At 33.1% G+C, this 144,179-nt stretch overlaps 8 protein-coding genes, 3 long non-coding RNA genes and 3 other non-coding genes across 25 annotated transcripts; 11 read left to right on the forward strand and 3 right to left on the reverse strand.

Moving 5' to 3' along the window:
* Positions 1 to 752: 752 nt before the first annotated feature.
* Positions 753 to 871, reverse strand: LOC131181300 (U5 spliceosomal RNA). The gene has a single exon (XR_009149927.1). It is a non-coding gene; the product is annotated as a U5 spliceosomal RNA (small nuclear RNA).
* Positions 872 to 1,042: 171 nt separating this feature from the next.
* Positions 1,043 to 1,161, reverse strand: LOC131181305 (U5 spliceosomal RNA). The gene has a single exon (XR_009149932.1). It is a non-coding gene; the product is annotated as a U5 spliceosomal RNA (small nuclear RNA).
* A 181-nt stretch (positions 1,162 to 1,342) lies between these two features.
* Positions 1,343 to 1,462, reverse strand: LOC131181309 (U5 spliceosomal RNA). The gene has a single exon (XR_009149936.1). It is a non-coding gene; the product is annotated as a U5 spliceosomal RNA (small nuclear RNA).
* Positions 1,463 to 13,770: 12,308 nt separating this feature from the next.
* LOC110659054 (uncharacterized) lies at positions 13,771 to 24,003 on the forward strand. Its single transcript, XM_058148468.1, has 5 exons — positions 13,771 to 14,910; positions 15,002 to 15,996; positions 16,367 to 16,672; positions 17,399 to 17,490; positions 22,885 to 24,003. Exons 2-5 carry the CDS (start codon positions 15,031 to 15,033, stop codon positions 23,735 to 23,737), a joined length of 2,217 nt encoding a protein of 738 aa, XP_058004451.1. The 5' UTR covers positions 13,771 to 14,910; positions 15,002 to 15,030; the 3' UTR covers positions 23,738 to 24,003.
* An 8,909-nt stretch (positions 24,004 to 32,912) lies between these two features.
* On the forward strand, positions 32,913 to 39,374 carry LOC110659055 (calreticulin-3). The gene is made up of 14 exons (XM_021816877.2): positions 32,913 to 33,105; positions 33,404 to 33,511; positions 34,237 to 34,429; positions 35,039 to 35,297; positions 35,881 to 35,937; positions 36,018 to 36,065; positions 36,431 to 36,517; positions 36,611 to 36,671; positions 37,140 to 37,207; positions 37,748 to 37,843; positions 37,928 to 37,984; positions 38,076 to 38,159; positions 38,961 to 38,990; positions 39,101 to 39,374. The coding sequence occupies exons 1-14, from the start codon at positions 32,982 to 32,984 to the stop codon at positions 39,110 to 39,112; spliced, it is 1,284 nt and encodes a 427-aa protein (XP_021672569.2). The 5' UTR covers positions 32,913 to 32,981; the 3' UTR covers positions 39,113 to 39,374.
* A 2,176-nt stretch (positions 39,375 to 41,550) lies between these two features.
* Positions 41,551 to 48,451, forward strand: LOC110659056 (probable hydroxyacylglutathione hydrolase 2, chloroplastic). Of its 2 annotated transcripts, XM_021816878.2 has the most exons (8): positions 41,551 to 41,718; positions 42,562 to 42,744; positions 42,852 to 43,055; positions 44,356 to 44,479; positions 44,931 to 45,031; positions 45,725 to 45,799; positions 45,892 to 45,990; positions 48,081 to 48,451. In XM_021816878.2, exons 1-8 carry the CDS (start codon positions 41,665 to 41,667, stop codon positions 48,225 to 48,227), a joined length of 987 nt encoding a protein of 328 aa, XP_021672570.2. In that variant the 5' UTR covers positions 41,551 to 41,664; the 3' UTR covers positions 48,228 to 48,451. The 2 variants fall into 2 exon arrangements, with proteins under 2 accessions (XP_021672570.2, XP_021672571.2); XM_021816879.2 differs by lacking the exons at positions 45,725 to 45,799; positions 45,892 to 45,990.
* Positions 48,452 to 66,824: 18,373 nt separating this feature from the next.
* Positions 66,825 to 80,345, forward strand: LOC110658872 (uncharacterized). Of its 2 annotated transcripts, none has more exons than XR_009149464.1 (3): positions 66,825 to 67,003; positions 69,763 to 69,805; positions 79,717 to 80,345. It is a non-coding gene; the product is annotated as an uncharacterized LOC110658872 (long non-coding RNA). The 2 variants fall into 2 exon arrangements; XR_009149463.1 differs by lacking the exon at positions 79,717 to 80,345 and adding an exon at positions 70,005 to 70,487.
* On the forward strand, positions 67,001 to 68,286 carry LOC131180786 (uncharacterized). Its single transcript, XM_058148470.1, has one exon. The coding sequence runs from the start codon at positions 67,018 to 67,020 to the stop codon at positions 68,230 to 68,232; it is 1,215 nt and encodes a 404-aa protein (XP_058004453.1). The 5' UTR covers positions 67,001 to 67,017; the 3' UTR covers positions 68,233 to 68,286.
* Positions 74,844 to 79,147, forward strand: LOC110658871 (uncharacterized). The gene is made up of 2 exons (XR_002495666.2): positions 74,844 to 75,043; positions 78,568 to 79,147. It is a non-coding gene; the product is annotated as an uncharacterized LOC110658871 (long non-coding RNA).
* Positions 75,042 to 76,659, forward strand: LOC131180787 (uncharacterized). Its single transcript, XM_058148471.1, has one exon. It carries the CDS (start codon positions 75,058 to 75,060, stop codon positions 76,267 to 76,269), a length of 1,212 nt encoding a protein of 403 aa, XP_058004454.1. The 5' UTR covers positions 75,042 to 75,057; the 3' UTR covers positions 76,270 to 76,659.
* Positions 80,346 to 80,583: 238 nt separating the features above from the next.
* On the forward strand, positions 80,584 to 85,146 carry LOC110658869 (transcription termination factor MTERF15, mitochondrial). 6 transcript variants are annotated; one of them, XR_002495663.2, is made up of 3 exons: positions 80,584 to 81,899; positions 84,584 to 84,655; positions 84,766 to 85,146. XR_002495663.2 is itself a non-coding variant. In XM_058148472.1 (2 exons), the coding sequence occupies exons 1-2, from the start codon at positions 80,659 to 80,661 to the stop codon at positions 84,585 to 84,587; spliced, it is 1,245 nt and encodes a 414-aa protein (XP_058004455.1). In that variant the 5' UTR covers positions 80,584 to 80,658; the 3' UTR covers positions 84,588 to 84,720. The 6 variants fall into 6 exon arrangements, 3 of the variants coding, with proteins under 3 accessions (XP_058004455.1, XP_021672323.2, XP_021672324.2); XR_002495664.2 differs by having other exon boundaries at positions 84,584 to 84,650; XR_002495665.2 differs by lacking the exon at positions 80,584 to 81,899 and adding an exon at positions 82,848 to 83,986.
* A 5,252-nt stretch (positions 85,147 to 90,398) lies between these two features.
* Positions 90,399 to 93,823, forward strand: LOC131180788 (transcription termination factor MTERF15, mitochondrial-like). Of its 2 annotated transcripts, none has more exons than XM_058148474.1 (2): positions 90,399 to 91,735; positions 92,933 to 93,823. In XM_058148474.1, exon 1 carries the CDS (start codon positions 90,526 to 90,528, stop codon positions 91,723 to 91,725), a length of 1,200 nt encoding a protein of 399 aa, XP_058004457.1. In that variant the 5' UTR covers positions 90,399 to 90,525; the 3' UTR covers positions 91,726 to 91,735; positions 92,933 to 93,823. The 2 variants fall into 2 exon arrangements, with proteins under 2 accessions (XP_058004457.1, XP_058004456.1); XM_058148473.1 differs by lacking the exon at positions 92,933 to 93,823 and adding an exon at positions 92,081 to 92,885.
* A 1,871-nt stretch (positions 93,824 to 95,694) lies between these two features.
* Positions 95,695 to 98,101, forward strand: LOC131180789 (uncharacterized). The gene is made up of 2 exons (XM_058148475.1): positions 95,695 to 96,535; positions 97,552 to 98,101. The coding sequence occupies exons 1-2, from the start codon at positions 96,392 to 96,394 to the stop codon at positions 97,984 to 97,986; spliced, it is 579 nt and encodes a 192-aa protein (XP_058004458.1). The 5' UTR covers positions 95,695 to 96,391; the 3' UTR covers positions 97,987 to 98,101.
* Positions 98,102 to 139,592: 41,491 nt separating this feature from the next.
* LOC110631462 (uncharacterized) lies at positions 139,593 to 143,185 on the forward strand. 4 transcript variants are annotated; one of them, XR_009149468.1, is made up of 5 exons: positions 139,593 to 140,026; positions 142,013 to 142,061; positions 142,157 to 142,254; positions 142,348 to 142,459; positions 142,571 to 143,185. It is a non-coding gene; the product is annotated as an uncharacterized LOC110631462 (long non-coding RNA). The 4 variants fall into 4 exon arrangements; XR_009149469.1 differs by having other exon boundaries at positions 139,593 to 142,061; XR_009149467.1 differs by having other exon boundaries at positions 142,013 to 142,254.
* The last annotated feature ends 994 nt before the right edge of the window (positions 143,186 to 144,179 follow it).

Here is a 144,179-nt window from a genome sequence, read left to right on the forward strand (position 1 = left end):
ATTAATTTTTGTTTGTGTGAACTGAAAATTTTAACTATTATTATGGGCTCACATTGTAAATGTGAACCCTCCAAAAATTGGTGTATGCCTATCTGCAGTGAACAAATAGTATTTCCTACTGAAAGGCAAAGGAATAGTTTGCTCTGTGCTCACTGCGCAGCTGCATTCTTTGTGTATCTGGTTTCAACCTATTACATAGAGATTCTCATTAGGAAAAAAGAACAAATTACTCCTTGATTTTCAGTAATTGGTTAAATAAGCCCAAAATTAAATTTTGGGCCAAATATGTCCACATTTAATAAAATATTATTTTTTTTCTCTAATTTTAGATATTAAAAATTATTTATTAGTTTTAGTTAAAATAATATTAAAAAAAAGAAGTTAAAAAATATGATCAACAAAAATTGTTTAATATTAAAATTATTATTTTTAGTTTTTTATTATTTAAAAAACCAGAAAAAATAATATTTTACTATTAGAAAAATAATATTTTATAAGGTATGTATTTATTTTGTCTTGATTAGAAGTACATGGCATATTTGGCCCAAAACATAATTTTGGACTTATTTGGCCCTTGATTAAAAGTATATCGACTCATTTGATCTTTTTTCGATTTTCATTTGTTCACTTGTTTCTCCTTTATCCTTGAGATATGTTTCTTTGGCCTAAGCTTATACAACTAAAACTTCAAGCTCTCTCAGCTGTGTGAATTAGTTTTGTTGGTGTGAAAAAAAATTTTAACTATTATTATAGGCCCGCATTTTAAAGGCGAACCCTCCAAAAATTAGCCTATGCCACTATTTGCAATAAGCACATGATATTCTTTAGTGAAAGGCGAAAGAATAGTTTGCTCTATGCTTATCATGTGACTGTGTGCTTGGTTTCAACCTATTATATAGAAATTTTCATTTGTTCACTTGGTTCTTTTTTATCTTTGGGATATGTTTCTTGGGCTAAGCTTATACAACTAAAGCTTTAAACTCTCTTAATGGCGTGGATTAGTTTTTATTGTTATGAACTAAAAATTTTAATTATTGTTATGGTCTCACATTTTAAAGGTGAACCCTCTAAAAATTGGCGAATGCCACTATTTATAGCGACTATATGGTATTCTTTAGTGAAAGGCAAAAGAATAGTTCGCTTTGTGCTTACTGTGTGACTGCATACTTTGTGCATTGGTTTATACCTATTATATAGAGATTCTCATTTGTTCGCTTGTTTTTCCTTTATTATTGAGATATGTTTCTTGGGCCTAAGCATATACAACTAAAGCTTTAAGCTATCTCAGTTGGCGTGGATCAGTTTTTGTTGGTGTGAACTGAAAATTTTAACTATTGTTATAGGCTCATATTTTAAAGTTGAACCCTCAAAAAATTCGTGTATACCGCTATCTACAGTGAGCACATTGTATTCTCTAGTGAAAGGTAAAAGAATAATTCGTTGTGTGTTATTCTCTAGTAAAAGGCAAAAGAATAATTTGCTGTGTGCTCACTATAGGACTGCATGATCTATTATATAAAGATTCTCATTGGAAAAAAGATTAGATTAGCCTATGAACTTTCAGTAAATGGTTAAATAAGCTCAAAAATTAAGTTTTTGGCTAAATAAGTCCTTATACTTTTTAATCAAAGCCAAATAAATCCACACTTAACAAAATATTTTTTTAATAACAAAATATTATTTTTCCTAATTTTACATTTAAAAATTTATTTTTTAGTTTTAATTAAAATAAAATTTAAAAAAATTGAAAAACATGATCAACAAAAATTATTTAATATTAAAATTATTATTTTTAATATTTTATTATTTAAAAAACCTAAAAAATAATTTTTTTATTAAAAAATAATTTTTTGTTTGGTATGGACTTATCTGGTCTTAATTAAAAATAAAATGCTTATTTGACCCAAAACTTAATTTTGGAATTATTTGGCCCTTATTTGAAAGTACAGGGACTCATTTGATCTTTTTTCTGATCTTCATTTGTTTGCTTGTTTCTGCTTTATCATTGGAATATGGTTAGTTTTTGCTGGTGTGAACTGAAAATTTTAAACAAAAGAAGTTGAGAAAATATGGGAGAAATCTAGAAATTCATATGTTTCTCTCATTACAAATGACAGAATATACAGCCTTTTTACAGGCATGTACAATCAGCATACTACAATCAGCATACTACAATTTGAAATTTGAACTTGATTACACAAAAAACTGAGATTTCATAATTTAAATTCTACTAAACTTCCTATTTTATCTAATCTCCTAATTTCAATTTAACTTGGATTCTAACATTAGCAATGGGTATAATCAAAATACATTGGTAAATTTCATATGAAAAATTTTGCTGTTATTTTTTCAAAGCCCACCTTTTTTTAATTATCAGTGGCTTATCAACTGATTTTAAGATCTTTTGGTAAATTATCACTAGATTTTGAAATATGTTAGTAAATCTCAAAGGAAGAATCCCGCTGTTTTTTCAATTACCAACGGATTTTAAAATCCGTTGATAATTTTTCAAGGGGACAAACCCTCATTTTTTCTTTAAAATTTAGTAATGAATTTACAATCCATTACTAAATTCGTTGGTAAATCGCATATTTATATCTTCAAACACTACCTTTCCTTTTATCGTTTCATTCATTCAATCATTTTCTTTTCTTTTATTTCAATTTTTCTTCTCTTTTCTCATTTCTTTTTTTTTTTCTCATTTTCTTTTCTTATCTTTTCTCTAATTTTCCTTTCTTCTCCTTTATCTCATTTTCTTCTTTTTCTTTTCTCATTGTCTTTTCTCTTTTTTTATCACTTTTTTTTTCTCTCATTTTCTTCTCTTTTCTCTCATTTTCTTTTCTTTTCTTTTTTTTTTCTCTCATTCTCTTCTCTTTTATTTTCTTCCATTTTCTCTCATTGTCTCTTCTCTCATCATTTTTTCTCTCTTCCCTCATTTTCTATCATTTTCTTTTCTTCTCTCTCACTTTCTTACCTTTTCTCTTATTTTCTTCTCTTTTCTATCATTGTCTTCACTTCCATTTTTCTCTCTTCACCCTTTTAGTTTTTACCATATATTTTCATTTTCATTGATGTAATTTTCCCTCATTTCATTACCTCATCTTTGTTTTTTTTTTAAATACCATTTTTTCTTCTCATTATAATGTATTTCTAATAATTATTAGTCATAAAATACAAACAAATTTATCATAATGAAATAATTTTAAATCTCAAAAAATTAATCTAAAAATGATAATAAAATTTATTATTTTTTAATTGAAAATAAGTTTTTTAAAAATTTTTAAATTTACCAATGGATTTAAAATCCACTGGTAAATTTACCAACGTATTGTAATATATATATATTTTTAAATTTTCTATCAATTTACCAATGGGTTTCCAAATTTGTTGGTATTTACCAACAGACTTGAAATCAATTGGAAAAAAATTACCAACAAGCTTCACTGCAACCTACCTAATCCTTTAGTAATTTCAATTACCAATAGATTTTATAGATTTACCAACAGAAAAATCCATTGGTAAATCTTAAAAATCTTGTAGTGATTTGTTTTGACGGAGCACATCTCTATAATTCTTTCATAGAGCACATCTCTCCAACTCTTGAATAGAGCACATCTCTCCAACACTTAATTAATTTCTGGTGCACTTTCTCACCATTTTTCTTCTTTTTGGTGCACTTTCTCACCATTTTTCTATTTTTCTGGTGCACATCTCACCACCAAAAATTAATTTCTTCAAAACAATTCTTCTTCTTCTTCTTTTTCTTGTGCTACATTTTATGTATTTAATGTGATTTCTTCGATGAACCTACAAGCTTTTTGCATATGCCAAAACTTTTTACATTTGAAGCATTGTGGCTTTCCCTTATGCCAACAATCTTTTTTTTCATGGCTAATTTTCTTGCATATGCCACATTGGAGGACACTTCCTTGCAAGTAAATTCTTACCTCCTTTAGAAGATGAGTCTTTCAAGTTGTGTCTTACTTAAAATGCAGCCTCAACAGATTTTTCAGATTTGAGATTGAATCTTTGCTCTTGAGCTTGCAGAGATCCAATGAGTTCATTTACATATAACTTGCTAAGATCTTTTGATTCCTCAATTGTTGCAATTCTTGGCTCATATTTATTTTTATACTAACACCTTATCCACAAACATTTGATCTAAAATATTCTCTCCATAAATTTTCATTTCATTAACAACATTAACTCGCTTTGCAACATAATCTTTAATTGTCTCTTTTTCATTCATCTTTAAGGAATGAAACTCCTTTCTCAAATTTAGCAACTTAATAGCCCTTACCTTTTCTGAACCTTAAAACTCCTCCTGAAAAATATCCCAAGAAAATTTTGCTATTGTTTCTCCCATAGTTCTTGGAAATATTGAATCATTTACTGTTGAATGGAGAAACGAGTGCTTTGAAGTTTTTTATTGATTCTTTCCTCTGTTACTTCAGCTCAGCAATAGTAAGATTGTCTGGAAGTGTAGTTGGCTCATATCCCTTCTCAACTGTCTCCCATAGATCATATGCCATGAGAAAAACTTTCATTTTGACAGACCAAAAGTTTTAGTTCTCCCCTTTGAAAACCGGTGGTGCTGAAAGTGAAACATTTGTAGCCATGTTTCTTTAGAAAAAAAAAACTATGATTTGTTCCCTTAAGATCAATAAAACTCTGATAGCATTTTTTGGTGTAGATGGAAAATTTTAAAAAGAAAAACTAAGAAAACATAGGAGAAGAAATTCAGAAACTCATATGTTTCTCTCATTACAAATAACAAAACATAGAGCCTTTTTATAGGCTTATATGATAAGCATATTACAATTTGAAATTGGAAAATTAAATTTAATTGGACAAAAAGCTGTGATTGATTTCTTACTTCTGAACTAGCTATTAGTTAATGATTACACACATAGATAATTAATGCATTAATTTTACAAATTAATGATTTGCTGGAACTTGCAGTATGAAGTAACATTATCATACTTCAATAGCAGTAATTTCCACAACACTTGCGCATTTACATCAGGCGAAGATTGGTTTCTGCACATTGATCTTTAGATCATCAACTTTTCCATTTCATCACCAAGTTATGATGTTTGATGAAAACTTAACTTCGTTCAAATAAATTAAATCTTAATCCCATTTCAAGTATAATCAATTTCCGTTTTCTATTCAAATCAAGCCTTAACCCTAATCAAATTAGAATAGATCATATGCACCTTTACTCTCCTTCCACCTTGTGTTAGGCTTACTCTCATAAATAGCAAGTTTGAGGTAGGCATAGAAAAATGTTAAAAATATACAGAGTCGTCATGGTTCCCCATAACATTATATTGAGAAATGTCAACTCACTTGTGATGAGAAGGGGGCAAAAAAAAAGCAGAATTATACTGTCTCAAATGTCAAATCTCTAATTGCTGAATGTACCCTCCAGCAGCTTAAACAAGTTCAAAGAAGAATATGATATTAAACACTACATGTTCAAAGAGGGAAAAAGACCCGAAGCAAATAATGACTAGGGCTGAGCAGAATTCGGTTCAAACTGAAAAATTCAACCGAACCGAGTCAATTCGGTTTAATCGATTCGGTTTTAAAATTAAATCGGTTCGGTTCGGTTTTAAATTATAAAAATTTCGGTTATTTCGGTTCAGTTGAGTTTTGAAGAGAAAAAAATTGGTTAAACCGAACCGAACCAAATAGTAATTTATATAGTCAAATCAAATTAAATCGAACCGAATCGATTTTTGAATTGATTTATTTTTGTGAAAAATTTATGAATTATATTTAATTTTATATATATTAATTATTTAATTTCATTGATTAATGGTTATTAGGTTCAAACCAAAGTTAAAATTAGACCAAATAACTTGAAAATCAAGTCTAAATTCAAAAATCAATAAAAAATCAAACCGATCAGTTTAAACCGAACCGAACTGAAATAGAACGGTTCAGTTAGATTCGATTTTTCACTCATTTCGATTTGGTTCGATTTTCAAAATTTACGATTTGATTTTTATAATTTAATTCGGTTCGGTTCGATTCGATTCAGTTTGAACCGTATACTCACCCTTAATAATGACATTCAATAATGGGACTTTTATATTTTCAATTTTTTCTTTTCAGTTGATGATAGGTATCTCTTAATCACTGGATAAAGTACTCGCAGCATTTTATCCATTCACAATAATCAAACACTCGCATTATCTAAGGAATATAGAATTTTCTACCATTTGTACCAATCCTATTGATTATACTTTCAAGTTTTTAGTAATATAGATATGCAATTGATAGTATTAATAAATTAATATAAAAATATATTTTAGATAAATTTTTTATAAAAAAAAATATTATTGATTTTAATAATGCTAATGCAACTGTGCAAAAACTGATTCTATTAATAATTCTAAATAAAGTTGTCAACCCCATATTAGAAGGTAAATAAGGGTATGTGATAGTCAAAAGATAAAACTATGTATAGATTATAGCAGTGTTTAATTTCTCTAAATTCTAATTGAAAACCTATTGGAAATCATGTACATTTTGAAGTACAATAAGATTTTTTTTTTAAATTAAAAAAAGATTTCTTTTTTTGTCTTTATTTTTCTTTTTTCACAAAAATGAAAATTTTAATTGAAATATTATTCTGTTTTTTAAATTGAAAATTTTTAAAAGAAGAAAAATTGTTTAAATTTAAATTTTTAATTTTTTAATATTACAAAATAAATATTAAATTATTAACTATTAATCTAATACTTCAATAGTACACTAATTACTCTATGATCACAAAAATGTACTCATTAAAAAGAAATTAAAAAAAAAAGGTGAAAGGCAAGGTAAAAGAGAGTTGGATAGTCATTGTTGTGAATGACATTGTGCACATAAATGTAGGAAGCATGTATCCTAAGCAAATGTCTAGTCTGACTTGGTCAGTGACCGACGGTATATCGCTCACCTAACAGATTTATGTTCAAGTCCCTATTCCCCTACTCAAAAAGGGTATCCTAAGCAAATAAACAATATGGATAATTAACCTATGTATAGAAAACCCTTTCAAATTCTGATTAAAGATTTCATTTTCTTGATTGTTAATTAATCAAAATCATTAACCTTTTTGCTTAGTGATTACTTTGCAAATGAGTGTGAGAAGGAAGCTAAAACTTGTTGGTTTAGTGTTAGTTAACTTTAAAAACAACAAATAAGTACATACACTTTAGCATATATTCTAATGCTTAATTAATTGAATTGCTTTAATCCCTATTTTAACCATATATGCTACATACATATTTCCAAGGCATAAACATCATAAAGGGAAATCTTTAGGTAATGAGTCATTAAGTGCCGGCAAGGTTAAGATAAGTAATTATTACTTGATAAAAGAAAAAAAGAAAAATTTCCCTTTTGTGTTTCTTGTGTGTCACATTTTCTTTTTCTTTTTTTTTTTACAATTAATTTTGTATACATTAATTAAAAGTTGTTATGTTGTTAATCAAACAAAATTCACTTTGTTGGTTTTTCAATCAAAGTTGTAATTTTTCCGACTCATGTACATGGGTATTAACTCTTGTACATCGGCCTAATTTCTCCTTAAAAAGCTCACTTAAGGGGAGGTAGTTTGCCTGCATCTCCCTTATTCTCGGGTATGAATATTTGGATCGTAAAATTTATAGGCAAAAATATCTATTGGTGAACTAATATTGAAGTAAGGTAGACTTTGATATTATATAGAAAAAATTTATTTTTTTAAAATTAATTTCACATGCATTTATTTTAATTTGTTAGAATAAAATTATGTGTTAAAATTTTGTAAATCAAACAAAATTCACTTTGTTGGTTTTTCAATCAAAGTTGAAATTTTTTCCAACTCATGTGTATGGGTATCAACTCTCCTACATCAATGCTACAATATCAAATGTCTCAAAACAAGTTAAAATTACATGTTGCTCACAGAAATAATAATCAAGAAATCATATGATAACAATGATTGTAATAACAATGATTAATAATTTAATAAATTATGTTTTATCTACTTTTTCAATTATACTTTATATTTGTAAATTACTAATATGGTATGTTAATTAAGAAAAAAAAAAGAGTATATTTCATTAATACTCTTTATATTTATCATGAAAATCAATATATTTTTATAAATTAAAAAATAAATTTAATTTAAGCAATTTTAGATACAAATAATCCAATCAGTAAAATTAAAACTAATGTCACTACAATAAATGTAAGAATCAACAATAAAAATTTTATAGTAATATTAATTTCATTGCCTATAAAACTAACATTCAGCAACAACATGAACAATTATTACTAATAGTACATAAAAAAGATATAGCAGCAATTGTTGTTACCATTAAAATTTTTGACAGTAATAATTGTTACTGTCAATAATTTTTTTTTACGGTAACAACAATTTTGTTGTAAAATACTTACAACCACAATTTTATAGTAATAACATGTAACAATTTATATACTGCTGTCATAAACTTATGACAATAAATTTCATATATTTAATAGTACAAATAAATTTTGAATAAATTACATTATATTCTCTGATATTAAAACTAAATTGTTTAATTTAGCACACACATATTATGTAACCCTAAACCACCATATTGTGTTGACCATTGAACAATTCTTTAAAAGATAAGATGGGTTTTCTTCTTGATTCCTATATACGTCACCCTAAATGAGACGTTGATATAACCTTTCACACTCAGTGACGGGGCTAGAATTTTAGTTTATGAGACCTAATTAAAATATATAATTTATTAATAAATTACTTACTTAGGTGTTAATTGAAGGGATTGAATAACTAATGATGATAACTATTTTATAACTATAAAACAAAATTTATATAAAATTACTATTCAACTCACTTAAAACTTTTTAAAATTTCAAAGTCTCATGCTCATCAAAATTTAATATAATAATAGAAAAAAAATTTAAAAATTACTATTAAATCCTTAAAAATTTTAAAATTTCAGGAGATCCAATGCCCCCTTTGACCCGCCCCCGGCTCCATTTCTGTTCACACTCATCGTGGATATACATAAACTGCTTCGTGTTTTGCATGGCATAAATTGCATAGTGGACGACAACACCAATTGGGATAATGTGATTCGGCCTACCAAAGTTTCAAAATAGGCTCATCATCAAAATAGGTCATTTATGACTAGTTTAGGAAGGTAGCTATTAAGATTCAAAAACTCAATTTAATGTAAGTATTGATCGAGTCTTATTAACTGAATCAACTTATTATTATTGAGATTTTTTCAGTGATGATATGCGAAAAAGGTGAGCTGCGAGTTTGTTCGAGTTTGGACATTAAAGATGTTTAAGAAGGTGGTTAAGTGGCAGTAAAGGTGAGGGGAACGTAGCGGATCAGCTACTATTGAACAATGGATTCAACCTAAAAAAGCCTGGAAAACCCTAGAGAGAATCGGTGAATTCTGAAGCTTTGTTCTGTTGTTTACTGCCAAAATGTGAGCCGTGGTACGGTGTGTGACCTACTTTATTCCTTTTGAATCATGGTCCCGCTGTCTTGTAAACGTAGACGTGGGTGAATGTAAATATATATATAAAAAAAAAACTTATAGCCTCGTGCCAATGCACACTAATCCAGAAACTTGTTTCTTATATTAACTCTTTCTCCTCAAAGCAACAATTTTTAAAACCAATCATTAGTGATTGGGCCAATAATTCAATTCCATAATGCAAAAAATTAGAAATTAAATTTTTATAATATAATTTATATGATATTTTTTTACTAATCTTAATAATCTTGTTGTTTTACATGTATTTTAAAAAAAATAAAAAAATAAAGGAAATAACAAGGTCCACTGTAAATGGGTGGTATCACAAATGGAAGGAATCGATAGACCAACTTTCGAGGTCCAATATATCATAATGATTTTAGCTTTTTGCAACTTTTAATTTTAACAATATTTTACGTAGGCAAGAAAGATAAAACAAGTTTTGTGCCTCTTAAATAAGAAGCAGCTAGATTATTTTATATTTTTGATAAAAAAAATATTATAAGAATAATATTATAATAAACAAAAAAATTAATAAAAAGTATTATTATGATTAGAGATGATAATTAATAAGATACATGTGAAAATTATTTTATTTGAATTTAAATTTAATTAATACTCTTTATATTTGAATTTATTCTAACTTGATTATTATTGTCTAAAAATATTTAAATTTATTTAATTTTATATATTTTAATTAATAATTTAGATAAAAAATATTTTTTATCAATAATTTATATTTTAAAATTTCAAAAATTCTATAAAATAGTTAAATTTTTTATTTATTAAAATAAAATATATAAAAAATTATAAATATTATTATAAAAATATATATTTTATATTTAATTAATTATCTATATAAACAAGCTTAATTAACAAATACTTAACATGTAAAATTTAAACTCACTCAAGCTAATCATAAATATTATTTTTCAAACTCAAATTTTTTTCATATATATTCTATTAGAATTCAGTTAAATTAAGTATTCTCAAATATTTAACCCTTGTCATCCTAATTATGGTGCTTTATTAGTGAAGTAAAAAAAAAAAGATATTTTAATAATTCAGAAAAAAAAAAACAATAGAATAATTATTCTATGACTTTTGCGGGCAATAATTTGCAGGTATGTTAGATGCTAATATGTTATGTCAATAGCTATTTTCTTTGACTTGGTTATGTCAACCACTAAATTAATGTCAAAGAAATGCCTCATCATTGTTTTTTCAAGCTTTTTCCCCTCCAAATTAATATTGTTAAAGAAAATATTAATTGAATAATTTATAATAAATTAAATAATTTATAAAAAAAATATCAAATACCTTTTTCGAAAATAAGAAATATAAGTGTGATTCAGGTATTAAAAGGAGATTTTATTCAATTTAAAAAGTTTTAACTTCTAATATTGTCATTTAATTATTGATATTGTAATATATTTATATCCAATTAACCTATTAACAAAATCTATGAAAGTATCTTAAACTTTAATCCCGGTATTAATGTAATGAAAATGCTTTTAAATATATAGAAGTACGAAAGACGTAATATTTTTTTTCGAATATATAATTAGTCTATTTATATAGTTATTTTTATTTAAAAAAAAACTATAATAAGTATTTAAAAAAATTAAATAAATTCATATACTTTCAATAAACGGTTAAATAAGCTCAAAATTAAATTTTAAATAAAATAAATCTTTATATCTTCTAATTAAAGCTAAATAACTTCATATCTAATAATTTTTTTTTCATAAGCCCTCTAATTTATATTTTTCTATAACTTTAAAAATTTAATAAATATTCTACACATCTCAAAAAATTATAAAATTTACTCTAAAGGGTTTCGATTTTATTTACATATAACTTTTAAAAATTTTAGGATATTGAAATCTCAATTTTGATTGCTTTATCTTTAAACCAAGGCTTTATTGGCAAATATCTCAGAAAATGTGAGAAAATAGCAGTACTCAAAAAACAATTGGTAACAAGTAAAAATAAAAAATCAATGTACTTTTAATTTAATAATATTAGAGTCATTTCTATTATTATAAATTTCGAAATTGAGTTTCGATTAAAATCATTTATTAAAATGAAAAAAAAAATGAGAAGATAGAATTATACAATTAATTAGAGCCATGAATCTTATGAATTTGTAGATCATAAAAATGCCAAAACATATTAAGGAAGAGATGTTGTACTATGTGGTGAAATGTACAAATGATTTGAAGAAGTAGGAGCCAAATTTGGTCTACCAAGATATTCTAAATCTAAGCATTAAAGTGTAAAATTAATTGAATTTGTTTGCAAGAGAATGGAGCCAAATTTGTGTGGGTCAAGTACAACTAACCAACCTAAAATTAATCCTATATTGATAACAACTTAATATTAAAAATTATTAAATTTATACTAATGATCTTACTTTATATAATTAAATTAATAATTACCAAAGAAAACATCCTTATGACAAATCATGATTATATACTTACAACAGCAATATATATATATATATATATATATATATATATATATATATATATATATATATATATATATATATATATATATATACCCTTCTTAAATAATCAATCGCAAAATGTTTAATTTAAACTATGTACTTATTGGGAAAGTTTAATTTAGTAAATTTTTAATTTTTTGTCTAAATTAATTCAAAAGTTTTAATTTAAGCTAAAATTAACCTAAAAATTAAAATTTATGAGCTAAATTTCTCGACTAAAATAAAAAATCAAGAAATTTAATTTCTTAATTTTAAGGCTAAATTTTTATTTTTTAGTTTAAATCTAAAAATCAAGAAGTTTCTTAATTTTTGGACTAAATTAAGTTTAAATTAAAATTTTTGAGCTAATTAAATAAAAAAATTAAAAATAAGTTAAATTAAACTTTTTTAATAAGTACATAGATGTAATTGAACTTTTAAACCAATAATCAATACTTGGTAATGTGTTTAAAATAGTATAATTATGCCATAAATTGAAGAAACCAATAATAAAATTAAAAATATCAACATTTGAGAGTGCTTATGAATAGGTTGTCATTCAATAAATTTATTATTGGCAATGTCACAATGTCTACCAAATCTGCATACCATTGAATCTGCCTAATTGTTTAGGTATCTGCTTATATTTGAATAATTGAATTTGATTGATTAATTATCTGACCAAACTAAATTGATAACCAATCAATAATTAATTTGTTTTAACATTATTAGTTTTATTTATTAATTAATTATACTTGAGAATTTTAATAAAATAAAGAAATAAATTTCTTTTTTATTATATATATATATATATATAGAAAAGGGAAAGTCGAGTTTGAACCTCTTAGATTATTGTGACTATATATATATTTAAACTGCTTAACATTTAAGAATAAAATAATAGAATGCAAATTATATCATTAATTCTAAATTTATTTTTTAAATTAATATTAAATAATATCCTTTTGATTTATTTAATTTTTAATTATATTTAGGATTTAATTATAAGATTCTGTTTATTTTATAGAAATTTTTTTATTTTTTACATTTTTTTAATATTCATGAAAATTATTTTTATAGTTTGAAAGAAAATTAAACCATTTTAAGAAAAATGACTTTTCTTTTTCTTGATAAAGAAAGTCATTTTTTAAAGTTTAATAATTTTATTAAAAATATAAAAATTTTATTAAAAATATAAAAAATTTTACATATATATAATATAAACACGTATAATTAATTGAATATTATAATTAAATAATAAAAAAATATTTTCATAAAAAAATATTTTTTTTGTAAAAATTATTTTTTATAAATAAATAAAACCTAATTTTTCTTTTTAAAAAAAGGAAGCAACTTGGCAATTGGGTTGGCTAAATTATGGCCACTCTCGAAGAAAAGCATAGTTTAAGAGCATCAAAATTCCACACTAGAAAGTCTAGTGAGAAATTTTAAGAAAAAAGAATTTCTGTGTCTTTTTGAAGAAGGTGGCGTAATTGGGTCCACTTCCAATATCTACCACATGGTCCATGGCCAAGAAAAAATAAAAAAAATCAAATAAATAAATAAATAAAAAGAAAATGAGTAAAACAAAAAATAATAATAAATAAGAAGAGAAGACATCACAACTGCTTGTCTATCTTGGAGATTATGTGAGCCCTTTTCAGGTAGCCGACACTCCATCCATGACACCCTCCAATCCCATTACTCTGCACATGCACCCATTTACATTTCTATACATATAATTAATTCTTAGTAACTTTTTTTAATAAATACCACTCAACGGATTAAAAGTAAATTAATTAATAAACTTAATTTTTTTTTTCAATTATTTTAGTTTTAATTCTCTGTTAAGATTCCTCTCCTGTTCCTGCAAGGAAGAATTCACTAATTCAGGAGAGTGGAGACCCCTTTGCTTATTCCTTGTCCAACCTGAAACTCTTTTTTTAAGTCATTCTGCAGTGAATTTTGAGCTTTGTTGAACATTCAATCCAAGCAAGCTCAAGTGGGTCAGCTTTTTTTTTTTCTTTCTTTTTTATTTAACTCATTAAAATTCTTGCATGTTTGATCTAGGGGTCTGTGTCAGTGACTGACAAACTTTCTCTCTCTTCCACTATGGATTGGGTAATATCTATCACGAAATAAGCCTGGCATCAATTATTTCCTTACCTTTTTCTCTGATTCCTGCAAGTTTTCAGCTCCAATATCATACCATATTGCAAGCATTTTTCTCAAATTCTTGTTTGTGTTTTCCCTTTCTTTTCTTTATCTTCGTCTGATAAAAAAAAGTTTCCTTTTCTTACTAAAATGGATTGGCTTTCTCTTTTGGCTCTACAATAAAAACCCAATTGATTTTTTTTCCCAAAATTTCTTGGTTTCCAGTCTTGGGTTTTGCATTGAAATTGCTCTACATTTGTCTTTTTGTTTGTTGCATAAAAGGTCGAATACCATTATCAGTTCCAGACTAGACTGGGTTGTTGAGTATTTGGTTGTTCCTGTCCAAGCTGTACACCATTATTACTACCATATTATTGAAAACATTTTATTTATTTTCTGGGTTGTGTTTATAAAATTAATTTATTTTCTTAATATAAATTTCTTAAGCTCTATGATTATTGCATTTTCTTGATTCAAAACAGATGGTGCTTGTTCTGTTTTTTTTTTTTTGTCGCTTTTCATTAAATTTAATCACCATTATTAGTTTCATAAGCTTAAGCATCTTCCAGTCTGAATCTTGAGCTTTCTACTTCTCTCTTTTGAATCTTAGGAGATTAAACCCTTTTTTGGATACAAAAAATTGTCATCTGGGTCTAAAGTGTAATCCTTTCTTTCCTTCTCTTCTGTTGAAGTCCATATCTTTGATTCCTGGTTTCAATCTGGGTATTGACCAAAACCTTTCCTTTCTACTATTTCATCCATTTATCTCTACTATTTATATATCAAACTCAACTTCTCCATCTGGGTATATCAGGCTCATGCAAATTGAAGGTCTCTTAAGAAATGGCCAATCTTGTTCCCGGAGTGCTCCTCAAACTTCTGCAACACATGAATACAGATATAAAAGTTGCTGGTGAGCACAGGTCATCTTTATTGCAGGTGGTGAGCATTGTACCAGCACTAGCAGGAGGTGAGCTATTTCCTAACCAAGGGTTTTATCTCAAGGTATCAGATTCATCTCATGCCACTTATGTATCTTTAGCTGATGAGCATGATGATCTAATTCTTAGTGATAAGATCCAACTGGGTCAATTTATTCATGTCGAAAGGCTTGAATCAGCCTCACCAGTCCCCATTCTTAGAGGTGTTAGGCCAGTCCCAGGGAGGCACCCTTGTGTAGGGAGCCCAGAAGATATTGTAGCAACTCACTCTCTTGGGTTTCTCAATAATAATGATGATTCAAGTTCAGGTTTAAAACATTTAGAGAAAGTGAACTCACCTAAGAAAGGGTATTCAGGAAGTAGCAATATAGGAGAGAAGGTGAAATCATTGGGGGTTAGACTGAATGGCAATGCGAATAAGGATGATTTATCAGATAGGAAAACCTCTTCTCTGAGCAGGACAAAGTCTCAATTGTCAAAACCTACACTGAATTTGGATTTGAAGAAGGACACTTTGGCAAAATCGAAATCTTCAAGTTCAAGGTCGATTCCTTCCTCTCCAACAAGTTGTTATTCGCTGCCCACTTCATTTGAGAAATTTGCTAATGGGGTTAACCAGCAGGCGAAGATTAAGGGGTCAGATAAGGGATCTACTAAGTCAGGAGTAGTGGAAAAGTTAAGTTCTGTTCGCGGGGCAAGTCCAACTGCAAAGAGGGTACCAGTTATTAAGAATATAGTTCAAGGGATTGAGATGGGTGCTAAAGCATTAAGGAAGAGTTGGGAAGGGAATATGGAGGTGAAGCACAGGGAGAATTCAAAATTAAGGGCTTCTAAACACAGTCCGTATCCTGAAGCTCGGAGTATTTCTGTAAGTATAACCATTAATGACATTGACATTCAGTGGAATGTGATTTGGTTGAAATGCACCTAAGTAATCTGTTCAGTTTACATATAAACTGTGTCATAATTTTGGACTATGGTTTGGTTAAGCCTAATTTTATTCTATATTAATCATTGGATTTTTCGATCTTCTTAATTGGACATTCATGATTTTATTCTATAAGTTGTTATTCTATATTAATCATTGTGATCTCTCCATGTTATGATCATTCTCCTAAAAGTCTTGAATGTCTTTTGCGGCTTTCTGGATTCTCCAGTTCAGTTTTTGTTGGATGTTGCCCAACTTTTCTTGAAGTCAAACTACTAGGTTCTACTTCTAATGCAAATTTATTTGGCAGGCTCCTAGAAAAAGCACGTCAACCAATAGATTGACATCTAAAGAGGACAATAAGACCCAACTATCGGCCAAATCATCTAAAGAGGAGAATAGAAATCCGGTATCTACAAAGAAAGTTGTTGCAAATGGAAATTTGGATGGTCAAGAGAAGTCAAATAAGCAAAGACCATCTATTGGAAAAAAATCATCAGGAGATAATGATGGACTTCCAGGAAACCTGGTTAAGTTTTCAATAAATAGCAGGAAACTGCCTGAGGGAAGCATTTCATGGAGTTCACTACCCTCTTCTGTTGCTAAGCTTGGAAAGGTAAAAGCTCTATGATGTAGTTGACCTTGATAAATTCATGATCTTTTTTTTTTTCCTTGTTTTACTTTTTCTTTTCTTTTCTTTGGGGGTTGGGGGTGAGTCAAATAAGTTTTTTTTTTTTTTTTTTTTTTTTTCCGCTTTTCTTTTCTGAAAGGGACCCACTTGTTGAGCATTAAAACTCTAGTCTCTACTTGGTTCCATTTAACTATTCTCTAATATAAAATAGAAGCACAAAAAGTGTGCAGAATTTAACAATATTAGATGAAATAACTAGCTAGAAATTAGAATGTGAAACGATATTAGCAGATTGTAGTCATAGATGTAATGTAAATTTTGTGCATCCTGGGGGTAACTGCTCTTTGTGCGCAAGCATCATGCTTTTAGCTGTTTACCCATTTTCTTGGGAGCACAATGTAGAAGTCATTGTCTCAAATTAATACCACAAAAGATCATATGGCAATGGAACATTCTTTCTATATTAGCAGCTTTCTTTTAGTTGATCAATGGCTTTTCCTCATAAATTAACTAGGACAAGGAGTTCCAGTTGACTTTCTGCACTGTTGGTACATAAATTATTTTGGTTGTCAGGAGCCAATTTTTGTAATTCCATGTGCACTTTATTTGTAAGCATTTCATTCATTTGGTTTTCTGGTCTTCTAAAATTTATGTCAAGTTCCATGCCGTCTTTCCATTTTCTCATTTTTGTTTACACATTTATTATTTCAGGAAGTTATGAAGCTTAGGGATGCTGCACAGACAGCAGCAATAGAGGCTATGCAAGAGGCTTCTGCTGCAGAGAGCTTACTTCGATGTTTAAGGTAAGATAACATAAGCAATAAATAATTACTGGCAATGAGTAGAAGTATTTCAATTTGGTTTGAACTAGGACAGTTCTGATTTCCATTGTAACTTATAGTTAGTATTTAAGTGTTTCATATAGTTTTCTAGTATTTCTTGAGCCAGATTCTGGGCCCTGCAGGCTAATTCATCAGTCTTCTATTTGAATGTGGAACTTATTATTTGTGGTTTCTCAGTGATAGTATGGCATAAGGATAAAATCTAATCTAAGTAGTTCTATTATGTTAACATATATTTTTTTTCAATGATTGTAACATAGTTTCTAATTTGAGGAGTTTCAAGTGCAGTCTCAAAAGTAACAGAATCCTGGTTTGTTGAGATGCTTTGATTGTTTGAGCATTTACAAAGGTTAGATTGAAGCATGTCTGATTTCTATGTCTTTACAAGAAAAGAAAAATTTTAAAACAAATGGATCTGTTTTTTGGGAGTTGAATTGAGAACAGTGATATTTTCCAAGTTACTGAAATTAGAAAGCATTTTCATGTTTTTAACATCTTGACAACAGTAAAGCTATCTGTATTAGATGTGTTTAAGGAACCATTATGCGCCTGTACTATCAACTGGAACAGTTTTTTTCATATTTCACTGTATCAGCTTGGATAAACTTTTAGTTAGTCAGACACCTTTGAGAATCAACATGTGCTGGCCAATTTGTTTTGATTTGAGATTGTCACATCAAACACTTTTGTATATGTTGATTATTTCAGATCAAATGAATACTATTATTAATTTATTCAAGGGATTGTTAATAGTTTAGCTTTTGTTGCAGTTTTTTATATGGATTTATTTGTAATTGCGAGGATCCAAGGTACATAGTTTGAAAGAAATCAAAGAACTAAATATGAAGTTCTGGTTGTCATTTGTAGTTTGAAATTGTGAGTTTGTGTTATTCTCAATGCAATGTAGCAAGCCGTCCATCAATTTTCTATATTGAACTGCAATTTATAAAAAGTAAAGAATTAAGAAGCAAACTAGAAAACAATATCTGTTTACCACTTTTTTCTAATAATCAATTACAATTCAAAATATTTGTCTCTTCAATCGTGTTGAAATTGAGGGCCAAGGAGTATGGATTAATAAACAGGCAGGTCTCCATACTGAACTAGGCTTTCCATTACCAAAATAGCCTAAGCCATTTTGGTTTGCCAACACTTAATTGGCCTTTAATTTTCTTGTACCCTGCCGATATGGGACTAATTCCCACAAACCATATATTCCAACACTCCTCCCTGAAATACAACTGGTTCGGCTTAGACTTCACAGGCCCAGTTATCACTTGGCATTATATGGGATTGCTAATCTAACTTGGGTCTGGCTCTCCATGTCTCTGCCCTCAAGGTCTAGTTCACTGGGCTAGTCCATGGATCCACCTGAGCGTAGCTTGATTAGCTCAGCTCATGGGTCTGGCTCATTGCTTTTGAGCCCAAAATCTATGGCCGTTGGGCCTTACAACTCCAATACCATGTTGAAATCGAAGGTCAAGGAGTGTGGATTAATAAAGAGGCAGTTCTCCACGCTGAATTGGCTTGAAACTGGGCTCTCCATTACCAAGCCATTTTGGTTTGTTTTGTCAATACTCATATGCCCTTTAATTTTCTTACACATTGCCAATGTGGAACTTCTTTCCACAAACTATGTGTTTCAACAAATTGCATTACTCTTCCTTGGATAAAGAACAATGCTTTTTTCAGTAAGGCACATAGTTTTGTGAATCATGATACTAGGCATTCTTGGATTTTTCAGTTAGTTTTTTGAAATGAATGAAATATTTTGCCTGCTTCAGCATAGGTTGGGCTGGGTGCTCTATTTAACAGACCATAAACTATGCCATGCTTTCCTGAATAGGGAATCAAAATATCAAGGATATTTCATACATAACTTAAGTGTTCTCGATAGGTGCTCAATAGTTTCATGATGAATTTTTTAATGCATTAAAAAAAAAAAGTTTTCATGACATATGCAAGGTCTGAAATGCAAAGTGCTAAGAATTTTGGTTGCATATATGTTGTTTCTCTTTTCCAGTTTCATTAAAAAAATGCATTGTTTATCAGTTCTAGAGCTTTTTAACTCTTCCTTTCTTTTCCTCTTTCTTCCGCTTTCAATTGACTGCTTACAAGTCTAGGTGTTTGCTTGCTTTATGCTTTATTTTTGCATTAGAATTTTTGTTTGTGAATACTCAAAATAATCTTTCTCATTAGAAGCTTGATGGAGAAATATAGAGATGGGAAGAAAGATCTACACATGGTTTTTATTGATTTGGAGAAGGCTTATGATAGTGTTCCAAGAGAGGTCTTATGGAATGCGTTAGAACAAAAGAGGGTATCTATTAGGTACATACAAGTATTGAAAGATATGTATGAAGGAGCAACTACTATTGTGCGCACAGTGGGAGGGGACACAAGAGATTTTCCGACCTCAATTGGATTACACCAAGGATCAGCCATAAGCCCTTACCTTTTTACATTAGTTTTAGATGAACTGACGAAACATATACAAGAGAGTATTCCTTGGTGCATGATGTTTGCGGATGATATTGTTCTGATAGATGAGACACGAGAAGGAGTCAATAGGAAGCTAGAACTTTGGAGAAGTACTCTAGAGTCAAAGGGTTTTAAGTTAAGTAGAACGAAGACAGAATACATGCATTGCAAGTTCAGTGAAGGCCAAACTGGTGATAGGGAAGGAGTTAGTTTGAATGGAGTGGCATTGTCCCAAAGTAATCACTTTAAATATCTAGGCTCAGTCCTTCAAGTAGATGGGGGATGTGAGGAGGATGTTAGTCATAGGATTAAAGCCGGATGGTTGAAGTGGAGACGTGCCACGGGAGTTTTATGTGATCGTAAGATTCCCAATAAATTAAAAGGAAAATTTTACCGTACAGCCATACGACCGGCTATGCTATATGGTAGTGAGTGTTGGGCACTGAAAGAGTCGTATGCATCTAAGATAAGAGTTGCAGAGATGAGAATGTTAAGGTGGATGAGTGGTCATACTAGACTAGATAAAGTCCGTAATGAAAGTATTAGAGAAAAGGTAGGAGTGGTGCCAATTGAAGATAAGTTGAGAGAAGGGAGATTGAGGTGGTTTGGTCATGTGAAGCGTAGACATACGGAGGCTCCAGTTAGACAAGTAGAACACATTAGGCTAGAGGATAGAAAGAAAAAAAGGGGTAGACCTAAATTGACTTGGAGGAGAGTAGTACAGCATGACTTAGAAGCATTACACATTTCTGAGGATTTAACCCAAAATCGTTCAGAGTGGAAAAAGCGAATCCATATAGCCGACCCCAAATTTTTGGGATAAAGGCTTAGTTGAGTTGAGTTGAGTTGAGTGCTGATTATGATGTACTTTACATTATCCATAATTTGCAACTACTCCCATAAGATTGTCCTGTCCTATCTATTTATGTAAATCTATATATGGTTAAAGTATTTGAATCTGCCTAATGCATAAATATGCACCTGCACTCTATTGGTTTGGTTGCTTTGCACCTTGTACCTTTTTTTATTCCCATTACACACTTTATAATTTTGCATAACATTCAAGTGCTTATTGTATAATTTATGTATTTCGTTATTTTACTATTTCTGTCTTTATATCTTTCTCTCTTCCTTGATTGTTTTGAAACTAAATGAATTTTTTAAAAATAAAGTTAAAATCCACAAAAACTGTTTAAATGTAATGAAAGTTTTAAGTGTGTGACAAGACAAAAAATAAAGTAGAGGTGTATGATGGACCTGGAAAAATGTACAGGGTGAAAAATGACCAAACCTTCAAAGTTTGAGCGTGAATTTATGTATTAGGCCTATTTGAATCTATAAGATTGCACACTTGTACTAGGCTACTAGCATAGAATTGCTGCTTTGCTAAAGTAATTGCTATGGATTTTCTGAACTCAATGTAGAGTTAACTTTTTGATGTTCAGTATTATCCCTCGTAAATTTGTTGTTGGCAAGTTTCTCCTCCCCCTTTCCCCCTGCACCTTAAAGTACATAAACAAGTTATGGTACTCTCTTTCTTTTGTGATCCGTTGTCCCAAAAAAATCTTCTTCCTCTCTCTGTCTGTCTGTCTGTCTCTCTCTCTCTCTCTCTTCAAACAGAAGAGAGGAGGAAGGGGATGGTACGGGGCATTGGGAGGCATATGTATCTATTATTTATTAGTAGTTGGAATGACTTCACTTTCTTTATACGATTTCAAGAAATGCCTTAACCCTCCTTCTTACTTATCCACTAATTTCAACTTGCTTGATTTTATCTTGACATCATGTGCTATGTGTAGATGAGCCTTCTTATATTATGGAAAGTAGCATGTTATTAATTGCAGTTTATGAATATTCAAAGTTTTCTTTTACAGTTATTAGGAACCTTTTCATACTACCTTCTGCTTATTCTTCCAGAACAGAAGTGTGAATAATACTATCCTTTAGTGCTTATGGATTATACTAATTATTGACAAGTTTTTTTAATTTTATCAACTAGGATCAATCATGTAGCATAACAATAATATCCTGTGTAGTATTCCATCCGTAATCATCATTAAGTAGGTGGTGTCGATATTGTGATGGAGCCAGCGTGTTCATTGGTTGATAATTGTGAATTGATGTGACAAAAGAAAAATAACATTGAGATGACCTGTCAGCTTATCAAATTGTTCTATGCCAACTTCAATTCCCACTTTGTATTGTGAAGGGAGGGAGAGTTTACAATCATGCCATGTCAACTTACAGTTATCACCTAGTGGGTCCCTTTATTGACTAAAAGAGGTTGTAATTTTGTTACACTTAGATTAAGTGGATGACCAAATTGATAAAATCTTATAAAAAAATGGCTAGCAGTTTAAAACATCCTTGTACAGTTTTTTTTTTTTTTTTCATTAGGCATAAATACTTTTCAACAAGAAGCATTCTGCCAATCACTATAGCTATACATCATACTATGCAAACAAGTGTTTTGAAAAGGGCCCAGAACAGATGGTTGGACCAGTTTTAATGGAAACTGGACTAACAATTGGTTTTGTTTAGTCTTTTATTTATTTATTTATTATTTTTTTTTGTACCTTGAAAATAATAGCCGAAGAATAGATTTATTCTCTAGTTCTATCCCTTGCATAAAATTTTAATAAATTTGAATGTGTGGATGAGTATAAGATGATCTTTATGCTGCGATTTAATTAGTAAGAATGGGGACTCCTTTATATGCTTGCACTTAAGACCTAAAGTAATTCTGAACTCTGAAGGGTGTCTTTATTTTATGTTTTCTCATGCCCCTTATATGCTTCATTTTTTAACATATCTACAGTTTGGTTACAGTATTGCGTCTTGACTCTTTTCCCTCTTTTTCCTTTCTTCTTGAAGCATATACTCTGAGCTAACTTCCTCTGCTAAAGAAGATAACCCACAACCTGCTGTGGAGCAGTTCTTGACCCTCCATGCAAGCTTGAACAATGCTCGCTTGGTTGCCGACTCTCTGTCTAAAATTATTCCGGTTGGTTCATGTCCAGATTCTGATCACAACCCATCAGAAGAAGTGCTAAAGGTCACATCAGATAGACGCAAACATGCAGCCACTTGGGTCCAAGCTGCATTGGCCACCAATCTGTCATCCTTTTATGTATTTAAAAAAGAAACAACTTCAGCTTCCACTCAAGGCCAAAAGACTTCCAGTGGTAATCAACCCATATTAGTCCTTGAAAATTCTTCAAAGAATGCATCAGCAAAAACTCAAGGGAAAACCCGTCCATCTGTTGGCTCCAAGCTTGTAGCAACCGGAGCTTTTCGCAAAGCAGGGGATACCTCTGCCATTAGTCAGAAGATGCCGCCCCAACCTCCACCTGAGTGGATCAAAGGAAGTGGCCTTGATGAGGCTGTGGACTTGGCTGAAATGTTGCAGATGGAGTCCCAAGATTGGTTCCTGGGATTTGTGGAGAGGTTCTTGGATGCTGATGTGGATTCCTCAACTTTGTCAGATAATGGTCAAATAGCAGGCATGTTGACTCAGCTGAAGAGTGTGAATGACTGGTTAGATGAGATTGGTTCAAGCAAGGATGAAGAAGAAACACCCAATGTTTCATCAGAGACTATCGACAGGCTTAGAAAGAAGATTTATGAATATCTTCTTACGCATGTTGAATCTGCTGCCGCTGCATTAGGCAGTGGATCACAATCATCACCAAGGCTTCAAAGCATAGACACGAAAACAAAAAGGTGACTTGATTAATTTCCACCTTGTCCTTGTGAAATGCAGCATTGGTGATGCATATATGATAACAAAATTCTCATTATACTTGTGTCCTTAACCAACAAGTGGGCTAAGGACTTGAGATGTTCTAATTTATGTACATAAATCCTACATGGGTTTGAGGTATAGATGGTTGTCCTTGTTAACTGTGAAAGAAAGCATTTAGATCATTAGATGTGAAATGTAAGGAATTTTTCTTTCAAAATATTCTCCTTGGCATTTGTTTTCTGAAATTATACATTATACAAATTGAACAGTTTGATAAGCAGGAAAATGAGATTTTTCCTTGTTGAGAAAGAATGTGTGTGAAACTCTCATATAGAATACCAACTGTTGTATTTATTTCTTAATTCTGATCATTATATTTTGCATATTTTTGGTTATCAAATGGCTCAGGACAAGAAATAGCAAAGATAACATTTTATTTACAAGTTGTCTGATGCTTAGTGTTTGTGTAGCTAGTATTCTCAGCATACAAGGACCAAGTAGTCTCTTCCTTTCAGAATGAGATATAGTTTGTGCATCCAAGTCCCCATAATGCCAAACTCCCACCAGGGATATGCAATTTAGCTGTAAGGCTAAAGGTTAGTTGTGAGAAATTTTAGGTTTAGTGACTGTTTGGTATTTAAGTTGGAGGGTCAGAATTGCTTTTTAGGGAAAAAAATCATTTTAAATGTTGAAAAAGTTATTTTGTTATTTTAATATTTTTATGATTAAAATTTGTTAGAAGTGTACTTTGTAAAGAATTTTGTATGGTAAAGGTTTCCTAGCCTGCAAGGATTCCTAATCAGTATATATCTCCTATCTAACATAGGATTCTTTGTATATAAACACTCATGTACTGTCATGAAAATTAATAAGAAAAAAATCAACTTTTCCTTCATGGTATTAGAGCATCCCGTACCTTAATCCCGAAAAAATTTTTTTTTCTTCCCTGTTTCTTCTCTATTCTTTTTTTTCGAAACCAAACTGCCTCACAGCCAGTCTCAGAAGGAGACCGAGGTGCTGATCGGCCATCCCTGAAAGTCCGGTGACCGGACTTAGAGCTAGTGGCCTTCACGCTCCACTTTTGTTTTCTGACCCTGTTCCACACGCCGACGCGTCATCACGCGTGTACTATTTTCCAGCAACGTCTGGCTACCGCGCTTAGTTTCCCAGCATCGCCTCGACTCGGGGATTCCATTCCCATGGGTGGTGGTTTAGTTTGAAGTGTTTTTCTACATCACCAAAGTTAAAAATCGTTCGGCTGTTCTAATTTTTGAACAGTTCAGGTTCTATTTCAAGGAATACTCTTATTACCAAGCTTTAGTGAATTTATTTGTTGATTAGGTGGTATTGATACTTATTAAATCTGCTTTATTAGAAAAAAAGGGACATAGTTTCATTTAATGGCAGACAATAAGGCTATTGTGTCAGATGTGATTCCAGTGATGAGTAAGATCACGGAATACAAACTTAATGATTTAAATTATTTAGAATGGAGTAAGACTGTCAAGGTTTATTTGCGAAGTATTGATAAGGAAGATCACCTTACTATGGATTCACCTACTGATGATACAAGGCAGGCTTGGCTAAGGGAGGATGCTCGACTGTTTTTTCAACTTCGAAATTCAATTCACAGTGAGGTAATTAGTTTAATTAATCACTGCGAATTTGTTAAAGAATTAATGGATTACTTGGATTTTTTGTATTTTGGTAAAGGAAATATTTCCCATATATATGATGTTTGTAAGGCATTCTATCGTGTTGAGAAACATGATAGGTCTCTTACGACCTATTTTATGGATTTAAAACGAGTATATGAAGAGCTTAATGTTTTATTGCCATTCAACACTAATGTGAAAGTACATCAGGCACAACGAGAGCAAATGGCTATTATGAGTTTTCTTGCAGGCCTTCTCTCAGAATATGAAACTGTTAAATCTCAGATCCTGTCCAGTTTTGAGATTTCCTCCTTGCATGATACGTTCACACATGTCCTTTGTACAGAAGGTACTTAGTTGTCACAACAACTTGCTAATGGTGCTTTTGTTAGTCGCAATACAAATGGACAACAGGTTCATAAGGGAGGAACTAGAGGCAATAAAATTAATCAATGTAATGGGGAGGTGAATTTCAATCAAGACTCAAAGGGAATCATTTGTTATTACTACCATGAGCCTGGTCATACAAAATATAATTGTTTGAAGCTTGAAAGGAAAAATCAACGGTCTTAGATGGCAAATATGGCAGTAGATGATAATTTTTCTTCCTCTAAAAAAACTATCTCCGTATCTGTAGAGGAGTATGCACAGTTTTTCCAGTATCAGGCATCTCTAAAGTCTTCCAATACTCTTGTCACTACCATTATCCTCCTCATCCAAATGAGTCATAGATTCTAGTGCTACAGATCATATGACAGGTAATTATAGTTTTCATCTGCTTTTCGGTCACATCCTATCACCTCTACTGCTACTTTAGCTGATGGTTTTAACTTTTCTGTCTTGGGTTCAGGCACCACAAACCCAAGCTCTTCTATTTCTTTATCATTTATTTTATGTCTACCTAAATTCTCTTTTAATTTGCTTTCTGTTAGTAAACTTACTCGCACCTTACATTGCTCTGTTTCCTTTTTTCCTGGTTATTGTCTGTTTCAGGATCTTTTGACGAAACAAATTATTGGTAAAGGACATGAGTCTGGTGGCCTTTACATCCTAGATAATCATGTACCGCGAACATTTATTTGCTCAAGTACCTTAACACCTCTAGAAGTCTATTGCCGATTGGGCCATCCATCCTTAGCTATTTTGAAGAAGTTATGTCCTCAATTTTAGTCTTTATTAGTCTTAGAATGTGAGTCATGTCAATTTGCTAAACATCATCGTTTACCTTCTATATCTAGAGTCAATAAACGGGCTTCATCCCCATTTTAGTTAGTTCATTCTAATGTTTGGGGTCCTTGTTCTATCACTTAAAAAACTGGATTTGGATATTTTATTACTTTTATTGACGATTACTCTCGTGTTACCTGGTTATATTTAATAAAGAATCGTTCTGAGTTATTTTCTATATTCTGTGCTTTTTGTGCTGAAATTAAAACTCAATTTAATGTTTCTGTACGCATGTTGAGGAGTGATAATGCTAAAGAATATTTTTCAGAGAGCTTTCAGTCTTATATGATACAAAATGGCATTCTCCATCAATCCTCTTATGTTGATACACCATCTCAAAATGGTGTTGCTGAAAGAAAAAATCGACATCTCCTTGAGGTAGCTAGAGCCCTTATTTTCCAAATGAATATTCCTAAATAGTTTTGGGCTAATGCAGTTACTACAGTATGTTTTTTTATCAATCGTATGCCATATTCTGTTCTTTATGAGGATATTCCTTATATTATCTTATTTCCCTCTAAATCATCATTTTCTATTAAACCTCGTATTTTTAGATGTACTTGTTTTGTGCGTGATGTCCGTACACAGGTTGTCAAACTAGATCCGAAGTCTCTTAAATGTGTCTTCCTTGGGTATTCTCGGCTCCAAAAAGGGTATAGATGTTTCCTCCCCAACCCTTTATCGTTTTATTGTGTGTGCAGATGTTACGTTCTTTTAGTCTACTCCATTCTTTCCACAATCTTCTGTGTATGAAAATGAGGGGGAGGAGGATGATCTCTTAGTCTACACTATTCAACCAAGGTCTAGTTCTTCTCAGTCTGTTGCTCCTGCTCCTACTCCACCAAGAGTTTGAACTCCTATTGTTCATGTTTATTTTAGGAGACTAGAGGTACCTGACTCAAATCCTCCACTAGCTTTTTCATCGGAAGATCCTGTTTCCACCACTGATCATACATTTGACTTAGACTTTCCTATCGCTCTTTATAAAGGTAAACGTACATGCACTTACCCTATCTGCTGTTTTGTTTCTTATGATTATCTGTCTTCTTCTTCACGATGTTTTCTTAGCTCTTTAGACTCTATTCCTATTCCTAAAACTATTTTTGAGGCATTAGCTCATCTTAGCTGGCGTGTCGCTATGAAAGAGGAAATAGAAGCTTTAGATACTAATGGTACATGGGAACTGGTGACTTTGCCTACTATTAAGAAAGCAATTGGTTGCAAATGGGTATTTACAGTAAAGATGAATCCTGATGGTTCTATAGCAAAATTGAAAGCTTGTCTTGTAGCCAAAGGATATGCTCAGACGTATGGAGTTGATTATTTTGATACTTTTTCTCTTGTAACTAAACTTGCCTCTGTTCGGATATTTATTTCTCTAGCAGCTACATATAATTGGCGTCTGTATAAGCTAGATATTAAGAATGCCTTTCTTCTTGGTGATCTTCAGGAGGAGGTATATATGAAGTAACATCCTGGATTTGTTGCTCAGGGGAAGTTGGATAAAGTCTGTAGGCTTCGAAGATCTCTTTATGGCCTAAAACAAAGTCATCGGGCTTGGTTTGAGAGATTCAGTAAAGTGGTGCAAGGATATGGTCTAAAGAAAAGTAAGTGTGATCATTCAGTTTTCTATAAATAATCTGAAGCTGGTTTAATTTTGTTAGTAGTTTATGTGGATGATATTGTTATCACAGGAAGTGATTTTGCTGGCATTTTATCTCTTAAATCCTTCCTTCAAATCCAATTTCAAACAAAAGATTTGGGTTTATTAAAGTATTTCTTAGGTATTGAGGTTATGAGAAGTAGAAAATGTATTTTCTAGTCTCAGAGAAAGTATGTCCTGGATTTATTAGCAAAAACAGGAAATTTGTGTGCTAAGCCTTGTAATGCACTAATGACTCCAAATTTGCAACTTGTAGCAAAGGATGCTGAATTGTTTAATGATCCAGAAAATTACAGGAGACTAGTAGGTAAATTAAACTATCTTACAATAACTCGTTCTGATATTGCATACTCAGTTAGTGTAGTGAGTCAATTTATGACTTTCCCAACTGTTGTCCATTGGGAAGTTTTGAGGAAAATCTTATGCTATTTGAAGGGAACTCCAGGACGAGGCTTGTTATAGTGTAATTATGGGCATTTTAATATCAAATGTTTTTCAGATGCAAACTAGGCAGGGTCTAAGGCTGATAGAAGGTCAACTACGCGATATTGTGCATTTGTGAGAGGTAACTTGGTATCATAGAGAAGTAAGAAGTATAATGTAGTTTCTCGGTCTAGTGTTGAATCAAAATATAGAGCTATAGCACAATCAGTATGTAAAATAATGTGGATACTTCAATTATTAGAAAAAGTGAGCCTTAAGGTTCTTTTGCCTATATAGTTATGGTGCGATAATCAAGCTACTCTCCATATTGCCTCTTAGGAGATATGTTTACAAAAGCTCTGAGCGGAGCTCGAGTCGACTACATTTGCAACAAGTTGAATATGATTAACATCTATACTCCAACTTGAGAGGGAGTGTTAGAAGTGTACTTTGTAAAGAATTTTGTATAGTAAAAGTTTCCTAGTTTGCAAGGATTCCTAATAAGCATATATCTCCTATCTAATGTAGGATCCTTTGTATATAAATACCTATGTACTTTTATGAGAATTAATAAGAAAAAAAATAAACTTTTCCTTCAAAATTTATATAATTTAATTTTAAATTATTTTTTCATACTCTCTAATTAGTATATTTAAAATAGTAATTTTTTCAACAACCACTTTAATACTAATATCAAATAGGTCCTTGGAATGAATTATAATTTTGAATTACTCATCATTAGATTCAGACTCTAATTATTTATACACTAAATTTATCTCTTTAATGCATGAATTATTTATATTACTAAGATTTTGTGAGCAAAACATCTCCATAATAGCTTGGCTTTGGAATTAAAACTAGATTAACAGCATAAAAAAATATTGATTTGCTAATTAGTAGATTAAAGCATACAAATAAATTGGCGAGCATTTTATTTCTAGCAGATCCACTGCTCCCAAGTCCTAACAGTTTTCAGCAACAGTCTGTCCTGGTTTCAAAAAAATTTCTTTGCCCATAAGGTGGCTGAAATGGTCAAGTCTCACCATCATCAACCATTCCATTCTGAAAAAATCTTTAAGCTGAAATTATCATTATATATGTTTTTTAAATTACAGAAACTGCTTACAATAATTAAAGGGACTAAAAGATAAATGAAATAAAATATGTGGACTAATTAATATATTTTTTTAAAATATAAATGAAATAATTAATTTCTTTAGTAATTTTTTCAAGAAATTATCTACCTACGTTTCCTTGATGACAAGAAGTGCTCTGGAAGTTGGATGAAGATGACTCCTCCCAACTTCCAATAGGCAATAGCTATATTCTTTGTAGTGTTTTTATAGCGTTTTCTTTAGGCATAATGGAAGTGCCATCAATTCCACTTAGACTTTTAAATGTCTAATTAAGCCATATAAATTAAAAATTAATAAATAGATAAATTTAATATTATATATTCAAATTTTGTCATTCCCAATTTCCTTTGTCCCTTGTTTTACATTTTTTTTCTTCTGAAATGCTAAAAACAATTTACAGTACATTTTTTTTTTATAAATAAATAAATGGCAAATTATAAAAAGAGTCTTGCAATTTCGTGCCTTTTTACGTTAAGGCCTGAGATTAATTTTGTGATAAAAAGACTTTGTATTTTTTGTCATTAATAATATCGTTAAATTTTAATAATGTAATATTAAATATTTAATTAAAAATATAGGCTTTACTTTGAATAAAATTAAAATAAAAGGTGGAGTTTGTAGATGATTGTTGGTCGTTATATAGAAAATTGAGAAACTTAATTATCAAATAATTAAAATATATATTTTAATTGTGATATTTAAACACATATTCAATGTCTAAATTAATCATATTAAATCAAGTGGTTTGTATTAATGAGTTTTATTAATACTTGAAAAATCATTAATATTACTTTTGGAGGTAATTAGTCAAAGAGAGTTTTGAGCCTTTAAACATTTTTCTAAATAAAACGAGTTCAAGCTATCAACACTAGGCTTATTAAGGCTTGCGAGTTAGGTCATTATATAAGCTTATAAGTCGATTCGTTGAATATGCTTGCAAGTAAACTCATTGAAGATGCTTATAAAATACTTATGATTATATAGTATATTCGATTTAAATTATAATGACACATTAACAAGATAATTAAGGTTTACATAGTACTTTACGAGTGTGTAATTAAGTTTTATAGTATTTTAAAAGTATTATATTTGATTGAAAAAAATAATGATAATTGATGAGATAATTAAGAATTACATATTACTTCACAAGTGTGTAATTAAGTCTTATATAATATTTTAAAAGTATATAACGTATCCAATTTAAAAAATAATGAGTATATTTAACACCTAATGACACGTTGCTAAGATTAATAAGACTTACAATATGAGTGTCTATAATTATATAGTATAGTATTAAAAATATAATGACATATGTATAAGACAAATAATCTATGAGTATATAATATATGATTTAACACCTAATGACTCATTGGTGAGATTAATTAAGAAGGCTTACTTTGTGAGTATGTATGAGTATATGGTATATTCAATGAAAAGCACCATATACTTATACACACTCACAAAGTAAGGCATTAAGACTTATGATATATTTTATGAGTATGTAATAAATAAAAAATATACATATAAAATTAACAATTTAATTAAATGCTATAACAACATATTGTTAAATTACATTAAATATTGTATAATTAAAAAGTGTATATTTAAAAATTAAAAATAAAGAATAAAAAATTTAATTAAATAATATAACATAGAGTTAAAAAAATTTAGAAAATTATAAATGAAAAATATACATTAAAAAATTAAATAAATATTATAGTAAATAAAATAAAAGAAATAAAAAAGTCAAGTGGAAACGATTTGTTTCTAAAATTCAATTCTAAAGTTTCACATTTGCTTCATTCATCCCATAATGTAAATATTCAATAGAATTCAATACCTCTAAGATTGAAACGATTTGTTTTGAAATTAAGTTAAAAAATTCCTATAGCTATATGGTAATTTTTTTTGTTTGAATTATGAAAAATAATATAAAATTTTAATTAAAAAAATTACATCAATATTAATATGCCCTTAAGTAATACTTATTAGTATTACGAGATTAAAAAAAAAAAAGGAACTTTGTGAGGTATATCAAGCAAAGGCATGATAATGACATCTAATAAATTCCAATTATAAATTTTTTTAATTTATTTTTATTATAATAGGCATTTCAAATTCTTTAAATTAAACATTTTTTTTAGTATTATTCCTAAAGTGAATATTAGAGAAAATGTAGGAGTGGTACTAATTGAGAATAAGTTGAGAGAAGGAAAATTGAGATGGTTTGATCATATGAAGCGTAGACATACAGAGGTTCCAGTTAGACAAGTAAAGCACATTAGGGTAGAGAATAGAAAGAAAATAAGGGATAAATCTAAACTGACTTGGAGGAGAGCAGTATAACATGATCTAGAAGTATTACACATTTTCGAGAATTTAACCAAAAATTGTTTAGAGTGAAGAAAGAAAATCCATATAGCCGACTCTAAATTTTTAGGATAAAGGTTTAGTTGATTTGAGTTGTATTATTCTTAATTATTAGAGAAAAATAGAGAGATAAAACTTTTCTTCTAATTTAATGTAGCATAATTTTTATTTCTATACTCATTAAAAGTAATTTTATTTTATTGAAATTTATATTTTGCATCGTAATTTATAATTATTGTAATGAATAAAAAAATTTTAAAATTTAAAATTTACACATTATTTTATAAAAATGTGTAAAATTTACACATTATTTTATAAAACCTTGTATAAGGACAACAATGTAAAAATATAAAATTTTAAAATATAAAATTACATAAATATCCTTATTGATTCAAATTTAATATAAACCAACTTGATCAATCTGGGATTACTTTTTTAATTATTATCATCAAAATTTAACTGTATTAACGAAAAAATTTTATTGCCAACCTTGTCAAACTATAAGTATTTATTTATTTCAAATTTAAATTTGCGTAGAAACACATCGCACTTTTTTTTTTTTTTTAATCTTCCCTTAATTATTTATCTACCAAAATAACGGTAATATCTTAAAATTAATTTTGATCAGAGCGATGATAAGGGCATTTATGTAAACATATCGTATATTATTTTAAATAGTCAAATTTTCTCCCTCTGCCCTTGCTCTATGCAGTAAATCACATTCAGGCACTCGGAAAAGGGGCTCGCCGGAAATGGAAAAACCTCAGCTCCGTGTACTTCAAGCTCTAAAGCTTCTCTTTTTCTTCTCTACTTTCTATTTTCTCTTTCTCTTTGCTTTCGCCTTCTCTGAAATCTTCTTTGAAGAGCGCTTCGAAGGTAACAAACAAAGCTATGATTCAAAAGAATCTGTTCCCATCACTCTACTTTTTCTCTTGATTTTCTTTTTTTAAAATACGTTTTTTGTTTTCTCTTGATCCAAGCTATAATTCTTCGACTAATCATTTCTACTATTATGATCTTGATCAATACTCTCTGTTTCTTTCTTCTTACTTCTAGAAGATTCTGGTCAAAGTACGGTCAAAAAAGCTGCTGTGGTTCAATACTGTTCTATTAAACTGAGCTGAAAGCTAATTTTTTTTTTCTTTTCGAATAATTGAATGTGGGTATGGAAAAGATGGGTGGAAGGATCGTTGGGTTTTATCGGACTGGAAGAGAAGCGAAGGAAAAGCTGGTACATTTAAGCACACAGCTGGGAAATGGCCTGGAGATCCTGATGATAAAGGTATTTTTGTTTTATCTCCCTCCTTTAGCTTGTTTTTCTCATAAATTTGAACTTTTTAAGTATTTATCATATGGGTTATATATATATTTGAGTGGCTAGCTAGATATGTAAAATTGGAAATTTTGATGGACTGCAGCAACTAAATGGTTATATAGTTTGTGGTAGTTTGATAGTACAATCATTACAATCAAATAGTTTAGTATCAGGCGTTAATGCATGTTTGTTTCACTCTGAAAATATAACCTGGAGTAAGATTACATGATTTCCATTTTTAGTTTGGTATTATATACAATGACTTTTCTTTTTGGATGATGTTTTTATATTTGGATAACTTGAAATTGTTGAAAATGGTACTTTCTTTTAGGTATGATTTTTAATTTTACTGTTAAATTATATTTAATTGTTTCTGAAATGGACCTGGAATGGAAGGCATCTCTCTCTCTTTTTTTTTTTTTTTTTTCCAAAATTAACCAACACGCTTTTGTAATAGCAAGGATGTTCCAAATATTTATTGCGATGAATTGATAAGTAAGTTTATGTTAAGGGAGAGGAAAATTGGAAAATGATTGTTATAGTGATCCTGATGACACTGAATAGAGAATCCTGCAACTTAACTCAACTAAGCCCTGATCCAGGGGTCAGCCACATGATCTTTGTTAGGGTGAATATCCTATTCCTGTTTGTTGGTAGTAGTTGCGTATTCATGATTCCTGGGAATGTTGCAGGTCTCCAGACATACAATGACGCCAAGCATTTTGCCATATCCGCAAAGATACCGGAGTTCAGCAACAAAGAGAAGACTCTAGTCGTCCAATACTCTATTAAGTTTGAGCAGAACATTGAATGTGGTGGTGGTTACATTAAACTTCTTTCTGGTTATGTCAATCAGAAAAAGTTTGGTGGTGATACTCCTTACAGGTCTGTCAGTTTGTTTTATTATCTTTGTATTCCGCTGGTGTGTCTCTTGAAACTTAATTCTTATTAATATCTTTTCTATATATATATATATATATATATATATATATATATATATATATATATATATATAATGTTTATGAGCTATATATGGATGGGTAAGCAGTTAGAGCAAAATGGGGGAGATAATGTGAAAATTCATGGTTATGATTTGCTTTTTGTGTGTGTTTTGACACATCCAGCTTTAGAAATATCAAATACGTATGCAAATATTTGATCTTTCAGCTCTTTAAGCTTGGGTCACCTAACTTTTTCTGTAAACATGACTATGATAGCTTGTTCTAGTTCACCTTGTGAATTATTATGAAACAAGGTTAGATTTGCACTTCTTTTTTAGAAGTCAAACATAGCTCATAGACGTATCCACCAATTTACATGTGCATCTTGGATAAATGGGAATCCTCATGGTTAAGATTAGTCTCTGCCATTGTTTGGCTGTTTTACTCATTGTCATTGACACCCTACATTAACTGGGTTTTTGGTTACATTTTATGTTGATCTGTAACTGGTTACTTATAGATTGTCTGACCACAATTATTTCCGCTTTTGCAGTTTTATGTTTGGACCTGATATATGTGGCTCACAGACAAAAAAGCTCCATGTTATCCTCTCCTACCAGGGGCAGAATTATCCCATAAAAAGGGATATACAATGTGAAACTGACAAGCTTACTCATTTCTACACATTTATTCTTAGGCCTGATGCATCTTACAGTATCTTAATTGATAATCGAGAAAGAGAATCTGGAAGTATGTACACAGACTGGGATATCCTTCCTCCAAGAAAAATCAAAGACACAAATGCAAAGAAGGTTTGTCCTTGGAATCGGAACTTGGGAAGCATTTTTTTAGGAAAATCTGATGACTTGTGACAATTCTGGTGCCATTTGCTGATCTTGAGCAGTGAGTTGAAGATATTAAAGATGCCTTTCTTCTTTCTTCTGAAAGTCATATAACTACTTTTGGGAGGTAGAAAGAAGAGGGGTGGGTCACATGTGTAAACAGAATTTTGATAAAGCTTAAAGCACTCGTACATTTTCCAGTATACTAGAAATCTTTGGTTTCTGAACGGATCACAAAAAATGAACGTTTTCCTTTTTTTCCTGTGAGATGCTGGATGAATGGGTAAATTAACACCTAACTTGGTCACATACAAGTCATGAGCTTTGCTGTTCTATGGTTGGATCTGTTGTAGGCTTGTAGCCCTTAACACCCAGCAATTTTTCATGTTTCCTCGTTGCACCCCTGAACCACCTATATGGCATGTGAGAGAAGTGTCAGTTTCACTCTGGCACCAAAAACTTGTAATTAAAGAATATTAATTCAATTGACCATCCCCTTACATTGTGGTGTTTCTTCCCATAAAGTATGTACTGACTTTTGTTACCTTGGCAGCCAGCGGACTGGGATGATAGAGAATATATTGATGATCCTAATGATATCAAACCGGAGGTATAGTTATCTGTTAACAACTGAGACTGGAATGTTAATATTTGTCTGTTCCCAATAAATTAATTACCTTGATGTTGCAGGGATATGATTCTATTCCATCCGAGATTCCTGATCCCAAGGCTAAAGAGGTTTGTTTGCTGCCTTGCATATGTTAGAATGTTCTATTTAATTTTTGTTGTGCTCTCTTATCTAGCAAGGTGAAGCATATTGTTCTTCAGACCAACCAGAACCTTACTGTTGATAGTGTCATAGGAAGCATATTCCATCACTTCCTCTTCTCCTTTTCAAACTACTCTCTCTGTGTGTGTGTGTGTGTGTGTGTGTGTGTGTGTATGTATAATTGGTTTTAGTGATAGGAAATTTTGCATGAGGTTGATCCAGTTGTATTAACTGATTTAACTGTCATGTTTCACAAAAAAAAAAAAAACTGATTTAACTGTCATGAGAGTGAAATGGATTATAATGTCACGTTTTGTGTTGCTGGTTTGAATAGCCTGATGACTGGGATGAAGAGGAGGATGGGATATGGAAGCCACCCAAGATCCCAAATCCAGCATACAAAGGACCATGGAAAAGAAAGGTGCATCCATGCTACTGGAGTACTGATAGAAAGTTTTAAATCAAGTTGTTTCATCTATTTTACTAGTGATTGACATAACATGGTATACTGCAGAAAATCAGGAACCCCAACTATAAGGGGAAGTGGAAGAAGACTACATGGATTGACAACCCAGGTGATACATTGTCTAGCTCTATATTGCATTTGGAGCACAAAGCTTTTGACTGTTTTCTCAAATAGAAAATGAACTGAAACAAAAGAAAGTGTACATGTACAGGATGAACTAGAACACAAGAAAATGAACATCTACGAGTCATGTTGATATACTTTTGAACAGTATTGGGGGAAAAATATATTCAAACAGCTAGAGCATGGTTACAGACTTGAGACAAGTGTGCTGTGCTATTAAAATACAAATTGAAATTCCTAAGTAAAGCAGGATTTTTTTTTTTTATCTATTTGGGATCCTAATAGCATATTAAGATGAATTTAGCTTCTATGTTGTCCAGAAATGTTGTATAATTTGTGATGTGACTCCAAATTTGTTTGCATATCATCTCTCACCATGCAGTTCAAATCAGATTTGACTTTCCAATTTGGTTTTGCATGCACTCATTATCTTCTTTTCCCTGCTTTTCTTTAGAGTTTGAAGATGATCCTGACCTTTATGTGCTGAAGCCCTTAAAATACGTGGGTATTGAAGTATGGCAGGTAGGTCTCATATCATGACTTCTCTTGTTCTATTGGAGTTCATATAAATGTATGTTTTGGGGAAAATGGAAGATTAACAATGTTAAAGATATAAATTTGAGTTTCTGAAACTACAAACATTTGTGAAAGTTGGATAACTGTTATAAGAGTTTACGTATGAACCAAATCATTTGCTTGAATATTGATTTGGCTATCTTTTGGTTTTGAAAATTTTTTGAATTTTCATATTTTTCTGATTGGATTGGCTACATGGGCTGATAGTTCTCATTGTGTTTTTTTCTTCCCCTCCCACGCACCACCAACCACCCCCCCCCCCCCCTCCCCTCTCTTTTTGGAGTTGTATCCAGTACCTGTGATATCTCCATAGAATTAGGCCGTCTTTATCCTTGGAAATCTTGTTAGAACATTTTGGTACTTTCTTTTCGCACATAAATTCATTCATTTTTCATATTTTCAGTGGATTTTGGATTTATGCTGTTTATGCAAGGTACGTAACACAAGGAGCCACCTTGATCTGATGAGATGGAATGTTCATTGCAGGTGAAGGCTGGTTCAATTTTTGATAACATATTGATTTGTGATGACCCACAATATGCAAGACAAGTTGTGGAAGATATCTGGGCCAAGAATAGGGAGGTGAGCTATTTATTTGGGGATTGTATTAGTTGTTTTGTTCTCTAGAACGGCCAACTTCAACTTCTCATTCAATGTAAATCTCAGGGTGAAAAAGAAGCCTTTGAGGAAGCAGAGAAAATAAGGAGAGCTCGAGAAGAAGAGGTGACTAACAATGTGTTTAGCTTTTCCTGGGATCTGCCATTTGGTTTATCAGCTCTTCTTAGCAATTATTTCTGAGTGTTTACATGAATAGGAATCTCAAAGAGCAAGAGAAGAAGGGGAGAGGAGGAGGAAAGAAAGGGGGCATCGATATGGAGAGAGGAGACATCATAAAAGGGTATTGTATCTTGTGCTTTCTTCTAGTCAAACTAAATTGTGCATCTTTTTGGTTTGCAGCTTGAAATTTTGTAAGAACATCCCTTATTTTATGTTCTAGATCCATTTTAACACATACTCCAAGAACAAGTATCACTAGTATAGCATACCTAAACATTGTAAAATGAATCATATATGTTAGTCTGCAGCCTAAGTGTACCAAGTATTGCAGAAAATAAATGTTTGCTCCAAGGATACAAACCATGAAAGAGAGAGGAGGGCTTTGCTTGAACAATGCACATCAATGAGCACCCATTTGAAGCACACACACAGCACCTTTGCCCCTAATTTCTGCTTGTGTATTCGTGTAAATTATCCTCTTGGAACCATGGCTTTACTGCCCATAGTTTACATTCACAGCTTTCAAAGCCTTTATGGTTCACGAGCCATATCTTGCCTCCACATGCACCTTTTGCATGCATGGCTTACTTTGCCAAAGGAGCCAACATTGTCAGATGACACTAGTGCCATGTATGTGCCCGAACCATATCGCACCTGGTTCCTCATTGCTGTAGCTTGAACCAGAAGTTCCTCTCGGTGGGCATTCATGGAGCCTAAGTTCCATCCTTGTTAAGTTGGCCAAAACCAACTTCTATGCTCTTTTATCAGAAGACTAGTAACTTCCTCCAAGTATATTGTTTTATGCATGGTTCAAGGAGAGCAAGACACGAAAGAACATCTGATATATGTAATTGTATGATCTTGATCATTGTGACATTTTTATTACTCAAATAATGTAACATCATTTTTTGTTTTTCTGCAGTATGATCCCCACTACGATGACGATTACCATGTAAGCATATCTTTCACACTCCCCAACTTCTCTCGCTCTCTTTTTTGCTTGCTTTTAATTCTTGTTCTAGAGAACTGCCCTAAATCCTTGATTTTGCTTTGATTTTGCAGGATGAACTTTAAGGTGTCTACGGGTTCTTAAATTGCATCTTAAAATTGAAAAAGAATCAGAGTTTCAAATTGCATAATGCAGCATTTTGTCAATGTGAAAGTATGTCTTGCATCTCCTGTTGTATCAATGTTGTTGTAGCACTGAACCCATACCCCAAATAACTTCCCTAAGTTGACTTGCTGATGGATCCATTAAAGTTCATGTGGACTCCATTAACAGTAGACTTGATGGACAATTTTGAGCATGAATCATAAAATATATGGTTTGGATGGATTTTGGAGTCTTGAGCAGTTTAATTCTAGCAACTGTCTGTCATAGCAATAATGTTTTAAAGTAAATTATAGAGTATACCCGGTGCACTAAAAAATAGTGCATCATATACTCACATAAAAATAATTACACAATAAAAATAGAAAGATGAGATTTACTGTTTTATTAGTGAAGGTGTACATACGCCGGGTACACCTAATAATTTGTCAATATTTTGTTATATACACAATGAATAAATTTTGATGCTTTTTGGGTTTGAGATTTTTTTTACCCTTTTATAAATTTTGGTATATGTTGATTGCTGCTAAGGTTGGGCATCGATTGGTTTGGTCTAGAAAACTAAAATCAAAGTTTATAGTAGATCAAATTAAATTAAAGAGAAAATCAAATCAAAACGAACCCATTTGATTTGGTTTGATTTATGGATTTGTGTTTCATGTTGGGGTCATTTTAGACTTGTTTTCAGTTATGTTTTTTATTTTTAACTCTAATTTAAAAATTAATAACAATTAATTAAAAAGAACTAATTAATTTTATCAGTTTTTTTTTAAATCGAATAAGTTAAATTTCTTAAAATTAAAAATCAAATTATTGAAAAAATTAAATTAAAATTTTAAATTAAATCATTTTAATTAATTTTTTTAATTTAAATCAAATTCTGCTCATCTTAATTGCTATTTTAGGGTGTTAGTATTATTTCTGAAATTTCATGGAATTAGGCTTTTTAAGGATAATGATTTAATATAAAAGAAATTTAAAAATAAATTAAGAACTTTTTTTTTTATTTAATTCTCTCTCAAAATTTTCACACAAATAAAATATGTTAGTTTTACTCAGAATTGCAAAAATTTCTTCTAAATTAAGATTAGCGTGTGAAATATTGACAATGAGAAAATTAATAAGAAATTAAACTTTTTAATAAAAAAAAATTGAGAGCGAATATGAAATGAGGAGATAATTGAGAAATAAAATAAAAACATTTACTTTTTAATGAATTCCCATTGAGATTTAACTTCAAAGTTTTAAAGACAATTTATCCTAATTAAATTAAAGTTAATGGGCAATTTTATTTTTATTTATAAAAATAAAATAAAATAGAATAAATTAAACAATGGTATTTTAATTTAAAGATATATAATAATAAAATATTTAAATTTTAATTTTAAAAATAAATTTTAATTTTTAATTTAATATTTTCATTTTATAATTTTTAATGGCTGATTTTTAATGATATATCATTTATTAAATTAAAAAAATATATATATTTTTATAAACTAATAATTTTAAGTAAATAAATTCAAATCGTTAAACTATTAATATTTATAAATTAAATCATTTGAATTATGAATAAAAAAATAAAAATTAACATATTATTAATATAATTCATCCAATAAAATAAAAGGGAAGTGAAATAAAATTAGTAAAAAAAATTAAAAAAGCAGGAACAACTTTGTTAATTATTGGATATATTTATAGGATTAAAAAATAATATTTATTTAATTATAAAAAATTAATTATTCACACTTCTAAAAAGATTGAGCTCATAATTTTAAAAATAAAAATTATATATATTGAGTGCACTAATAATCTCCTCGACGATACGTGGCACAATGATGAAACTGTTAATGGCTCGACGGTTCACACCCAACACCTACATCCACTTCCACGTGTACCGACTTCAAATTTGTCATTCACGTGCCTCACCAACATGTAACTTTGTCACCATCTCTCGCTGAATCCAGAAAATATAAAATATGTATATTTATAAGGCAAATGAATAAACGCGTGGCGCTATTACGTTTCTGGCAAAAATGATTTTGTAGATTTTTTTTTAATTTTTAATTTAATAGAGATTTTAATGAATTAAATAATAATTAATAATTATACAACACCATTATTTCTGAAATCGAGTTACTTGACACCCATGTGAAGGGAGATCTCCCAGCATTACTTTTTTATTTATAAGACTTGAATCTAAGATTTTGTTCAAAGAAATCGAATCGTTTCTACTGGATTTAATCCCGATTAATTTTCTTTTGTTACATTTTATTTATTTATTTATTTTTTATTAGAATATTTATTTTCTATTATTATTATTATTATTATTATTATTTTCCGATAAAGTATCAATGAGTCATCATTGTGAGTGGCAATGGCCACCAATTTGCGATCCCACAATTACTTCCCCCTTCTCTCAGCCACTTTCTCTTAAAAAAAAAAAAAAAAAAACTTCTTTCTTACTTTCTCTCTCAGAAATTCTCTTTCAAGGACGCAGGAAGAAAGCGAGAGAAGGATGCAAATGATTTCGAAAGCATCTTGTGCTGTGGCCTCCGTTCGTTGCTCAAGGGTTTGTTTCTGCTCTTTTTTTTTTTTTAAAAAAAAAAAAAACTTTCTAGGAAATTTACTTGCGCGTTTCTATTTGTGTTTTTTTTTTTTTTTTAATCCTTCAATGGATTAGGTAGTCTGTGGTGGTTGTTTCCTTTGTTAATTTTCCTGGGAAATGTATGATCTGAGCATTTGAACCCATTTGATGAATTGGGTATTTTGAGGTTTTTTTTTTCTCTCTCCTTTTTATGTTCGAGTTGTCTTATTTTGAAGCAGTGTCACTTGCTTGCATAAAGGATTGCGAATGGACCTTTCTCTTTTTAGTTTTTCGCCCTTCAAAATGAATGGTATAATCATATATATTTCGTAGGGGTGAAACTTTGCTCTGAATAGTTGCAATGTACAAATTGTTCGTGCAACATGTAGGAGATGTCATAGTTTATGGTGATGGATTGGAGGGTTGTAATCAATTGTTACAATTCCTTTGTATTAAGGGTTACTACTTACTAGTGAAATGGCAAATTCACGATTTGAATGTGCGCGTGGGGGGCATAATCCAGGCTAACGGATTCAAGAATCGTACAATCTGTAGTAAGTATGCCAGACACAGTAATGGCTCATGCAATTTTTCGTAGCACCTCCCCGTTATCTTCTAGTACTTACCCTTTTGCATAAAATGTTTGGCCTCTGTAATAAAATGCTTACTTGGTCCTTACTTGCCATTTGGTGTTGTGTTTAGAATTTTAGTCTCTGCTTCTTCCATCATAGCCTAATTTCATTTTCCATCACCTTTATTTTAGTAGAGATGCTTCTTGACATTGCAAAGAAATTGTTTAGGACCTTACTTTTGCTTCTTGTACTTTAGGTGAGGAGTGGGCTTTGTGTACGGCCAGGTGTGAGACAGCTTTGCCTTAGAAAAGGTTTCTTGTATGGATTCATGCACTTATTGTCTATGCCATTTAAGACCTTGCGTGGAGCTAGTAGAACACTTAGAGTCGCTCAATTTTGCAGTGTTTCCAATATGTCTTCCTCATTACAAATTGAATTGGTAAGAACTCTTCTTTACTTTAATTGTTATATAGGGTTGATATCTTGGGTTCTGGTTTGCAAATTTAATTTGAATTACCAATCTTTTGCTGCTTTTTGCATCTTCAGGTGCCGTGTCTTAGGGACAACTATGCATATCTTTTACATGATGTGGATACTGGCACAGTTGGAGTTGTTGATCCCTCTGAATCTGTACCTATTATAGATGCTCTAAGTAGGAAAAACCAAAATTTGACATATATTCTAAATACTCATCATCATCATGATCACACTGGTGGGAACGAACAGTTGAAAGCAAGGTACGGTGCAAAGGTATGACATAGTATTTACTGGTGAAGATTCTTTTTCCATCATGTCATATCCAAGTAGTTGGATTCCTATAAGTGAACATTGACACATAAAGTTATAAGCTTTAAAAATAAAAGCTTGTTTTAGCAATTTCAATTTTGCAGATTGTATCCAACCACGAGGAACATTTTCTTCCTTCTTTTTGTATCTAACAATGAGGAACATTTTCTTCCTTCTGTTTCTACTTAAGAAAGCAACTGTTCCTTATAATTATAATTTTAATAAGGAGATTTAGTCTTTGGTAAAACCGAGATAGTCAGAGTTAAAAATGATAAAAGAGTTAAGTTTTTTGATTCATGCAAGATTTACTCACAAATTTTTAGTCATGCGATCGAATATGATCATTGGCAAGCAAATCTTGGCACATATTCTCAGTTTGATTGTAAGTTAGGTTCATATGGAATCTGAGCGTACAACTGTTGCTTGCCCTTCTTTTGGCATTCCTGTGAAACTCTTTCTTGACATGAAACTTAGTTTAGTTAAAGAAATTTGCTATCTTGAAATGTTACTTGTTTATCTGTAGTAGATATGCCAGACATGAACTGCAAGCAATTGAATAAATAAAATTCCTATTGGTTATGCTTCCCGTTGCCATTTGTAATAATGTTTAAAGACACTCCTTTTTAAAGCCCTTGAAGCACGAGTCCACAAAGAAGCCAAGAAACCACCTTATCCCAGAGCAGATTAAAATATGAAGAGTGAACCTTGAAACTGCGTGCATTCCTCTCCAGCCAAAATTCCAAGTTCTCCATAAAACAGAGGGAAAAAAAAATGCAACTCCAAAGAACTCTGCCATCTTGTTTAATATCAAATCCTTTTCATTCTCAAAACCAATTGCTCAACCTCATAAAAAATACCAAATAGGTGTTTCAGATTGCCCAAATGGTTATGGACTTATGGTTACTTTGTTAACAAATATTTTTAATTATTTTAATCATTTTGTTAGTAACATTTTGGGAAATGGAAGATGTCTTATATCGGTAATGTTGGTCATGTCAAGTTGTCTATCACTTTAATGGCCATTCTGCAATGTTTTACCTACTTTCATACTTTTATTTTTTTGTTATGTGTGAATGATGAACATATAAGCTTATTTTGTGTTCCTCTTTTTGTTTTTAATTGCATATATTGAGTGTTAGGTTTTGACTTAAAGGCAAAAGAGTTATAAAGCTTTCAATAAAGTTCTTGGTTTCTGTGAAGTGTTTCAATTTTGAAAGCTCATTCAATTTTATGGAGTTTTTATGTTTCCATTTCTTGCTTGTAGGTGATTGGTCCAGGAATAGACAGAGACAGAATTCCTGGCATTGATATAGTTCTGAATGATGGTGATAAATGGATGTTTGCAGGACACAAGGTGGTTGTAATGGAAACTCCTGGTCATACCCGAGGTTGTGTTTTGTTGTTTGTATAACGTATAAAAACCATATAGGTGTTAAAAAATTAATGAAATTGGATACCATGTTTATGAAGCTGGCTTCTATATTGTTACATCATTAAGTTTCTTTTATGTTGTCATTGGTACCATGTGATTAGTTTTTGTAAGGAGTGGCAAATAGTTTAGTTTTAAGTTTTAACTACCATTTCATAGAGTTATACTATATTTGTTAGTGTAGCTTGGAATAATTTGAGTTACTTGAAATGTAATGATATTGTTTTGGCTAAAGAATACAGGATTGATTTTCCCTAACACATCTGTACTCAGTAGATCAAAATTATTTCTATGTAGATTGTATGTGTGGTCTATGTTTATACCGTTTTTAGTCTATATAAGCAAGTATGCACAGACACATTTTTCTTTTTCATTTTATCTTCTAATGTTCTGCTTTGACCTTATTGTAGGCCACATTAGTTTCTACTTTCCTGGATCAGGGGCAATTTTTACAGGAGACACTTTGTTTAGCTTATCATGTGGCAAGCTTTTCGAAGGAACACCTGAGCAGGTAGTTGATGCTGCCAGTCCAGGGATTCATCTTTTTCTCATTATTATTATTATTTTTTTTTTTGGTAGGATGTATCTGCTTAAAAACCATTGAACAAAATGAGGGAATATCTTTGATTTTGAGGGAAATAGTTCTATCTCATTTGGACAACTGAAATGGAACATTCATTTTTCAGAAAATTGTTGGTACTTAGTCTTAAGTCTTCAATAAAAAGTTGTTGACAAAGAATGGTTTAATAATTTGAACTGGAAGAATAAGGAGTTCTTCATTAACAAATGCTTTAAAGTTGAATTTTCTAAATACAGAAATATTTCCTGGTGAAGGGAATACTTTACAGGTTGAGTGATGCAGTTTATGTTCTTATAGGCATTGCCTGAGTCCTAATTGGTGACCTGAGCTCATCATGGAGAGAATGACCTCTTTGCAACTATTATTCTTCCTTTAGCCATTCTAGTAGTGTGAAACTTTATAAGGAATTTTATATGCCGCCACTATAGGTATATTTTGGTTTTTGGTTAAATTAAAGTATTTTGGGTGTAAGAACCTTGGGTTGACATAAATAAGTATATGCTAGTGCTGACTGCTGAGCTATGTTTATGTTGTTTAACTGTTTCCCATAATGAAGTTGTTTTAGGAAGTTATATATATGCATTCATGGTGAATAAACATAACAGATAATTGTCTTTGTTTCAGATGTATTCTTCCCTGAGAAAAATCATGTCTTTGCCAGATGATACAAATATATATTGTGGCCATGAATATACATTGGTTAGTTGCTATCACCTTTTCCATTTTCTGTGCTGGCTCAACTATCCAAGAAAAAAATCATGGTCCCTAACTTTGAGACGTCTAATTAGCAGAGTAATTCAAAGTTTGCATTGTCTATAGAACCCAATAATGAGGCACTCCAGTCCTATGCAGACCATGTGGCCCATCTTCGCAGCAAGAATTTGCCAACAGTGAGTCCTCTGGTCTTTTTCATGCATATACATTTAACCACCAACCCACAGACTTGCACAGAGGTTTTCATTTATATTTATACAATGACTGAGCTGCATAAGGGCAGCCCATTTTTCATTTATATTTATACAATGACTGAGCTACATAAGGGCAGCCTTCTATCTCCCTTGAAGCCTTGGCCTTTCATTCTGCTGGACCCGTGCAAGTCAGAACTGCCATGTCTCTGATATGAGAGGCCAAGAGACTCTGCTAGGTGCCCGCTATGTTTTTCTTTCCTTTCTAACTGATTTCTAGGATTCCCAAGAGACGTGAATAACTGCTGTTGTTATTTATATGAAACCAAACTTGAGTGTGCATCTGTTGGTTTTGAAACTTTGAGATCCCCTTAATAGATTGCTTCAGTGTGTCAAGATTCTCTGTGATTGATTTCGTAACAGACATATGAACTCACTGTAAGGTGTCTTGTGCTGCAATAGTGGTTTTATGGTCCACATGCAGTTGAATGTGAAAATTTTAATCCATTTTGGAGTTTCCCCTTTTGTGGAGTTCAGGGACAGACCTAATAAGTGGTCAAGGGGGCATTGAGCCACCTCTGAGGGTTTTTTTTTTTAAAAAAAAAAATACACTAGGGGTGTGGTAGTCTTTTCAACAAAAATTAAATGTAAATTACCGTAAGCCCCCTAACTTTTAATAAAATTCACATTTAAGTCCTATTAAGATGAATTAAAAAAATTAATTTTATAACACTTCAGTTGTACAATTAAAATATCAGATACTTTAATCTCTAAGATTTTGCTTTAAATAACATTTTAGTACTTGAGATTTTAGATAGAACTAATTTTTAATTTCTAAGAAAAGTAAAAGATATGAGACTAAAATGTTATTTTATCTAAAAAATGAGAATTAAAAGTTGAGTTAAATGGTAAGGGATTAAAATGTTATAAAAGGATTAAAGTGTATATTTTTTAAAATTTTACGAACTTTTTAATTCAATTCTTAAAAAATAAGCCTGGAAAATTTGAATCTGCAAATTTGAATTTCAGCAATTATTAATAGGTTTAACAATTCCCTCCCCTAGGCCCCACCAACCGACCCAACACCCCCTCCCAAAGAGGAAAAAAAAACAAACAATTACTCTTCAGGTAAACGATGTGTTTAGGGTTTGAACCAGAAAATTTGAAGAAAAGAAAAAACCTACACTTAGAAATCAATGAGGATTTCTCATTTTAACATGTAGGTTTTGAGAGTTATTCTACCAAACATATTCTGGAGCAAGAGAACTAGAACTTTCAATTTTTAATCTATTGCTTAGATTTTTTGATAAATTAATAATGAAAGATCAGCTTTGGTGCATCCTCTCTCTCTCTCTTTTGTTTAATCATTGTAAAGTTTTCCTATTAATGCTCAAAGGTTAGGCCCGGAACAAATTTATCATGTAAAAAATGCGAAATTTTGGTCAATTTTTAGATAAGATTGTAGTCTCAATTCTTTATAATAACCTGAAACGCTTTTAATTTGCTATAAGTTCTGAAGACTCTTCATTTTATTTTTAGGAGGAGATATTTGTATTTTTTTTTCATATATATATATATATATATATATTTAAAATGGGCTTCCCTGAATAAAATATCTGCATCCTTCACTGGTGGAGTTGCAAATGTTCCTTGAAAAGATTGCTGGATATGCCAGTGCATATGCCATTTGTATAGCCTCTTTTAGATTTGAGAAATATTTGAAAACAAAATGGCTTTTTTGGTTGTGAATCCATCTGTCTGTACTGCAATTTCATTATGTGTTATGAAAAACTCTATCATGGTTATGAACCTTAAGATCAGGTTCAATTTAAATGAGCTCATGGTCATAGGCTACAAAGAAATGGCAAGAAACTTTGTTGTGAATCTCTCTTTCGAGAGCAGTCTAGTTATGTATTGGTGTGCACTTTGCAACCATCTGTGATCTGTGGAATGTTTACAGAGACTTTACTCTTTGCATGATTTAGGTGCTGTTCTTTGCCAATCTTATTATGTCAGTGTTATACTTTTATCTTCCAAAATTTTCCACACTGAAGTTGGTTTTCTTTGCAATATAGATTCCAACTACGCTAAAGGTTGAGAAGGCTTGTAATCCTTTCCTTCGCACTTCAAGTACAGAAATTCGGCAGTCATTAAATATTCCAGTAACGGCAAATGATGCAGAAGCCTTAGGAGTCATCCGTCAAGCAAAGGATAATTTTTAAGATCAAATGCAGGGTGCATCTGTCAGTATGAGAAGTAACCTGTTCATGTAGTAATCTCCACTTCTGTCCATATATTTTGCATATTTCAATCTCCTTTAGGTTTTAATTGGAATGTCGGTTCTGCAATTCCATTTGATGATGACGAAGGTTTTGACATTGTATGTCAAATGATTTGTGTATTATTGTAGTAGACCTTTGAAATCAAAATCCATTAATTTTTTTTTTTTTTCAGTATTCTCATGATTTTTTGATTTCTGCACTTTTTGCCACATCTTGTCCTTGTAAGGCTGTAAGCTGTGAATTTTGGTGGTTTAGAGTATTGTCAAAGAAAGAACTATTTTTTCAATATTCTGTTGATTTTTCATTCTGGCTACTTTTGGTCAAATCATTTCATTTGAAGAGAGTAAGCTGTGAAGTTTGGTTAATTAGCTGAAGTTGCATTCCACAGAGTATTGTCAAACAAAGTACTATTTTTGAGTTCATGGTGAAACTGAGTCAAGCTATCGAAAATGGAATATGCTTTGGATAGGGCCTATGGGCTTTATTTTTCGGGTTCTGGTGTCTGGGCTATGTTTGTTATGGATCCTTTCTAATCCGGTCTTGGGCCTTTGACTGCTATTGCACTTTAAATGAACATATGCCTTTGACAAAAAAAAATTATAAATTTAATCTTAAAAAAATTATAAATTTAAGTTTTGTTTTATTTTGTAGAAAATATTTTACTACAAAATATTTTTTAGCATTTGAGTTATTAATAAATGGATAAATAAAAAATATTTTTTTAATAAAAAAAAATTAAACTATTTTTAATGTCAAAATACTTATATATGAATGATATAAAAAAATATATTTTTTTTTTAAAAAATAATTTTTATGTAAAATATTTTCTATATACAAATTACTTTTGTAGAATCCAAAATTTTGTGATGTTTTAGATATTCCCTTCGTTCTATTTCAATAATTTTTTAAGATTTTTCATAACATGAAGAAAATAATCGGATAGGTTTATGAAAAAAAATTAATAATTAATTAAAGTACACTTATATCATCCGAATAGAAAGATGTTAAAGAAAAGATAAATATATTGAAAATAATAATAGATAATGGTTAAATTAGAAGAAAAAATAATTAATTTTTTTTTTAATTTTTTAAAATAATAAATAGAGTAGTACAATTTTTTTTTTCTAAAATAATAATTCGTCTTTTCCATTCAATAATATTGCTAAAATTAGATCCAAATGATTTATTATTTCAAATTATGGTATTTATAGCATAAGGAAAATGGAGTGAAAATTAAGAAAACGTAGTGAAAAAAAAGTTAAAAATTACATCCATATTTATATGAGATAAATAATATTTGCCATCATTTTCTAACTTTGTCAAAAAAAAACTATTTTTTTAATTAAATATTTTTTATTAAAATAATCATGAAAATTTTAGCGTAGAATGTCCAAACTAATTCAAATCATGAGATCAATCAATACGCTCAACTTAAAACTCAAAATGTTAAAATAAAAAAAAAAAATTTAATGTAACATTAATGTTGTATTTAGTTAGATTTGATCTATTATAAACTCAAGACACAAAATATATGGTAGGATATATTAATTAAATATATGAATTTTACATAATTATATCTTAGATTTATGATAAACCAATCTAAATAAGAATTTCAAAGCTCAAATCACAAAAAGAACTAACATATTAATTAGAATTTTATTTTTTCCTAAATTTTTTTTTTCTTTTATTTCAATTTGATAAGGAAAATGGAGAGAAATTAAAGAGAAATGAAAAGAAAAGAAAAAAAAATAATTTACTTTATATTTAGATAAATTATTAAAATAAAAAAATTGTCACGACCCAACCTATGGGCCAGACCGACACTAGGACCTAGGCCAGCCTAAAGCCTCTGAGGCCCGTAGTAAGCCTAACTATTCCTCAACCCAATCCTAAGGCCCATTTGGGCCCAATTTCAAGAATTCAACCGGACAGAGTCCGGCCATAAAATGGACCATTCAACGGAGAGTTTTTAACTCGCTCGACCTATAAACACAATATATAATAAATTGGGGAGCTCAACTCACCCTCCACATAATCAAAATGTCATAACTCAAATAGGAGCTCAGCTCCCTAATCCAATCCCATCATGCATACAGTTAATAATTTTACAGGTCCAACATAACTTTTATAATACAGGTCCAAAATAAAAATAAGTGCTTCTAACACATGCGGAGTCTAAAATTTAACTTAATTATACAAAATACGTTAAATACTATTAATGAACCTGCGAAGAAGAAGAGCAAGTTAGCCACAACAAATAATCATCCTGTAGCCTGGAAAAATAGATGAACAGGAGTGAGCGTTCGACTCAGAGAGTAAAATACCAATTTTAATCATAATTTCTATAACTATCTAAAGCTAATGCACCCTGTGTAGTGAAATGCAACATCGTCATAATTTTCATATCATAACAGCAAAAAGGCAAATTTGGAGCACTCACACACCCAACACTGTCAAGCAATACATATATGGGAGTTGATCCCCTATACAGCCTTCTTAATCTAACATCTGCCAGCGAGTGTCTCTCAAGCCGGACTTTAGCTTAATAAACCAAATGCAGGATCCCAACGAGTGTCTCTCAAGCCACGTCTACCCCGAAGGACCGGGTCCCAGCAAGTGTCTCTCAAGCCGTGTCTACCCGTCCTGTCCATATCCAATACCATACCACACGCACACCACGCACACACACTGCTCCAAATTATCACAAACAACATCCATGGCACTTCAATAATTATGAATGTAATATAAAATGTGCCTAGTGTTTAACTACATAGATGCATATTTATAAGTGATGCATGGGCATGCTTGAACATATAATAATATCGAAATTACAATTAAAATTAATATTTTACTCACAGACTTAACGGAAGTCACTGTGGCAGCTAGGCGAAGGAGGAAGGCTGTCCCGGCTCACCTGATAATTTTATTACAATTATTTAATACATTTGACTCAATACAAACTAAGAAAATATTAAAGATGTCTTAAGTCGTGCTGAAAATCCGGCAGTCTCCCCTATACGTAGGACCTACCCAACCTGCAAAAGCGCTCAAAATGCACTTCTATATTCACAAATCACACATCCACAACTCAATCACATCACATAGCCCCTTTTGGACCCATCCAAACAGTCAACAATCACAATGTGAAAAATTACAATTTACTCTTTATAATTAACCTTTTTTGCAAAAACTATCCAAATGAACTCTAAAAATTCTAAAACTTTGCCCCGTGGTCCTTAGCATTATTACTAAGCTAATGCAAAAGGAATTATAATTTTTTAAGCTACCACGAATATTTTATAGATTTTTAATCAAATTCAAGCGCTCGATAATTAAGAAAAGTAAGGTTCGGGTTTACCTATGCCGATTCCAACTCTCGAAACACGTTTGGGACATCTGACAACAGTGGGATAGCCAAAATCTCAACCAAATTCTGAGACTTTTTTGGTAGCCTATCTGCTGGCCCGAAATTTACAGACCTGAACAACCGTTAAATTTCCTTGAATTGAAGGTACTTACACGAAGCTCACAATACGGGGGTTAGTACATAATCTTTACGAAATTTTCTAAGCTCATTTAGTGCTCGAGAAAATACTACGAAGTTTCGCAGGACCCACGGAAAAATGGTGTCAGAAAATTTTGAAATTGGTATTGCCGCGAAGCTCTCGACGAGTGGAGCACTCCAGTACTCTCGGTTTTCTCATGGGGTTCACGGTCTACGAGAAATTTAGCCCAAAAGTAGAAATGGGCTAAAACTTCCCGGACAAAAATTGGGCGACAACTTCCCGGTCCGATTGGTGGCCGGATAGGCCGGAATCGGCCCGAGAAGATGAAATGACGCGCGCGCACAGGGGGAACTTCGCGCGACTTTTTCGGCTTCCTGGAGCGTCGGGCAGCAGAGGGGACGTGGCCTGGAGGTGCGCCAACGTGTGGGGGAGGTTGGGGCGGTGGCTGGCCGGTGAGGGGTGGAGGGAGGAGAGAGAAAAAGGGAAGAGAAGTGGGGGTGTCGGGGTGCGCGGGGAAGAAAAAGAGAAGGGAAAGAGGGCTGGTCCGATTTGACCGGTCCGACTCGATCGGGTCAGATTCAGGATGCAAAATTTTGAATTTTTACTCTGCCTTAAGACCGAAAACAAGGCTCAAAAATTTCGAAAAAATTTCAAAAAACTCAAAAAAATTCATAGAGTCCAAATATATTTTTAGTTTTGTCACGTGGTTTTTAAATTTATTTTTGAAAATCATCAAAAATTTATATTTTCGAAAAATTGAACCCGATTTCTAAAATATGAAAAATTTCAAATAATTTCCTAAAATTTAAATAAAATAAAATATCAATATTAGCCCATAAAATAATAAATTTAAAAATTATGAATGTTACATTCTTCCTCCCTTACAGAAAATTCGTCTTCGAATTTACACAAGGCAGAATAAAGTACAGAATTACACATTGAATAGATAAGGGTACTTGCTACGCATGTCCCGCTCTGACTCCCAGGTGCACTCTTCCACTGACTGGCTCCTCCACAAAAGCTTAACCATAGGGATCTGTTTTGATCTTAGCTGCCTCACTTGGTAGTCCACTATGGCTACAGGTTGCTCCTCAAACATCAAGTCTTCTTTCAGCTCTACTACATCCGGCTGTAACACATGAGAAGGATCAGGTATGTATTTCTTGAGCATGGAGATGTGAAATACAGGATGAACATGAGAAAGGTTGGGTGGTAACTCTAACCTATAGGCAACTACTCCAACTCTATCAGTGACCTCAAAAGGTCCAATATACCGAGGTGTCAACTTGCCATTCTTCTCAAATCTCATGATCCCCTTCATTGGAGAAACCTTCAGGAATACGTAATCGCCTACTGCAAACTCTACATCCCTCCGTCTGGGATATGCATAACTCTTCTGCCTACTGAAAGCTGTTTTCAATCGTTCCCTGATTAAAGGAATTATCTTTGAAGTGTACTGCACTAGGTCTACATCATGCACCTTCACTTCTCTCATTTCTGTCCAACACAGAGGAGACCTACACATTCTGCCATATAGTGCCTCATAGGGTGCCATCCCTATACTAGAATGATAACTGTTGTTGTAGGCAAACTCCACCAAGGGTAGCTGATCATCCCATTGACCTCCAAAATCCAAAACACGCATGCAAAGCATGTCTTCCAAGTGTTTGGATTGTCCTTTTGAACTGCCCATCTATCTGAGGGTGGAACGCAGTACTGAAGTTTAACTGGGTGCCAAGTGCCTCTTGCAACTTCCTCCAAAACTGAGAAGTGAACTGGGGCCCTCTGTCAGATATTATGGAAGCAGGAACTCCATGCAATCTGACTATTTCTCGAATATAGAGTAGGGCATACTGTGCAACAGAATATGTGATTTTCACAGGCAAGAAATGAGTTGATTTGGTCAGACGATCTATAATTACCCATATCGAATCATACCCCTACGTGGTACGAGGTAACCCAGTTACAAAATCCATAGTGATCATTTCCCACTTCCATTCTGGGATAGGGAGCTATTGCAGCTTCCCTGACAGCCTCTAGTGTTCAAACTTTACCTTCTGACAAGTCAAGCACTTGGACACAAAGTCTGCTATGTCTCTCTTCATGCCATTTCACCAGTAGATATCTTTCACATCATGGTACATCTTGGTGGAGCCTGGGTGGACATTGTACAGTGTATAATGTGCCTCTCGCATGATTTCATTTCTGAGATTATCCACGTCGGGCACACATATCCTGGAACCTTACATAAGGGCGCCATCATTGGCAAATCCAAACTCACCACCTTCACCCTGCTGTACTCTTTCTATGATCTTCATCAATTGCTGGTCTCTGTGCTGGGAAACTCTGACTCTGTCTCGCAGGTCTGGTCTCACTAAAAAATGGGCCAATAATACCCCCTCATTTGAAAGATCTAAGATCAGACTTTGATCCATTAGCTCATGTACTTTTTGAATCAACAGTCTCTTCTCCGCTGATATGTGCGCCAAGCTGCCAGAAGATTTTCTGCTCAAAGCATCTGCTACTATATTGGCCTTTCCAGGGTGGTACTGGATGGTATAATCATAGTCCTTCAGAAGCTCCATCCATCTCCTCTATCTTAAATTTAAATCTCTCTGTTGAAAGATGTACTTCAAACTCTTGTGGTCTGTGTATATCTCACACACTTCACCATACAGGTAGTGTTTCCAGATCTTTAGTGCAAAGACTACAGTCGCTATTTCCAAATCATGTGTGGGGTAGTTCTGCTCATGCCTCTTTAGCTGCCTTGAAGCATAAGCCACTACTTTTCCATTCTGCATTAAAACACACCTTAAGCCAACTCTGGAGGCATCACAGTACAACGTATATCCTTCACCACTCATCGGTAATGTCAACACAGGGGCGGTAGTTAGACATTCCTTAAGCTTCTGGAAGCTCTCCTCACAATCATCTGTCCAAATGAACGGAACATTCTTCCGAGTTAACTTAGTTAGGGAAGCTGCTATCCTAGAGAAATCCTGTACAAAGTGTCTATAGTAGCCAGCTAGGCCCAGAAAATTTCGCACCTCAGTGACTGTTGTAGGCCTAAGCCAATCAGTTACCACCTCAATTTTCTTGGGATCCACTTGAATGCCTTCACTAGAAACCATGTGTCCCAAGAATGAGATGTTTTCTAGCCAAAATTCACATTTTGAAAATTTGGCATATAGCTGATGCTCCCTCAAAGTCTGCAATACCATCCTCAAATGCCACACATGCTCCTCCTTGGTTCGAGAGTATACCAAAATGTCATCTATGAATACGATGACAAAACGGTCCAGGAATGGCTAAACACCTTGTTCATCAAGTTCATGAAGGCCGTTGGTGCATTAGTGAGTCCAAAAGACATCACCAAGAACTCATAATGATCATATCTTGTCCTGAATGCTGTCTTGGATACATCCTCATTTCTTATTCTCAACTGATGGTAGCATGATCGTAGGTCTATTTTGGAAAAGAATCTAGCCCCTTGGAGCTGATCAAATAGATCATCGATCCGAGGAAGTGGATACTTGTTCTTCACAATCACCCTGTTCGGCTATCTATAGTCAATACACAACCTCAAGGACCCATCTTTTTTTCTCACAAATAGAACAGGAGTACCCCAGGGTGAAGTGCTCGAACGTATGAAACCCTTGTTTAAAAGCTCCTATAATTGGTCCTTTAGCTCTTTCAATTCTACTAGTGCCAACCTGTAAGGCAGCATTGATATGGGGTTTGTACTCGGCACAACATCAATGCAGAACTCTATTTCCCTTCCTAGTGGCAACCCTGGAAGCTCCTCAGGGAAGACATCCATAAATTCTTTGACAACAGGAAGATTTTCAATGTTAACACCTTCTACAGATGTATCTCTCATCAATGCCAAATACCCTTGACATCCACGCCTTAACATTTTTCTAGCGCTAATTGCTGACACCAAGTTATATGGAGCCACGCTCTTGTCACCATCAAAGCTAAACTCTTCCACACCAGGTATGTGGAAATACACATTTTTATTCCTGCAGTCTAAAGTGTCATAATGAGTTGCCAGCTAATCCATTCCCAAAATCACATCAAAATCCATTACAGGTAAAGGAACCAAGTCTGCTGGGAGGATCCTTCCATCCACTACTACTGGGCTACCCAGAAAAATCATATCCACATCTATGTTGTCACTAAGAGGGGTAGCTACAGACAAAGGGTGTTCTAAAGTTGTAGGGTTCCTACCCAATCTCATGGCAAAAACTAGGGAGACAAATGAGTGCGTAGCACCCGAATCTATCAAAACACGAGCTGTAACGATCGGGCTCTAACCACTAGAGGATTTGTCCACTTTGGCCATAAGCCTCACGGTTTTGTCCCATAGGTGGAATGGAGAACTTCCTAGGAGGTCACCCATCCTAGGATTTCTCTCAAGCGAGCACACTTAACCCTGGAGTTCTTCCAACTCTCTAGGCCATTCCACCGAAAGACGCCTCTAGTGATTAGTTTCCCCATTTTATATATCATTACTTTTTGAACCCAAGACCATCTTCATGCTTTGCCGATGTGGGATTTGCCTAAGGGACCTTTTTGAGAAATCCTAGGATGGGTGATCTCCTGGGAAGTTCTCCATTCCACCTATGGGACAAAACCGTGAGGCTTATGGCCAAAGTGAATAATTCCTCTAGTGGTTGGAGCCCAATCATTATAATTGGTATCAGAGCCACTCGTGTGTCCTCTTGGGCGATGGTGGGGCAAACCTCAGTGAGGACGCTGAGTCCTGAAAGGGGGGGAGAAAGGTCCCTTAGGCAAATCCCACATCGGCAAAGCACGAAGATGGTCTTGGGTTCAAAAAATAATAATATATAAAATGAGGGAACTAATCACTAGAGGCGCCTTTTGGTGGAATGACCTAGAGAGTTGGAAGAACTCCAGGGTTAAACGTGCTCGCTTGAGAGAAATCCTAGGATGGGTGACCTCCTGGGAAGTTCTCCATTCCACCTATAGGATAAAACCGTGAGGCTTATGGCCAAAGCGGACAATTCCTCTAGTGGTTGGAGCCCGATCGTTACACGAGCCTCATAGGAACAGACTAGAAGAATACCTGTCACAACTGCATTGGAAGCCTGAGCATCCTGGTGGATCAAGGTGAAAACCTGAGCTTGACCCTTACCCTACATTGCAGAACCTTGAAATTGACTTCTACCTCATAACCTGCCTCCAAATCCACGCCCTCCTTATCCTTGGCCCTGTTGGCCACTGAACTGACTGTCTACCGTGCTGGAAGCACCAAAATACAATTGATGAGGAACATTTACAACAGAACCCTGTGACCCCATCTGTGGCTCGCTGAACACTGGACATTCTCTAGCAAAGTGACCCGGCTAGCCACACCGGAAACATACTCCTGAACCCATCATGCAAGGTCCTGAATGTCCTCTTTCACACTGCGTGCAAGGTGCCAAGGAGGATCCTGAACTAGAGCCCGAACTGCTATAACCCGAACTGTGACCACTGCTGGATCCGTACCCTGGTCTGAATCCTCGAGATTTGTGTTTAAAACTACCTTTCTTGTTGTTTCTACCTCTTCCTCTATAATGACTTTGGCCGCCACTATCCGTGGTACCCGTGTAGGGAACACCTGAAGAACCCTCTGCTTTATTCTTATTTGCTCTTCGACTTTTATCTCCTGTATAGCTAATCTCAATCTACCGGGCTCGATCAACTACCATATCAAAAGACTGATCAGACATCATGGCTATGTTTGCATACCTCCTGTCCAGCCCCTTTAGGAACCTCTTTACCTTCATACTTTCTGTAGCCACTGTTGTAGGGGCATACCTGCTCAATTCCAGAAATTCTGTAACATATTCATCTACGGATCTGCCATTCTGCCTTAAGGCCTCAAAGGCCCACTGCTTTTGATCTCTGAAGCTTTCTGGCACAAACCTGTTGATGAGCACTTCCACAAACTGAGTCCAAGACAAACCTTCAATCCGAGGTAATATATAGTCATTCATCCATTGCCTAGGCACAGGCCCCATGACATACTGCACACATTCTATAAGCCTCCTATCAGTCAACTGCAACTCCATCCCTGCCTGTTTGCAGGAATCCAAAAACCGATAGGCATTATCTGACACATCATAAGTACCAGGCACTAACTTCTTGAAATTAATTATTTGTTTGTAAGGTTCCCCTCTTGGTGCGGTGGACTGTTGCTGTTGGGGAGGGTGGACCATGTACTGTGCCATCATATTGATGGTTATCTGCAACCTGGCTAAGGTAGCTGCCATTGGGTTCATGGGACCCTGGGCCATAAAAGATTGTTCTTGAACTGGTGGCAGCTGCTCTTCTACTTGAGCAGCTCTAGGTCTCCTACCCCGCCTCCTTGGGGCAGGCGCCTCATCCTATGCCGACACCTCGTCAGGTACATCTGGTTCTGGTGCAGTGACAGCTCTTTTGCTTCTACGTATTTTCCTGAAATTCAGTAGCATTAGCCCACAAAATTTCAAAACAGCACGTTACACAGCTCTATAGACTCATATTTATACACAATTAAACAAAGTAGAAACTAGAAGCAAAGATGACAATACAAGGATGAATGTGGACCCTATTCTCCACATGTGACTCCTATTAGACTCTTGCCAACACTTTAGACGTATATTCCCTATGAATCTGGAGCCTAAGCTGTGATACCACATTTGTCACAACCTAAGCTATGGGCTAGACCGATACTAGGACCTGGGCCAGCCTAAAACCCCCGAGGCCCGTAGTAAGGCTAACTATTCCTCAACCCAATCCTAAGGCCCATTTGGGCCCAATTTCAAGAATTCAACCGGACAAAGTCCGGTCATAAAATGGATCATTCAACGGGGAGTTTTTAACTCGCTTGACCTGTAAACACAATATATAATAAATTGGGGAGCTCAACTCACCCTCCACATAATCAAAATATCATAACTCAAATGGGAGCTCAGCTTCCTCATCCAATCCCATCATGCATACAGTTAATAATTTTACAAGTCCAACATAACTTTTATAATACAGGCCCAAAATAAAAATAAGTGCTTTTAACACATGCGGAGTCTAAAATTTAACTCAATTATACAAAATACATTAAATACTATTAATGGACTTGCGAAGAAGAAGAGCAGGTTAGCCATAACAAATAATCCTCCTGTAGCCTGGAAAAATAGATGAACAGGAGTGAGCGTTCGAATCAGAGAGTAAAATACCAATTTTAATCATAATCTCTATAACTATCTAAAGCTAATGCACCATGTGAAGTGAAATGCAACATTATCATAATTTTCATATCATAACAGTAAAAGGTAAATTTGGAGCACTTACACACTCAACACTGTCAAGCAATACATATATGGGAGCTGATCCCCTATACAGCTCTCTTAATCCAACCTTTGCCAGCGAGTGTCTCTCAAGCCGGACTTTCACTTAGTAAACCAAACAATATTCAATTGCAGTCTTATTTTACTCATAATTTTCTATCTAACCCACCAAACAAACAATCACGAATTGTCAACTTTCTACTTTAAATATATTACATTACGAAATTGCAGTCTCGCACTCATGCAGTTTTACTTTCTTTCACATTAATGGAGAGCCTATTCAATGGAGAAGCCACCTTTAAGGTAACAGGTTAATTATTGCATACATAGAAAGTTAAAAAATATAATAAAATAATTTTTATTTAATTAATTATAAAAAAATAAGACTCATTTAAAAAAAAAAAAAGATGCATATACATTAACTGTAATTAATAATTTCTGAAAAGTAATTCTTTCATAATTTTTTTTAATTACCATTTATAAAAATATTATATTTTGAAATTTTTTCCTTAAAAATTAATATTTACTTCCTTAATATTTGTTCCCTAAATTTTAACTTAAAAATAAAAATATTTATAATTAATATATATATATATATAAAATAAATTTAATGTTGTTATTTAAAATATTAAAACTCTAAAACTTTAACAATAAATTTTAATTAAATAAGTTGATAATTGCTCTCAAATTAATGGTCTTAATAGTCATAAGCTATTCTTTGTTAATAATAATAATAAATTTAATTTATAGTAAATGTGTTTAAAAATATTTCATTGAACGATTTTGATTTTCTTTTAAAATAAAAGAAATCTTGATTTTACTGACATTAACATTTTCAAATTGAAAATTAGGAAATCTTATAATGAATGATAATTATATTTAGTAACTAATATTTTTATTATTTAAATTTAAAAGATTAAATTAATTAAAAATTACATTTTGAAAATTAAATTATATAATAATTGTATATTATAACTGTTTAGAAAATATAGAAAAAATTATCATCAATAAAATCAATTAAAAAATTTATCACTTAGCATAATTATGATAGATTTAAAATCATACATTCTCTTGAATTTATTTTACAAAATTTCGAATTACCTCTTTATCAAAAGCAGAAATTGAATATACATAAAATTAGTATATGTATTTGTTGGATGTAATTAATAAATTAGTCTAATTAACCTTTAGCTTTTCCTATCTCTAAATAAATTGAGCTTTTAAGGTATTTATAATAATAATAATAATAATAAGAAAAAGAATAATAATTACCTATTATAGTATTAAAGTGTAACAATTAAATAATTTATAACTTATATATATATAATTAGAAAATTAATAACTTAATCATAATTTAAAAAAATTATATAATTAATTGATAAAAAATAAAAAAAATTTAATGAAATTACTTAATAGACATATATTAAAAATTTTTCTAAATAATAATAAAACAATATAACATGATTAATATTAACCAAAATAACAATATTAATTATTTATTAATCATACTATAAAAAATAATAAAAATTGAATATTAATATATATTTTTTATTTACTATGAAAATAAGTTTTTATTTCATTTTTTCATAATTCCATATATATATATATAACATTCAAAATAAATAAATAAATATATATATATATAATTAAAAATATGTCTTTATTAAGTGTGCATTAAAATAAGATAAATAAAAATAAAATAACATTAAAATAAATTAAAATTTATTAAATATATAAAAAGAAGAAAGATGACAAAATATTTAATTATATGTAACTACTTTATTAGTATAATTTTAAATTATTTTATTTATTTTAAAATATATAATTCTTAAATTTTTATAATTAAATGAAATAATTAAAAATTTTAAAATCATTAAATAAAGAATTTATAAAATTATTAAAATTTATTTAATATTTTTAATTAGTTAATTTTAAAAATTATGATATCAACGATAGTAATAAAAATATTTTAAAAAAATTAAATAAAAAAATAAAATTAAATACTAAATATAAAAGTTAATAATTATTATAATTATAAACCGCTTGTCGCTTGATGATTTACTGCTTAGAGAATTTCTCAGCGCTTCCATAATTTATTGAATCTGGGTAAACCCTAACGCTCAGCTGTTTCATGGTAATTATCCTTCAATGTTTGGTTTTTCCTGTTCAAGATTAGCTTTGAATAAGAGTGTTTCTCTGTTTTTCTCAAATGGCCAACTGGGTATTCTTCCTTTTCACTCATTATTCCTCATCAGATCCTTTTCGTCAACCATATCTTCTGATTTGAATGAGCAATCATTTATAGTCTCATATCTCATTAATTCATGTGGATTGTCCCTAAAATCTGCTCAATCTGTCTCTAAGAATAAGAATATATGTTTTGTAACCCCCTGAAAACCCAGACTCGGTACTTAGGCCAATTCCCACATCTCCACAATTGTTAAGAGCCGGCCGGAGGTGCTTTTAGCGAAACCAGATAAGGCACTTTTGCCCAAGTTTGAGTTTATGCGTTCTATAGGGGTTTCAAGAACAGGCCTTTCCATGATTTTTTCAAGGAACCCACGTTTGTTGGTTCGAAGTGTGGAGCGATATCTGATCCCACTTTATGAGTCACTTAAAAATGTACTGGTTTCTGACGAGGAAGTAGTTAGGACCCTGAAATGCATGAGAAATACTCCAAGAAATTTTTGCCGAATAGCTTTTTTAAAAATTTATCACTCTTAAGAGAGCTTGGAGTCCCTCAATCTTCCATCTCTTAATTGGTCACCAATCGTCCGGCAGTCGTGGAAAGGAGTGGGCAAGTTTGCTGGAGTGGTTAAGAAGGTTATGAAACTTGGATTTGACCCTTCAAAAGTTATATTTGTTGATGCGGGATTTTTACAAAAAAATGTGTAATAAAAAAAATTATAAAAAAAAAGTTAGTTTGAGAGTAATTATTAAAAAATAATAAATTATTTTAAATTAGACGAAGTGAGTGTAAAACATTAACTATAATAGCATTTTTAAGGTCTGCACGCTATTATAATTTAAAAAAAAAACTATATGCTATTCATAATAGCGTCCATTTTTCCTTTTTAAAAGTTGGACGCTACTATTTATAGTGATGTTAAATTTTTATTTAAAATTTTAATTATTTTATTTTATATTTTAAATAAAATTTAAATATTATTTTAATAAATAAAATTATAATATTTAATATTATATATTATAATATTTTTATTATAAATATTATTTTGAATTTAAAATTAAATTAAAATTTAATAAAATAAAAATTAAAATTAAAAAAAATAATTAATTAAAAAAGTTTAAAAAAAAAGTTAGACGCAACTTCAATTTTTTTTAATTATTTTATTTTATTTTATATTTAAATAGATTAAAAATATTATTTTAATAAATAAAATTATAATAATTAATATTATATATTATAATTTTTTATTATAAAATAATTTTTTTATTTAAAATTAAATTAAAATTTAATAAAATAAAATAAAATTAAAATTTAATGAAATAAAAAATTAAAATTAAAAAAATAAATAATTAAAAAAATTTAAAAAAAGTTGGACGTTAGTAGCGTTCAACTTTTCTTTTTTTAATTATTTTATTTTATATTTTAAATAAATTAAAATATTATTTTAATAAATAAAATTATAATAATTAATATTATATATTATAATTTTTTATTATAAAAATTTTTTATTTAAAATTAAATTAAAATTTAATGAAATAAAAAAATTAATTTTTGAAATAAAAAATTAATTATTTTTATTTTAATAAAAAAAAAATATTATTTTAATAAATAAAATTATAATAATTAATATTATATATTATAATTTTTTATTATAAAAATTTTTTTATTTAAAATTGAATTAAATTTAATGAAATAAAAAAATTAATTTTTGAAACAAAAAAATTAATTATTTAAAATTAATTATTATAATTTTATTTATTAAAATAATATTTATATTTTATTTAAAATATAAAATAAAATATTTTAAAAAAAATTAAACGCGGCTATAATTAGAGTCAATTTTTTCTTAAACTTTTTTAATTATTTTTTTTAATTTTAATTTATTTTATTTCATTAAATTTTAATTTAATTTTAAATAAATAAAATTTTGTATAATAAAAAAATTATAATATATAATATTATTTATTATAATTTTATTTATTAAAATAATATTTTTAATTTATTTAAAATATAAAATAAAATAATTAAAAAAAAGTTGGACAGCGTCCAACTTTTTAAATTTTTTAATTATTTATTTTTTTTAATTTTAATTTTTTATTTTATTACATTTTTATGTAATTTTAAATTAAAAAATAATATTTATAATAAAAATATTATAATATATAATATTAAATATTATGACTTTATTTATTAAAATAATATTTATATTTTATTTAAAATAAAATAAATAAAAATTAAAAAAAAAATTCGACGTATCATCTAACTTTTAAATTTTTTTTAATTATTATTTATTATTTAAAAGAAAGCTAGACGCTATTATAAGTAGCGTCCAGATTTCCTTTAAAATTTTTAATTTATACGCTATTATAAATAATGTCCAGACTTTAAAAACGCTGTTATATTTAGCGTCTCGTATTCACATTGTCCAACTCAGCATAATTCACCCATTTTTTATAATTACTCTCAAACTCACCTTTTTTTGTATAATTTTTTTTTATTATACCTTTTTGATAAAAATCCCTGTTGATGCTGTGTGGATTTTTAACGGCACAAAACATAGAAACAAAAAATGGAGTTCTATAGGAGGTGGGGTTTGTCTGAAGATGAGATTTGGTCTATTTTCAGAAAGCATCTTGTATGACTTTGTCTGAGAAGCAGGTCATTGACACGATGAATTTTCAGCCTGTTGCTGTTGCCAGAGTTCCAAGCGTTCTTGCTTTTAGTTTGGAGAAGAGGATTATGCCTAGATGTTCAGTCGTAAGAGTTCTACTTTTAAAGGGTTTGATTAAGGCAGATGTCCATTTATCTTCGGTGTTGATACCTTCTGAAAAGCGCTTCTTGGTAAGTTATGTGATCAAGTATAAAGAACAGTTGCCTCCATTGTTAGATCTCTTTCAAGGGAAAAATGAGTCTTATAGAGCTTGGCTCTGGCCTTGACACTAAGGCTTCGTTCTGGTGTTTGGGTGCACTCAGAAAAATTAGTCAATGAAAAATATTTTACTAATCAAAGGAAAATAAGTCATTTTTAAGGAAAATGATTTCTATTTTTCAAAAGAGGAGGTCATTTTTTGTTTTCTAAATTTTAAAAATCTTATTAAAGCTCTGTTTGTTTCACAGAAAATATTTTCCTAAAAAATATTTTTTGTATTTTCAGGTATTTGGAAGCATTTAGAGAATTTAGTCAACGAAAAATATTTTCCTGGTCAAAGAAAAATTAAGTCATTTTTAAGGAAAATGACTTCCAGTTCTTTAAAAGAGCAAGTCATTTTTCATTTTCTAAACTTTGAAAAATCTTATTAAAATGTGAATATACTTATACATATATGAAATAAATAAATATCATTAATTTAACATTACAACCAAACAACATAAAATATTTTCATGAAAAATATTTTTTGTGATGCAAGTCATTTTATGTGAAACAAACAGAGTTTAGAATATAAACATACTTATACATACATGAAACAAATAAATATCATCAATTTAACATTATAATCAAACAATAGAAAATATTTTTTTAGAAAATATATATAAATTATTTTCCGTGAAATAAATAGAGTCTAATCTAGTATTTATGGGTTAGGAAATCTTTCTAATTGATTCCCTTAATTTCTTTGGTGCATTCAGCTTCTACTCTAGACTGTTTTGTTTTTTCTTTCTTTTTTTTTTTAATTTTTATTTTTTTTATTTGGAGCTCAAGAAGATTTGAAGTGCTCATCTTTTTTTTTGAGGAAAAGATGGTGGCTTCCATTTTCTGTCTTGCAATAACTTGAGGTAAAGTCCTACATTTGATTGCTTGTTTCCTGTAAACCAAAATGTTTCGATTTTGTTGAAGTGCTGAATTGCTTTATAAAAGTGTAGAGAGGGTTAATGCTTGGTGGTTAGTGCTCTTATTTTCTATATTCAAATGCGTGAATTAAGTTGGCAACATGAGAAAACAGTTGCACTGCCCTTTTTGCTAGAAACACAATCATTCCTTGATTAATGGAATCATACCCAGGTGCTCAGTCCTGGAATTCTTCCTTAAAAGGACTTTGGGTGTGGGAAACATCCTGTTGGATTTTGAATTGTTAAGGTCAAAGGATCTACTGGATTCTAGGCGTTGGAAACAAGATGCTCTGTTGTTCTAGAACCATGATTTGGATTTGAGCAATAGGACAGTTGTCACAGGCAATAGATCTAATTTAAGGGCATTTTTTGTTTAACTGTTGAATATAGTTGATAATCGTTAGCTAATATCTATTATTGTTAGCTGATAGCTGATTTATATTAAGTATTTAATAAAATTATGTTTAGTTATTATTGTTAATATGTAAAATGACTAATAAAGATATATGTCATATAATTTATTTTATTATTGATGACACCGTATCATTGATTTAACATTGCTTTGTTTAATTTTTTGATTCATATCTGTTCATCCTTAATAGCCTTAGCTTATGACAACATGTGGGGTTATACAAATTAATGTATTAATAGAACAATCTTTGTTGAATCTTCATGATTTTGGTCAAATTATTAGCATTATAATTAAGAATGAGCTACCTGAAAAAAATTTGCAAAAGAAATATGCCTGAAGGTTAGTAAATTTATTCACTAAAAAATTTTAAATAATAAATTAATTATGAATACTTTGACTATAATTTTATTTTTTATAAAATAAAATTATTTTATTAAAAATTATCACACCATAAATTAAAATAAATATTTTATTCACTTATATAAATAAAAATCTTTATAAGTTATAAATGACACATTGCAAGTTCAAATTCCTTGATTTATAGACTAGTTTATATATATAACCTGAAAAAAAAATAAAAAAAAAAAAAAGCGGAAGCGTCATATTATTCTTTTTAATATGGAATTATATAGATTTTTTTAAAATAAAATTAAAATTAAAAAATTTTATTTTAATAAATTAAATTGAGTGATTGAAATTAAATAGAGATAAATGATATAATTTATGCAGTTGCCCAAAGATATAAAGGGTTTCTGGCTTGAGAGATTGAAGTGTAAGGAATTCTAAATTTAAGGGAATTTATAATAATAAATTAAAAATAAGAACGAAAGTGTAATAATTTTAAAAGTTAAGGAATAATAGATAAAAATTAATCTCAAATTAATCAATTTAAATAAAATAAATGTATGAAAAATTGAAAAAAAAATATAGGATTATAATTCTTAACTTAAAAGATAATTATTATACCAAATAATGTAAATTTATAAAGTAAAAAAAATTAAAGGTTAAATATTTTTAAATAAAAAATATAAATTTTATCATATTTAGTATATTAATTTTAATAATTAAAGATGTTGCATGAATTTTATATTTTAAATAGACTTTTTAATATATTAAATTTTCAATTCTTAATCGTAGAAGTATGCTTGTTAAAAGTTAAATATATAATTAAAAATTTAAATTAAAATGAAATTTCATATTCAATTAGATAAAATTATTATTAAGTTAAGAATTATTAAATATTATTTATAATTAAAAAAAAAATTAAACTCATTTAAAATAAAATCATTAATCCAGAGCGAGGCATGAAGCAAAAGGCGTGAAAGGTGCGTTTAGTCACAAAAAGTTCTCTGTTATTAGCGGCCTCCTTCCTTGTTTGGTTGCCGCTAAGAGAATTTCTCAGTTCTTTCATAATTTATTGAATCTGGGTAAGCTCAGCTGTTTTTACGGTAGGTATCCTTCAATGTTTGGTTTTTCCTATTCAAGATTAGCTTTGAATAAGAGTGTTTCTCTGTTTGTTTCGAATGCTCAACTGGGTATTCTTCCTTTTCACTCATTATTCGTAATCAGATCCTTTTCGTCTTCAACATCTTCGAATTTGAATGACAACTCATTTGTAGTCTCATATCTCATAAATTCATGTGGATTAACTCTAAAATCTGCTCAATCTATCTCTAAGATTAAGAGGATTCGTTTTGAAACCCCTGAAAGACCGGACTCAGTACTTAGGCTTCTCAGGGAACATGGATTCACCAATACCCACATCTCCAGAATTGTTAAGAGTCGGCCCCAGGTGCTCTTAGCGCATCCAGAAAACACACTCATGCCCAAGTTCGAGTTTCTGTGTTCTATAGGGGTTTCAACATCAGGCCTTTCAATAATTGTTTCTAGGAACCCATTTTTGTTGACTCAAAGTATAGAGCAATATCTTATCCCACTTTATGAGTTCCTTAAAAGTATACTTGTTTCTGATGAGAAAGTAGTTACGGCCCTGAAACACATGAGAGGGTGTACTTTTAAGCTGAACTGCTTTTCGAACAATTTAGCCTTCTTAAGAGGGCTTGGAGTTCCTCAATCATCCATCTCTTACTTGCTCACCCAATGTCCGTCACTAATGTGCCAAGAAATGGGCAAGTTTGCTGAAAGGGTTAATAAGGTTATGAAACTAGGATTTGACCCTTCAAAAATTATGTTTGTTGAGGCAGTCCTTGTTTTTTATATGATGGCGCAAAAAACATGGGAACACAAAATGGAGGTTTATAGGAGATGGGCTTTGTCTGAAGATGAGATTTGGTTGATTTTCAGAAAGCATCCCATTTGTATGACTTTGTCTGAGAAGAAGGTCATGGGTACGATGGATTTTCTAGTGTACAAAATGGGCTGGCAGCCTGCTGCTGTTGCTAGAGTTCCAGTTGTGCTTTGTTATAGTTTGGAGAGGAGGATTATGCCTAGATGTTCAGTTGTAAGAGTTTTGCTTTTAAAGGGTTTGATTAAGGCAGACATCCATTTATCCTCGGTGTTGATATCTTCTGAAAAGCTCTTCTTGGAAAGGTTTGTGATTAAGTATCAAGAAAATGTGCCTCAATTGTTGGATATCTTTCAGAGAAAAGGGGATCTTAAAGAACTTGGCTTGGACTTTGATGATAATTTTAAGATTTCTAGGTTACGAAATGTCTAGCCTGCAGCATGTGAATCTTAAACCCATTAATTCCAATTTGATGTTGCTTTCTAATTGATTCCCTTAATTTCTTTGGTGCATTGGTAAGGCTTTGATGAGTAACCTTGATAACTAACTTTTACTTCATTTGACTCTTTTTTTGGTTCAAGTTCAAACTGGTTAAGATTTGAAGTCTCTCTCTCTCTCTCTTAAATTTTTTTGTAATCTATATTTTGCGATAACTTGAGATAAAGCAGCACATTTGATTGCTTGTTTCTTGTAAACCAAATTTTTGTAAGTGTTGAAATTCTTTATAAATGTGTAAAGATGATTAATGAAGTGGGATAATCTTTAACTTGTTGGCAGTTAGTAGTCTTATTTATTATAGTCAAGTACTTGAATTAAATTGGCAGCTTGAGAGAGCAGTTGCACTGCACTGGAATTCTTCCGTGAAAGGACTTGAGTGTCGGAAACTTCCTGTTATATTTTGTATTGTTAAGGTCAAATTATTCATTTGTAAATGGGTGTTGAAGACAGGATGCTTGGGAGAATGATAATTCTAGCATCAGGACTTGGATTTAAGCAATAGAACAGTTGTCACTGGCAACAAATCCATATTAGATCTTTATGTCGACTGAAATTCTTCCACATTGGATGAGACAACATCATTGATTTAACAGTGGTTCTGCAGATGATAATTTTTCATTTGATTTGTTTTATTTTTTGATGCATTGTTGGTCATCTTAAATAGCTTCAGCTGATGATAGAAATTAATCTATTGATAAAACAATGTTTGCTGATGCTTCATGGTTTGGTCTCATTTTTTGTATCCCAGCTTGGTGTAATTTCAACCATTATTTTTCTTTCCTTCATGTAGGTGGAGGTTAACAGGCAGCATCTCTATAATTGCTAAGAAAACTAGAGATGTCATAGTAAATAGGTCGCCAATCACTAGACCTTGGCATGTCCTAGTTTTACAGTATTGTTGACGATGTTTTACATTGAACTGTCATACTTCATCATCGAGAGTGCCTAGGTTGTTTTCAGTGAGTATCCTGCAATGTTTGGCTTTTCCTGTTCAAGATTAGCTTTGAAAAAGAGTGTTTTTCTGGTTGTTTCAAATGCCCAACTGGATATTCTTTCTTTTCATCCCTTCTTCATTATCAGACTCTTTTGGTCTACCATATCTTCTAATTTGAATGAGCAATCTTTTATAGTCTCATATCTCATAAATTCATGTGGATTGACCCTAAAATCTGCTCAATCTGTTTCTAAGAATAAGATCAGTTGCCTCAATTGTTGGATCTCTTTCAGGGAAAAATGAATCTTACAGAGCTCCGCTTTAGGCCTTGACGCAAAATCTAGGATTCTGGGTTAGGAAGTACATAGCCTGCAGCATGTCAATCTTAAGCCCATTACTTCATGTTTGATGTTGCTTTGATAACTCGATTTTACTTTAGACTCCTTTTTTTTTTTTTTCTTTTTTTTGAAGTTGGAATCTGTGAAGATTTGAAGTGCTCATTTTTATTCTTATTTTAATTTTATTTTCAGCAAAAGATGGTGCCTTCCATTTTCTGTCATGCGATTGCTTGAGGTAAAGTCCTATATTTGATTGCATGTTTCCTGTGAACCAGAATGTTTCTTTTTTGGTTGAAGTGCTGAAATGCTTTATAAAATTGTAAAGAGGTTTAATGAAGTGGGATAATCTCTAAAAATGAAGAATTTCTTGTTGGTTAGTACTCTTATTTGCTATAGTGAAATACGGGAATTAACTTGGCAACATGAAATAGCAGTTGCACTGCACTTTTGCTAGATACACAATCGTTCCTTGATAAATGGAATCATACCCAGGTGCTCAGTCCTGGAATTCTTCCTTGAAAGGACTTGGGTGTGGAAAACATTCTGCTATATTTCGAATTGTTAAGATCAAAGCATCTACTGGGTTCATCTGTAACTAGGTGTTGGAAACATGATGCTTGGTTGTTAAACATTACAAGAGAAGGGAGAGTGACAATTCTAGAACCAGGATTTAGATTTGAGCAATAGAACAGTTGTCACAGGCAATGCAACCATTTTAGATCTTTATTTCCAGTGAAATTCTTCTGCATTGAATGACACTATATCATTGATTTAACAGTGGTTTTGCTGATGATAATTTCTATAGATTTGTTTAATTTTTGATGCATAGCTGTTCATCTTAAATAGGTTCAGCTTATGATAATGTGTGAGGTTATACAAATTAATATATTAATAAAACAATGTTTGCTGGATCTTCATGATTTGGTCTCACTTTCTGTCCAAGCTTGGCATAATTTTCTACCATCATTTTTCTTCCCTTCCCTTGATGTGAACTGCAGTGACAATGTCAAGTAGGTGGAGATTAACAGGCAGCTGCATCTCCACATTTGCTAAGAAAACCATTTAAGACTACTTTTTTTTTCTTGTCAGTTATCATGATTTGCATTTCTTAATAATCCTCCATATTGATGTTCAAAATCATAAAATTAAATTACTCAAGGTTAAAATTTTTTAATAAATCTATATCATTACAATATAATTATTAGCATTATAATTAACAGTGAATTAACTGAAAAAAATTGCAAAAGAAATATTGCTGAAGGTTAACAAATTTATTCACTAAAAATTTCTAAATAATAAATTAATTATGAGTACTTTGACTGTCAAATTATTTTATTAAAAATTATCACTCTATAAATTAAAATAAATATTTTATTCATTTATATAAATAAAAATGTTTATAAGTTATAAATTAATAATACACCTGTAAATATATATATATATATATATATATATATATATATATGAATGAGAATTTAAATGATTGATATTTTAACAGAGAAGTATTGCACTTTCAAACTATAAACTTAGTTTCGTTGGGACCCAAAAATTTGTGATGTGAAATTTGAATATGAGAATGCATAAATTTTAGTATTTAACTAGTTAAGTGATAATAATTTAAATTTTTTTATTTAATTTTAATTAAATGATTTTCAATCGATTAAATTTTTATTTTTTATATATTGATAAAAATTTAATTATTATTATAATTTTATATTAATACATTGATTTAATAGTATTTAGTTTAAATTAAATTAATGGCAAATTTTTGTAAGTCATCTTTCAATTTTTGAAATTATCATACTTTAGACTTTCATCTATTATTACTATAAAATTTCTTAATTTTTAAAATGATTACACTTCAGTCTCTTAACTTTTAAAGTTGTTACACTTTCATATTTCATTTTCAGTTTGTTATTATAAAATGTCTTAATTTTAAAATTTATTATACTTTAATTCCTTATGTTAGAAACCTCTCATATTTTTTGCCAATCTTATATGTGATAGTATCAGAGTGTATAATAAAAAAATTAAAAAAAATATTATACAAGAAATTCATATTATCTTTTTTCTCTCTGTACTCTTTATCTTTAATATAAAATCTCTCAATTTCAATTTTATTTTAGAAAAAGTCCTTTTAACCAATTATAGTAGGTTTTCAAGTTATTTTATTTTAATTAACACTAAATCAATATGTAATCAAAATAAATTTATAAATTACTATTTTTTTATTTTTTATATTAAAACTAAAATATTGATAAAATATTATATACTAATAAGATATTATTTTAACTTTTAAAATAATAATAATAATAATATTATTTTTTCAGGTGGTTACAAATTAAATTTTAATTAATAATAAATAACATATATATAATTTATAATATCATTAACAAATTTAGTTAAAATAAAATAATTTTACTGAAAATAATTATTAATTAATTTAATCATAAAGATAAGAAATAAAAAAATAAAAAAAAGGCAAAAAGGTAATCTTATTTTTTCAAGCTGGAAATCTATTATTGCAAGTTAGGGAGGCTTTTTTGAAACAGAAATAAAATTGAGGGATTTTATTTTAATAAATTCAAGTTGAGTGACTGAAATAAAATAATCACATAAGTTAAGGGATAGTTGGTGCAATTTACCCAGTTAGCCAAAGATATAAGGGTTTTTTTGGTATAAGGGATTGAAGTATAAAAAATTTCAAAGTTGAGAGATTTTATGGTAACAAATTAAAGATTAAGGATGAAACTGTAATAATTTTAAATGTTAAGAGACTGAAGTATAATAAATTTCAAATTTGAGGATTTTATGATAAAAAAAAAAATAAAGATAATGGACATAAGTGTGATAACCTCAAAAGTTAGGAGATGGCTAGTAAAAATTAGTCTCAAATTAATTAATTGAATTAAAATAAATGTATGAAAAATTGTGAAAAATAAAATAAAATATAGAATTGCAATTTTTAACTTAAAAGATAATTAGTAAATAAAAATCTTCTTCTAACATATTTGAATATACGAAATAATGTAAATATATAAAGTAAAGATATTATTAAAGATTAAATATTTTTAAAATAATATATATATATAATTTTTTTAACATATTTAATGAATTATTTTTAATAGTTGAAGAACATATTTGATAAATTATTTTTAATAATTGAAGGTGTTACATGAATTTTACATTTTAAAAGGGCTATTTATATATTAAAATTTCAATCTCTAGTTACAGAGTATGTCTGTTAAAAATTAAAGGGAAAATTATAAAAAAGTACATTGTGGTTTAACTCATTTTTCACTCCACATCTATGGTTTATTTTGTGATATAGAGATACCCTAAAATTTTACTCCATTAACAAACATAAACTTTCGTCTTTTTTTTTTAGCTTATATTTGCTGATGCAACATTAAATGTTTAATTAAAATTATTTTTTATTATAACTGTGGATCCATTACTTTTTCTTCTTCTTCCTCTTTTTCCTTCTTTGAACCCGAAAAGCAAATGATACTCAAGCTGAAATTTTATTTTCAGGAAAATCATATCACCGACTAGCGCTCTATACATATATTGCCTTGGTACAACTAGGCAACTAATTCATTCATTGATGATGAGGAATGGGAGAGAGTATGAAATACTTACTTCTGGAAGTTATAAAAAAAATTAAATACTGTGTCCTTAAATTAGTTTAAAATGATGAAGATATAAATACTCTAAAATTAGCTATGTGCAGCTCGGACACACATCAAAATGATATTTGAAAAACATCAAACAGAAATAATATCTCACGTTGAGATTGTTGTATCTCCCCATGTAAAGCCCTTGCTCCACGCAACAAACTAGGAAATTCATTTGCAGATTCTGAAAATAATTGGCCTCCATTGAATAAAAAAATCATCTCATAAAGATGAATATACAAAATTTTTCAACTAGACCAAAAGATTTTTAAAATATCACAAACAAATGAAAGGCCCAACTGACCTAATATAATAATGAATGATATCAGGAATAGTTATTGCTCAAGTAAAAATGTTTTCAGCACCATCCCTTATTGCTTGTAAATCCTCAGGTTTATTATATAAAATTAATATTTAGTCATTCTTGTTATGGACACCCTCAACCAAGTTTAAGATCAAGAAAGAATATCTCTCCCAAAAAGAGCTAACTCAATGGGAGACTCAGGTTTTTTATGAGTATGATAAAATGATACTGCTCTTTTCAAGTTACAAGTTTCAATACATTTCAAGTCAATTGCTTCATTCTAATGAGCAACAATATTACTATTGTGTTCCAATGAATTATGCGTTTATTTTAGAGTTGACATGTCATCAAATGCATTCAAGTTCTTTTGAATCTAAATTGAAGCATAAAATATCATGGTTTTGCTATTTGCAAGCTATTGAACTTCGAAGAAGATGGTGCAAATACAACTGTTAATTCAATTCTGTCAAGGAAAAAAGAAAGAATACCTCTTTTGTTTTGTCATTGCATGATAAGGACCTGAAGTAACAGGTTTACATATCTCGCCACAATGGAGTAAACATTTTTCATTCAATAGAGAATACAAAGCTATGTTGGCATAGCATTCAAAGAGAACAAATCTATTCATTCTATTTTTATCATAAAAATTAGAGGATTTTGTTGTATCATTTCATAACAGATTTCATATAGGCATGTCAATAGATCAAGCAAAGATGCTATACTTAAATCATTATATATTATTATTAGATTAATAAAGATAATGATTGTTTCATAATCTACATTCCGATTAGTTAGGAGGAAAACCTAAAAAATAACATGCTTATTTCACCCTTTACACTATTACTAGATGTTTATAAATAGAAGAGACTATTTCAAGTGTTGCTTTAGATCGATATGGTCATTATAATGATTCAAGTGTGATTGTGAGTTTTTATTTTGCATAGATGTTTATGGTGTTTTGTGATGTCAACAAATTTTTGTGGGATATTTTTAATTTATTTAATTTATTAAATATTATTTTTTTAATCCACAACAACATGCAACTAATGGATGCATGGAGAAAAATGAAAAATGGTTATTTGCTAATGGAGTGAAACTTCAAGCCACTTTGTCATAAAATCTGACCTGAAATATCTTATCTAAAAATAGATGAAATCACATGTGCTTTTTTGTAATTTTTTTAAAATTAAATTTATAATTAAAAATTAAATTAAAATGAATAAAATTATTCAGTTAAGAATTATTAAATATTAATAATTAAATTTATAATTAAAAAAAAAGTTAAACTCATTTAAAATAAAGTCATTAACCCAGAGCGAAGCACTAAGCAAATGGCATGAAAGGTGCCTTTAGTCACGATAATTTTCTCTGTTATTAGCAGCCTCCTTCCTTGGTCCGCTTGCTGCTGGATGATTTACTGCTTGGAGAATTTGTCAGCTCTTTCATAATTTATTGAATCTGGATAAACCCTTAAAGCTCAGCTGTTTTCACGGTAAGTATCCTTCAATGTTTGGTTTTTCGTGTTCAAGATTAGCTTTGAATAAGAGTGTTTCTCTGTTTGTTTCAAATGCCCAACTGGGTATTTTTCCTTCTCACTCATTATTCGTAATTACATCCTTTTCGTCTTCCACATCTTGTAATTTGAATGAGAACTCATTTGTAGTCTCTTATCTCATAAATTCTTGTGGATTAACCCTAAAATCTGCTCAATCTATCTCTAAGATTAAGAGGATGCGTTTTGAAACCCCTGAAAGACCGGACTCAGTACTTAGGCTTCTCAGGGAACATGGATTCACCAATTCTGACATCTCCAGAATTGTTAAGGGTAGGCCCCAGGTGCTTTTAGCGCATCCAAAAAATACTCTCATGCCCAAGTTTGAGTTTCTGCGTTCTATAGGGGTTTCAACTTCAGGCCTTTCAATAATTGTTTCTAGGAACCCATTTTTGTTGACTCAAAGTATAGAGCAACATCTGATTCCACTTTATGAGTTCCTTAAAAGTGTACTTGTTACTGATGAGAAAGTAGTTACGGCCCTGAAACACATGAAACGAAATTTTAAGCTGAACAGCTTTTCGAACAATTTGGCCTTCTTAAGAGGGCTTGGAGTTCCTCAATCTTCCATCTCTTACTTGCTCACCCAACATCCGTTTGTAATGTTCCAAGAAGCGGGCAAGCTTGCTGAAGGGGTTAATAAGGTTATGAAACTAGGATTTGACCCTTCAAAAATTATGTTTGTTGAGGCAGTCCTTGTTTTTTATACGATGACGCAAAAAACATGGGAACACAAAATGGGGGTTTATAGGAGATGGGCTTTGTCTGAAGATGAGGTTTGGTTGATTTTCAGAAAGCATCCTATTTGTATGACTTTGTCTGAGAAGAATGTCATGGGTACAATGGATTTTCTAGTGTTCAAAATGGGCTGGCAGCCTGCTGCTGTTGCTAGAGTTCCAGTTGTGCTTTGTTATAGTTTGGAGAGGAGGATTATGCCTAGATGTTCAGTTGTAAGAGTTTTGCTTTTAAAGGGTTTGATTAAGGCAGACATCCATTTATCCTCGGTGTTGATATCTTCTGAAAAGCTCTTCTTGGAAAGGTTTGTGATCAAGTATCAAGAAAATGTGCCTCAATTGTTGGACATCTTTCAGAGAAAAATGGATCTTAAAGAACTTGGCTTTGACTTTGATGATAATTTTAAGATTTCTGGGTTAGGAAATGTCTAGCCTGCAGCATGTGAATCTCAAACCCATTAATTCCAATTTGATTCACTTTCTAATTGATTCCCTTAATTTCTTTGGTGCATTGGTAAAAGCTTTGATGAGTAAACTTGATAACTTTGACTTCTCATTAGATTCTTTTTTTTTTTTTTTTTTTTTTTGGTTGTTCAAGTTCAAACTGGTCAAGATTTGAAGTGTTTATCTTTTTTCCTTTTTCTTTTTTTTTTATCTGAATCTCTATTTTGCAATAACTTGAGGTGAAGTAGTACGTTTGATTGCTTGTTTCTTGTAAACCAAATTTGTTTAAGTGTTGAAATTCTTTATAAATGTGTAAAGAGGATTAATGAATTGGGATAATCTCTAAAAATGAAGAGAATAATCTCAAATTTGTTGGCAGTTAGTACCCTTATTTATTATAGTCAAGTACTTGAATTAAATTGGCGACTTGAGATAGCAGCTTCACTGCACTGGAATTCTTCCATGAAAGAACTAAAGTGTGGGAAACTTCCTGTTATATTTTGTATTGTTAAGGTCAAAGTATCTACTGGGTTCATTTGTAAATGGGTGTTGAAAACAGGATGCTTGGGGGAACAGTAATTCTAGAATCAGGATTTTGATTAAAGCAATAGAACAGTTGTCACTGGCAAAAAAATCCATATTAGATCTTTATGTCCATTGAAATTCTTCCACATTGGATGATGCAACGTCATTGATTTAACAGTGGTTCTGCAGATGATAATATTTCATTTGATTTGTTTTATTTTTTGATGCATTGTTGTTCATCTTAAATAGCTTCAGCTGATGATACAAATTAATCTATTAATAAAGCAAGGTTTGCTGATGCTTCGTGATTTGGTCTCATTTTCTATCCCAGCCTGGTGTAATTTCAATCATTTATTTTTCTTTCCTTCATGTGAGCTGCAGTGACATTTTCATGTAGGTGGAGGTTAACAGGCAGCATCTCTATAATTGCTAAGAAAACTAGAGATATCATAGTAACTAGGTCACCGTTCACTAGACCTTGGCATGTCCTAGTTTTACAGTATTGTTGATGATGTTTTACATTGAACTGCCATACTTCATCATCGAGAGTGTCATAGATGTTTTCGCTGGGTATCCTGCAATGTTTGGTTTTTCCTGTTTAAGATTAGCTTTGAGTAAGAGTGCTTTTCTGGTTGTCTCAAATGCCCAATATTCTTCCTTTTCACCCATTCTTCATAATCAGACACTTTTCATCTACCATATCTTCTAATTTGAATGAGCGATCATTTTTTCTGGTGGATTGACCCTAAAATCTGCTCAATCTGTCTCTAAGAATAAGAATATACATTTTGAAAACCAGACTCGGTACTTGTGGGTTTCTCAAGGAACATGGATTCACTAATTCCCACATCTCCAGAATTGTTAAGAGTTTGTCCCAGGTGCTTTCAGCGAAACCCAAAAAGACACTTTTTCCCAAGTTGAGTTTCTGCATTCTATAGGGGTTTCAAGATCAGGCCTTTCCTCAATATTTTCTAGGAAACCACATTTGTTGGTTCAAAGTATAGAGTGATATCTGATCCCACTTTATGAGTTCCTTAAAGATGTACAGGCTTCTGATGAGGAAGTAGTTAGGACCCTGAAATGCATGAGAAATGCTTATACTAACTTTTTGCAGAACAGCTTTTCTAAAAATTTATCACTCTTAAGACAGCTTGGAGTCCCTCATCTTCCCTATCTTACTTGGTCACTAGGGGAGAGCATTCGGTTGGTTCGGTTCCAAACCGAACTGAATACTAAAAACCGAAAATCAAATCGTTTAAAAATGTAAATCGAACCGAACCAATCACCTAAGGATAACTGAACCGAACCAAACTGAAAAATAACGGTTCGGTTCCATTGCATTAAGCCGAAAATATTAGGATTTTTATTGTTTGGGTTGCTGTAAAATTATTTGGGCTGGGCTTATGCATCTTGGGCCTTAAGATTTATGCATATTGGGCTGAAAAATTATTTGGGTCATTTTACTATTCAGTTTAATCGGTTTTAACCGATAAAAAACTGAACTGAACGGAAAACCAAACATATTAAAAGTTTTAAACCAAACCGAACCAAAACGAACCAAACCGATAGAACTAAAAAACCGAACCGATTGAACCGAAATGGCTCGGTTCAGTTTTTCGGTTCACACCAAAAACTGCACAGGCCTATTGGTCACCAATCGTCCATCGGTCATGTGGCAAGAAGTGGGCAAGTCTGCTGTTGTGGTTAAGATGATTATTAAACTGGGATTTGACCATTAAAAAGTTATATTTTTTGATGCAGTCTGGATTTTTAATGCCATGGCGCACAAAACATGGAAACAAAGGATGGAGTTATACAGGAGATGGGGTTTGTCTGAAGATGAGATTTGGTTTATTTTCTGAAAGCATCCCAGATGTTTGACTTTATCTGAGAAGCAGGTCATTGGCACAATGAATTTTCTTGTGTGCAAGATGGGTTGGCAGCCTGCTTCTGTTGCCAGAGTTCCATGTGTTCATTTTGCGTTTAAAGGTTTGATTAAGGAATCTTCAGTGTTGATACTTTCTTAAAAGCACTTCATGCTAAAGTATGTGATCAAGTGTCAAGAACAGTAGCATCAATTGTTGGATCTCTTTCAGGGAAAAATGGGTCTTACATAACTTGGCTTTGGCTTTGATGATAAATGTAGGATTTCTGGGCTAAGAAATATATGGCCTGCAGCATGAGTGACTTTGATAACTAACTTTTACTTCTCATTAGATAATTTTTTCCCTTTTAAGCAAAAGATGGTGGCATCCATTTTTTGTCTTGCAATGAATTGAGGCAAAGTCCTGCATTTGATTGCTTGTTTCCTATAAGTCAAAGTGTTTCTTTTTTGGCTGAAGTGCTGAAATGCTTTATAAAAGTGTAAAGAGGGTTAATGAATTGGGATAATCTCTAAAAATGAAGAATTTCTTGGCCGTTAATACTCTTATTTATTATAGTCAAAATGCGTGGATTAAGTTGGCAACATGGGAGAACAGTTGCTGTCAAATGGAATCATGCCCAGGTGCTCAGTCCTGGAATTATTCCTTGAAAGGATTTCGGTGTAGAATAAAATAGTTTAGTTCTTACAGGATCGTATTTAAACGGATATGTTGTATGATGAACAAAACCTCTGTTGAGTTGTCGAGAACTAGTCATCCATGCATCCCATCTCTAACATCACTTAATTTGGGATGCCTAGCACCCCTTTATCTAGTGTGCCAACTATTGCAATTTGCTAATTAATCCTTAAATTAGTTAATTATAAATGAACCCAAACAGTTAAATATCTAATATTTAACCTCATAACTTTAAATATTTATTCAATTAAGTCCTTAATTGCAAAGAGCAAAATAGTCCCTATAACTTACATTTTGATCCTTGAAACATTAAAATTTTTTAGTTTTAAAGCTCAATTTCATCCTGTAGGGAAAATTCAATTTAGCTCGAAGGACGCTTCTCCAAAAGCTTCATCGACTTCTCAGAGGTTCTCAGAGGATGCTTCAACAATATGGTTCCTAGAGCTTCATCAACTTCCGCACTAAACAAGTTGAAGAAGAGGATGCTTGTTCTCTTGAAGCAAATCCTTTTGACGAAGAGCGCCAAAATGTGGTTCCCGCAGGATGCTTGTTCTGTTACATTTGGCAAATCCTTTGGATGCTTGTTCATTGCTGTGACATCCTTTTGGGTTCAATGAAATTGAGCAAGTTGGCGATTGATTAAGTTTTTGCCTAATGTTGACTTGTTGAGCAATGCTATCTAAAGACAAATAGGAAGAGAAAAGGTTTTTGATCTTTGATTTGTTGTGTACAAACTTGAAGAGGAATAAAGTGATGTTAATTGTTGAGTTGTTATGCACAAACTTTGCAATTGTCTATCACTGTTCTTGAAGCTACATGGATGAGATGCAGAGGCTTGCGGAAAAATTTATTCTTATAATTGAAGAGATAAATATTTATTGGTGCAAATTCTTCATTAATTCCCTGCTGTAATTGTTGAATTCTTGAGCATTTGCTAAAATTATTGAAATTTGTTATTGATTTATTGAAATTATGTAATTTCTTGATTTTATTCTTAAATTTCTTTTAATAGAATTCAATAGAATGGAGGGGGAGGAGAGAGGGGATGGAGTTAATGAAGCAAATGAAAATTTTGAGCTTTACTGATTAATTACTTTAACAATTAATTTTAATTAAATAAATAATATATTTGCCTTTTAATGCATGCTAATGTTAGAAATAAAATCATTATTAATGGTAACCGCAAATTTTCCTTATTATTTCCCTACACGCACCGTTTCACTAATCATCGGATCAAACGCATAATCCTGCCATCGTCAAGAGAGTATTTGCAGAAAGTTGATAAAACTTGATGCGCGTCTGGGTAAACCCTAGAGCTCAGCTGTTTCCCGGTACGCACACTGCAATGTTTGGTTTTTCCGCTTCAAGATTAGCTTTGAATAGGAGTGTTTATCTGTTTGTCTCAAATGCTCAAGGGATTCTTCCTTTTTACTCATTATTTGTAATCAGATTCCTTTTGTCTTCGACATCTTCTAATTTGAATGAGCATTCATTTATAGTCTCATATCTCATAAATTCATGTGGATTAACCCTAAAATCTGCTCAATCTATCTCAAAGAGGATATGTTTTGAAACCACTGAAAGACCAGACTCTGTACTTAGGCTTCTCAGGGAACATGGATTCACCAATTCCCACATCTCTAAAATTGTTAAGAGTTGGCCCCGGGTGTTGTTAGCGCAACCAGAGAAGACACTCTTGCCCAAGTTTGAGTTTCTGCGTTCTTTAGGGGTTTCAAGTTCAGACATGGCCATAATTGTTTCTAGGAACCCATTTTTGTTGGCTCGGAGTATAGAGCGATATCTGATCCCACGTTGTGAGGTCCTTAAAAGTTTACTTGTTTCTGATGAGAAAGTAGTTACGGCCCTGAAACGCATGGGACGAACTTTTTCACAGAACAGCTTTTCTAACAATTTAGCCTACTTAAGAGGGCTTGGAGTCCCTCATTCTTTCATCTCTCACTTGGTTACCCAATGTCCGTCAATCATGTGCCAGGAAGTGGGCAAGTTTGCTGAAGGGGTTAAGAAGGTTATGAAACTAGGATTTGACCCTTCAAAAGTTACATTTGTTGAGGCAGTCCGTGTTTTTTATACTATGACGCACAAAACATGGGAACATAAAATGGAGGTTTATAGGAGGTGGGGTTTGTCTGAAGATGAGATTTGGTTGATTTTCAGAAAGCATCCCACATGTCTGGCAAGGTCTGAGAAGAAGATCATGGGTACAATGGATTTTCTTGTGTGCAAGATGGGTTGGCAGCCTTCTGCTGTTGCTAGAGTTCCAATTGTGCTCTGTTGTAGTTTGGAGAGGAGGATTCTGCCTAGATGTTCAGTTGTAAGAGTTTTGCTTTTGAAGGGTTTGATTAAGGGAGACATCCATTTTTCCTCTGTGTTGATGCCTTCTGAAAAGCGCTTCTTGGAATTGTATGTGATCAAGTATCAAGAACAGGTGCCTCAATTGTTGGATCTCTTTCAGGGAAAAACGAGTCTTACAGAACTTGGCTTTGGCTTTGATGATAAATCTGGGATTCTCAGGTAGGAAATATACAATATGCAGCATGTCTTAAAAGCATATGGATTTCCATGTTTAGATGCTTTCTAATTGGTTCTTTTAGTTTCTTTGGTGACCCAGCAATGCTTGAATGAGCAACTTTGGTTACTTTTAATTCTCTTTACTATGTTAGAGAACTATTTTTGGTGGTTTAATTTAATATATTTTTATTTAAAGGTACTACTCGTTGAACTGGTAATATTATGAATAATTTTGATAGCTGAATTTCACTTTTCCTTATTCTATTTGATGGCTTCTTCTTTTTTTTTTTAAATTTTTTAATGGATTAATTAATGCATTGATTCCTCAGTCATTTTCTTCAACTATTAATCTTTGAAGTGCTTATATTTTGTGTCTGCTAAGACAAAGATGATGGCTTCTCTTTCCTCAGGATCAAGATAACTTGGGTGGAATAATGGTGCATGTTATTGTTAGTTATCCAAAATTGAGTAGCTTGTTAAAACTTGCTAAATGTATTATGTCTTCAGACGCTACCAAATTATTTATTGAGTTCCATACCAATAGAATGTGAAAACAAGAATCTTGGATTATGCCTATAGGAAGGGATATAAACAGTGTTATATGTGCTGAGCAGGAAGTGAAAGTGGAATTTGATCCTCTTGTTCATGAAATTTGTCTTGGTCTTTTGGCACTCCAATTGGCTGGTGAACGCGAGATGGGGATTTGTAGCTGGTGGGCTTGCTTTGCATCTACTGCGTACATACACAAGCCTTTATTGTTGAAGGGAATCATCCCTAGGTGCTCAATCACTGGATTTCTGCTGAATGCTTAATCAAGGAAGAACTCCTCTTATCAGTTTGTATAGGTAAGGTCCACGTACATACTGGAGGCTGGGTATAAGTAGCAGATTCTTCAATTGATAAAGTGGTTTTACTATTCTAGAACTGGAAGTTGGATTTGCACAGCAACTCAACTCAACTAAGCCTTTTTCTCAAAAATTTGGGGTTGGCTATATGGATTCTCTTTCTCCACTCTAAACGATTTTGGATTTGCACAGCAGAACAGTGTAAATATAGTTAATTTATTTATAGATTTTTAGCTTAGTTACTGTGACAGCTGTGTTAGCTTAGGATTTGCTCAAGTCAGTTAGATCAAGTTGTTAACGAGCCTGTTATTTGGCTGGACTTAGCTAACCAGTGGCAGTTATTCTTAGTGGCTTGCATATAGGGCTTCTTCTGTACTGAACTGATATATTACTGAATATACATACAGAGAGATTCTGCTGAGTTTGAGAAATCGTAAAAAGTAGATTTTTTTTGGTGACATCTTGCTATTGGAAACTTAATTCAATCTCAAAAGAACTGGTTGATCCTTTGTAACTACTGCTAGGGAATTGTGGAATGAACTAGAAAAAAGATTTTGGGAGAGTAATGGACCTTTTTTTTTAATCATATTCAGAGGGAAATAAATGCTGCTACTTAGGGTAACATGCCGAAAGCTTTGTATTGGAAAACACTTAAGAAGCTGTGGGAGGAATTAACAAGTTTGATGCCTTTGCCTTTGTGTTCTTGTGAAGCTGCGGAAGCTATATGTGAGATAACTTATTCAGATAGATTTTTACAGTTTCTCATGGAGCTCAATGATAGCTATGATCAAGCTAAGAGTCAGATTGTGGAAAAATTGAGAGAGATGCTCTGTGTTTCTGATCTCCTTGATAATGCTGCTATGATGGCCAAACCACAGTTCAATAGAAACAAAGAAGCAATTGGTTATAATAGTTTCTAGGGGAACTCTAGCTACAACAGGAGGAAAGACAATATGAAAGAAAGGGGACAGACATTGTGAATACTGTAATGCGTATGGCATGTGAAAGATACTTGTTTCAAACTCCATGGTTACCCTGATTGGCATAAAGAGTTTAAGGAAAGGACCAAGAACCAACTAAGGATGGCAGCTCAAGTTTTAGCGAACACTTCATTGGAAGTGGGAATACTTCAATACAATGACAGTCTTGCTGATTTGTTGAACACTATTCAACGAGAAAATGCCGTGTTTTTTAAGGGAAAAACTACTTCTGAGATTACTTGTGCTAATGTTACTAATTTTGCTGGTAATTCTCTGGCTCTCTCACTCAGTATTGATCATATAGTTTATAGAAGTAAGGCACTTGGATGGTTGATATAGGGGCTAGTTTATAGAAGTAAGGCACTTGGATGGTTGATATAGGGGCATCTAACTCTTGGATAGTTGATATAGGGGCATCTAACTGTGTGTTTTCAGATATTAGCTATTTTAATTCACCTATAAAAATACAAGTTTTTAATTGCGTCTACCAACTGGATGATACCATTAAACCGTTACATCACACAGGTGATATCATTCTTCCTAAAAAATTTTTAAACCAACATAACATATTAACATGTAGAGGAACTTCCCTACTTATGCTAGTAGAATTTCTAATGCTTAGTGTATTGCCCATGATACTATTACAGCTGCCTTTACACGAGCTTCTGTCCACATGGCAAAATGATGTTTAATAATACATGTGAACGTCAGGCCACACATATGCTTCAATCTCCTTTTATGATGGACATTTGATGCATATGCGAGTAGGGTAATATGAACTCTTTTGAGCTCTTTCTAATTTGAATAAGATGGGTGTATTCTCATGGAATTTCTTCCTAAACCATTCTCACAACTGATGCAGGTAGTGATCTCTCTCTATTTTCTCAAGTTGATTCTGTTGTGATCATGTGCTGTGGTGATAGGAGTAGGTAAGGTATAGTTTATTCTACAATCTCAAATATATGTGGTAAATTTTTTAAATCAATCTATTTTTGTCTAGTTTTGACCTTGTTGACCTGTTTGTTTTTTTTTTTTTTTTTTTAGTCGGAAGATAGATGTGATTTCATTAATAGGACAAAGATTGCAATGCCCATTTCAAAAAGAGACCCATCGCCTGAAAAGCAGAGTCTTAGCTAAAACAGAGACCTGCCCCAGCCTATCTGGAAGGCCTAAGTCCACAAACAGTAAAATCCTAGTAGAGGATGGATCCGTGCTTGAAACCCATGACCCGGATGGAGAGTAGCTCATTGCACTGCAGATGAACCGGCTAGAGTATCACTGAGGGGAGACCAATCTTATCGAAGCGCCAAAGGGGACCAAGCGTGACTGAATCGCCTAATGAAGTGAGTCCCCAAGAAAACAGCAACCCAAGGAGACATAAACGTCAAGCTAGAAGACCCAGCAGAGACCAAGAAGCACCGGCCATTTTAGTAGCGCTTAGCCATCTCACTCTCACGTAGGCTTGGAGGGATTGGGAAGTCACAAGAACAACATCACAACGTTCCTAAGGTATCCATCTTCAACAGAAAAAAAGAAGTCATCATTAAACGCACCAAGCAGGTCGAAGAAACCTTCTCCCTAAAGCTGAACACTTGCAATCAAAGACCAACAAAAGTGTAATGCCCTTGACCGCTTTGGCCCACCCTATCCTGAGCCTTATGCTTTTATCTCATGGGTGGAATGGATAAATTCTCAGGAGGTTACTCATTCTAGTATTTCTCTCAAGCGAGCACGCTTAATCCCGGAGTTCTTCCAACTCTCCAGGTTATTCTATCAAAAGGCGTCTCTAGTGATTAGTTTCTCCCATTTCAATGTATGATTGGGTTCATTACTACTCCCCATTTGGACAAGGGCCCCAATAAGCCTTACCTTCCAGAGAACCACTCCAGCTGAGGCCTTCCCTTTCCGCATGGGATGTTACAAGCCCACTAGCTTCCACCTGATTCATTGCTGAACTACACATCTACAAGAGGGAGTCCGACTTTGATACTATCTGTAACGCTCTTGCTCCAACTACTAGAAGAATTGTTCACTTTGGCCCACCCTATCCTGAGCCTCATGGTTTTGTCCCATAGATGGAATGGAAAACTTTCCAGGAGGTCACCTATCCTAGTATTTCTCTCAAGCGAGCACGCTTAATCCCAGAGTTCTTCAAACTTTTCAGGCTATTCCACCAAAAGGCACTTTTAATGATTAGTTTCTCTCATTTCAATGTATGATTCGGTTCATTCCTGCCCTCCATTTGGACTATGGCACCAGTGAGTTTTCTCCTCCCAGAGAACCGCTCCAGCCGAGACTTTCCATTTCTACACGGGATGTTACAAAAAGACTATGCACAGATCCCACTCAGAGGTGGGGATGGGGAGCCCACGTTTGGGTTGGGGAAGAAGAGCCCCTTCCTGGCAGCCCTCCCTTGTCAGGAAGGGGTAGGGGACGGCCATGGAAACCATCAGACAAGAGACTCTTGTCTGAAGACCCAAACACAAAACATATAGACTTTCTCTACTAACTAGAGAGAGAAAATAAAAGTGTTTTGTTTGGTTGAGCTTGTTGAACTTGATGCATCTTCTTTGTTTACAAGCAATATGAATTAGAAATTGATGGACTAGGAAAGATTGTGCTGGATATAACATAATTACTTGGGATGTGGTACGCAGTGGGTTGTGGTACGAAAATGAAAATGCGATGTGTCAATTATTTTTTGAATACTTTAGGGGCAGGCCTCATTGGTTCGCTTTTTAGGAATGCAGTAGATTTTAATTGTGTTTTGGGTTTGTGGAGTATAAAATGATAATCATTTAATTGTTATTGATAAATATAATAATATGTCTAATTTTAAATAAATTAATTAATTAATAATTTTTATTTTGTAATATTTTAACTTTTAAAATAATAATAATTTGTTGTGTGATTTTGTTTAATTATCTTAAAAACGATTTAATTTATAGGTAATATATGTATATATATTTTGAGCCACTAGCACTAATGACTAAACAAAACATTTTTTTTAACTATATTTCAAGAAGCTTCCAGCCTTCTACGGGTACTATATAAAGTGTTCCTCTTCATCAAAACTGATCCTACTTTCCATCTCATCTTCTCTTCTTTTCCATCTCATCTTTTTGTTTCAACTGTATATCAGCAAAACTTTCAACTCTTTCCTTGCTTTATACACTTTTCTTGCTCAATTATGAAACTTCCAGTTCTTCATGCCCTTTCTCATTGGTCTATAAGGAAATTTGTTCATCAACACCGACACTTTTCTTGCTGTGGGTTTCCTTCCTGATATGAAGAGATTAAAACATGCAAGCTCGCAGCAATGGTTGAACCGTAGACGCGTCGAACATTGGCACCCAGAGAAAATTGAAGCCCACTGCTAAGAAGAAAAACAAAAAAAAAAAAATAAATAATTTGAATTATAATTTTTCAAATTCTTTGTATTTTTTCTTCTTAAGCCATTTCCCCTTTGATTTTGTGTTAATAGTAACAGTAAGTTTTGAGTAAATGGGTTTATCAGATTTGACATTTCAGAACGCGTTCCGCAGCATTTTGCGATGCAAATGTTTCGTAATTTAGAACTCCCGATCTAGGACGCGAAACTTAGGAGAGGTAGACGAATCTGGTAACTATAGGACAGAAGAAAGGGTGCCGATGAGGAAACTTCCCACAACATTGGCATAATTTGTACAAAGCAAAGGAATCCTGCAAAAAGAGAATTGACCTGCTACGACAAATAAGGAAATGGCATAATGCATTTATAAGCATGTGCTCTCTTTCTTCTTTTTCAATATAGCAATGTGAGATTTTTGTTTCACTTCTTTTCTCTTTTTTTTTTTTTTTTTTAATGATACTTACACTTTTCTAATTTCAAACTTTATTTCACACGTATAATGTATCATTGCGAAGATTTTATATAATACTATAATATAATAGAGACAAAGGTAAAAAAAAAATTTTTTACTTTTTAAATTTTTATAATTTTACTTTATGCTATAAAAATTATTAATTAAACTTTAAACTTTTTACTTATCAATTTTACTCAACAATTAAGAAAAATGTTATCTTATTAATAGAAATGCAACTAAGATATCATGCAAGTGTGATTTAGTTATAATAATTATAAAAGAAGAAGATACATCTTTGAATGTATGAAATAAAAAGAATATTTTTAATTAAATGTAAGTACTCTATATTAATATATATTTAATAAGTATGTATTTAAACAGTTTCAAAATATTAACAGATAAAATAATGATATGAAATTAAGATATTTAACGTAAAAATATATTATTTTAGTATGCTAATATGAAAAGTACTGAATATTATTAAAATTCTATTCTTATATGGCGTTTATATGCATTTGTGTTAGTGAGATAATAATTTCTTATTGTGATGTAAAATTAGTAAGGGTTAAAAATTTTAAATTTAATTGATAATTTTCATAGTGTAAAAATTTCAAAAATATAGTTTTTTTTTTTCGTTTATCTCAATATAATACTATAATATGAAATTAAAATTTCATAATATCTACCTGTATAGTTATAAATTTTAATAAATTAAGTTGGTTAATAACCAACTTTTGTTATGTATCAAAAGGATAAATAAATAAATTAAATAGCCTAAAATTTACTATTTAAGTTTTTATTTTTTAAAATTCAATTAAAATATTTTTTATTTTATAAAATTAAAGTCTAATCAACTTATTTAATCTTAACATTTATATTATTTAGTTTTTATAATTTTAACTATCCATGGTATTTAGTCTTATAATTTGAACTATTCATGTAATTTAGTCTTTTAACTAAGCCTAATACTAATCAATACTAATTGATTAACATTTTCCTTTGATAGAAATATAACAAAATGACTAATTGGATTTAAAAAAAAAAAAGAAGATAAATAAATAATTTTTACAAAATAAAGGGACATGATAATAATTAAAAAAAAAAACCTTTGTTTCTATCTAACAAATAAATAAATAATTTATTAATTAAAATTTAATTTTAAAATTAAAAGAATAAATAATCTATTTTTTCCTAATTTTAAAACTAAAGAGCCCGTTTGATATGAATGAATTATGTAAAATTTTATGAAATTTATTTTTAAATTTAGAATTTTTTTATTTGAAAGTAAAAAAATATGAATTTCAATTCAATAATTTAAAATTTATAGAATTGAATATAATTATCATAAATTTCATCTGAATTTTTAAATAAATTGCACATAAATTTAATGACAAAAGTATCCATACTATCACCTTTTATTTATTTATTTTCCTACAAAATTCATTTTTTCACTCTTATATATTATTTTCATATCAACATTTCAAAAATTTCTCAAATTTATTATGAACAGAGAAGACAATAAATATTATTTTAAGGATAATAATATATAAAATATAAGTATATTACATATCTTAATAAAAAAATAGGTCTAATGATTTATTTTGGCTAAAATTTTATGTGAATTATTATTTTTGGTCAATTTTTTTTAGCCAATTTTGGCTTTTTTTTTTTCCGCAAATTAACTCAATCCTAGCTACGAGAGAGAATTGGGCCTCGAGATGTAGATGTGATAGCCAAGCTAAAATAAAATAATAATATTTAAATATAAATCATGGGTATACAACGGTTAACATCGTGGGAAAAAAATGCCAAAGTGCTGCCATTCAATTTTCTCTCTTTAACAGAAGGGTCTATCATCCTTAACTTTCAACTCACGATGCTTTCAGTGACTGTGAACTTAATTATGCTTATAAAAATCAGCATTGCTCAATACACAACACTCATTTTAGATTTAAAAAAAGAAATAAAATGAAATTAGAGAAAAAAATAAAAACCCATCTCCATCTATGGAGTTCGAGAAGTAATTAATATGTATTCAAGGAAAATGAAAGGACAATGATCAGGAATGAGCTCAACATCGTCTTTTTATAAAGCCACTCTGGCTACCAACCTGCCCATCCCTCCAAATTCTAATTTTCCATTTTCACCAACATGGATTAGATTTTAATCACCAAAATCAAATCAAAATAAGTTCTTACAATTGAGATTAAAAAAAAAAAAAAAAAACCATTACTATGGATCTTGATCTTGACCTTCCTTGCAAATTAAAAGTCGAAACCAGAAAAATAAAAATAGATAAAATCAAATTAGATCATAATAAATACAAAGTGTTAAATATAGAGATGCAATATAAGAAACACAAAATAATATCCATGATTGCAGAGATTAAAAAAAGTAAAAATAAATTGCGAATAGGAATAATAAGAGATCATTGTAATGGTGGAGACCTTTGTAATGGATGGAAATTGAACTGCTGCATTTTGGGCCGTAGACCTTTTTTGTATGATGTTAACCATAACTAATATAGGCTCTACATTTAAATATTATTTTTTTTCTGACTATGATTGATTCTAATTTATAAAAATAAGTCAAAATTTACTTTTAAAAAATTTTTTTTTTATTAAAATTGAGAATTCGTAAAGTTTTGATTAAAATTGGTAATTAGATCCTAAAAATTATAAAAATAAGACTATTATATTAAATAAAATAAAAATAATTATAAATTTATTATTTATTTTACAAAATTAATATGTCTATAATATTTTAAAAATTAAATGTAAATAAATCTTCAAATTTACATTTATTCCAAAAATTGAATGAAATTCAATTAAATACAGAAAGCAAACAAATTCTGCCTCAATTAACTCTGTATTTTGAATTCTCGCGTTCTGTGTCTTTCTTAATTTATTGAATCAGGGTAAACCCTAAAGCTCAGCTGTTTCACGGCAAGTATCCTTCAATGTTTGGTTTTTCCGGTTCAAGGTTAGCTTTGAGTAAGAGTGTTTCTCTGTTCGTCTCAAATGCCCATTTGGGTATTCTTTCTTTTCACTCATTCTTCGCAATCAGATCCTTCTCGTCTACCATATCTTCTAATTTGAATGAGCACTCATTTATAGTCTCATATCTCATAAATTCTTGTGGATTGACCCTAAAATCTGCTCAATCTATCTCTAAGAATAAGAAGATACGTTTTGAAACCCCTGAAAGACCAGACTCAGTACTTAGGCTTCTCAGGGAACATGGATTCACCGATTCCCACATCTCCACAATTGTTAAGAGTCGGCCCCAGGTGCTTTTAGCGCATCCAGAAGACACACTCATGCCCAAGTTTGAGTTTCTGCGTTCTATAGGGGTTTCAACATCAGGCCTTTCCACAATTGTTTCTACGAACCCATTTGTGTTGACTCGAAGTATAGAGCAATATCTGATCCCACTTTATGACTCCCTTAAAGGTATACTTGTTTCTGATGAGAAAGTAGTTACGGCCCTGAAACGCATGAGACGAACATTTAAGCAGAACAGCTTTTCGAACAATTTAGCCTTCTTAAGAGGGCTTGGAGTTCCTCAATCTTCCATTTCTCACTTGGTCGCCCAATATCCGTCAGTCATGTTCCAAGGAGCGGGCAAGTTTGCTAAAGTGGTTGAGAAGGTAATGAAACTAGGATTTGACCCTTCACAAGTAAAATTTGTTGAGGCAGTCCGTGTTTTCTTTAGGATGGCGCATAAAACATGGGAACATAAAATGGAGGTTTTTAGGAGGTGGGGATTGTCTGAAGATGAGATTTGGTTGATGTTCAGAAAGCATCCCACATGTATGTTAACTTCTGAGAAGAAGGTCATGCGTACAATGGATTTTCTTGTGTGCAAGATGGGTTGGCAGCCTGATGCTGTTGCTAGAGTTCCAACTGTGCTTAATTATAGTTTGGAGAGGAGGATTATGCCTAGATGTTCAGTTGTAAGAGTATTGCTTCTGAAGGGTTTGATTAAGGCGGACATCCGTGTATCCTCGGTGTTGATTCCTTCTGAAAAGCGCTTCTTGGAATTGTTTGTGATCAAGTATCAAGAAACGGTGCCACAATTGTTGGATCTCTTTCAGGGAAAAATGGGTCTTACTGAACTTGGCTTTGGCTTTGATGATAAATCTGCGATTCTGGGTTAGAAAACATAAAGTATGCCAATCTTAAACCCACGGATTTTTATTTGTAGGTGCTATCTAATTGGTTCTTTTAATTTTTTTAGTTACCCGGCAAAGCTTGAATCAGCAACTTTGGTAACTAACTTTTAATTCTCTTTAGTACCTTAGGACTATTTTTGGATAGTTTATATTAATATATTTTTAATTAAGGGTTCTACTTTGATTAACTGGTAATATTATGAATAATTCGATAACTGAATTTCACTTTTCATTATTCTCTCGGATGGCAATTTTGTTTTTGTTATATTAATGCTTTGATTCCTTATTTGTTTTCTTCAACTATTAATACTTGAAGTGCTTATATTTTGTGTTTTGTAAGACGAAGATGATGGCTTCCCTTTCCTCAGGATCAAGATAACTTGGGATGAATATTGGTGCATGTTATTGTTAGTTATCCAAAATTATGTAGCTTGTTAGAGCTTGCTAAATGTATTATGTCTTCAGAAGCTACCAAATTATTTATTGAGTTCCATACCAGTAGAATGTGAAAACAGGAATCTTGGTTTATGCCTATAGGAAGGCAAACAGTGTCATTCAAGCTAAGCATGAATTGAAAGTGGAGTTTGATCCTCTTAACCGTGAAATTTGTCTTGGGCTTTTGGTACTCCAATTGGCTGGTGGACATAAGATGGGGATCTTAGGTGGTGGGATTACTCTGCACCTTTTGTTAGATACATAAGCCTTTATTGTTGAAGGGAATCATCCCCGGTTGCTCAATCTCTGGATTTCTGCTGAAGGCTTAAGCAAGGAAGAACTTCCTCTTATCAGTTTTTATAGGTGTGGTCCAAGTACTTACCTGATCCATCCATGGCTGGGTATAAGAAGCAGATTCTTCAATGTATGAAGTAGTTTTACTATTCTAGAAATGGAAATGGGATTTGCATAGCAGAACAATGTAAATAGTTAATTTATTTAGATATTTTTAGCTCAGTTACTGTAACAGCTGTGTTAGCTTAGGATTAGCTCAAGTCAGTCAGATCAAGTTAACGCGTCTGTTATCCAGGTGGACTTAGCTAAGCAATGGCTGTTATTCTTAGTTGCTTGTATATAAGGCTTCTTCTGTACTGAACTTGTATTCTACTGAGTATTGATTATGCATTACAGAGATAATATTTCTCTGCTAATTCTCTGCTCCTCTCTACAATTTTACTTTCATTCATTGTATCTCTAGGTTCCTTGAGATCTGAGAGCAGTTCTTTGATCTACTGTGAGAAGATTTGAAGTTTGATCAATATGGCTGATCCTGTGGAGGCAACGAGAAGTTAGGGCTCTATGCAGCACTTGAGATTCAATGACTTCGCATAGTTCAGATTATCGTGGGCAAATTCTGGTAAGCATTTCTCCTACAGAAACAATTATCTTGGAGGAAAGCTATCAGATTTGCTTTAGGATTGAAGGGGAAACTAGGATTTGTCAATGGAAATCTTAGTTCCTGATAGATATTCTACTTTGAGAAATGGCAAAAGGTAGATTTTTTTGGTGACATCTTGCTCTTGGAAACTTAATTCATTCTTGAAAGAACTGGTTGATTCTTCGTAACTACTGCTACGGAATTGTAGAAAGAAGTAGAAGAAGGATTTGGTGAGGGTAATGGACCTTTTTTTTTAATTAAATTCAGAGGGAAATTAACTCTACTACTTTGGGTAACATGCCAAAAACACAAAACGTAAGAAACTGTGGGGGAATTAGCAAGTTTGATGTCTTTGCCTCTGTGTTCTTGTGGAGCTGTGAAAGCTAGGTGCAAGATAACTGATTCAGATAGACTTTCACAGTTTCTCATGGAGTTTAGTGATAGCTATGATCATGCTAAGAATCAGATCTAGCTGATGGATCCTTTGCCAAGCACTAACAAGGCATATTCAATGGTAGTGAGGGTGGAAAAATAGAGAGAGATATACTCTATTGTTTCTGATCTCCATGATAATGCTGCTAGGATGGACAAACCACAGTTCAATAGAAACAAAGAAGCGATCAGTTATAATAGTTTCAAAGGAAACTCTGGCAATAACAAGAAGAAGGACAATATGAAGAAGGGGAACAGACATTGTGAATACTGTAATGCGTGTGCTTTTGAAAGATACTTGTTTCAAACTCCATGGTTACCCCCATTGGCATAAAAAGTTGAAGGAAAGGACCAAGAACCTACCTACCAAAGATGGCAGATCAAGTTTTAGCAGACACTGCATTGGAAATGGGAATACTTCAACACAATGACAGTGGTGCTGATTTGTTGAACTACTTCTGAGACTTCTTTTGCTAATGTTACTAATTTTGCTGGTTATTCTCTGGCTCTCTTACTCAGTATTGATAAGTTAGTCAATAGAAGTAAAGGCACTTGGATAGTTGATATAGGTAGGGGTGAGCATTCGGTTCAAACCGAACCGAACAGAATCGAACCGAATTAAATTATAAAAATCGAACCGTAAATTTTAGAAACCGAACCGAACCGAAATGGATGAAAAATCGAATCGAACCGAACCGTTCTATCTTGATTCGGTTCGGTTTAAACCGATCGGTTTGATTTTTTATTGATTTTTTAATTTAGACTTGATTTTCAAGTTATTTGGTCTAATTTTAACTTTGGTTTGAACCTAATAACCATTGATCAATGAAATTAAACAATTAATATATATAAAATTAAATATAATTATAAATTTTTCATAAAAATAAATCAATTGAAAAATCGATTCGGTTTGATTTAGTTTGATTTGACTATATAAATTATTATTCGGTTTGGTTCAGTTTAACCGATTTTTGTCTCTTCAAAACTGAACCGAACCAAAATAACCGAAATTTTTATAATGTAAAACTGAACCGAACCGAACCGATTTAGTTTTAAAACGAACCGATTGAACCGAATTGACTAGGTTCGGTTCGATTTTTCGGTTTGAACCGAATTCTGCTCAACCCTAGATATAGGGGCATCTAATTGCTTGTGTTCAGACATTAGCTGTTTTAATTCACCTATTAAAACTCAAGTTTTTAATTGTGTCCACCTACCAGATACCATTAAACCGTAATATCACACAGTTGATATCATTCTTTCTTAAAAATTTTTAAACCAACGTAACATATAGGGGAATTTCAGGGCCTATGCTTGTAAAATTTCTAATGCATAGTTTCTTGCACATGATACTATTACAGCTGCCTTTACATGATGTTCTGTATTAATGGCAAAATGATGTTGTTTAATAGTGCATGTGAATGTCAGGCCTCAAATATCCTTAAATCTCTTTTTATGCTGGATATTTGATGCATATGAGGGTAGGGTAAGATGAACTCTTTCCATTTTGAATAAGATGGGTGTATTCTCATGGAATTTCTTCTTAAACCATTCTCATAACCGAAGCAAGTAGCCTTCTCTCTCTATTTTCTCAAGTTGATTCTGTTGTGATCTTGTACTTGGGTGGTTGGAGTAGGTAAGGAATCATAGAATCTCAAGTAATATGAGGTATTTTATTGAGATCAATCAATTTGTAGTTTAGTTTTGACCTTGTTGGAACTTAATGCAGCTCTAGTCTTTGCCTTTGATTTGTTTACGAGCAATATGATCCCGAAATTGATGGACTAGGAAATATTCTGCTCGACAGAGGTTGTTGATGAGGAAACTTCCCAGAACAGTGGCATCATTTGTACAAAGCAAAGAAATCCTGCAAATAGAGAGTTGACCTGCCTTCTTGAATTTTATGAGTGTTTTATAAAAATTATTAAATTTTAATTTTTTTTATAAAATTCACTGAATTTCAATTTAATTTTATAGAAGTCACTGTAATTAAAAATTAAAAATTTTCAAATTAACTTGTTGAGTGTCGGTCCAGGTGCTTTCAGCCCAACCAGAAAATACACTCTTGCCCAGGTTTGAGTTTTTGCGTTCTATAGGGGTTTCAAGATCAGACCTTCCAACAATTGTTTCTAGGAACCCAGATTTGTTGGTTCGAAGTTTAGAGCGATGTTTGATCCCACTTTATGAGATCCTTAAAAGTTCACTTGTTTCTTATGAAAAAGTAGTTACGGCCCTGACGCGCATGGGACGAACTTTTTGGGAGAACAGCTTTTCTAACAATTTATCACTTTTAAGAGGGCTCTCACTTGGGTACTCATCGTCCGTCAGTTGTGTGCCAAGAAGCAGGCAAGTTTGCTGGAGGGGTTAACAAGCTTGTGAATCTAGGATTTGATCCTTCAAAAGTTATATTTGTTCACGCAGTCCGTATTCTTTATACGATGACACACAAAACATGAGAACATAAAATGGAGGTTTATAGGAGGTGGGGTTTGTCTGAAGATGAGATTTGGTTGATTTTTAGAAAGCATCCCATTTGTATGGCTTTGTCTGAGAAGAAGGTCATGCATACAATGGATTTGCGGAAGATGTGACAGCCTGCTGCTATTGCTAGAGTTCCAATTGTGCTTTGTTGTAGTTTGGAGAGGAGTATTATGCCTAGATGTTCAGTTGTAAGAGTTTTGCTTTTGAAAGGTTTGATTAAGGCAGACATCCATTTATCCTCTGTGTTGATTCCTTCTGAAAAGCACTTCTTGGAGCTGTTTGTGATCAAGTATCAAAAACAGGTGCCGCAATTGTTGGATCTCTTTCAGGGAAAGATGGGTCTTACAGAGCTTGGCTTTGCGTTTGATGATAAATTTGGGATTCTGGGTTAGTAAGTGTAGAGTGTGCATCAAGGCAATCATCAACGCATGGATTTCTATTTGTAGATCCTTTGTGATTGGTTCTTTTAATTTCTTTGGTGACTCGGCAAAGCTTGAATCAGCAGCTATGGTAACTAACTTTTAATTCTCTATATTAGCTTAGAGGACTATTTTTTATGGCTTAATCTAATAGATTTTTATTTAAAAGTGCTACTTTGCTGAACTGGTAATATTATGAGTAATTTTGATAACTGAATTCACTTTTCATTATTCTCTTGGATGGCTATTGTTTTTTGGTTATGGCTGAATTAATGCTTTGATTCTCAGTCTATACTTCAAGTATTAATCTGTGAAGTGCTTATATTTTTGTCTGGTAAGACAAAGATGATGGCTTCCCTTTCCTCATGATCAAGACAACTTGGGGTGAATAGTGGTGCATGTTATTGTTAGTCATCCAAAATTGAGTAGCTTGTTTTTTCATTTGAAAGAAAAAGATTCATTAAGGAAGATCAACCGAGAGTACATCATAAAGGAAATAGGGAGGGACAAGACCCCATTCAGTGTTATCAAGGCGAAAGGCGACACTAAGGCGATACTAAGGCGATAGAGTACTTTATGGCCTTAGGCGAAATGCGAGAGGCGAGGCGAGAGCCTTTTTGAAACAAGACGCCATAACCTTAATTGTTTAAATTATATATATATATATATACTTTTAAATAGTTGATAAGTAAAAAAATATATTAAAAAGAAAAAAAAATATTATTTACACTATGTTTATATCTAAAATAAGAGAAATTGAAAATAGTGCATACCTGTATTTCCAGCTTAAGTATAAGATACAAGTGAAAGTATGAGACTGTAAAATTAAAATATATAGTATAAGTAAAAACACACATAATAATAAGAGATGTTAAAAAAAGAAATAGTTCATATTTGAATTTTCAGTAGATGTATATGATAAAAGTGGTGCTATAAAATTATACATAATAAATTAAAAATTCGAAACAAGTTATAAGTCACATAATAGAAAATCTAGATTCAGAAACAAGTCATAATATATATATATATATTTCTTAATTTGTTATTTTATCTTGAACCTTTTGAGTTTGAAGTTTAACTTATTTGTTACTATAAAATAAATGACAGCTTCATAGTAAGAAAAGAAATCGCCTATTTCAAGAACGCTTGGACAATTTGGTATATGTGAAGTACAATAGAGCGTTGCTATGCCAACAAACTTTTGGGGATATCACAACACCTGTTGATTTGGCAAATATTGATGAAAGTAATGAGTGGTTGCTTAGTGAATGCGATGGGGATGATAATGATGATAATTCTCTTGTTTTCATGAATGGCGTATTGACCTGGGGTGATGTTGGTAGAGCAACCGGAGTTTTTGAATCTCGTTATGAATCGAGATCGGCTGCAAGATCAACACCAGTTGAAACTCCATCATTTCGAAGGCCACGTGCAATGAGAGGTGCATCTTCTTCGCAAGTTGATGATGATGAAGAGGAGGAAGAATTTGTAATGGTCATTGTTGAAAATGAAGATGATTTTGAAAATCTTAATGATGAGTAGTTTTAGTTATAAGTTTTTTATGTACTTCTTACATTTTGTTTATTATGACTTACAACTTATTTTTATGTATTAAAGTTTGAACTTCTATAATTTACATTTTCTATTATGTGACTTATGACTTGTTTCTAATTTTTTATTTATTATGTATAATTTTATAGCATCACTTTTTTCATATACATCTGCTGAAAATTCAGGTATGAACTATTTCTTTTTTTAACATCTCTTATTATTATGTGTGTTTTTACTTATGCTATATATTTTAATTTTACAGTCTCATACTTTCACTTGTATCTTATACTTAAGCTGAAAAAACAGGTATGCACTATTTTCAATTTCTCTTATTTTAGATATAAACATACTCAACTCAACTCAACTAAACTAAGCCTTTATCCTAAAAATTTGGGGTCAGCTATATGGATTCGCTTTCTTCACTCTGAACGATTTTGGGTTAAATCCTCAGAAATGTGTAATGCTTCTAGGTCATGTTGTACTACTCTCCTCCAAGTCAATTTAGGTCTACCCCTTTTTTTCTTTCTATCCTCTAACCTAATGTGCTCTACTTGTCTAACTGGAGCCTCCGTATGTCTACGGTTCACATGACCAAACCACCTCAATCTCCCTTCTCTCAACTTATCTTCAATTGGCACCACTCTTACCTATTCTCTAATACTCTCATTACGGACTTTATCTAGTCTAGTATGGCCACTCATCCACTTTAACATTCTCATCTCTGCAACTCTTATCTTAGATGCATATGACTCTTTCAGTACCCAACACTCACTACCATATAACATAGCCGGTCGTATGGCTGTACGGTAAAATTTTCCTTTCAATTTATTGGGAATCTTACGATCACATAAAACTCCCGTGGCACGTCTCCACTTCAACCATCCGGCTTTAATCCTATGACTAACATCCTCCTCATATCCCCCATCTACTTGAAGGACTGACCCTAGATATTTAAAGTGATTACTTTGAGGCAGTATCACTCCATTCAAACTAACTCCTTCCCTATCACCAGTTTAGATATAAACATAGTGTAAATAATTTTTTTTTTCTTTTAATATGTTTTTTTACTTATCAACTATTTAAAAATATATATATAATATAAACAATTAAGGTTATGGCGTCTTGCTTCAAAAAGGCCCTCGCCTCGCCTCGCCTCTTGCCTCTCGCCTAAGGCTATAGAATACTTTTGATGTCCCAAAATATGTCCAAGAGGGGGGTGAATTGGACTTTAAAAACAATTTTCGGTTCTTGCTCAAAACCTTTGAAAATTGCAGCTAGGTTCAACTCAATTGACTAATATAAAATATGAACAATACAACTCTATTGACAAGTTGATTCAAAGTTAAGCTATATGCAATCAGTATACTGATCTAACAAATTATACCAGCATTCAGCAGAGATATCAGTAATCTGGATAAGTTTTTAACACAGTAACCAGAGCAAAGATACGGATATATTAAGCGGCAGAGATTAAGCGATGCGATTAAACCGGATATCAGCATTTAGCGATGGCGATTTTCTCAGATTGCAGCAAGATCAACAGCAAATGATATCAACTTTCATATCAGCAAAAGCATATCAATCATAAAGTTAAATTGCATAAATGTAAAGAGCAAGGGTTGAGAAAATGAACACTAAAATTTTTATAGTGGTTCGGCTTCAACTAGCCTACATCCACTCTCTTAAAGATCCCACTTTGAGTCTTCACTTCACTATTCTTCTCTTTTAAAGGCAAGAGACAAAAGCCCTTTACAAATCTTCTCACCAAAGCTTTTACAAGTAGCTTTACACTTCTACCAAGTGTTATCTCAAACACTTTTCACAACCAAGCTTCACTAGGTGCTTGAATGACCTCTCATAAATGATAATAATGTGTTTAAAACTCACTCTCACTCAATACAACAGAATCTATAAAGAAGAGTTGAGTAAATAAGCCAATGATGAGCAATAAAAACACTTTGAGCACTTTGAATGAAAGCTTTTATGATTTTGAACAGTAGAGGGATTTTCATTAAGTGCAAAATGGCCAAAGGAAGGTGTATTTATAGCTTTGGAACGTTTTTTACCGTTGCAGAACTCATTTGAACGTTACAGATACGAATTTCAAGAAAATAGCCGTTATTTTATCGTTTTCTGCGATGTTGTGCAGAGTTAAGACAGTTAGCATACTTGAGAAAATAGCAAACCAGTTAGCATACTAAAATAAGTAGCAAACCAGTTAGCATACCGGGAAAACTTTTCTGCATAACTTTCAAAACTATAAAATTTTAAAACAAATCATAGTCAAACACTTTTTAGGCCAATAAAGATATTTAAAAAAAATCTTTTGAGGGATTGAAAATAAGCATCATTGACTTTTACTCCTCAATTCTTTTCACAACCAATTCTAGAAATTAAAACTAACTTCTATACTAGATGTACCTTCAAATCTGATTTTCAATGCAGCCTTGGAAGGTAACCTTTTCTTCTTTTATCTCCTTTGATTCGTCCTGTGTTATCCTTAGAATGTCATCCTTTCTTCAGAAGCACGAATCCATCATAAAATCCTTGTCTCTTTTTCTTTGAGATGCACAACACTTAAAACAATGTTAGTTTGATTCTAGTTGAGTTTTGGTATCATCAAAATCTATGCTCCTTTGAGCTTGTGGGGTCAACAATCTCCCCCTTTTTGATGATGACAAAACTCAATTGAATCACCATGTTAATAAGTGTGGGTATGTGTATGAATGTGTATGTGAGAATAACTCCCCCTATGTATGTGCTTATATCAACAATTAATCACAAATAACTCCCCCTTAATAATTTCAATGAAATATTCATAAGCATTTTCTTAAGGAGTCAAGTGTGACTAAAAATACTAACTAAATATGCACAATATGCACACTAATCACAAACTGTATATCATTCACAAGTTATATCAATAATATGCACACTTATAAAGTTTTATCAACAATATGCACAAACTATATCATCCACAAGTAATCACAAACTATATCAAGTATCAAGATTACCATTCTTTACTTTTCTCCCCCTTTTTGTCAGCATCAAAAGAATATGGGAGAAAGCATGTCAAAATTCAGTCTAAGTGCAGTAAATAAAACAGTCAAGACAGAAATTGATATAGCAGACTAATTTAAAGTTCAGAAAAACCAAAAGTAGCAAACTATGTAGCAAACTAACAGACAGACTGTTAGACAAAATTCAATCAAGATTCAGTTTATCCTTTCAGCCTAGAGCTTCTTCTGATTTGTTTTGGAGCAGCCATTTTTAGCTTTTTGGGCTTGATAGGTTTATCACTCAAAGTTTGAAGAATTTCAGCAGCCAATTCAGTTCCTGGTGTCAAGGGAATAATAGGCCCGGTATTAACTCGATTCTGGTGATAGTACGGTCTGATTCTCAACTTTTTGCCAGTTTTAGCCTTTTTGCCAGATGGTTTACCAGTTTCCTCTTTCTGTTTGCTTCTTTGTTCCTTTTGAGCTGTTTTTCCCTTTCCTTTTGCAGGAGCAGCAGGAGCAGGGGTCTCTGGTTCTGCCTCAGATTCTGAGTCACTCATATCCTTCCCACTACCTTCTTTGCTGCCTCCATTACCATTCCCATCATCAGAATCATCTTCATCTTTTTCAGCTTCATCTTCTTCCTCTTCTTCCTTTTCTTCCTCTTTCTCTTCTTCTTCTTCTGTTTCTTTTTCTTCCTCTTCTTCTGTTTCTTCTTCTTCTTCCTCTTCTGTTTCCTGTTCTTCCTCTTCTTCTTTCTCTTCCTCTTTTTCTTTTTCTTTCTCTGTTTGAGGAACAGAACCAGTAGCAGCCTTACTAGTTTCTCCAGCCTCAGTGGTTGAAATACCCAGATGAACTTTGATTTTAAACAATTCTTCCATAATTTTGTACATCAACATCAAAGTGCCATCAACTTTAGAATCAAGAGCATTCATAAGAACAGTTTGAAAACCTCTAAATTTTTGTAGCTCTCCAAGTTCCATTTCAACAAATTCCCTCAAGTTGTTCACTTCCTCCAGAATTCCCTCAACATTAAAAGTACCGCTTGCACTATCTTTGGAACTAGCACCTTGTTCAAATCTAAGCTTTCTACCATCATCATCTTTTTGCAAACTTGTAATTGGGATCATATTGGTCCTAAGTTTCTCGGTTTCCAAAGGTATCCCAAAGTCTCTAAACAGACCATTAAGAAGATGGGCATAGGGTAGCTTGTAAGGTGGTTTCCATTTCATGATTTGCTTCAGCATAAAATAGGCAAGATTAAATTCAATTTGGTTCACAATATGCCAAATTATGCAGAGATCAAGGGTACTCAAATAGTTTGGACTGCCAGTTCTAGGATTCAACACATAGATGATAAAACTATGAAGAATTTTGATATGTTGATGAGCATGGGTAATGCTAGTCTTATCCTTCACTTCCCCTTTAAACACTTCACCCTCAAAATCTCTTTTGTTAAATCCACCAACAGCAAAAACATCTTTGTGAGAACAAATTTTATTCCCACTGTTTGGAATTCCTAGGGCTTTGGCTAATCTAGCAACCGTTACTTCATAGACTTTCCCTTTCATTTTCACTTTAAAAGATTCATCTCTATCAGAATCATCAACCCTTAAATTCTTATAGAATTCTTGAACTAAATCCACAAACACTCCTTCAGTGTCAGAGCACAGTTTATCCCATTTCTGATATTCAAACAAGGATTGTAAAGGAACAGAAACTTCAATAAAAGCAGGCCAGTGGATATACCTTGGCTCATGAATGGCCCTCTCCATATGCACAACTGGAGCTTTAGAAGTCTTTTTCTTTTTGGTTCCTTTTTCTTGGACAGGCTCACTGGTTCTTTTCTTGGGTGTTTCTTTTGATTTCCCAATTACCAGAGGAGCATCTTTTTGTGGAGGAGGAGACGCAGGAACACTTGCGTCAGTGGAGTCCGATGATGAATATGTGGGGATTTTTGCTTTGCCTTTCCCTTTTTCCCGCGCCATAACCAACCTCAGAAGCAAGTTAGGCCGAAATGAAAGTGAAAATTGGGATTTGCAAATTTAATGATGTGAGCAGTTAATATATATAACTATTTGAAGCACGTCAATATATTTCTAGCACAACTTATGCCGAAAATAGAACAGTCAGCAAGAGATATTGGGTTTTTGAGAATCCATGGCAATCGATTTATTATTATATACCACATTTTACGAAATGTTAATGCCCAAAAAAAATAAACAACTGAGTGCGAAAACAGAGCAAACAGAATAATCCCAAAAAAAAAAAAATCAATCAGCATATTGCGAAAGCAAGACAAACAAAACAAGCACAAACAAAATGTAAAACACGATTCCATTAAAGTTTTAGATTTTATACCTGAGATATGCAGAGACAGAGAGTGCGAATCGATTCAAGCGAAAAAAAAAATATCCAACAGGAAATAATTTCTTTCGGCAGATTTAGAGAAATGACAAAAATGAAAAAATTTGGGGATTTTCTATCTTGAAACAATCGATTTAATCGATTCACTGCCAATGGGTTTCGGAAATATTTAAGAACGATGAAGGGAGACGATGGCTTGGGAGGTTGCGAATGGAATGGGTTTGCAGATGAAGATGCGTTCGTTCGGGTTTTGGGAGACGAGGCGACGGAAAGAGGAGGAGTTTTGAATTCTAAACTGAAAAGACACAACTGTAGACATTTGCAGAGAATGGGTAGCGTGTAGCAGAGGAGGAACAGTGAGAAGATTGATGGTTCAGAAAAAAAATTTGAGTCCCGCGCTAATTAATGTGTTAAAAGTCCATTTTGCCCTTAAATCACCTAAAGATACAATGCTCTAAATAGAGGGGTATTTAAGTAATATGGGCTTTAAACATGCAGAATAGGCGCTCGAAAAAAAAAATAATTTTAGAGTTTTAGTGCAATCAGACCTGACTTCTAGTTTGCCAACGAAAAAGTAGGAGCAGTGGTAAAGCATTTAGCGATCAAGAAAATTAGCAAACAAGTTAGTATGCCACTGAGATCAAATTCTGCAGAATGCTGTTCATATCTAATAAGACCCAGAATTTTTCAAATTGCACCAAAAATATCAGAATGTATTTTTAACACTACAAATCAACATATATCACTTCATTTTCATATGGAAACATGAGAATGCATCAAAACTTAATCAAGAACATCAATCATACCAAGTTCTCTTCTTATTTTGCAGAAAATTTCCTCATTAAGTGGCTTTGTAAAAATATCAGCAAGCTGTTTTTCAGAAGGGACAAATTCAATTTGAATATCACTATTTTGAACATGATCCCTAATAAAATGATGTCTAATTTCAATATGCTTGCTTCTAGAGTGTTGAACAGGATTTTTTGATAAGCTTATAGCACTAGTATTGTCACATCTTATGGGAATGTGATCAAATTTAATTTCAAAGTCTTCAAGCTATTGTTTCATCCACAAAATCTGTGCAACACAACTTCCAGCTGCAATATATTCAACTTTTGCAGTAGAAAGTGCAACAGAGGTTTGCTTTTTACTGTGCCATGAAACTAATGCATGACCTAGAAATTGACAAGTTCCTGAAGTGCTTTTTCTGTCCAGTCTACTACCAGCAAAATCTGAATCACTATAACCAATAAGATCAAATGATTCACATTTTGGATACCATAAGCCAATATTGTGAGTGCCAATGAGGTACTTAAAAATTCTCTTAACTGCTATAAGATGAGATTCTTTTGGACATGATTGAAATCTTGCACATAAACATACACTAAAATGAATATCTGGTCTAGATGCTGTCAAGTAGAGTAAAGAACCAATCATACCTCTATAAAGTTTGTTATCTACCTCTTTACCTTTTTCATCTTTCTCCAATTTAATTGTTGAGCTCATGGGAGTTTCGATACTTTTCATTTCTTCCATTTTGAACTTCTTTAGCATATCCTTTATGTACTTGGACTGATTTATAAAAATTCCATCTTTCATTTGCTTAATTTGCAATCCAAGGAAGAAAGTAAGTTCACCCATCATACTCATTTCAAATTCACTTTTCATCATGTTGGAAAATTTCTTACAAAGAGAATGGTTAGTAGCACCAAAAATAATATCATCAACATAGATTTGCACAATAAGCATGTCTTTTCCTAGTTTCTTAATGAAAAGAGTAGTATCCACTTTTCCTCTTTTAAAATCATTTTGAAGCAAGAATTTACTAAGTCTCTCATACCATGCTCTAGGAGCTTGCTTTAAACCATAGAGAGCTTTAGTAAGCTTGTAAACATGATTTGGAAAGTGAAGGTCTTCAAAACCAGGAGGTTGAGCTACATAAACTTCTTCATCAATGTATCCATTTAAGAATGCACTTTTAACATCCATTTGATAAAGCATGAAATTCTTAAAACATGCAAATGCACACAACATTCTAATAGCTTTAATTCTAGCAACCGGAGCAAAGGTTTCATTAAAATCAATACCTTCCTCTTGGTTGTATCCTTGAGCTACTAGTCTAGCTTTATTTCTAACTACATGTCCTTTTTCATCCATCTTATTCCTAAATACCCATTTAGTTCCAATAACAGAGTGCTTTTTAGGTTTAGGAACAAGTTTCCACACTTTGTTTCTTTCAAATTGATTTAATTCCTCTTGCATAGCAAAAAGCCAATTTTCATCATTTTGAGCATCATCATATGTTTTGGGTTCAAATTGAGAAACAAAAGCAACATTACTAAAATATCTTCTAAGTTGAGCTCTTGTCATCATTCTTTGTGATGGACTATCAAGAATGTCATCTTTGGAATGATTTCTATGGTACCTCCATTCTTGTGGAATATCTTGATGTTGAGGTTCCTCAATTTGTAGTTCTTCCACATTTGGTTGGGAGTCTTCTTGAATTTCAACATTTGTAGAGCAAGGAAGTTCTTCTTCTTTGTCATTTTGATCATCCTCCACTTGTTCTTTTGATTCAAGCTCATCATTATTCGAATTCTTTGAGTTTAGAATCTGCTCAATTTCATCATCACAAGAATCTTTCCTTTGCAAGGAAGTGTTAGCATCATCAAAAAGTATAAGCATTGATTCTTTCATGGTCAATGTTTTTCTATTGAAAATTCTATATGCTTTGCTATTTGTTGAATAGCCTAGAAATATTCCTTCACAAGATTTAGCATCAAATTTCTTGAGATTGCTGTCTTTGTTATTCAAAATGTAACATTTGCAACCAAAGACATGAAAATATGCAATATTGGGTTTTCTTCCTTTCCATAGTTCATAAGGAGTTTTCTTTAAAATAGCTCTAATGGAAACTCTGTTCAAAATGTAGCATGCTGTATTTACTTACTTTGAAATATTTTGGTAAACTATTTTCATTCAGCATTGTTCTTGCCATTTCTTGCAAAGATCTGTTTTTCCTTTCAACAACTCCATTTTGTTGTGGAGTTCTAGGGGCTGAAAAAGTATGATAAATACCATTTTGAGAGCAGAAATTTTCAAACAAACTATTTTCAAATTCTTTTCCATGATCACTCCTCAAAGATGTAATGCAATATCCTTTTTCATTTTGAGTTCTTTTGCAAAAAGCTTCAAATATATCAAAGGTTTCATCTTTATGAGCAAGAAAGAAAGTCCATGTGAATCTTGAAAAATCATCAACAATTACAAATGCATATGCCTTGCCTCCTAGACTTCTAGGTGTGATTGGACCAAAAAGATCAAGATGTAATAATTCCAATGGTCTAGACGTAGTTACAACATTTTTTGATTTAAAAGATGATTTTGTATGCTTACCAAGTGCACAAGCTTTGCATTGAAATTCTTTTTCAAATCTTAGCTTTGGAAGTCCTCTAACAAGGTTCCTTCTAGAAAGTTTAGCAAGGGTACTCATGCTAGCATGTCCTAATTTTCTATGCCATAACCATGCACTATCATCTGAAGTCATAAAGCATGTTTCACAATTTTCTTCAAGACTTGTTAAATCAAGTAAGTAAATATTATCTATTCTAGCACCAGCAAACATAACATTATTTCCATGAATCTCACAATGTGTAGAAGTAAAAATAACTTTAAAACTATTATCACATAATTGACTAACACTTAAAAGATTATACTTTAATCCTTGAACTAATGCAACATTCTCAATGCAAGGATTTTTACCAATAGTTCCACATCCAACAATTTTAGCTTTACTTTTATCACCAAATTTGACATAACGTTCTTCTTTCAAAGTAAGAGAGGAAAACTTGCCTTTATTTCCTGTCATGTGCCTAGAGCAGCCACTATCAATGTACCAATGTTACATTTCCAAAGATACTCCTTAGCGGACACTGAAATCGATTAATCGTTCTTAGGTACCCAAGCAACTTTGGGTCCTTGAATGTTAGTAACATTAGGTAGGGTTCCTTTAGGCACCCATACTTTCTTTGCCTTAAAGGTTCCTTTCCTAATAGGACAAGCATTAATCATATGACATTTATGATTACAATAAAAGCATGTAATACTCGGTTGAGAAAAGGATGTAGCTTTAACAAAAAACTGTTTGTATTTTTCATACTTCATAAATCCATCATATCCAATTCCAGATTTTTCATTTGTGGATCTTTATTTCCAAGAAGTATATCAAGTGTTTCTTTTCCTTTTGTAAATTTAGATAAATCTCTTGTCAAAGATTCAACTTTTTCTTCAAGAATTCTGTTTTTCTCAAGAAGTTGTTCACACACTTCTTTTGATCTTTGAAGCTCATCATTGACTTCCTTAAATAATTTCATTTGAGATTTGTAAAATTCATTTTCCTTTGAAACCATACTTAAGGAAATATTTTCTGATCTTAAAGCACAATTTTCATGAACCAAAATTTTGCATTTCTTTTTAAAAATTCTATATTTATCATATGTCTTCAAAAATGCAAGTTCTAATTCATCAACATTAGAAAGTTCAAGATTTACCTCATTTTCACTATCTTCGATGTGTGAGCTTTCACCTTTTTCTTCAATTGCCATCATACAAGTGTTTGCAACTTCTTTATCACTTGTTTCATCATTTGATGAAGAGTCACTGTCACTCCATGTTGCTGCCATAGCCTTTTTACTTTTATCCTTTCTAAACTTGTTTTTCTTCTTCAATGTAGGACATTTTGGCTTAATGTGGCCTGGTTTGTTACACTCATAACAAACTATTTCACTTGGATGATTTGGAGTCTTTGGAGCATAATTCTTTGTGAACTTCTTGTATTTGCTTCCACCTTTTCTAAATGCTCTTTTGAATCTTTTGACTATCATAGCCATATCTTCATCATCATCACTTGAAGCACTTGAATCATCACTTGAACTAGCTTTAAGAACAACACTTTTCTTTTTCTCATCTACCTTTTCGGATATGAAAGCTATGCCTTTCTTTTTCTTTTGATCACCTTCATTCTCATCTTTCTTATAGATCATCTCATGTGCAATGAGAGAACCAATTAGCTCATCATAGGTGTATTTTCTAAAATCCTTGGTGTCTTGAATAACAGTAGTCTTTGCTTCCCACGTCTTTGGAAGAGACCTCAAAATTTTCTTTACAAGTTCTTGTTCTTCAAATCTCTTTCCAAGAGCTTTAAGTAGATTTACAAGGTCTGTAAATCTGGTACTCATCTCAGCAATAGTTTCACCAGGTTTCATCTCAAATAATTCATAATCACGGATGAGGAGGTTTGCCTTTGACTCTTTCACCACATCAGTTCCTTCATATGTGACTTCTAGTTTGTCCCATATTTCTTTTGCAGTTTGACATCCTGAAACACGATTATACTCATTAATATCAAGAGCACAATGAAGAATGTTAATAGCCTTGGCATTTGTAGAAATTTTCTTCCAATCATTATCATCAAATTCAACTTCAGCTTTAGGAATTTGTACAGTTCCTTCACTGGTTTTATAAGGAATATAAGGACCATCTTTAACTATTCTCCAAGCATCAATGTCAACAGATTATATAAAATTTATCATTCTAGTTTTCCAAAAGGAGTAATTTGTGCCATTAAAAAGTGGTGGTCTAGTGATGGAATAACCTTCAGCTAAGGGGGCAGGTATACCAGCAGAATTTCTAGATGAACTAGCCATGTGTGTGGATCACTCTAAGGGGTTTAATCCTCAAGCAAGAGAGACAAGCTCTGATACCAAATTGATGTCCCAAAATATGTCCAAGAGGGGGGTGAATTGGACTTTAAAAACAATTTTCGGTTCTTGCTCAAAACCTTTGAAAATTGCAGCTAGGTTCAACTCAATTGACTAATATAAAATATGAACAATACAACTCTATTGACAAGTTGATTCAAAGTTAAGCTATATGCAATCGATAATCGATCTAACAAATTATACCAAAGATTCACAGAGATATCGATGAACTGGATAAGTTTTTAACACAAGAACCAGAGCAAGATACCGTATATATTAATTGACAGACAAACAAAGAAGCGTGATTAAACTAGATATCAACAGATTTAGCAGTAAACTGATTTTCTCAGATTGCAGCAAGATCAACAGCAAATGATATCAACTTTCATATCAGCAAAAGCATATCAATCATAAAGTTAAATTGCATAAATGTAAAGAGCAAGGGTTGAGAAAATGAACACTGAAATTTTTATAGTGGTTCGGCTTCAACTAGCCTACATCCACTCTCTCAAAGATCCCACTTTGAGTCTTCATTTCACTATTCTTCTCTTTTAAAGGCAAGAGACAAAAGCCCTTTACAAATCTTCTCACCAAAGCTTTTACAAGTAGCTTTACACTTCTACCAAGTGTTATCTCAAACACTTTTCACAACCAAGCTTCACTAGGTGCTTGAATGACCTCTCATAAATGATAATAATGTGTTTAAAACTCACTCTCACTCAATACAACAGAATCTATAAAGAAGAGTTGAGTAAATAAGCCAATGATGAGCAATAAAAACACTTTGAGCACTTTGAATGAAAGCTTTTATGATTTTGAACAGTAGAGGGACTTTCATTAAGTGCAAAATGGCTAAAGGATGGTGTATTTATAGCTTTGGAACGTTTTTTACCGTTGCAGAACTCATTTGAACGTTACAGATACGAATCAAGAAAATAGCCGTTATTTTGTCGTTTTCTGCGATGTTGTGCAGAGTTGAGACAGTTAGCATACTTGAGAAAATAGCAAACCAGTTAGCATACTAAAATAAGTAGCAAACCAGTTAGCATACCAGGAAAACTTTTCTGCATAACTTTCAAAACTATAAAATTTTACACCAAATCATAGTCAAACACTTTTTAGGCCAATAAAGATATTTAAAAAAAATCTTTTGAGGTATTGAAAATAAGCATCATTGACTTTTACTCCTCAATTCTTTTCACAACCAATTCTAGAAATTAAAACTAACTTCTATACTAGATGTACCTTCAAATCTGATTTTCAATGCAGCCTTGGAAGGTAACCTTTTCTTCTTTTATCTCCTTTGATTCGTCCCGTGTTATCCTTAGAATGTCATCCTTTCTTCAGAAGCACGAATCCATCATAAAATCCTTGTCTCTTTTTCTTTGAGATGCACAACACTTAAAACAATGTTAGTTTGATTCTAGTTGAGTTTTGGTATCATTAAAATCTATGCTCCTTTGAGCTTGTGGGGTCAACAACTTTATCGCCTTAGTGTCGTCTTTCACCTTGATAACATTGATATACCCCCTTAACAATTACTCATTTAAAGTTTATAAGAGTAACACTTAACCTTCAATTTTTTAACATTGTAGCAAACGCATCCTTAGTGTCTTGCACATAGTACTATTACAGCTGCCTTTACATGATGTTCTGTAAAGGCAGCTGTAATAGTACTATCTAGTCTTCGCATTAATGATCTTCTTTGTTTACAAGCGATATGAACCAGGAATTGATGGACTTGGAAAGATTCTGCAGGACAGAATAACGGGCTGTTGATGAGGAAACTTCCACAACAGTGGCATCATTTGTACAAAGCAAAGGAATCCTGCAAAAAGGGAAATTACCTGCTGTAGCAAATAAGAAAAATGGCATGTAGAGGATCTGTTAGCTCAAGGCTTTGCTGAAAACTGCAGAGGATCTTTTTTAAGAGGATTTGAATTATAGATTTTTTATGTTAATTGACAATTATTGAACCTTCAAATTTGTAAACTTTTTATGATAATTCATGACTTTTTTATGTAGAGTCCTGAATCTATGTGTGGCTCATAAATGTGGAAATGGAAAATATTTTTTTGATGAATTAGGTTAAGGCATTCAATAATATTGCTAAAAATATTTGAAAACAAATCATGGTATTCAAACTCTAGTATAGGGAAAATGAAAGCAACTGATACTTGCATTACTCCGACTTTAAAATTAAGTAGGTTGAATATATAATTTTCATGACTTTAAATACTTAAAACCCTAAACTTTATCAGGTAAAATCACTTTGAAAACCAAGATTCGATAATAAAAACAGAGTCATTGAAGGCTCCAAAAACAAGCAACCACTGCCGTTTGTCAGAAAACGTCATCAAAGGCCAAGAAAAGGAGAAGAGACAGAGGATTTCCGACTAGAGCAGCCTTGCATGGCTTAGAATCCAACTAAAGAACAAAGGAGAGTCTCAAAAAGAACAATGACGTCTTCAGAAGCTTCAAGGTTTCCAAGGAGTTGAAGGAACGTCAAGCCAAGGGAAGCAAGATTCTCAAAGCATCATAAAATGGCTGAGGAACGTATAGAGCCTAACAAGATACCAATCTCAACCCAGGAACACATCCTCACGCCACCATAACCCAAGGGACCACACCGATGCTTATGCTGCCATGAACAGAGAGGAGAAACCAAAGGCATCAAGTGACAAAGTGACAAAGGTTAGCGGCAGTGGAGCTCTTCAGTGTCCCACTTGCGCCTTCCGAGTCGATCTCCTAGATCGCACCCCATGAGCACATCACTACCAGGAAACATTGGACCAATGCCATGCAAGACTGGCGGAGCACAAGCCGACACGTTCTGCGCTACTTAACCATTGAAAATACAAACAACAGAGTTTCAACAACCAAGCTCCACATAGATCACATAAATTCCCCTTAGAACCACAAATCTGCAAAAAGAGAGTAAAAAAGAAAACTAAAAACAATCCAACCTAGAGAAATTGGGATGGTGTTGCGATTCCTCTAGGATAGACTGAGAGACACTAAGAGGAAGTTTATCCCAATTGTCCCTAAAATGAGAAACCAAACTCAAGCAGCTTTAACCTTTCAATGGAGGCTACTAGCTCCTCATCAGAAGGCGATGTTATAATCCAAGACCAAGTCAAGCATAAATTTGTAGCAGTTCTACAGTATCTACAGAATCTACGGTAGTTCCAAAACTTTAGTAAAAATTGTTTAAGAATAATATCTTTAGAGCATTGTTTTTTCTGTTCCTATTTTCTAGCTCTATTTGCCTATAAATAGTTTTGTATTGGTTCGTTAATAAAAACAAGCCTAATATTCCATAGAAGATTTCTTTATCTTCTTTATACATTTCTCTGTTTTATCAGTTAACAGTGGCATTAGAGTCAGAAAAAACCACACAAGCCATAGACCCCCAAAACCTTCTTACCTTCAACTACTAAACACCTCTCCACTACTAAAATGTCTGACCCTCCAACAACTCTTCCAATCCTTGAAGGTGATAACTATCCCTTTTGGTCTGTCAAAATGAAGACCATGCTTAGATCTTACGATCTATGGGAGCTAGTAAAAATGGCTACATGACCCATGAGGAGTCAGAAAGATTGACACAAGCTCAACGGAATGAGCTAAAAGAAAAGCAGAAAAAGGATTCAAGAGCTTTAGCTATGATTCAACAAGGTGTGGATGATGTGTTGTTTCCACGAATTATGGGAGCACAAATAGCACAAGAAGCTTGGGACATTTTGCAGAAGGAGTTCCAAGGATCCAACCAAGCCACTATAGTGAAGATTTAAGCCTTGAGAAGAGATTTTGAGAACCTGTCAATGACGAGCACAGAAAATATTATGGACTTCATGAGCAGAGTTCAAAGTGTTGTTAACCAACTTAAAGCATGTGGACAAGAAATGGAAGATCGACAAGTGGTAGAGAAAGTCTTTAGAGTATTTCCATCAAAATATGACTTAGTTGCAATAGCAATTGAAAATTCACAGGACTTGAGTAATTATTCAATACATGATCTAACAGGATCTCTTCAATCTCATGAACACAAGTTAAAGAGGTTTGAAGGAAATACTGGTGTGGAACAAGCATTTCAAATGAAACTCAAAGTCCTGGTCAAGGAAGAGGAGCAATAAGTAATCGAGGAAAAGGAAGAGGAGACCGTGGAAAAGGAGGAGGCAATGAACAATCATACAAGAAGCAAGGAGAATCAAAGGAGTTTCCACAATGCCAATTTTGTAAGAAAAAGAACCATGCTGAAGAGGACTGATGGTACAAAAATATGACATGCAATGCTACAACTATAAGAAGTACGGTCATTTGGAAAAGAATTGCAGAGCAAAAGGAGAAGTAGCAAACTTCCAAGAAGAAATTAATTAAGAAATAGAGGAGAAATTATTTTATTCATGCTTCATGTCAAAAGATGAGCACAAGGGTGAAGTCTGGTATCTTGATAGTGGCTGCAGTAACCACATGACAGGAAATAAAAATTTATTTCTTGATTTGGATGAAACAAAGAAGACACCCATCACTTTGGGAGACAATAACACTATTATTGCTGCTGGGAAAGGAAGTATGTTATTTGCAACTCCAGCCGAAAAGAAGACAACCACTGGTGTGCTCTATGTTCCTGAAATGCAACAAAGTTTGTTAAGGCTAGGCCAAATTATTCAAGCTGGATATAAGGTGCTATTTGAAGAAGAAAGTTGCAGGATCTATGACAATCAAGGTAATCAAATTATTGATGTCACAATGACATTAAACAACATGTTTCCTTTGAATTTTTCAAATCTAAATTTTTATCTCAACACTTTTGCATCAGAATCATCAAGAAGATGGCATAAGAGGTTTTCTCACCTTAACTATGAAGAAGAAGAACTCAAACACATGAGCCATGCAAAAGTTATAGAAGGACTTCCAGCACTACATACTAAACATGGATTGTGTGAAGCCTGTATTAAGAGGAAGCAGCATAGAGAGAAGTTTTTTAAAGGAAAAACAGCTATACCTCAATGACTGCTTGCCTTTATTCATGCTAATATATGCAGACCAATGCTTGAGGAGTCATTGAATGAAAGTAAGCATTTTTTTGCTGTTGGTTGATGATTATTCAAGGATGCAATGGGTGTTTTTCCTAAAACAAAAGGATGAAGCTCTTAAAAGAATAAAAGAATTCAAGGTAGAAGTTGAAAATCAGAAGGGACTCACCATTCAAGCACTAAGAACAGATCAAGTGGGAGAGTTCAACTCTATACTATTTGAAAACTTTTGCAAATAGTATGAAATAGAAGGCAATTGACAACAAGCTACACTCCACAGCAAAACGGAGTAGTGGAGTGAAGGAATATAACTATAGTAAAAGCTGCAAGGTGCTTACTCAATTAGGCTCACTTACCAACAAAATTCTGGGCAGAAGCTGTTGCAACCGTTGTGTACACCCTCAATCAAAGTACGTCTGCAACAAAAAGGTTTAAAACACCTTATGAACTTCGATATGGAAAATTGCCTCAAGGGAGTCATTTAAAGATTTTTGGATCTATTGATTATGCTTGTATTCCTAATGAAATAAGAAGGAAGTTAGATGATAAAAGTGTGAAATGTATTCTCAATGGATATGCAAAGCATGAAAATGCTTATAAACTTTTTGATCCTGTAAACCATAAAGTTTTTGTAAGCAGAGATGTAACTGTTGATGAAGAGAATGTGTGAAATTGGAAGACACAGTAAAAGGAAAAAGCCATTGTGACACTTGTAGACAATATGACATAGCAAGAATAAGAGCAGCTTGTAGATCCTCCTAACTCATCTCCTAGGAGGTTAAGAAGCATAGCAAATATCTATGAAGCAACACAAGCCATGTTCATGTCAGAACCAGAAACTTTTGAAGAAGCAAGGCATGAAAGGAAGCGGATTCAAGCCATGGAGGAGGAAATCAAGGCCATCAAGAAAAACAAAACATGGTTTCTTATTGATCTACCAGCAGGAAAAGAAGCTATAGGATTGAGTGGATATATAAAACTAAGTTGAATCCTGATGGGAGTGTTCTAAAATATAAGGCACGTCTGATGACAAAAGGGTACGCTCAAGTCTATGGAGTGATGTGTTTGCGATATTTGCTCCAGTTGCAAGGTTCGAGACGATAAGAACTCTTACAAGTGTCGCTGCGATGAAGGGTTGGAAGCTTTTTCAACTTGAAGTGAAAACAGCTTTCCTAAATGGTGTTCTTAAAAAAGATGTGTATGTAGAGCAAGCTGCAGGCTTTGAAAGGAAGGATTGCAAAAGTAAAGTATATAAACTAAAAAGAGCCCTTTATTGATTGAAACAGGCTCCCAAAGCTTGGTACAAGTGTATTGATGATCATTTTGCAAAGAATGGTTACAACATGAGCTTGTACGAACCTACCTTATAGATAAAAAAAGGTGGAAAATCAGGTCATTTTCATATGTTTGTATGTGGATGACATAGTTTATGCAGGGAATTCAATCAATTTGCTCGAAGAGCTCAAGAATTCCATGAAGAGTGGATTTGAAATGACTGAGGTGGGAATGATGAAATATGGTTTTGAAACCTCTGAAAGACCCGAACTTTTTCGCAGAACCGACTTTCCAACAATTTTTCAAACAATTTATCACTCCTAAGAAGGCTTGGAGTCTCTCAATCTTCCATCTCTTACTTGGTAACCCATTATCCGTTAGTCATGTGCCGAGAAGTGGGCAAGTTTGCTGAAGGGGTTAAGAAAGTTATGAAACTAGGATTTGACCCTCCAACAATTATATTTGTTTAGGCAGTCCGCTGTTTTCATTCAATGTCACACAAAACCTGGGAACACAAAATGGAGGTTTATAGGAGGTTGTGTTTGTCTGAAGATGAGATTTGGTCGATTTTCAAAAAGCATCCAAGATACATGACTTTGTCTGAGAAGAAGGTCAATTACAATGGATTTTCTTGTGTGCAAGTGTCACGACCTAACCTATGGGCCGAACCGGCACTAGGACCTGGGCTGGCATAAAGCCTTCGAGGCCCGTAGTAAGCCTTACTGTTCTCAAACCCATGACCAGGCCCACAATTTAGGCTCAATATGCATATAAAATAATTTAAATTAAACTGTTATAATTTTATTTCGGGCCAACTTTAGCCCAGCAATTATCCGAAACTAAAATTAGGGGAGCCCAGCTCAACCCTGTTACATTCTTTACAAACTATTCAAGACTCATAAAAAAATTTTCATTTATTAATAAAAAAACTTAAATTCATGCAGTCCTTGACAGCATTAATGCTACTACTAGTACATGCGGAGTTCTAAATTACAAATTTAGATAATAATAATACAGTTAAGAAATTTTTATTTTCATAACCTGCGAGGAAAGGAACATGTTATTCTGAAAAAGGTCTTCTCCTGTAGCCTGGAAAAATATGGTGAACAGGAGTGATCGTTCGACTCAGAGAATAAAATATCAATTTTAACCATAATCTCTATAGATATCTAAAGCTAATGCACCCTGTGAAGTGAAATGCAACATCGTCATAAATTTCATACAAATCACATCAAAAAGGCAATTTGGAGCACTCACACACTCGAGAGTGTCAGACAATACATATATGAGAGCTGATCCCCTATACAGCCCTCTTAATCCAATCTCTGCCAGCGAAGATCTCAAGCCGGACTTTTGCTTGATAAACCAAATACGGGGTCCTAGCGAAGAACTCAAGCCATGTCTACCCTGAAGGACCGAGTCGCAGCGAAGATCTCAAGCCGTGTCTACTCATCCTATCCATATCCAACACCATACCACACGCACGCACACTGCTCCAAATTACCACAAACAACATCCTTGGCACTTTAACAGTTGTGAATGCAAAATAAAACGTACCTAGAGTTTAACTACATAGATATATACATATAAATGATGCATGGGCATGCTTGAACATATAATAATATCGAAATTACAATTAAAATTAATATTTTACTCACAGTACACCGATGACTATTGTAGCTGCTGGATGAAGGAGAATAGCTGACATCGATCACCTAATAATTAAATTATAAATTTATTAGTACTAAGTCAAAATAAAACTCTAAAGAGGCAACAGATAGCCTAACTCATGCCGGAAATCCGACAGAGTTTCCCCTATACTTGGGACCTACCCAACCTATAAAAAGCTTCAAAATACACTTCTATATCCGCCAATCACACAATCACAACTCAATCACATCACAAGGCCCCTCCTGGGCCCATCCAAACAGTCAATAATCACAATATGAAAAATTACAGTTTAGTCCTTATAATTTAACCCTTTTGCAAAAACTATCCAAACGAGCTCTAAAAATTTCAAAACTTTGCCCCGAGGTCCTTAGCAATATTACAAAGCTAATGCAAAAGGAATTATAATTTTCTAAGCTACCACGAATATTTTATTCAAGAATATTACTCAATTCCATAAGTTTCCAACAGCTAACATATTCTTAATTCAACCCAATTCAATATTCACATATTTAAACCTCCATCCTCAAGCTTTAACTAATCATATAAAATTTAAATATTATAATTTCAGATAATCTTATATGCCCATATGCTAAAAATCTAACTAAAATTCATCTATATTTTTCAAAAATATTCTACAATCACTAAAAAATTCAACAAATACCATAGAATATCTCTAAATAATTTTACTTTCATCATATATTTTTCTTAGAATTTTTCTCCAATTTCTCCTGTTTAAGAAACATTGCATTTATGCTCCACAGACACAGAAATAATGAAAATAATCTTACCCGAAGCTTGTTTGTATCTCAAAAATTTCAAAAATTTATGAAGAAACCTCTAGAAGTTGAATCATCTCCAAAGCTTAATGAGCCATTAGAAAACCATCACAAGACGCTGGCTCGCCACCGGCCATGGCGACATTTGCCGGATCTGATCATACCATCATGTTCCTCTCCTCTCCCTCAGTCCATAAGTGGTCTCGAATCATCAATCCAACGGTCGGATCGTCCTAGATCTGACCAAAAAGCTTAAAAAACCTGAAACTTCTCTCCTCCATATCTCACTCATCCGGCCTCCATTTGCTGCAAAATGGGTATCAAAAGAAAGCTATCGGAACAAGTTTTCCAACGCCACCTGAATCGTCTCGATCGGACGTCGGATGAAGCCGGAATCGCGTCGAGAAGTTGCTGCCCACTGTGAGCGCGTTGAGGAGGAAAACTCCTCCATTTGCGCCGCTGCCAGAGCTGCTCCGGCTAGCTGGCAGCTCGCAGGCGTCGCTCAAGGTGGGGGACGCCTCACCGGCCGGCCATGGTGGCTGGAGGCTTGCCGGCCGGAAGAAAAAGGGAGGGGGAGGGAGAGTGACGGGAGGGAGTTTAAAGGGGGGGCTGCTGGTTTTGTTTTTTTTTTTTGAATTTCTGGGAATGAATCTGGACAGACAAAAGACATGTTGTCCAGATTCATTCCTGGAAAAATTTTAAATTTAATGTTTAATTTAAATTTTTATTGATTTATTTATTTATTTTATTTTTATTTTTTTGTTGTTACATTCTTCCCCCCTTAAGAAAAATTCATCCTCAAATTTTCGAATAAACCAGAGATAAGGAAAAGAAGATTATTAGAACAAGTGCAATCATTACTCCTCGTATATTACATATGACATTCTACTGTTCTCTGATTCTACTATAGTGTCCTAACTGTCATCATCTCTTCCTAGAGATGCTCTTATATCTTGGCTATTCATTGACCATTTTTCTGACATCTCAAGTACTCATTATAACTCCACTACTCTCGACTTGATATTTGATAACTTTAATCAACTTTGGTGCTTATCTCACTTTTATTACGCTCTAACGTGTCTCTTGGTGACTTCAGTCCTCATTCCTTTGTTTCAATAATCTCTGTTTCCCCAAAACATGACTTATGTTCCTTATCCTAAGGCATCCAATGAGTAGCTTTCCTGTAGCACCTATCATATGCATTTCGTTCGAAACCTTTACTTATCCTTTGACCTTAACGGTTAGTATCAATGCATCTTCTCACTTTCATGATACTTCAAATTTCCAATCTATTTGTGTCTTTACTAAGGTACTTAGACTAACCTCTATCCATCTTATGTAACCAGTTAGGTAGAGTTCCCTCCAAGGGCTAAGTGTACCATTTATCAACATTGGAAAGCAAACTAGGTCTCCTCTATTATATGACAAATGTGTTTATATTCCTGACTACCCAGTCCATGTGACTTTATCAATTCTCACTCCTCCTCTGGAATGAGAATATCTAGACTTCTTCCTAAAGCTTCTTAGTATGTGGCCTACTTCTGACACATTGGCACTTAGATCGAGGCTCTACTACTTATTTAATCTATCATCTCATAATTATAACTAGCTTTACCGAGCTTTCTTCCTGTCTTTTGGATCTTATCCACTTCCTTTTCCTATTTTTGCTATTATTGATATCTTCTCAACCTGCTGTACTTATTCCTTAATCTTAGTCCTATTTCACCCTTACACTTTTTTCTTCAAGGATGTCCATCCCATCATCAACTTTAACCCTTTTTTTTTTTTAGTCTTATCTTGATTACTAGTTCCATTACTTCGGAAATTCTAACCTTACGATTTACTCCTACCAACACATTCTTACCTTATGTAACATTTGTAATTAACCATGGAAAATTCTTTTTGTATCCCCTTTTTCCAACTTAACTATCAGAACATTATCATTCCCTACTAGCCTTAGTAAGAAATTGCTCATCCTGGATGGATAGGAGCCCCGGAAACTATAAGTTCCATCTGAACTAACACGGCTGTGAGAAATATGTGCCATGCCTCAATTCCAAACAAAATACTTCACGTGTTCATTCTCCTTAATATAATCACATATACTGCCTATAGCTTTCCAAACTTTAGCCTCAACTTTTCCCATTAGCAAGAATTTCATCTATTGAAACTCATCCACAATTAGTATTTACTCCAGCTCATAGTTTAAGACAGTTGGAAGCCTTAGTAGCTAACTCAATTTAACTCCTGTTATTACTCTGATCGTCCTTTCATACTTAACACTAGGTATGCACTTACTGTCATTCTCATATCAGGAAATTGTGTATGAATTGGTGCCTACCAAACTCTCAAATAACTAGGTCTCCTTGATTCAGTCTCTGTTCCTTATATAACCCTCTAGAACCAAAAGCACAAGCTAAACTTGAAAAGAAAGAAAAATATCCTCTTATATTCAACTACGCCCGATTGTCCATATAATAACGTTTAACCTATGTTTCTTGGTCTTTCTCTTCAAATTTCATCATCTCCTAGCACAATTGTGCTCTACCTATAAGGTATCATCTGCATGAACCCTTTACCGTACCATTGTCCTTCCTGACATAATATTTTATAATTTATTAACTTTACTTATACTCGACCTATGATTCATATCTATCATCGTTTATATTGTGCCCTTAACCTTTGTTGAATCTTGAAAGATTTCTCTCACTAATAGATTCTTCCAACACTAATTCCACCCTTATCTATGGTCATTAATTTGATCCTTGAACTTTCTAGTGATTTATAACTACCTATATTTGTCGCTTTTCGTTTTACCCCTACTGTTGTTCTGTCATTTCATTTTTAATATTTTCACTACAAAGTGATTCTGTTGTTCACACTAAAAATGTTTGCCTGACATTCATAACGAACCTCTAACTACCTTCTCACTATCTCAAAAATCTAACCTAAAGCCTATGTGTCATTATCTATCATTCTTTTCCTCTCATCATACCTAGTTGATCCCTTAGATTGACTTTCATTCAACTTACTACTTACTAACTTCTATTTCTCTGCCTAATTAGATAGTCCGCAATACCATCGCACACCTTCTAGCTTTTGCTCATTATTATTGTATTCCTTGCCTAATCTTCTTGATACTGTTAACAAGTTAAAAGAATCTGGCCCCATTGCTATCCACTTCACTTTAGGAATAGGGAATAGATAGAGTATGATCCAATCATGAAACTCCTAGCTCTATATTTTAGCCCCTGGCACTACCTCAACTACATCATGCTATGAGTATCACATTACTAGATTCCATACCTCCATCACTATTCTCACTAATGTGGTTCCATTTTGGGTTCTCCATCCTTGTCATTTACCTTGCCAAGAATAACACTTAGCCTACCCTATATCTTAACTTTGTTCCTTTTATTATGCATCCTTCAGGTTGTCCTTTCATTTATTTCCTTTGTCTTACCCAAAATAGAACTTGACTATTCTATCCTTGGTTCCATTCTTCTTCCTAACATGACAACTGTACTTGCTAACTATATCTTTCAGAGTCTCTACCGCGTTATCACATATCTGTGCTACTCAGATTTGGTCCTTTGACCACTCTAGCTAGTACTTTCACTGGCATTTAGATTATATTGCATCTGCAATCAATTGTCCAAACTTTCATTCTGCACTTTCTCTATCCATTGGCCTTCTGTGATTTATCTTCGCTAATTTATTTCTCTTAACACTATTATAATTAGATTATACTATTGTTTTGAACAATATGAAGTTAGAAAGGAACTCAGGAAATTGCAGTTATACCTTTATCGTATGATTTCTATTCTTATCCTTTAGCTTACATAATACCCTTACTACCTCGAGAATTGATTCTGCAGTAATTTTATTTATTTGTTATTATTATTATTATTATTATTATTATTATTATTATTATTATTATTATTATTATTTTCCATGTTTACTCAATTAGCCAAAACTTAAGATTCTGGGCACCCAAACCCGTCATCCAATTCAAAGGATTTACATCCATCGTGATCTGATTATATATGATTCCTATAATGGAACTTGTATCCTCTCTAGGATACCCGAGCCAACTACTCTCTACCACACTCTATAGTCCCATCTGGGGCACTATTTTGTTGGTCACCATTATTAGTAATAAATCCCTATCCCTCTTGAAAGAATAAGACCACTTTACATCATAATTGACTGCAAAAAAAGGTACTACATCTTTCACCTTGCCACAACCATGTCAGGCTATCTACTCTCTTATCATACCATAGCTCTGTAAATCATCAATTTACAGTTTCGACCTTCTCTAGGTAGTAGGGTTGTACTTTACACCTTGCTGATACACACCGGGTATACTATTCTCACTAAGCTCTAAGCAAAACGTCTGTCGTACTACAAAAACCATCCAAAATTCCATACTGAAGACTAGATGATCTCACTCTATAGGTGTCACCTTTACTTTGCAACTAATCCAAAACCTCTGATCTGATGGCAACTCTTGATGTAACTCTAGCTCATGCTAGGGTAACTGAGTCACTGACTCTAGTTATCACCCAACTGTGACCTTTCAATATTCTAACTCTAGAATCCTAACCAGGAGTTCCCAAATCCTCTGCAGATATAAAACTCTATTCTGGCATAACTGTACCAAAACTGAGGCCATCCGCAAACACCCCCATTATGGAGCACCACAGGGATGCATGCAGCTCTACATAATAATCTCATGTCGGTACTGTAATCTGCAGCTTACAGAGCAGACATCGAGAACATTGTATAGTTACTACGATACGTCCTGACCGACTAGGTCTCCTAATCTCTTATCTCTCTGGAATCTACTATTATCATAACTCACTCTGACTGGGTCATCCACTGATGACTGCCAGCAGTGGTATTCTCATCCTTATCTAGGGCAACTGTACTTTCAAGACTCACTTTTATGTACTCGTGCCTTACACGAAATGGGTACACCATTTAAACCCATACAGACAGAAACATAGCATTTCTTGGAATACGTATCCTCATGACAGACCTCAACATATCTGCTAACTCTATTTCACATTTCTATGTACTCCACAAAAATCAAGACACTAATTGAGGCACTTTTATATTTTCCGAGGTATAACGCAAAATTTAGAAACAAAGAATTACAGAAAAAGACAAAACAGAATCCTATACTCCGCATGTAACATCCTAACAAGACTCCTTTTACACTCCCAAATATATTATTTCCCATGAATCTAGAGCCTAAGCTCTGATACCACTCTTATCATGACCCAACCTATGGGTGAGACTGGCACTAGGACCTAGGCCGGCATAAAGCCCCCGAGGCCTGTAGTAAGCCTTACTGTTCTCAAACCCATGACTAGGCCCACAATTTAGGCTCAATATACATATAAAATAATTTAAATTAAACTGTTATAATTTTATTTCGGACTAACTTTTGCCTAGCAATTATCCAAAACTAAAATTAGGGGAGCCCAACTCAACCCTGTTATATTATTTACAAACTATTCAAGACTCATAAAAAATTTTTCATTTGTTAATACAAAAACTTAAATTCATGCAGTCCCTGACAGGATTAATGCTACTACTAGCACATGCAGAGTTCTAAATTACAAATTTAGATAATAATAATACAGTTAAGAAATTTTTATTTTCATAACCTGCGAGGAAATGAACAGGTTATTCTGAAAAAGGTCTTCTCCTGTAGCCTGGAAAAATATGGTGAATAGGAGTGAGCGTTCGACTCAGAGAGTAAAATATCAATTTTAACCATAATCTCTATAGATATCTAAAGCTAATGCACCCTGTGAAGTGAAATGCAACATCGTCATAAATTTCATACAAATCATATCAAAAAGGCTATTTAGAGCACTCACACACCCGAGAGTGTCAGACAATACATATATGGGAGCTGATCCCCTATACAGCCCTCTTAATCTAACCTTTGCCAGTGAAGATCTCAAGCCGGACTTTCGCTTAATAAACCAAATACGAGGTCCAAGCGAAGAACTCAAGCCATGTCTACCCTGAAGGACCGGGTCCCAGCGAAGATCTCAAGCCGTGTCTACCCGTCCTGTCCATATCCAACACCATACCACACGCACGCACACTGCTCCAAATTACCACAAATAACATCCATGGCACTTTAACAGTTGTGAATGCAGCATAAAACGTGCCTAGAGTTTAACTACATAGATATATACATATAAGTGATGCATGGGCATGCTTGAACATATAATAATATCGAAATTATAATTAAAATTAATATTTTACTCACAGTACACCGAGGACTATTGTGACTGCTGGATGGAGGAGAATAGCTGACATCGATCACCTAATAATTAAATTATAAATTTATTAGTACTAAATCAAAATAAAACTCTAAAGAGGCAACAGACAGCCTAATTCATGCCGGAAATCTGGCAGAGTTTTCCCTATACCTGGGACCTACCCAACTTGCAAAACGCTTCAAAATACACTTCTATATCCACCAATCACACAATCACAACTTAATCACATCACAAGGCCCCTCCTGGGCTCATCCAAACAGTCAACAATCACAATATGAAAAATTACAGTTTAGTCTTTATAATTTAACCCTTTTGCAAAAACTACTCAAACGAGCTCTAAAAATTTCAAAACTTTGCCCCGCGGTCCTTAGCAATATTACTAAGCTAATGCAAAAGGAATTATAATTTTCTAAGCTACAATGAATATTTTATTCAAGAATATTACTCAATTCCATAAGTTTTCAACAGCTAACATATTCTTAATTCAACCCAATTCAATATTCACATATTTAAACCTCCATCCTTAAGCTTCAACTAATCATATAAAATTTAAATATCATAATTTCAAATAATCTTATATGCCCATATGCTAAAAATCTAATTAAAATCCATCTATATTTTTCAAAAATATTCTACAATCACTAAAAAATTCAACAAACACCATAGAATATCTCCAAATAATTTTACTTTCATCATATATTTTTCTTAGAATTTTTCTCCAATTTTTCCTGTTTAAGAAACACTGAATTTATGCTCCACATACAGAGAAATAATGAAAATAATCTTATCCGAAGCTTGTCTGTGTCTCAAAATTTTCAAAAATTTATGAGGAAGCCTCTGGAAGTCGAATCATCTCCAAAGCTCACCGGAGCCACCGCCGGAACCACAGCGCACAGTGGCCGGCCACCGGTCACCGGCGACATTTGCCGGATCTGATCATACCATCATGTTCCTCTGCTTTCCCTCAGTCCATAAGTGGTCTCGGATCGTCAATCCAACGGTCGGATCGTCCTAGATCTGACATAAAAGCTTGAAAAACCCTAAACTTCTCTCCTCCATATCTCACTCATCCGGCCTCCATTTGCTTCAAAATGGTTATCAAAAGAAAGCTCTCAGAACAAGCTTTCCAACGCCACCTGAATCGTTTCGATCGGATGTCGGATGAAGCCGGAATCGCATCGGGAAGTTGCTGCCCACTGTGCGCGCGTTGAGGAGGAAAATTCCTCCATTTGTGTCGCTGCCGGTGCTGCTCCGGTCAGCTGGCAACTCGCCGGCGTCGCCCAGGGAAGGGGGAAGCCTCGCCTGAATTTCTGGAAATGAATCTGGACAGACATGTTATCCAGATTCATTCCTGAAAAAATTTTAAATTTAATGTTTAATTTAAATTTTATTTTTTATTTATTTTTATTTTTTATTTTTTTTTGGGTTGTTACAGCAAGATGGGTTGGCAGCCTGCTACTGTTGCAGGAGTTCCAATTGTGCTTTGTCATGTTTGGAGAGGAGGATTATGCCAAGATGTTCAGTTGTAAGAGTTTTGCTTTTAAAGGGTTTGATTAAGGCTAACGTATATTTATCCTCAGTGTTGAAACCTTCTGCAGAGCTGTTCTTGGAAAGGTTTGTGATCAAGTATCAAGAACATGTGCCTCAATTGTTGGATATCTATCGAAGAAAAATGGGTCTTATGGAACTTGGCTTTGATTTTGATGATATATTTAAGATGTCTGGGTTAAAAAATGTCTAGCCTGCAGCATGTCAATCTTAAACTCATTAATTCCAAAAGAGTTTGATTAAGGCAGACGTCCATTTATCTTCAGTGTTGATACCTTCAGAGAAGCGCTAATTGGTAAGTTTTGTGATCAAGTTTCAAGAACAGTTGCGTCAACTGTTTGATCTCTTCCAGGGTAAAATGAGTCTTACAGGGCTTTGCTTTGGCCCTGATGCTAAATCCAGGATTTATGGGTTAGGAAATATATAGTCTGCCGCATGTCAATCTTAAGTCCATGACTTCCTATTTGATGTTGCTTTCTAATTTATTCTCTTAATTTCTTTGGTGCACTGGTAAACCTTGAATGAGTAACTTTGATAACTAACTTTTACCTCTCATTAGACTATATATATATATATATATATTAAATTGGAACTCGTGAATATTTGAAGTGCTCATCTTCTTTTTTTTAAGCAAAAGATGGGGGCTTCCATTTTCTGTCTTGCAATAACTTGAGGTAAAGTCCAACATTTGATTGCCTTTTTCCGGTAAACCAAAATGTTTCTATTCTGTTAAAGTGCTGAAATGCTTTATACAAGAGTGAAGAGGGTTAATGAAGTGGGATAATCTCTAAAAATGAAGAATTTTTCGGCGGTTAGTACTCTTATTTACTATAGTCAAATACGTGAATTAAGTTGGCAACATGAGATCACAGTTGCACTGCACTTTTGCTAGATACACAATCATTCCTTGATAGATGGAATCATACCCAGGTGCTCGGTCCTGGAATTCTTCCTTAAAAGGACTTCGGTGTGAGAAACATCCTGTTATATTTTGAATTGTCAAGGTCAAGGGATCTACTCATTTTTACCTGGGTGTTGGAAACAAGATTCTTGATTGATAAATATTTACAAGGGAGAATGACAATTCTAGAACTAGGATTTGGATTTGAGCAATAGAACAGTTTGTCAACAGTTTGAATAGATCCATTTGAGATCTTTATTTCCAGTGAAATTCTTATGCATTGGATGACACCGGATCATTGATTTAACGGTGGTTCTGCTGATGATAATTTCTATTGATTTGTTTAATTTTTTATGCATTATTTTTCATCTTAAATAGCTTCAGCTGATGATGATAGGTGAGGTAATGCAAATTAATGTATTAAAAAAAAATCTTTGCTGAAGCTTCATTATTTGGTCTCATTTTCTGTCCAAGCTCGGCGTAGTTCTTCATCTGCATCTCTATTTGCTAAGAAAACTGCATATATCATAGATCACCCATTTGCTGGACCTTACCATACTTCAAATTCAAATTATGGAATTGTTGGCGATGTTTTATGAACATTGCCAGACTTCATCATCGTGAGAGTATCTTCAAAAAGATGATGAAATGTTCAAGAGGGCAAAAGGAAGCAACAGAAAGGCAAGCAATACATTAGCATATTAATCCTAAAATCTGCTCAATCTGTCTCTATGAATGAGAGGATATGTTTTGAGACCCCTGAAAGACTAACCAGACTCAGTAAGTACTGGGCTTCAAAATAATCATAAAATGAGTGAAATACAATTCAACAGTTGGGATCATAATTACATCCTTTAGTAAACCCCTCTTCATCTCAACTAAATCACATTATAAGTTGATAATTTCAGCCATTAGCATATTCTTCCTCTCACCTGTCAAGCCTTTCAACTCTTCATTCTCTTATTTCATATGCTCATATTCATCTTTGAGACTGTACGTATAATTTTACATATTCATTCCTTTGCTCATCAATAACTCTTGTTCTGCATTTAATTACTAAACCATAAAATAGAAGATGATCAAACTTAATCACTTGAAAGTTATCCCATCTCTACTGCATGCATAAAACCTCCAGTTTGCATTGTGCTCAGTCCAAGCAATCCATCTCGGTGCTTTTGATCGCACCAACAAAACTTCACAAGTCCCTCATAAGCATAATCAGGGCCGTAGAGCTTCGAAGACGGACTCAAACTAGATGAGTTGTAAGAGCTTGACGAGCTTGATAAATCGACTGAAGAAGATGATTAATGATTTAGAGGAAATCTACAAGCAAAAGGTTCAAATGGGTTGTCTTTCTTCTTCTTCTTTAAACTCATTTTTTTAATTGTTTTCGCATTAAGAGTAAAGAATAGAAAAATTATTATTTAACTTCCCCATTTTTATGAAATTAACTATTTAATCCTTTAATTTTAAAAAACACTCTTCAATCTCTGCATTTTTCCATTAAGCTTTTTAGAGAATTTTAAATTTAACTTATAAGTGAATCAAATCTATTTACAAGTAAAAATTTATAAGTAAGATTAGCATTTAATTTAACTTATAAGTTAAAAAACTACTTAAAATAAGTCGAAAGATATAAATGCTCTTACTTATAATTTATCTATTTATTTTAAAATTAGATTTTAACCAAATAAAAGACTATATTATCCCATTAATTTTTAAATTATCAACATTATCTTTCTCATATTGACAACAACAAATACTCAATGATATATCATTTTTGCCCATTGTTTTATAAAATAAGTTCCTTTTAAATACCTTTAACCTAAATACTTAAAATATTTAAAAGTTAATATCACGACCCAACCTATGGGCCGGACCGGCACTAGGACCTGAGCCAGCCTAAAGCCCCCGAGGCCCGTAGTAAGCCTAACTATTCCTTAACCCAACTCTAAGGCCCATTTGGGCCCAATTTCAAGAATTTAACCGGACAGAGTCCGGTCATAAAATGGACCTTTCAACGGGGAGTTTTTGACTCACCTGACCTGTAAACACAATATATAATCAATTGGGGAGCTCAGCTCACCCTCCTCATACTCATAATAACATAAAAATAAATGGGAGCTCAACTCCCTCATCCAATCCATCAAACATGCATAAAATAATAAGTTTACAGGTCCAAAATACCAATTTATTTTACAGACCCAAATCAAATAAATGTTTCTAGCACATGCGAAAATTCTAGAGTTAACAGGTTTATACAAACATTAATGAACGACCTGCGAGGGAGAAAAGCAGGTTAACTTCAAAAATATTCTCCTGTGGCCTGGAAAAATATTGAACAGGAGTGAGCGTTCGACTCAGAGAGTAAAATATCAATTCTAACCATAATCTCTATAACTATCTGAAACTAATGCATCCTGTGAAGTGAAATGTAACATCAACAGTATTTTCACATCATAACAGCAAATAGGTAATTTGGAGCACTCACACACCCAGTAATATCAATCATAATATATGGGAGCTGATCCCCTATACAGCTCTCTTAAATCCAACTTTGTGCGTGAAGAACTCAAATTTCGGACTTCCACTTAATAACCAAATTGGGGTCCCAGTGAAGAACTCAAGCCGTGTCTACCCCGAAGGACCGGGTCCCAGTGAAGATCTCAAGCCGTGTCTACCCGTCCTATCCATAGTCCACACCACATCACACGCACACCAACACACGCACACTGCTCCAAATTACCGCAACAACATCCATGGCACTTTAACAGTTATAAATGCAACATAAAACGTGCCTAGAGTGTAACTACATAGATACATACATATAAGTGATGCATGGGCATGCTTAACATATAATAATATCGAAATTACAATTAAAATTAATATTTTACTCACAAACTTGACAGCAATCACTGTGGCGGCTGGGCGGAGGAAGAAGGCTGTCCCGGCTCACCTGACAATTTCATTACAATCATTTATTAAGTTTAACTCAATAAAAACAAAGAAAAAGACCAAATACGTCCTAAGTCGTGCCGAAAATCCGGTAGAGTCTCCCCTATACCTAGGACCTACCCAACCTGCAAAAAGGCTCAAAACACACTTCTATATTCACAATCCATATATCCACAACTCAATCACATCACACAGCCCCTCCTGGGCCCATCCAAACAGTCATCAATCACAATATGTCAATTTACAGTTTAGTCCTTATAATTGATCATTTTTGCAAAAACTACTCAAATAAGTTCTAAAAATTCTAAAACTTTGCCCAGCGGTCCCTAGCAATATTACTAGGCTATTGCAAAAAGAATCATAATTTTCTGAGCTACCACGAATATTTTACGGATTTTTAATCCCATTTAAGCACTAGAAAATTACGAAAAAGTAAAGTTCGGGTTTACCTATGCCGATTCTGACTTCGGGGACGCGCTCGGGACGTCTGACAATGGTGGGGTAACCAAAACCTCGATCCGATTCGGAGACTTTTCCGGTAGCCGATTTGTCTGGCCAGAAATTCATAGACCCGGACAACTGTCGAATTTCCGTGAATTGAGGATACCTACACGAAGCCCACAACACGGGGGTTAGTACATAAATTTTACGAAATTTTCTAAGCTCATTTAGTGCTCGGAAAAATACTGCGAAGTTCTGTGGGACCCACCAAAAAACGGTATCGGAAAAATTCAAAATTTATATCGCCACGAAACTCTCGACGAGTGGAGCGCTCTGGTACTCTCGGTTTTCTCGTGGGGTTCACGGTTTGCGAGAAATCTAGCCCAAAAGTCAAAATAGGCTAAAACTTCTCGAGCAAAAATTGGACAAACCGCTCGTTGGATTTTGGTGTTCTTGGTGTCTATGGAAAGCTCTCGATGAGTAGATGGATTTAGACACAAGACCCTATCCGATTGGTGGCCGAATAGGCCGAATTTTAGCCGGGAAGACGAAGCGGCGCGCTTCCGTGTAGCGTCGCTTTGGGCGCATTTTTCTGACATTCCAGGCGACGGTCGGTGGGCTGGGATGGCTGGGGATGGGCGCCGGCGAGCTGGGGTGGCAGGGGAGGTGGCGGCGCGGCAAGGGGAGGGGGGAGGAGGGAGGAGAGAGAAAACGGGAGAGAGGGAGAGGGAGATCGGGATGCACGCGGGGAAGAGGAAGAAAAAGAAGAAGACCGGTCCGATTCGACTGGTCCGATCTAGTCTGGTTCGATTCGGCCGGTTCGATCCAGATCATGGGTGGGGTAGTTCTGCTCATGCCTCTTCAGCTGCCTTGAAGCATAAGCCACTACCTTTTCATTCTGCATCAAAACACACCCTAAGCCAACTCTGGAGGCGTCACAATACACGGTGTATCCTTCACCACTCATAGGTAGTGTCAACACAGGGGCAGTGGTTAGACACTCCTTAAGCGTCTGAAAACTCTCCTCACAGTCATTTGTCCAAATGAATGGAACATTCTTCCGAGTCAACTTAGTTAGGGGCGCTGCTATCCTGGAAAAATCCTGCACAAAACGCCTATAGTAGCCAGCTAGGCCTAGAAAACTTCGCACCTCAGTGACTGTTGTAGGCCTAAGCCAATCAGTTACAGCTTCAATTTTCTTGGGATCCACTTGAATACCTTCACTAGAAACCACGTGTCCCAAGAATGAGATGCTTTCTAGCCAAAATTCACATTTTGAAAATTTGGCATATAGCTGGTGCTCCCTCAAGGTCTGCAACACCATCCTCAAGTGCCACACGTGTTCTTCCTCAGTCCGAGAGTATACCAAAATGTCATCTATGAATACGATGACAAAACGGTCCAAAAATGGCTTGAACACCCTGTTCATCAAGTCCATGAAGGCTGCTAGTGCATTAGTGAGTCCAAAAGACATCACCAAGAACTCATAATGACCATATCTTGTCTTGAATGCTGTTTTGGACACATCCTCATTCCTGATTCTCAACTGATGGTAGCCTGATCGCAGGTCTATCTTGGAAAAGAATCTAGCCCCTTGGAGCTGATCAAACAGATCATTGATCCGAGGAAGTGGATACTTGTTCTTCACAGTCACCTTGTTTAGCTGTCTATAATCAATAAACAACCTCAATGACCCATCTTTCTTCCTCACAAATAGAACAGGAGCACCCCAGGGTGAAGTGCTCGGCCGTATAAAACCCTTGTTTAAAAGCTCCTGTAGTTGCTCCTTTAACTCTTTCAATTCTGCTGGCGCCATCCTGTAAGGCGGCATTGATATGGGGTTTGTACCCGGAACAATATCAATGCAAAACTCTATCTCCCTTCCTAGTGGCAACCCTGGAAGCTCCTCTGGGAAGACATCCATAAATTCTCTGACAACAGGAACATTTTCCATTCTGACACCTTCTACAGATGTATCTCTCACCAATGCCAAATACCCTTGGCATCCACGCTTCAATATTTTTCTAGCATTAATTACCGACACCAAATTATATGGAGCCACGCTCCTATCACCATCAAAGCTAAACTCTTCCACACCAGGTATATGAAAATACACCTTTTTGTTCCTGTAGTCTAAAGTGGCATAATGAGTTGCCAACCAATCCATCCCCAAAATCATATCGAAATCCATTACTGGTAGAGGAACCAAGTCTGCTGGGAGGATCTTTTCATCCACTACTACTGGGCTACCCAGAAAAACCATGTCTACATCTATGTTGTCACTAAGTGGGGTAGCTACAGATAAAGGGCATTCTAAAGTTGTAGGGTTTCTACCCAATCTCATGGCAAACACAGGGGAGACAAATGAGTGCGTAGCACCCGGATCTATCAAAACACGAGCCTCATAGGAACAGACTAGAAGAATACCTGCCACAACTGCATTGGAAGCTCGAGCATCCCGGGTGGGTCGGTGAAAACCCAAGCTTGACCCTACCCCGAGTGGCGTAATCGACATCGACTTCTACCTCTGACCGCCTCCAAATCCACGCCCCTTGTCCTCGGCCTGGCCATCGAATCGATCGCCGCCATGCTGGAAGCACCGGGATACAACTGACGAGGAACATTTGCAACAGAACCCTGTGACCCCATCTGTGGCTCACTAAACACGGGGCATTCCCTAGCAAAGTGACCTGGTTGGCCACACCTGAAGCATACTCCTGAACCCATTATACAAGGTCCTGAATGTCCTCTTCCACATTGTGCACAAGGTGCCAAGGAGGATCCTGAACCAGACCCAGAACTACTGTACTCGAATCGTGACCACCTTTGGATCCGCACTCAGTGCGAATCCTCAGGATTTGTGTCTAAAACCACTTCTCTTATTCCTGCTTCTTCCTCTGTAATTAGTTTGGCCACCACTATCTATGGTACCCATGTGGGGAACACCTGAAGAACCCTCTGCTCTATTTTTCTTTGCCCTTCCGCTGTCATCCACAGCATAGCTAATCTCAATCTGTCTGGCTTGATCAACTACCACATCAAAAGACTGATCAGACATCATGGCCAGGTTTGCATACCTCCTGTCCAGCCCCTTTAGGAATCTCTTCACCTTCATAGTTTCTGTAGCTACTGCTGTAGGGGCATACCTGCTCAATTCTAGAAATTCTGTAGCATACTCATCTACAGACCTGCCATTCTGTCTTAAGGCCTCAAAAGCCCACTGTTTTTGATCTCTGAAACTTTCTGGTACAAACCAGTTGATGAACAGTTCCACAAACTGAGTCCATAACAAACCCTCCATCCGAGGCGATATGTAATCATTCATCCATTGTCTTGGCATAGGCCCCATGACATGCTGCATACACTCTATAAGTCTTTTATCAGTCCACTGCAACTCTGTTCCTGCCTGTCTGTAGGAATCCAAAAACCGATATGCATCGTCTAACACATCATAAATACCAGGCACCAACTTCTTGAAATTGATTATCTATTTGTAAAGTTCCCTTCTTGGTGCGGTGGACTGCTGCTGCTGTGGAGGGTGGACCATATACTGTGCCATCATATCGATGGTTCTCTGCAACCCAGCTAGAGTAACTGCCATTGGATCCATGGGACCCTGTGCCATAAAAGACTGATCCTGAACTGGTGGCAGCTGCTCTTCTACTTGAGCAGCTCTAGGCCTCCTACCCCGCCTCCTTGGGGCAGGCGCCTCATCCTGTGCTGACACCTCGTCAGGCACATCTGGTTCTGGTGCAGTGGCAGCTCTCCTGCTTCTACGCATTTTCCTGAAATTCAGCAACATTAGCCCACAATATTTCAAACGGCGTGTTACACAACTTTATAGACTCATATTACACAAATTTATATGAAGCAGAAACTAGAAGCAAAGATGACAATGCAAGATGAATGTGGACCCTATTTTCCGCATGTGACTCATAGTAGACTCTTCCCAATACTTTAGACAAACATTCCCTAAGAATCTGGAGCCTAAGCTCTGATACCACATTTGTCACGACCCAACCTATGGGCCGGACCGGCACTAGGACCTGGGCCAGCCTAAAGCCCCCGAGGCCCGTAGTAAGCCTAACTATTCCTTAACCCAACTCTAAGGCCCATTTGGGCCCAATTTCAAGAATTTAACCGGACAGAGTCCGGCCATAAAATGGACCTTTCAACGGGGAGTTTTTGACTCACCCGACCTGTAAACACAATATATAATCAATTGGGGAGCTCAGCTCACCCTCCTCATACTCATAATAACATAAAAATAAATGGGAGCTCAACTCCCTCATCCAATCCATCAAACATGCATAAAATAATAAGTTTACAGGTCCAAAATACCAATTTATTTTACAGACCCAAATTAAATAAATGTTTCTAGCACATGCGAAAATTCTAGAGTTAACAGGTTTATACAAACATTAATGAACGACCTGCGAGGGAGAAAAGCAGGTTAACTTCAAAAATATTCTCCTGTGGCCTGGAAAAATATTGAACAGGAGTGAGCGTTCGACTCAGAGAGTAAAATATCAATTCTAACCATAATCTCTATAACTATCTGAAACTAATGCATCCTGTGAAGTGAAATGCAACATCAACAGTATTTTCACATCATAACAGCAACCTATACCTAGGACCTACCCAACCTGCAAAAGGGCTCAAAACACACTTCTATATTCACAATCCATATATCCACAACTCAATCACATCACACAGCCCCTCCTGGGCCCATCCAAACAGTCATCAATCACAATATGTGAATTTACAGTTTAGTCCTTATAATTGATCATTTTTGCAAAAACTGTCCAAATAAGTTCTAAAAATTCTAAAACTTTGCCCAGCGGTCCCTAGCAATATTACTAGGCTATTGCAAAAAGAATCATAATTTTCTGAGCTACCATGAATATTTTACGAATTTTTAATCCCATTTAAGCACTAGAAAATTACGAAAAAGTAAAGTTCGGGTTTACCTATGCCGATTCCGACTTCGAGGACGCGCTCGGGACGTCTGACAATGGTGAGGTAGCCAAAATCTCGATCCGATTTGGAGACTTTTCCGGTAGCCGGTCTGTTTGGCCAGAAATTCACAGACCCGGATAACTGTCGAATTTTCGCGAATTGAGGATACCTACACTAAGCCCACAACACGGGGGTTAGTACATAAATTTTATGGAATTTTCTAAGCTCATTTAATGCTCGAAAAAACACTGCGAAGTTCTGTGGGACCCACCGAAAAACGGTATCGAAAAAATTCAAAATTTATATCGCCTCGAAGCTCTCGACGCTCTGGTACTCTCGGTTTTCTCATGGGGTTCACGGTTTGCAAGAAATCTAGCCCAAAAGTCAAAATGGGCTAAAACTTCCCGAGCAAAAATTGGACAAACCGCTTAATGGATTTCGGTGTTTTTGGTATCTATGGAAAGCTCTCGACAAGTAGATGGATTTAGACATAAGACCAGGTCCGATTGGTGGCTGGATCGGCCGAATTTCGGCCGGGAAGACGAAGCGGCGCGCTTCAGCTTCGCGTCACTTCGGGCGCCATTTTCCGGCGTTCCAAGCAATGGCTGGCCGACTACTGGGATGGGCGCCATGAAATGGGTGGAGGTGGCGGCGCGGCAAGGGGAGGAGAGAGGAGAGAGAAAACGGGAGAGAGGGAGAGGGAGGAGGAAGAAAAAGAAGAAGACCGGTCCGATTCGACCGGTTCGATTCGGCCTGTTCGATTTAGGATACAAAATTTAAAATATTTTTACTCTGCCTTGGGACCAAAAACGAGGTCCAAAAATTCCGAAAAAATTTCAGAAAACTCAGAAAAATTCGTAGACTCCAAATATATTTTTAGTTTTGCCACGTGATTTTTAAATTAATTTTTAAAAATCATCGAAGTTTTATATTTTCGGAAAATCGAACCCGATTTCTAAAACCCTAAAAATTTCAAATAATTTCCAAAATTCAAATAAAATAAAATATCAATATTTACCCAAAATAATAAATTTAAAAATTAGGGGTGTTACAGTTAATTTTAAGTAATTTATTAAATAATTAAATACTTATTTTTAAATCAACTTATAAGTTAAAAAAAATACATTTTAAATCAAAAGTTAAGGAAGTAGTTAAGCCAAACACCCTCTTAGTCCCTCTATTAAATTTTCTAATCTCTAAATGAATTTTAATACTGGTCAAATTACTATTTACTCCCTATATTTTATTAAAACTAATTAGTTAGTTATTATATTTAAAAAAATATATTATTAAATGAAAATGAAAATTTTACTATATAGACATTAAATCTGAATTTACATGTAGTTTTTGAGCAATGTATAGGCCAGACTAGTATTTTCTATTTTCAAAATTCATGCCAAGAAATTCCATCTTGGATTGAGCAATATAACTTTTCTTTGCTTAAAGCATTATTCAATTTGAAAGTGTGGTGCTTACTTTATTCCCTAACTACAACATGTCTCTCAAATATCCTAATCTTTCCACGAGTTTGAAGGTGTAAATTCAGTTAGTTGATGCAAAATAAACAGTGTCCTTTCAGAATTAGAATCAGATGAGAAATCTGTCTCATCTTTTGTTGAATCAGACTGTCTAGCTAAAATGGCCATCTGTTGTGAGGGAGGATTAGGAAACATGTGCTGCTTATCTTTTTTTAGGTTTGGACTTATTTTCTTCCATTGATTTAGAAGAAGGGATGTAGGTTTGGACTTATTTTCTTCCATTGATTTAGAAGAAGGGATGCTTTGAGTAGATAAAGCAATAGATGAGGTAGGTTTCATGTACAGATTCGTATGCAGAGTTTTTCCATCCTAACCCTTTGTGAAAAAATGCAGATTTCTTTATTAAACTTTCTTCTAAGCTCAACGAAGATATTGATTCTACAAAAGCAATTTGCCCAGGATAAATTTAATTTTTTTTAAATGGGCATACCACGAAGGGGAGAGAGGTGCATGAAAGCTACCAACTTTGAATATTAAATTACGTTTTAATTCTTAATATTTTATAAAAGTAATAAATAAGTCTTTTTTTAATAATTTTTTAAGAATATTTCTCTAAAGATAATATTATAAAAAAATATTTTTAATGTTAGAATTATTGAATATTTGATTTTCAATTTTAGAGTGAAATTGAGAGGGTAAAAGAATGCATTGATATTATTTTTTCTTTTTTTTTTTTAATTGAATTTTTTATTATCATTGTAATTTTTTAAAAAGAAAATATAAATAAGAAAAGGTAAGAGAGGAAAAAAATGCAAAAATAAACTGTAAAGATAATCAAATTATAGCTTTTATAAACATTACAGGAAAAAATTATAAAAGGAAATAAGTTTAAATTAGCACCTCAATTTTTCATTGAAGTCTAAATATGCTCATTTTGAACATATGGGCTAAATTAACCCAAAACGTTTCATTTAAGATCAATCTAGTCCTTGCATAATAAAATATTATTTTTTAATAATAAAATATTATTTTTTTAATTTTATTTATTATATTTAATTTAAAAAATTGAAAAATTAAGAACATCATGAACGCCATATTTAATATTAGTCTAGATTCCTTAAATATGAACAGATTATGAGAGGGGAGTTGAGAGCAGATTGCGCGAGAAGGGAGTTGTAAAAGAGAGGAGATGGAGCTGGGTTAAGTGGGCTTATGTATAGGCGTGAGGATGATGGCAAGGCATCAATGGAGATAAATTTGCAGGATACGAAGGCTGTTGTGGGTTTTGTGGAAGATGATTTCTAGTGTTGTGAGAGTGAAGAATAAATAGGGGATGTGTTCTTCTCTCTGCATAATAGTAACAGATAGGGGATCCATTTTTGGTGTGAGGGAGAAATTGGAGGTTTGATAGGTTAAAGTTTCTGTCTTGTGGGTTTTATAAAGGCAAGAGATGTGTTTGATTTTGATGGTGTTCTTGAGTTCTAATTTGGGTTATAGCTTTTGATTTTCTGGGATTGGGTTGAGTTATAATTTTTAGTGTTCATGAGCTGCTGGATTTATTGTAGTGTTGTTCTCCATGTTCTTCGTGTTCTTTCAATTTTTTTATTTTTATTTTAATTAAAAATAATATTTTATTAATAAAAATATAATATTTTATTAAAATAAGACTAATTTAAACTCAAAAAAAAAGTTTAAGAATTAATTTACGCCAAAAGTTTAAAATGAGCATATTTGCACTTCAATGAAAAATGGAGGCACTGGTTTAATCTTATTTTTAATTATAAAATGATAAAATTCTCGAATAAATTAAATAAATAATATTTCAATTTATAAGTACATAATAATATAATTTTTAAATATTAATTTATAAAATAAAATTTTATAATTTTTAATTAAAGTAATATAAAATTTTATTAATATTTAATAATTAATTTTTAAATTATTTTTATTAATATGATATTTATTAAATTAAAAATTATATTTTTTTATTAATTTAATACATATTAAAAAAAATTTAATTATTTTTTATTTATCTTCAATCTTAATTATTTAAATTACAGTGACATTTCAGTAATTTAAAATTTATTTATCTGAATTTATTAATTTATAAAAATATAATTTTTTAATTTAAAAATATTAAATTAGTATAAATAATTTAAAAATTAAATATTAAAATTATAAAGATTTTATGATAATTAAATTAAAAATAAAAAGATTTTACGTTAAAAACTGGTAAAGCTCAGCTGGCTCACGGTAAGTGGCCTGCAATGTTTGGTTTTTTCGGTGCAAGATTAGCTTTGAAGAAGTGTTTCTCTGTTTGGCTCAAATGCCCAACTGGGTATTCTTCCTTTTCACTCATTGCTCATCATCAGATCCTTTTGGTCTACCATATCTTCTAATTTGAATGAGCACTCATTTATAATCTCATATCACATGAATTCATGTGGATTAACCCTAAAACCTTCTCAATCTATCTCTAAGAATAAGAAGTATGTTTTGAAACCGCTGAAAGACCCGACTCGGTATTAAGGTTTTTCAGGGAAAGTGGATTCACCAATTCCCACATCTCCAAAATAGTTAAGCATCGGCCCCATGTGCTTTTAGCGCAACCAGAAAAGACACTCTTGCCCAAGTTTGAGTTTCTGCTTTCTATAGGGGTTTCTAGATCAGGCCTTCCTATAATTGTTCCTAGGAATCCAGATTTGTTGACTGGAAGTGTAGAGCGGTGTCTGGCACCAAGTTATGAGATCCTTAAGTTTCTGATGAGAAGGTGGTCATGGCCGTGAAACGCATGAGACGAGCTTTTTCGCAAAACGGACTTTCAAACAATTTTTCGAACAATTTATCACTCTTAAGAGGGCTTGGAGTCTATCAATCTTCCATCTCTTACTTATATTTGCTGATGCAGAATTGTTGACAATGTTTTACATAACACTGCCAGACTTCATCATCATCATGAGAGTATCTTCAAAAAGGTGCTGAAACTGTACATTCATCTTGAATAGTAGTAGAGCAACCGAAAGGCAAGCAAGACGGATTCAAAGTCCCAGAATGTGACATTGATCATGCCCACTTAAGCATTACTGAATCGTACACTACACATTTATCTTGAATAGTAGTGGAGGCAACCGAAAGGCAAGCAAGACGGATTCAAAGTCCCAGAATGTGACATTGATCATGCCCACTTAAGCATTACTGAATCGTACACTACACATGTATCTTGAATAGTAGTGGAGCAACCAAGAAGAAAACATTCGAGAAGGTTAAGCAAATCGAATTTTAGCTTCAAGTGGTTCTCTAAGATGTTTTGAGCAACATTTGGACAAATTCTTTGCCTGAATTTGTAAAATATACAAATGCAAGATATGTTCATAACAATATAGTGTAGAACAAACTGTACCCCAAAAACATGGAATTAAGGGTAGAATGTCTAAAATGTCTTGAGGAAGAACCAAAATTTTAACAGGCAAATTCTTGACTCGCTCGATGCTTTACCGTTCATGCCTCAAGAAGAAGAATTAAGGTCAAAGCCTAAAGCTTAGCTAATTCACTTCGAAAATTTTGGTGAGTATCCTGCAATGTTTGGTTTTTACAGTTGAATATTAGCTTTGAATAAGAGTGTTTCTCTAGTCTCAAATGCCCAACTAGGTGTTATTCCTTATCACTCCTTATTCGTAATCTGATCCTTTTCATCTACTATATCTACTAATTTGATTGAGCATTTATAGCCTCAAATATCATAAATTCATGTGGACTGAGCCTAAAATCTGTTCAGCCTGTCTCTAAGAATACGAGAATATGTTTTGAAACCCCTGAAAAACCAGACTCAGTACTTGCTTCTTGGGGAATATGGATTCGGCAATTCCCACATCTCCAAATTTGTTAAGATCTGGCTATGGAGCCTTTAGCCATCTTAAAAAGACACTTTGCCCAAGTTTGAGATTCTGTGTTCTATAGGGATTACAAGATCAGGCCTTTCTATATATTTTTTTTTTCTAGGAATCCAGACTTGTTGGGTTGAAGTATAGGGCGATAACTGATCCTACATTGTATATCCTCAAAAGTATAGAGCGACATTTCTCTATCAGTCACCTATCATCCCTTGATTATGTGCTTAAAAGCCTTCAAGTTTGCAGAAGGGGTTAAGAGAGTTATCAAAATAGGATTTGATCCTTCAAAACAAACATTTGTTGGGCAATCCAAATTTTGCTTGGAATAACGCAGAAAACATGGGAACACAAAATGTGTATTGTGTTCAACCGTCGAAAAGCTTGATAAATGTGTCGTGAAGATTATCAAAGTGGGATAATCTCTAAAAAATAAATTTGTCTTAGCACAATAAGGCAGAACAGTTGAAAAGCCTTGCCAAAAGGGATCATCTTCTGGTGTTCCTGACCAGAATTGTACTGTTGAAGGGCCTGATCAAGGTGGAACTTCCTGTTTTTATCTTTAATGCTAAGGTCCTAAATTGCTTACTTAGTGATTGGGCACCAGGAACTGGTAGCTCAATTGATTGGTTGTTTTCAAGAGAAAATTATTATACTAGAAATAGGACTTGGTTTTGAGCACAGAGCAATTGTTATAAGATTTTAGTCCATTATGATAGAGTTAGGAGTGAATTTTAATTGTAAACAAACAAAATAGCTTGTATTGATAGTAATGGCAGGGATGCCCAGATTATAATTAGTTCTCAGTATCTCAAAGCTTTAGTAGTCTCTTGCTCTTCTCTGAATAGAACCAAACAAGAAAAGAAAATACAAAAAGGTGACAAGAGAAAGTGAGGAAATAAATGGTTGACAAGCAACCCAAGGAACAATTCCTGTGCTAGCAAAGTTTGCCCCAGCTCATAGCTGCCAAATAACAATAATCTTCTCTCTCTGTCTTTCCCTGCAGAAATTAGCCACTGAATCATTCCAGCTGTCCCCTTTTCCATTTGACTTCCTCCACAATTTCCTCCAACATATGACATACCAGCTCAACAATTCCAACTGTAACATTCAAAAGAAGCTTCTCCACATTCCATTGCTCTTCCATCCATATCCCTATCACATTATTTCCTCTGAAATTCTTCTGTATTATTGTATGTGGCAAAATCATTGATATATGAGTGGTTCTGCTGATGGTAGTTACCGTTGATTTGTTCAATCTAAGGAATTTTCTTTTCAATATATGAGTGGTTTTGGCTTTGATGATAAATCTTAAATTCTTGGATAGGAAATATATAGCATGCAGCACGTCAATCTTAAACCCATGGATTTCTATTTGTTGATGCTTTCTATTTGATTCTTTTAATGTCTTTCTTTAGTGAATCGGCAAGGCTTGAATGAGTAATATTGATAACTTACTTCTCGTTTTTTTTTTTTTATGACCTTAGAAAACTCTTTTTTTTTTTATATATATATATGGTTTAACGGAGATTTAGTAAAGAAACTGAGGAAGTGATCTTTTATTATCATATTGATACCTTATCTCTATCTTGCTATAAATTGAGGTAACATTATAAGTTGATTGATTGTTACTGTAAACTGAATTGTATCTATTCAATTGAAGTGCTGAGGTCTTGTTGATGGGAGTCATCCCCAGATAGTCCTGGCCACAGGTAATTTCTCAATTCCCAATACTAGGTAGGGGAGATTAGTGCTTGGTTATTATCGAAAACTAAATTGAATCCATTTATTTTAATTTTTGGTTCAGTTATTTAGTTTATATAATTTCGTTTGGTATAAGCACGATGCCCAAAAGAGCACATTTATGGTATAAGCACAGCAAAATCTGCTTCAGCAAGACCTGAGGTGTGCATCAAGTATCTTTTAATGACAATTTAGACAATTGCAAACAAATCAAAGTGTAATCTCATTAAATTTACCCTTTAATTGATTTGAAAGGGCCAATCCGCATCTCAGCAAAATGTGCCAACAAGTACTGACATAGGAATGGGTCAAAAGAAAATTTCAATTATGGTATCAAGGAAGCAGACCTGCAAGAGAAAAAGCTATGGTATTTTCTATGACAACAAAACAGTATCTGTCACTCAATGCAAGGGTTTATAATTTGTATTTGATTTAACTCATGGATGATTAAATTATCATGCTGATATTGTTTGTGTAGGAATTGACCAGTAGCCTAGAGTTGCTTGTGAAAGGCTCACGACAAGTGCTAATCCCATCCCTGAGACCAGCAAAGGGAAGTTGGAAAATGAAGGCTCCACCAACCAATGTCGGTAACTCCCAAGCATGGAAATATAAACACCATGATTGCAATGGAAAGGCAAAGAAGCTGTGACCGGAAGGCAATTGCAGGAGGAGCAGTAGAGGAAGGTGAGCAATCTCAACAAGACTGAATCATATGAAATTCCACACTCAACTCCAAAAGGAGATAGCACCCAAGCTGAGGTGATTCAGTGTTCACAATAAGATGATGCCATTCATGTTACATCCGCTATAGCTGAAAAGAAAGGGCCAAGCAAGTACAACCTCCAAAGAAACCTAAAATCTGAATACCTTGATCAGTCCTCACATCTGCTTGCAGATACTGTATTTTTGTGTTATGGAATGAATTATGGAATTGTATTAAAAGTTTGGATATTTTGAGGCCCTTTCTGGTTTTAGAACTTAATGTGTATGGATAGGAAGAATTACAAAAGGGCATAGACATCCTAGTTAAAGTCATATATTTAATGTCACATTGGTTAGCTGACATTGTGACAAACTATAGCTTTTCATATGAGCAATTGCAATCGATTTCTTTGATCTGCTTCGTTTGTGGTTTTTCTCTGTGCTTCTATGTAGGTGTGGCTCCAACTGTTGTTTTGGCTTAAGGTCCGGTGATGTCTGCGTGGGTCAAGCTCTGTGCAGTTGGGGGTTTTTCTTTGCTCGTCGGGTTTGGAGGTCTGGTTTCTCCGGGGATGTTACCTGCGCCTCTAGAAGCGCCCAGCCTTCAATGTTTAAAAGAGATTGAGACCGCCTAGTGCTCTGCCTCACCTCCCCGATGAGTTTCTGAGTTCTGTGCCTGGTTGTTGAATGAGTTGAGGATGAGGATGACTTTTGCTATCAGGTGTTCTTGGCCGAGTTTGTTACTGATATACTAGGTAGGCTTCCTTTGCTCGTGCTTCTTTTTCAGCTTTGTCGTCCCATGTCAGGCTGCGTGATGCAGCGATGATGGTGGAGGGAAATCTCTACTCTACCGGGTCTGGATTCGGGTCTACCACCAATCTCTAGGATTTCTCTGGGTTGTGGGCCGTCCTTCTGTACTGAAATACAATTCAACAGTTGGGATCATAATAACAAAAAGGATTATGGATACATAACACAAATTGCTTCGCATATTGACAAATTCTGCATTACCGCCCTAACTTTAAATAGTTCAGGAGAATTGACCAATCTATTTCACTAAATCAAGCTGATTCACATGACATTCCCATTGCAAAAGTGCCCAAAATGTAACTACTTCAACCCATCTTCTTCATATCAGTAAAACGTACTACAATCTAATAAGTTCTTGATAAAATTAATTATTTAATTTTTATATTTTAAAAAATATATTATTTAGTTTATATATTTTAATTTTTTAAAATTTTTTATTCCTTCTATTAAATTTTTTTATTAGTCAAAGAATTTTAATATCAGTCAAATTACTATTTAATACCTTTATTTTAATAAAGTTAATTACTTAGTCCTTATATTATGAAAAATACTATTATCTATTTTCTTTATTTTAA

This window comes from Hevea brasiliensis, chromosome 6 (assembly GCF_030052815.1).
Source record: "Hevea brasiliensis isolate MT/VB/25A 57/8 chromosome 6, ASM3005281v1, whole genome shotgun sequence".
Taxonomy (NCBI): Eukaryota; Viridiplantae; Streptophyta; class Magnoliopsida; order Malpighiales; family Euphorbiaceae; genus Hevea; species Hevea brasiliensis.

Coding starts and splice junctions, on each gene's coding strand:
- LOC131180786 (XM_058148470.1), top strand. CDS start 67,018: ATGTTTGGTTTTTCCTATTCAAGATTAGCTTTGAATAAGAGTGTTTCT.
- LOC110658869 (XM_021816631.2), top strand. CDS start 80,659: ATGCGCGTCTGGGTAAACCCTAGAGCTCAGCTGTTTCCCGGTACGCAC. Junction 81,900..82,306: donor GATAAATCTGGGATTCTCAG/GTAGGAAATATA, acceptor CTCTTTCCTCAG/GATCAAGATAACTTGGGTGG.
- LOC131180788 (XM_058148474.1), top strand. CDS start 90,526: ATGTTTGGTTTTTCCGGTTCAAGGTTAGCTTTGAGTAAGAGTGTTTCT.
- LOC110659054 (XM_058148468.1), top strand. CDS start 15,031: ATGGCCAATCTTGTTCCCGGAGTGCTCCTCAAACTTCTGCAACACATG. Junction 15,997..16,366: donor CTGAAGCTCGGAGTATTTCT/GTAAGTATAACC, acceptor TTTATTTGGCAG/GCTCCTAGAAAAAGCACGTC. Junction 17,491..22,884: donor AGCTTACTTCGATGTTTAAG/GTAAGATAACAT, acceptor TTCTTCTTGAAG/CATATACTCTGAGCTAACTT.
- LOC131180789 (XM_058148475.1), top strand. CDS start 96,392: ATGATAAATTTGGGATTCTGGGTTAGTAAGTGTAGAGTGTGCATCAAG. Junction 96,536..97,551: donor AGCTTGAATCAGCAGCTATG/GTAACTAACTTT, acceptor AATAAATGACAG/CTTCATAGTAAGAAAAGAAA.
- LOC110659055 (XM_021816877.2), top strand. CDS start 32,982: ATGGAAAAACCTCAGCTCCGTGTACTTCAAGCTCTAAAGCTTCTCTTT. Junction 34,430..35,038: donor GGTGGTGATACTCCTTACAG/GTCTGTCAGTTT, acceptor CCGCTTTTGCAG/TTTTATGTTTGGACCTGATA. Junction 35,298..35,880: donor AAGACACAAATGCAAAGAAG/GTTTGTCCTTGG, acceptor TTACCTTGGCAG/CCAGCGGACTGGGATGATAG.
- LOC131180787 (XM_058148471.1), top strand. CDS start 75,058: ATGTTTGGTTTTTCGTGTTCAAGATTAGCTTTGAATAAGAGTGTTTCT.
- LOC110659056 (XM_021816878.2), top strand. CDS start 41,665: ATGCAAATGATTTCGAAAGCATCTTGTGCTGTGGCCTCCGTTCGTTGC. Junction 43,056..44,355: donor AAGCAAGGTACGGTGCAAAG/GTATGACATAGT, acceptor TCTTGCTTGTAG/GTGATTGGTCCAGGAATAGA. Junction 45,032..45,724: donor TCGAAGGAACACCTGAGCAG/GTAGTTGATGCT, acceptor TCTTTGTTTCAG/ATGTATTCTTCCCTGAGAAA.